Here is a 122,828-nt window from a genome sequence, read left to right as displayed (position 1 = left end):
CACGTAATTCCTTCTTTCATTTCCATTCTTTCTAAGTTGTTTGTTTTTGCGTTCTCTATACGTTCCTGTGGTCCTTGGGCACCATTTTATAACACCCTGTGTGTGTGTGTGTTTGTGTGTATAAAAAGAGAGAGAGAGAGAGATGGAGAGACAGGGGCAGAGTGTAAAAGCAACGATACATACAAAGCAAAACGATGGAAAAACAAATAAAGTATGTAAAAGAAAGTGGTGAAAATTAAGGTAGAAGGGGAAAAACGAAACATTGCCTCAAGCGTATCCAAGGGCGGAAACAGAAATTGCTGTCGAGGGGGGGATGAAGGGAGAGGGAACGTCTCCGAGGACCAAGAGGTTTTTCTTGGAGGTAGCGATTTTTCTTGCAAACCTAAAAGTTAAGTTATGTTGGATTTAATCTGTTAGCCTACATGTCTTTTATTTGCAAATTAATATTTTACTTTTATTCGTTTTTTCGCAGAATATATGTGCTACTTACAACACTGGCACATGCCGTATCACAACAGGAAGGGACGTCACAGATGCGATTAAATGTTATGTTGGGTTACCAGTATAGAGGCTGCAAACCGGCCTTTATATGAACTTTTGTAGCGTCTCAACTTTTTTCAGTAACAATTTTGTCATTGGTGTGCTTTTATTTTACTGCACGCGTTCCCAGCTAGGTTTTACAACACGTACTGCACGGAGTCTGGTTGAGAAACAGACGCACAAAGACGATTAGGTATACATATATTTAATTACTATAGTACAAGTACACGAAAGACTACACGATAAACACGAAGGACTGTCGGCTGTAGAATCTGCATCTACAGCGACTTGTAACCGCGCGTGTGTGTCACGGCTCCTCTGACGAAGACTTCCTTACGATGACTCTTGATGACGACTGATCGCCAACGCCCAAGCAGTACCTTTCTCAACTTCAGTGTGCTGTGAAAGCGTGAAGGTAAATGTGTGGGAGTAAAAAACTGCGGAACCTCCCACAATCTTTGAACGTAAAATATTAATTTGCAAAAAAAATGACATGTAGGCTAAGAGATGAAATCCGACATAACTAATTTTTATGTTGGCAAGAAATATCTCCACCCCTCCAAGAAAACCCTTCTTGGTCCTCGGAGGGGTTCCTCCTTCCGACAGCAATTTCTGTTTCCGCCCTTGGACACACTTGATACACGGCTTCGTAGTTTCCAGCACTTCGTTTTACGTTGCTGTTGGGGGAAATATGGGTCATGGGGAGAAGTGAAATAAGGTGGTAGAAATGCTCGTGTTGATATATTGATTTGGTTTATTTTACGTCGCTGTTCTGCCACTTTTGGCAGATGATACAATGAAATTGTTGAAGGGACACTCGCAAACATCCATGCCCAGGCCGGGATTCGAACTCGAAGCCCTGGCGTCGTAGCTATCTGTGCTAACAACGCATGTGTTCAGTTGAAAGTGTAGCTCAATGGGCAGAGGGTGGGTACAGAAACCCAAACGCCAAGTTCGAGTCTTGGTTATGGCACACTTTGTAACAGAAAAATTAAACAGAGGTAAGTAACAATGGGAATTTCTCCTTTCCTAGAACGCCTGTGGATTGCGCAAGTTCGTAGTGTATAGAGAGCCTCTCCGTAACAGAAGAGTGACGACCATTGACTGATCGGGAGAAATGTCTTGTGTTGTATTCAAAGAAGAGACGTATCGAACGCAGAAACGTCTAAATGATCCATAATTTTCCACAACACCCGAGAGTTTACTCTAGATAAAACGTATTAATTTCAGAATATAAATAAAAACCTGTGTCACTGAACACATACTGAGGTTGGTAATATGTCATTTTTCGTGGAATATGTGTGCTCCTTGTAACGCTGGACAACAAGAATGGACGTCACAGATACGATTAAATGTTATGTTGGGTTGCCAGTATAGAGGCTGCAGAACGGACTTTATTGAACGTTCGAATCCCGGCCTGGGCATGGGAAGTCTTTGTGACTCAATTTAACCCTTAACCGTTTCGGGCACTAACACAGTCGTGCAGTCCACAGGACCTCTAAGAAAAAAGGAATGTAACTATTTAGGACATATTTTAAATGATGTGAATTTAATCATGTATGTTTTGTTATTCACTGAACACAATTACATAGTTTTGAGAGCGAAACATTATTTTTTTAACTTTACAAAAATAGTATTTTGTTTATATTATGAGTTTAAGGAAAACAAATTCACTAAGCCAAAATATATCTTAACTGAGTATTTACACACAGTTCATCAACGTGAATTTAGTCCTTAGTTATTGTTTAACATTCATTCTTCAAAACCACGGGTCCGTGTATTCAGTATATGCCACAAATAAAAAATGTGCCATTCTCTTGTCTATTGATCATAATAAATCTTCGGTTATTTAAACTCTCAAACACAGTCGTGACGTCCGCGGTATCGCAGTATATAAATAGAACACCACATAAGCAGATAATGCAACATTTACCTTCACGCTTTCACAGCACACTGAAGTTGAGAAAGGTACTGAAAGATAGGTAGCCTCAAGTTCAAAATTAATGGCTGGGTAACAAGCAAAAGGAACGCTCCGGTCCGTGGGACGTCACAACTGTAGTTGAGGGTTAATCATATCATGATTCTTTCTCATCTTCGCGTTTAGCCAAAAGTGGCAGAAAAATGAAGTAAAACAAATTGAATCAATTAATACTTTGCTCTTTACTGCATTACCTCAGACTCTTCTTAATCTCTCTCTCTGTTTCTCCAACTTATTCCTTCCGTATTTCGTAGTGTGTGTATGTGTGTGTGTTGTCATTCTTTTCTTCAAACATGTATGACTACCTTGATTTCTTGCAACATTTAGAATAGTTAGCTGAAATACTTTGCGTAGACGACGATTCTGCACCTGCCTCGATGGCGTGACATGTAACAACATCCATCAGAAGATGCGGTAAGCAGTCCCATCTACTTGCCTTCGAGTATCCTCTATAACCACTTGGGACTACATAGTAACTTCTCGAGAAGATATCGTATGTTCCTCCGAAACGTAGCTAATTAATAACCAAAACCTATACATTACTTCCTAACGAAAGTTCAACTTTAACCAAGGACCATATTTTTAAAAACCTGCCTGAATTTTGAACTTACCCTTACACAAAGTATTTTCCTCAAGACCATATTCTTCTGCATCTTCTTCAGCATAGCTGTCCTCATCTGATCGTTCATTATGCATCGAGAGAAGAAGATGAAGACGCCCTGAAAGAATCCCAAAGATTGTAGAGGAAACTCATTCCCATCTGAGATAAATGACAAAAAAATTGCGAACATAATTTGCATTTTTCACTGTTCTCGTTCCAAGTATTGCAACGCCTTTACAATTGCATGCAACTTATTTATAAAAAATATACATTTAGTGATTAAAGAAATCACTAGATTTACGAAACACATTTAAGTAATTTACATTTACATTCAAATAATTCATAACTAACAACTTATGCCAACATTATTCTAATACATATAGAATATATGATTTGTTTAAATTTTGCTAAACATTATTGTTTGTTGGCAATTCAATGACTATGTTGAACTAAGTATCAGATGAATGAAACAAATTGAATATTTTATTCATATTATGATTACAAACAGTCAACATACGTATAGTTCAATAGATTATATAATCTTCATTCACCTGTTTCTTCATCGCTATTAGGTTCAAATATTTTTCAAATATTTAAACCAATTTACTTTCAGGAGCGCTATATTCCTGCTTTAGCGTGAGGGGCCATGTCTCAGACATAACTATTGCTTTATGTAAAACTTTTATATTCTTGATAGTAGACACCAATTTACGACTGTAAATAAATAAAGTGTCCTAATTCTTTTTCTTTTTTAATATCATTTTTATTTCTAGTTGTATTTTTTTCCATTTCTTGTCACTTTTCTGCTACTGTGGGCTAATCGAGACGATGGAGGTTGAATGGAATTAAATGAAATTGATAAAAGGACACTCTCAAATAAAGGGTTTTCCAATAAGAATGATATGATTTTGAAATGAACTGGCAACTATGTTTCAAATGTTATAACTGTCACTAGTTATCATTTGTGTTTAGTATACTGTGACAATTCATCATGGCTAAATACACGCTTCAAGAACGTTTGGTTATTATCCAAAAAAATAATGAAAATAGACGTTCAATTGAACTTGAAACGGATCATCATTGCTGGTTAAGATAATATGTTAACAAATAAAATTGTCGTTTTTGGTGTGAAAACAATCCACAAGAGATTCACGAGAAGCCCTTGTATTCGCAAAAGGTCACTGTATGGTGTGGTTTATGGCATGGTGGCATCATCGGACCATTTTCTTTCCAAAACGAGGTAGGAGATGCAGTTACAGTGACTGGTGAACGGTACCGATTGACAGATTTTTTGTGGCCAAATTTAGATGAAATTGATTTGGAGGACATGTGGTTCCAAGAAGACGGTGCCACATGTCACACTGCTAATGCCACTATCGACGTATTGTGGTGAAAGGATAATTTCAAGAAATTCAACTGTTAGTTGGCCTCCAAGAAGTTGTGATTTAACTCCCTTAGATTGATTTTTGTGTTTTTTTTTTAATATATAGCCTATGCAAACAGACCACAAACCCTTGATGCATTAAGATTGAACGTCGAACGCTGCATTCGTGACATTAGGCCCGAGTTATTGCACAAAGTCATCAAAAATTGGGTTCATCGAATTCACTCGTGTGCACTTAAATGATGTGTTATTCAAAACATAATGTAATAAACTATGCTTCAAAATAATATAAAAAGTTTGGTTGTATCTGAAATAGTTTTTTTTTTTATTATTTCATTGTAAAATCATATCCTTCTTATTGGAAAACCCTATACATACTCAAGCCAAACCCGAACGTTGTGCAAATTAACACCCACTTCCTTTCGGCCAAGTGGAAATCAAGAAGCACTTGGGTTTGGTCAAGTAAAAACAACAAGCATTGGTTTCGGATAGGTCGAAGTGTAGCACTTAGTTTCAGTCAGGTAAAGATCAAGAAGCATTGGTTTCGGTCAGGTGGAAATCAACAATTACTTGGTTTCTGTCAGGTAAAAATCAATGTTTTCGGTCAGTTTGAAATCAACAAGCACTCGGTTTTGGCCGAATAAAAATCAAGAAGCATACGTTTCAACCAGGTGAAAATCAGCAAGATGTTGGTTTCTGGCCATGTGGAAATGAACAAGCACTTGGTTTCGGCCAGGCGGAAATCAACTAACACTTGAATTTATATCTGGTGAAAATCAACAAGCATTTGATTTAGACCTGGTGGAAAAAAACAAAATGAGGTATGTTGCATGTAACGTGATGGAGAATCAGAAATTTGAAACTACAGAACAAAGACGTGAGAAAAGATAAAGAGGATGGCTTACTTGTGATCCGTTCAGCAAGGTAAATAGATAGGCGAACGTGTCGGTTAACTCAGTGTAGGCCAAGCCGAACACCCAAGTAATCCCCAACATGCAGGACAGGGAGAAACAGCCTTTTATCCACGTCCTGAAAAGAGAAATAAGTCTATCTTTTTAAAGGGGTTATACTCACTCGGACGTTCAAGCGAAAACAGCACTTAAGTTGTCGCCAATATTTTTTGACTGAGAAGTATAGATGGGAAAACGTTGTTATTAACTTCGAGAATATGGCAGTATTATTACAGTAGTTTACCTTTTCTTCAAGGCGAAATTTCTGTATAGAACACTGTGCTAGAGAAAGGAATATGGCTGATAGTTGTGCTGTTTCTGTGATATTGCTGTTTGTTGCTTACATTGTTGATTTATCTTAAAACGATCTATAAAATGATCATTAAATTATAAAAAATGACAAAACTACTTAAAAAATATTATTAGGCGTACAAATTAAGTCTCGGCCGTTTTTAATTAAATTAAATGTTTATTCATGAAACATAGTCTTACATTTTAAGCAGCGATATAATGTAAATTGGAATTTATACATTTTTCCATCTTTTGGGCACCTGAAAAATTCCCTGACGATAGAATTATGGTAGTTTAAAGTCTATAAACTCAATTATGCTATTTTCCACCTCTGGAAAGTTTCTGAAGTGGGGATCCACTAGTGTGACACTACAGGTGGTAGTATCAAAGGGCCAGGTCAGGGATATAAGCCACATGAGGCAGAACTTCCCAATCCAATGAATAGAGCGTCTCTTTAGTTCCTTTAGCGTTCGTGACTTTGAGTTTTCATGTGCAGCAATATCACCTCCCTAGTCCCACTGCCGGTAAATGGCCTCTTCTTCTCAATTTCGTTACTCAAACTAACCAGTTAACTTTGATTTTTACCTTCATTCAACATGTTGCTCCAATTCTTCATCCTCCACTTTCTTGGACTGTTCAGGACGCTGTTCATATACGAGATTTAACTTCCTCTCCCAGAATCGCCGAAACCACTTCTTGCAGGTGCTCTATGATACGCCATCTTCACCAAAGGCCGGTTGAATAATTTCCTTTGCCACACCATGAAGGCGTATAGTGGGTGTATAGTTAGAGCCCCACACATTCTTGATGACTGCCGAAAGTGGGGATGATGTGATCAGCACCACGCCCCTGGCTGCCTTTACCCCCGAGAGTTTACTCCAGGTACCCTCTTTATACGGCGCGGGATGGGCGCCGGAGCCGCTTGACCGGGTGTAAAAAATCCCAGTTCTCTCCCGACGGGAATCGAACTCGAATCTCTCGCATGGTAGTCAGACACGCCCTAACGACGCCGAGGATTGATTTGTACACCTAATACAATAAATAATATTATATTAAATATCAAATTTTACACCAATATAAAAATATACTAGTTCTTGCTAGTTTCTTAAAATATTAATTTTCCTCAGGGGCCAATTCAGTTGAGTGAAGTTCGGATTAGCGTCAATTTTGCTGAGTAAATGCAGCTCCAACTCATTTTATTTCCATCCAATCCGCCAGATGTTGTAATATAAACTTTGTGACAGAACGGCCAATGGAGAAAATAATAATCTATAGCAGGTACGTCGAAGCATTAGAATAGGAGAAGGGAACATTTTTTTAGTCTTTTATGTCCCGTTGATGAGAAGCAACAGGAAGAAATTGCATTTAAAATTCAAAATTTTCCTTCTGCAGAATTGAAGAGAAAGAGGAGAGGGCTAGAGGGGAAAAAATTGAAAACATTTCCAGCAATGAACATAACGCTGGTCCAGGGCCTTCATGACCCTCCGGAGTGCCACTCGACGCCAGAGCAGGTACCGCGGACACGATCCGGTCATGCACCGGAAGTGGCGATTGGCTTTTACAATCCAGGGCAGCAAAAATCCTGGGAGACGCATTGAAACGGCGCAGATTTCATCTGACCTCTCTTGCTAGCCGATTCATTTGCCTCGCTCTAAACACAATGAGAGTCAAAGGTCGCCATTCAAGGTATTGATAATATTACCGCGTTGAGGGAGGATTGCGATTTTGCTGCTGAATGTAGTATGTAGGAAATACGGTCGAGAATGAGATGCAATATGCGAGGAGAACGGCTCAATATGGTGGATTAGTTCTAGGAACGGAGGAAGCTCTTGAAGTCAGGGTGGAGTGGAGAAAAATCTTTGAGTGAGAAGAAAGTTGAATGCTATTTTTAGATAGGCTTGCTAAGTGCAGTCGAGAGAGCATATGTTGAGTGAAAAACTGAAAATTAGGATCCTTAAGTGGTGATTTAGCTTTCGAGTTGGTATTACTGACAAAGCAGCAAAGCCGAGCCTTAATGAGGGTACAACTTGAGGAAATATAGTTTACGCGATGGCTAGAACCAATTGAGATCTCCAATTTGTTTTTCATTTCCGACAGTGGCATTGCTAGAGGATTTCGTCCGGGTGAACTCAACAGTCGATGAAGTATTTTCAGTTGGTGATATTCTGAGAGATTCCTTTTTATTTTTTTTATTTTTTTAAGCCAGGGGTTCTGGGTTCGATTCCCGGCCTGGCATGGATTTTTGTGAGTGTCTATTCATCAATTTCATCATATCATCACTCATCCCCATCTTCGCAAATTAACCAAAAGTGGTACAAAAGCGAAGTAAAATAAAGCAAATCAATTCCTTCTTTCTCTCTCCCTTTCTCAACGTCCCTCTTTTTCTTCTTTCCTTCTTTCTGTGCTCCTTAATAATGTTTCCCTCTCCTTTTCTAGTTCACTATCTACAACTCCCTTTCATTATGTCACCATTTCTTTCTCCGTTTCTCATCTCACTTTTCTCTCTCTCTCTCTTTATTTCTGACTCTATTCATTCTCGTTTTCTATGCCTTTGTCTTATTCTTTTATGCGTGAGAGACGCCATAATAGTGCACCTGGTAACTCTGAAGCCTTGTAATGAAGACGGTCCCGGGTTTGATCCCCGGTGGAGACACATTGATCAGTGATTCGAATCCTTCGTAAAACGTCTATTTCCGATTAGCCAATTTGAACATAACATAGAATTAAAACAAAAAATAACCACCATTTGCATGTGTGTGTGTGTGTGTGTGTGTGTGTGTGATTCTTTCTCTGCCATAAATAATCGAGAAAATTCTCATTCAAGCTATTTGGCAGGCTCAATTGAATATATTGTTATTTCACGTCGCCTTTCTGCCATCTTCGGCTAATCGCGTTGATGGGGAAGAATGATATGATGAGACGACTAAGAGACACACATATATGCACCCATATATGTACCCATATATGTACTACATAACACAATTTGTACCTTGGATTGTTCCGGCTGCATGACCAGTCACCAGAGCCTCGTTAGTCTGCAAAATGGAGTCCGCGGAAAAGAGGTTTGCATTTGGGATAATAAACCATTTGTAACTAAGTTATTAGCAGCCATCTGCTTGCTTATTTTTGTATATAATATTATTACGCCTTCATTTATGCGTTCAGAAAAAAGACACCTCTTACACCCCATGAAAGGCTCAAGAATAGACAAAATATTATCAGATGGGGTCTGCTTCGATGGTTATGGTTCAAGAATCACTCTTACTCTCTTTCAACTTTACCTCATTCCTCTCTCTTTCTCTCTTCCCATCTCTGTCTATATTTTTCTCTACTACTTGTAGGGTTCCTTTTCGGTTTTATATATTTCTATTTTCCTTTTGTTACTTCATTCTCTCTCTTTTTCTTGCTATGTCCTTCTCATTCTCTCTTTCTGTCTGTAACTTTCTCCATCTTTCCCTGACTTATATATTCCTCCCATTCTTTCTCTATTGGTTTCTATATCTCTTAATTTATATATCTCTCTCTTTCTGTAACTTTTGTTTTCCATTCTATATTTTCCTTTTTTCTTTCTTTCTATAAAATTTCTCATTTTCTGTCTTCCCCTTATCTCTGTAATCTATGCCTTTGTGTATCCTAGACTCTACCTCTACTCTCAAACTTCTAGATGTTTTCTTCTCTCACGTGTTTGTATAGCTTTCTCCTTCTTCATTTGTCCTCATTCCTTACTTACACCTTTTCCTTATTTTCTCTTTTCCTTTCTAAATCATTCTCCATCTCTCTTTCTCTCTTTGTTTCTATATCCACCTTCTCTCTCCTTCTCTACTTCTCTGCTTCTCTACTTCTCTCCTTCTCTTTCTCCCTTTCGTTCTATAAAATCTTTCCTTTCCTCTTTCTCCCTCTAACCTATGCCTCCCTCTGTGTATCCTAGGCTCTACTCTCATACTTCCGAAAACTTTTCACACAGACTATTTAGGGAGCTAAAATAATTTCATATTGGTTTAGAGCCCTCGTGCTGTAACAACGCCCCTGGTGTGTGTGTGGGGGAAGGGGGTGAGTGTCTGCGCGTGTAGTTTGAAGCTAGCGGTTGAATGCAATTCAAGTCTGTGACTCCAAAAAACCGAAAGGACTCGAGTAGCTCTGAAAACAAGTGACCGCATTTCGCCGTCCCACTGCGTAATGTTTTAGGGGGATTCTCCCCGTTTCCTGCGGCCAGGCTAGCCATTTGCGGTCGCACTTCGTCCCGCTGTATTTTCGACGAAAATTAATCTCACTTTATTTGTTAATTATTCACGACAGGCACTAGAAGAGTCCCGTTCCTCCCCGCGGAACAGATTTTTATCTACATCCCCCAACTCCCACCACACAAAAAATTGCCTCGTTCGTCCATTTCTGGAAAATCGTTAAATTGGCGCCAAATTAGCAAAATGGGAAAGTGGACGAAGCAGATACGTCATTTATTTAAGTCGTACATTTCATTGCACGTTAAATAGAGTACGAGGTTCTTTAATTGATGTAAGTTAATTTCCTGCCACATATGCAATTGACATGTTGCAAAAAGATTTGCACATTTTTGGGTACTAATCTTTTACCTTTCTCTCTCTCTCTCTCTCTCCCTCACACACACACACACGCACGCGCGTGCGTACATTATTTCTACATTCTCTCCCTTTCTTTCTATATATATTTCGCTTTCTCTTTCTATCTGTATCTTCCTCCTTCTCTATCTATCTCTCTCTTTCTATGCACATCACCTTCCCCCTCTATTTTTTCTATAATTTTCTTCTACTCTTTCTTTTTCTTTCCATATCTGTCATATTTGCTCTCTCTCTCTCTCTCTCTCTCTCTCTCTCTCTTTCTCTTTCTACATCTTACCCATTCTTTCTCCTCTCTCTTTCTCTTTTCCCTTTCTGCATATTTGTAATTCTCTCTCGCTTTCTATATACAAAGGTCACTTTTTCTCTCCATCTATCTACATCTTTCTCCTTCTCTCTTTCTATATTATTCTCCTCTGTCCCTTAAAGGGTGCCTGTCTAGATTAACTATCGATAACTCAGAAACCCAGAGATCTATTAAGATGAAATTCGATGTAGTTATAAGCGTCAAACATTCACTCATCTCTGTTTCGTTGTAGAGATAACAATCGATCGAAAGTGACCCGTCGATATCTCGAAATCTAACTCTAATTTAAAAAACCATAAATTTTTCCGATTGGTCTGACCGTGGAAGCACAGCAATCGAAATCAACAGTTGATTAATTTTTGTGACGTTTTCGAAACTGTTAAGCTTCGTACATGGAACTTAGTGACTTGTAAAACGCGGAATTAGTAGCCTTATGTCACAAACATATACCAAATTGACCGTTCATTTGTCATTTATCAAGCAAAATCGATACTTATCTTAGTCTCGATTCCCTTGAGTAGTGGTAACGCCGTAGCCTTGTAATCAAGGGTTCGATACCGTCGATGGCACACTTTAAAGTTCAGTCTCCATTAGCTGGTTTGCCGACCCCCGTGGCTGAGTGGTTAGTACATCGCGCTATGACGCCTCGGATCCCGGGTTTGAATCCCGGCCTTGGAATGGATGTTTGTGAGTGTCTATTCATCATTTTTGCGTCATATCATCACTCGTACGCATCTTCGCAAATTAGCCAAAAGTGGCACAAGAAGCGAAGTAAACTAAAGCAAATCAATCAATCTATTAGTTGGTGGATTTGGTATTTTAAGTCCGCTTTGTGGACTTGCTATGTTTAAAGTTAAAGTGGGATCCGAACCACTATGTGCCTCCACAGGGCATCAAACCCGCGACCCCTTGATTACACGGCAACGACGCTACACTGTGCCATCGGGGAGGCTCCAGTCTCTATTAGCATTTCTGTGCATAAAGTGGACTTGAAAACAAGGAGGCAATTGTATTTTGCTGGCCGCCAGAGGCAGAAATGGGATTTTTGGATCATTTCACTGTATTTGTCTCCTCTAAATTTCTGCTTCGGACTTTTTTCTGCAAGGTAAAAGCCTAATATTCCAGTTAGGGAATTCTTCATCGAGCAGGAGTTGGGCCCACTCCGGCCCAATCATGGCGCCACTGCTGGTCTGTAAAGGATTAAGGTTGGGAGATTTCTTTCTTTCTCGTGTCTTTCCTCTTTCTGCCCCCTTTCGTTCCCTGCCTCCTCTTAAGACCGAGATTGAAAAAGCGGCCCGGAATGTCCCTTATGCAGTTTTCATTGGGATCTCTTCCCAAGAACAGAGGCGCTGTCCGACGGCGAATGATAAATGGCCAACTCCTTTTCATCCTGGCCCTCCGAGTACACTGATGCAGCTTTACAAGATATTTTTCTCCTTCGAATCCGAAAGCGAAACACGTCACTCACACCCCCCCCCCACCACACCGGCCCCCTCTGCGTCTAGCACTTTTTCTGTCGGTGCCTGTGGAGATTTGTTCACAGTGTACTTCACTCTATGGGGACTAGGACTGGCCGGATTCGGATATCGAATTTTAACGAATAAGGGTAATGAAGATTGAGATAACGAAATCTAGATACTGGAATCTAGTAAAAATCTAGGATTTGGAAACAGTGTAACAAATCATGGATTCGGGAATAGTGTCAAAAATCTAGGATTCGGTAATCAAATAACGATTCCCAATTTCAGGGATCTAGACCATTGGAATAGGCTATTAAATCTAGGTTTCGGGAATCGGGTTATAAATCCAGGATATGAAAATAGTGAAACGACTCCTGTATTCGAGAATGCGGTAACAAATCTAGGATTTTGAAACAAGATGTTGAATTCAGGGTTCGGAAATAGGACAACAAATCCAGGATTTTGGAACAGGATATTAAATCCAGGTGTCTGGAAGAGGGTAACAAATCAAGGATTTTGGAACAGAATATTGAATTCAAGATTCGGGAATAGTGTAACAAATTTAGCATTTTGGAACAGGATATCAAATTCAGGATTCGGAACTAGGGAAACAAACGTAGGATTTTGGAACAGAACATTAAATCCAAGTTTCGGGAATAGTGTAACAAATGAAGCATTTTGGAACAGGATATTAAATCCAGGTTTTGGGAATAGTGTAAAAAACCTACCATTTTCTAAACGGATATTAAATTCAGGTTTCGGGTATAGGGTACAAATCTAGGATTTGTGAATCGGGTAACAAGCGTGGCAATCGAATAAAGAAAACTAATTTTCAGAATCGAGACAGTTCCTCAATTCGTGAATTCGAGAATCAGATAACGAATCCAGGATACCGGAGGGTCGGGATAAGCGACTTGAAATAATTAAAAATATAAATACGAATGTGTGTATACAAAGTGAAATGAAATGCCATTACAAGCTTCTCGGAAAGCAGCGTCACATTTTCTGGGCTGACGTAGAGTTTAAAGTGCAAATATTTGGCAAGCAAACCAAACCCGGCACTCACTGGACTTCCCTCCCCATTCATCGAGTGCACTCGCGGCGATTCCGCTAATGAATTTAGATTCACACGAGCTCAGTTTAACACCGTCGGGATCCCGTCATAGCCGGTCGACGATTCCTGGTGGGGATATAGCCGACGCAGGACATCAATCCGCAATGAGATCGGAGACAAATTGGATCCAGTGTTTGCCTTGTCCTGACGAATGGACAGGAGATCCTCCTTACCTTCAGCCATTGCAAACCCATCTCTAGGACTGCAGTGAACTGGCCGGTTGAAAATTAAATTCATTATTCGATTACGCACGCAAGAAATCCCACCAAGCAACGTGAAAATTAAACTGATTACTAAGTATAAGTAGATTGATTGATTGATTGATTTGTTGTTTTAAGTCCACTTTATGCACGGAAAGGCTAATCGGGACTGGACCTATAGTTTAAAGTGGGACCCGAACCACTATGTGTGGTAACAGTCTGATATAGTGAAAACATATTTCTTCAAATTTACAGGAGAAAAGACGGGAAACTACTTACGGAATTGAGTTCCTGTGGGCTTTTGGAAGGTGGATAGTGTTTTTTCCATTCGTGCAACTTATTCGGCCGGTACATAATGTAATTTTCGACATTAATGTAACTCCGTTGCACGATAGCTCGTGCCACTATTACCGTCGTCTACGTGAATCAAATGTTCAATGCGTTCAATTATGTAACCCCCTGTCAGTGTAGCAACCACGCGGTAGTTTTACAAGATGACGTTTAAGCGGGTTATTTTTTTTTTCAATTTAATTTTCTGTTTGCCTAACCTAACTGAACCTAACCAAACCTTCCGTGAATGGTTTGTAGATCAATTTTAGCCTAAAAACCATCTGTGAATAGTCTGTGCGGCATTTTTCGGTTAATAAGTGTTAGTGTAGCAACATTTGACATATGGTATTGAATAAGTATTTCATGTTTTACAAGATGACGTGTGAGCGGTTTTTTTTTCAATTTAATTTTCTGTTTGCCTAACCTAACTGAACCTAACCTAACCTAACCTAACCCTTCCGTGAATGGTTTGTGGATCAATTTTCGCTTAAAAACCTTTTGTGAATAGTTTGTGCGGCATTTTTCGGTTCATAAGTTTGGAAACACTGCATATCAGCTGACGACACTGCATATCAGTTGACGATAGACAACGTGATTCAAAATTTGCCCGCCATATTGTGTGTAACGAAAGCGAATTAGAAACGACCAATAAATACTTGTAATGTGAAAAATTAAGCTTTTATTCAGTGATAAAATCATAATCCCAAGTTGAAAAATGTTCCGCTATGCATATAAGGTAAGTACAAATGTAAATAATTCGGAAATAAACGAGTGAAATGTGTTTTCACTATATCAGACTGTTACCCTATGTGCCTCCACCGGGTATCGAACTCGGGACCCCTTGATTACAAGGCGATAACGCTACCACTGCGCTAGGAGGAGACCCTAAGGGGGTATAATTAGAAGAAGAACAGTCACTAAATAGATACTTTACTTAATTCATACCAAGTAAACACGCACCGAAACTTTGTAGAATAAGTAGACGCAAAATTCTACATCACAACACCGTAAACTACGGTATGCGCCAAAATATACAGTACTGAAACTCGCGCATCTCGAACACTTGATTACGTTTGTCGACGAGGCATAGCTCCAGCTGCACGTGTTCGCAGTAGTGAAAAGGAAGTTGTGTTGTGCAGTTGTTGTTGGAAATGGGTCTCTCGACGGAGGAAAAAGTATTCATAGTTGAGCATTATTTCCGCTCATACGGAAGCGGTCGTCAAGGTGGACCGAGTTTGAAAAAGGTGACTGGTCTATATGCAACCCAAATGACAATCGTCCACTCCACATGCCCTAACCTAACCTTAGATTTCCTAACAGTTATGCAACCCAGAAGGCACGATTGTTATTTGGGTTGCATATAGACCAGTCACTATATTGTAACATTCTTCATCTTTTCATTTCAGTACTGTACTTCTAAAATTGGAATGTAAGGGGTGACCGTTTCTGGATACACCTAAAGGTAAACGTTTCTTCAACATAGTACACCCTGGACTGCACTTTTCAGAGTAGCGAGGCTCTGGCGTCTGGACTTACGCCCAGTATAATCCTCCGTGGGGTTTATGTTGTATCGTCGATATATGTTTGTGATTCTCCTTTAATCCATTTCATCTTATCACCTTTCATCCTCATCTTTGCGATTAGCCATAAGTGGCAGCAAAAGCGAAGAAAATTAAAGTAAATCAATCAATCAATCTTTTTCCACATTTTTTTGTGAAATATGTGTGTCTTTGTGTCCAAATTTATTATCGATTATAAAATGTAAGGGGGCGCCTTTTCTGAGGACACCCAAATGTCAACATCTCTTCCACTTATAACTGGACTGTATTTTGCAAAGTAATGAAGCTCGGTGCCGTGTCAATTTGTGATTGTCTTTTCGACAATTTAATTTTATCACCTTTCATCTTCATGGGTGTACAGATAAAAGAAAAACTAATAATAATGAAAATTTAGTGAAAGTTACTATTTCCAATATACAAGATGTGTAAAAAATATTAATGTATGTATGTTGGGGATGCTCCTACGAATACATTAGATTGATTCTGTAAAACATGTTTCAAATTCATAAGACCCTCTCACTCCACATGCTGGTCAGTTCTAACAATAAGTCTGCATTTAAGGAGAAAGTTGAATTTATTCGTTCATTCATTCATTCATTCATACGTTTTATTTTATTTTATTCTCTTTTTTTTACTCTGCTTTTCTGGAAATTTTGGCGACGACGAGGCCGAGCGGTGAGATGATGATGAAAAATAATCAGGGATATTCAGCACACACGTTAATACTGGTTGTGTCGAGACGCCAGAGACTCGTTAGTCGGCAAAATGCATGTTCAAGGTGTACAGTCAGCGAAGTTAGTTATAAAGTATAACACCATTAAGCCTTGTTTCCATGATATGAAAAACTGACCATGGCAGAAATTTATTTTATTATAAAACATAAACTAAACGTAACGTTTCAACCTTCTAGCAAGGTCTTCTTCAGACTCTGTACATTTGTACTTGGTACAGATTCTGAAGAAGACCTTGCTAGAAAGTTGAAACGTTACGTTTAGTTTATGTTTTATAATAAAATAAATTTCTGCCTTGGTCAGCATATTGAGTTTTTTATAAAGTATGTTTCATACAGCGTATATTGATACACTTGTAGGTTGAATTGTATCATCTGTAAATATGCTATATAAAGAAACAAACTGCCGGAGTACTAAGTGAGGTGAGTGTACTACGTAAAAGAAAGGTTAACATTTGAGCTACTTCCGGAACTTCAGAATGAACACAAATGAGTTAAATAGTCATATTTATTGGCAACGATATTGTGGAAGACAATGATAATGTAAACATTCTTCAAAATAAATTCACGAATGAAGCATCATATTAATTTTATGTATTAATGATTTGACGAGGACATGCCTTGGCGTATATGTTTGTGTTTTTGCAACTCATGTGCAGTGGTACCAAATTATATGGGCCTGTGGGGGCTGGAGCGTGCTAAATAATTTGCGTTGTTATTATATTATATTTTATAATTAATTTTACACTGTTAAGGAAAAAATGTTTTATTTTTATGCACTTGAAGAATTCTCATTATTTAATTACTGACTGAGTTTTATCAAAATATTTCAATAAATTTGTCACATCTTCAGCATGATATTTTTAGTGTCCTATATTATTTACACTGTCCGTGCTCAAATCATTATTAGGAACGTAAGGGAGGATAAGAGCTTATATCCAGGATGAGGATCGATAGGCACTAAAAACTTTCAAAATAGGCACTCAAATAAATACTGAAAAATACAAAATAGGTACTAAAAACTATCAAAAGAGGCAGGCAAAAATACTTAAAAATACAAAATAGACAGTAAAATATTTAATAATAGGCAGGCAAAAATACTGAAAAATACAAAATAGGCACTAAAATCTTTCAAAATAGGCAGGCAAAAATACTGATAAATACAAAATAGGCACTAACGACTTTCAAAATAGGCACGTCAAGAATTACTGAAAACAAAAATTTAGACACTAACAACTTTCAAAGTAGGCAGGCAAAAAATTACTGAAAAATGCAAAATAGATACAAAAAATTTCAAAATAGGCTGGGAAAAAAATTGAAAATACAAAATAGGCACTAGAAGCGATGCCCATCGACAGATTATTCATCATTACCTCGAAATAGACACTAAAATAGGCAAAGAAAACAGATATTATAAAACTCATGTTTTCCTCTTAGAAATAGTTAGAAACTGTGTCTAAAAGCAAAAGCCTACATTTTTCTGGGCAGGGAACCAAAAATAGATTTTAGAGAAACTCCTAGCCTACTTATGATATGTATCATTGCATAAAATTTAAAATCAAATCCCCGAGTTCAGCCCACCCAATATTTTCCAAAAGTTGGCTCCACTGCTCGCGTGCTTATTCGCAAACCCTTTTGACGTGTCCAACCCCACACATTCTGCAATCGGAAGAAAAGTGCCCGGATGGGTCTATTCGTATCATTTGTTACACTGATATTTCCCGGATGGCTGTGTAATTCCCACATCGCCGAATCGCACATACCCTGTGTCAACTGCATTCGATTCCACGGTTGTTCGTTTGTTCCTCTCCCTTTCAGAGGAGCCCTTCATCCATGTATGCGCCAAAGGGCCTAATCCGCACATGTTGGAAACAATAGTTTCCGATTGTCAGCTGTCAAAACGGGAAGCACGCTTCGGGCGTCACTTTTTTGTATTATTATTCCGGTGTATCATTAGCGGAAGGGATTGGGATTGTTTTTTTGGTTCTCCCTTTGTGTCAAATGGCGCAAATGAACCCAAATGAATCGACAGAAGTTACGGGGATTCCCTTGTGGGATTTGCTGGGATGCGAATCGCTCTTCAACTGGCCCAGTGTCCAGTGTTGTTCTGACACATTGTTGTAATATTAACCAATGAGTGGAAAGCTCTACTTCACGGTATTGTCAAAGTTTGACACAGAGATTAGTTGGCATGCCAAGTTACTCATGTGAATTTCAGAGATACCGTAGCTCTTCACTTGTTAATTTAATAGGTAATTATTATAATGTATTATTTCTGAAAGGTGTCGGTACTTATTTTCAAAATTAAAAAAGAGGGAGAGGATAGTAGTTTAATTACACTACTTGTACATGACATGGAATTACTTGTGCAGAAGTTTTAAAATCTTCTTTTTGTATCATTCGAATAAACTAAATATTGTACAATTAAATGTGCATGCATCATGTATATTTATGTATAATGTTTCCCCCAAGTTGTTGTTTGATTTTACATGTTTACATCTTGAATTATTCCATTAATACCATTTCTTCAATGTTACTCTTAATATTTATGATTTTGTGACTGAAGCTACTTTTTACCTATCTCTATTGTATATCGGTGAACTTATAGTTAAATAACAGAATGAAGTAATGTTTATGTGTTTTCAATGTTGAAAACTGTAATAAATGAGGAATGGTCATAATATTAATTGACTGACATATGCGCATTGCTACGGGACTCCATAAACGACACACTGTATACTTCTGCAGAAACAATTCCTAACATATACATAGACATACATGAAAATTGCGAATTCTAAAAACTATTTCTCCATGAGGTAATTGTATTTGAATTTCTCGAAAGAAAATTTCATATTTCCAAGACATTTACGAATTTTGCGACTGTTCAGATCCCGAAAAAGGTAAATAGGTAAATAGTTCCCCAAATTAGGGATTAGACACCTCTTTAAAGAACTTTAAATGTGTAATGACTAGGGCTAGGATTTTGATGAAATTGCATCTTTTTTTCTGGTGAATAAGAAACCCAAATCTTTTAATATTTATATGTTTCATGTCGTGCTGAAACTTTTAAGCACTATTTGTTGGAGCATTTTTTGCATTTTTTGCCATTATGGGTTGTATAAGTCATTTTTTGCATTTTAAGTCATTTTTTGGTCATTTTTTTATTTTCATAGTTTTCCAGAGCACTTGTACGCTGCGAGTGCATGGGCAGCATTAACGTGAAAGGATTAAGATGAATAAATATCCTATTTTTTCATATCTTCCCTAGACAATTTAAAATATATGAAACCGCAGCTACCTTCCATCCGTCTCAGAAGAAAATAAACAACAAGAATATAACGATTTCCTTACAATGAAATTCAATTGTTAGAAGTTCAAAACAGCTCGCAATTTTGCCCCAGGAGAAGAAAGTCGTTGCCCTGCCTAATCTTATCTTCTAATCTGCTCAGACCAATTGTTGTGTTCCTTGAAAGTGAATGGATGGAACGTGTGATCTGGCCATTGTCGAAGTTCCTGTTTATTGCGAGAATTTACTTTGGTGCAGTGTTCAGTAGAGCAGGTTTTCGAAGCATTGGACAAGATGCCAAAAACCAAGCAAAGTACACAGTACAAATTAAAACAGTTTGTATCCCAGTATGGTGAAAATACGTTCAGTACGGACGGATCAGTATTATTCTGTCAGCTTTGTGGTGTAAGAGTTGCTGCGGAAAAGAAATTCACGGTGGAGCAACATGTCAACTGCGAGAAACACAAGGCAGCTCTGAAGCAAATTCAAGATCAGAAGAGGACGGTGCAATTGTTAATGGGTGAGTGTTCCTCCAAATCCTCTGTTATTTCTGAAGAACTGTGCAACGCTTTTATTTCTGCTGACATTCCTCTAAGTAAACTAAATAATCCTAAACTTCGAGCATTTTTGGAAAAACATACTGGGAAATCGATACCAGATTCTTCCACGCTAAGGAAAAATTATGTCAAGAAATGCTACAACCAAACAATGGATCAAATTCGGCAGAAAATTCATGGTAAAAAATATGGGTGTCAATTGACTCACTCGGACGGTACATTACAAATGTAGTGATTGGTACGATGCAGGAATCCGAGTCTACTCAAGTGTTTCTAATAAATTGTGAATGTCTAGAAAAAGTGAATTATTCAACGATCAGCAAAGTTTTCAATAACGCGATGCAGTTATTGTGGCCCGACGGCATTCAATATGACAAGGTGTTGCTTTTCGTAACAGATGCGGCACCGTACATGGTTAAATCAGGGAATTCTCTGAAAGGTCTGTACTCGAAAATGGTACATGTAACATGTCTTACACATGCGTGTCACCGTATTGCTGAAGAACTGCGAAGTCACTTTCCTGATATAGACCAACTGATTACAAACATTAAGAAGATTTTCCTCAAGTCCCCATCACGATTGTTAGCTTTTAGGTCTCATGCACCTGATGTGCCTTTGCCACCAGCTCCTATTCTTACTAGATGGGGTACATGGTTAGAGGCTTGTGGTTACTATTGTGAAAATTATAAAGTTGTGAAAGAAGTTGTAACCTCGTTCGACAGCAGTGAAGCATTGTGTATAAGACAAGCACAGGAACTCTTGGCTGATCCCGAAATGGAGGGAAAATTATGCTATATAAAGTCAAACTACGGCTTCCTACCTTCTGCCATAACTTCACTCGAGACATCTGGAGCTACATTGGTTGATCAAGTTAATGTCCTTAACAAAGTTCAGGATAATTTGGAAGCAGTTCCAGGTACTGTTGGAATACAAGTGAGAGAAAAGATGCAGAAAGTGCTAGGGAAAAATGCAGGATACACAATAATATGTTCTATTCGTGACGTATTGTGTGGGAAAACGTTTTCATTGCCAGACTCTGAAACCGAATTAGAACCAAGTGACATTGTATGTTTTAAATATGCCCCTATTACCTCTGTTGATGTTGAAAGGAGCTTTTCTATGTATAAAAGTGTGCTAGCTGACAATCGTCATTCATTTCTTTTTGAAAATTTACAGAAAATATTCGTTACACACTGCAACTCAAAACTGAACAGTAACCTCTCATAATTTGTCAAAAGTTGCATACTAGAGTTGCTGTAATTTGAAGTGCAAATAAAATTTTACTTTAGGATTTTTAACGGTTTTTAGGTCATTATTAAAGTCATTTTTTGGCAATTTTTAGGTCATAAATGCATCTTTTTAAGGACATTTTTTACGAATTTTTAGGTCATCAAAATCCTAGCCCTAGTAATGACACTTCTCCCTCACTTGCAGAGCAAACTCAAATCAGTTAAGTATTCTGCATGAAAGCTGATGGACTCACTACTTGAGTAGATTAAAGTTGAGAACACTTCGACTTAACCTTTAGGATCCCAAGCGTCTCGATCGAGATATCCAAATGTAACCCTCACGGTCCCAAGCGTCTCGATCGAGACGCTGTGTCAAAGTTGTAGTTTTTACGTTATAACTTTTCTATTTTTGGCTAGAATTTCGATTTTTTTATATATATTGTTCCTAACACATGTATTTAACAGAAATGTTTCTTGTACCTTTTTTTCTTCATGAAAATGGAGGTGAAAAGGCGGAAAAAGGGACTTCTCTTTTGCGTCTCTTTTCAAGGTCAAATTTTTGCCGACAAAAGAAGACGGGCTTTGTTGTTCTAAAGCAATGCTTTTTCACTCCCGCCTCTTAACTGCATTCGAAGGAAATTTGTTTATCAGTATCCGATGTCAAAATGAAAGTTTTTCGTTAGGGCGCAAGCAGAGGGTGGGGGTGGGGAGGGGGAAGACTGGTTGTTGAATCTGCGTTGTGAGAATGGAATTTCGAAGCGCGCTGAAGGAAACCTTTGTGTTTTTCGCACAAGTGTCCACAAGTTGCAACAGGGGTTACCCTGCATTGTCTAAAAATAGAATTTCAAGCAGCTGCAAGAATCGGCGCTCATTTTTCACTGCGTTCTAGCTTTTCGTCCGTGAATGTTGTGCGTAGGTGTCGTTTTGTGCCCAAGTGCGAGGACATTTTTTGGGTGAAGTGACAATTTTTTAAAATAATGTTTGGGGGTTTTCTCCCTTCCCCCTCCATATATACGCCAAATTTGCATAAATTTTGCATTTTGTGCGTTTTGACATATTTTTCGGGGGCGGGGAAAGAAACCCCATTTTTTAAAAAAAGTATTTTCAGGGGATTTCTCCCCTTTCCCCCTCCATATATACGCCAAATGTGCATAAATTATATATCGTCTGAATCTGTGATTCATTCTGCGTACAACGGTATATCGTTCATATCTTCAGGGCAAATAGTCTCTGAGCTAAAGTCATTTCAAGGTACCGCTGCATTTTGAAGCTTGAATCAGTGGCGTGCCGACCATTCCTTTTTGGGGGTACAACTCAAGTTACATTGGTCATATGATAATAATGTAAATATTTTTGTGTTCCTTACATGTCAGCCATCATTTCCATGTGCATGTCGATACTGTCATGTACTTTTTTCTTGAGGGGAGGGTGGGGGAACCAAATTTTTTTCCGAAATTTTGGAATTTTGAGAGTTAGACCCCCCCGCCACATATACGCCGAATTTGCATAAATTTTAAATAGTCTGAATCAGTAGATAAAAATTGTGACTCCCACGACAACTTTGATTTCTTGACCAAACGACTACAAAAAGTTGAAAAACTCACTTTCTCTTCCTGTTCCACGCCTTATTTAGTGCGCTGACGATGTTTCACGGGGGCAAAAAGGCAGTGATGAGTGAAAGATGAGCTCTCATCCTCTCATCCTTCTCATCCCTCTCATTCTCCTCTCATCCTCCTCTTATTCTCTAATTCTTTTCTCATCCTCTCATCCTCCTCTCATCCTCTTATTCTCTTATTCTCTCATTCTCTCATCTTTTGAAAGATGAGTGCATCTTATCGTAATTTTCTAAGTCTGGGACCAAATGTTTATATATCGTGACCCCTCTCTTCTCATCCTCTCATCCTCTCATCCTCTCATCTTTTGAAGAATGAGTGCACCTTATCGTAATTTTCCAAGTTTGGGACCAAATGTTTATATATCGTAACCTTCGTAAACCTCTCCTCTTATCTTCTCATCCTCTTATTTTCTCATTCTCTCATTCTCTTATCCTCTTATTCTCTCATCCTCTCATCCTCTCTATTTTTAGAATATTGTCGTCAACATTAGAGATGAAGTTGGAGTGCTGGAATCAACGGGCCAAATGTTTATATATCGTGATCTTCGTAAACCTCTCTCTTGGGGGGACGATGTGGCATATACACACGCGCGCGCTCTCAGCTTAATTAATCTGCATGCATGCTTAATGTTTGATTTTTTTGTTTCTAGTTCGACATGAGATACACACAATTTTATTTTTTGAAGTACAGTTAATATTACCTAGGTTAATCTGTGACATACAACTAGCGATCGACACGACCACCTGACACACAGACACAGAGAGAGTGAACAAATTTAAAATGTGATCTATCGTGAATTAAACTAAGCTCCCTCACCCACCCACATATAGCCTTACAGGTGACTCAAAAGCAGAAATTGGTCATAGCGTGACAGGTCGATCTATCGTGAACTAAACTAACCTCCCCCACTCATACATACACACTATGTCTTACAATAAGTAAGGCTGCTATATCACATGTAAGGGCTGACGGTTGCCAACACACACAAGATCTATTGCAAATTTTATTAACCTACGACATAAGCCATGGACACACACACACCAAGCCTTCCAGATAGGCTATAAGCAACTCACCTCTTGCAATTGTATAACGGGGAAAATTAACCTACACCTAGCAACACTGTTTGAGCTGCTTTCGACGAGTAGTGTTACCAAACTTACTTTTTTGCAAATAGGCTCTACAGCTAGAGGCTTGAAACATATACCCTACCAGAGTATGCCAACTTACCTCATGTAAAAATATTACCTAGTACGGGTTAAGCTGTGACATACAACTAGCGAACGACACGACCACCTGACACACAGACAGAGAGAGTGTGATACAGCTTATACGCAGTTTTTCCTACACACGTACTGGGTTTAAAAGATAACTTGCAACAACCATTTCACTCACCTCCTATCATATAATAAAATTACCACAGGTTTTTGATACTTGCTGCCAGAACATGGTGGTTTTAGACTGGAAATTCAGCCCGATTATTCTATTTGTGCAAGAGAAAAATGATGATGCCTGCATTTGGAATATATAATTCTTCTTACGGTATTTTGCGTGCCCCCAGTAACCTTGCTTTCGATTCACGGAAGCTATGACGTGTATTTCCTGTTTCGCGAACATACGAGAACCTTTCACAATGTCGCATCAGATAATATATTGCAAGAGCGAGTTGGTTGTGTATATAAATCTAGTCTTGGGGAATGGACATGAATATAATGTCAAAATTATTGCATAACTTAAAAATAATATTTATTGCACTGTGCTTTCTAGCAAAGGTAAATGTGGAATGCCCCGGCCCCTCAGAGATTCGAATACTGTTAGTTAAACAGCAAGCATTGTCATATGGACTGACGATTATTATTTTTTAAAAAAAACAGACCTCGTAGTAAGTTATAACCTGAGCTGTCTTGCAAGTCTCTCGAGTTTGATATCTGGTGAAGGAATATGATGCCACTATAAACTGTACACAAGATATACCTAGTCCCTGGCATGAGATGGACGAGGACCTATACAGTTGTATAATGGTTGTTTTTTTTATTAAAGCATAGCGCTTATTTACATGTCAGCGCAACATGCATGCAAAAAGGGGGGGGGAGACCATAACGGATAATTCTTATTTCGATTTCAATATTTTTGCTAGTCACGCTATCTAGACGAACACTGGAAGATGGGCAAAAGCGAGGGAAAGAGAGAAATGTTACCTTTTGCCCCTCTGCCTGTGTGTGATATACTAGTTTTACATGCATACGGCTGTATCGTGAAGCGAGGCCGAAAATAATTTTTGAAAGCAGTCTCGAGCATCTTCGCGTTCAGCCAACAAGAGAAATAAAACATTACACATGGGTGTGGGGCGCAACAGCCACAGTACGGTAATGTGCATGGATGTTAAAACTTTTGGGTTTTTCTGAATAGACATACATATCAGTTTTGCAGTCTCCAGATGGGACCGGAGCTTATTTTTTATTTGGACAAGGGGGTTCAGATCAACTATAATTTTTGTTCACATCAAAATGAAACAAAGAATTTTACTCCACTGCTTACTTATTCAATATTTTTATTATTGTAAAGAATGAGGTGCTGCGTCTTATTGTATATAGTCTTCCAACAACCACCTCGGGGGCGTAAATTTATGTTTCTGCATGTATGCAAAATATAGTTAACTTCAGTTGTGAAGTTTGTTTTGCTGTTGTGATTAAATACTAAACCAAAATCTCACTACATAATTTTGAATTATATTTGTTAAAATCGATCTATATTATATCATCGCTATAGGTGGTCCATGTTATGCGCAGGAGAATTTTTAAAAAATGTCTTGTTTCTCGAACCTGTGGCCTGTAGATTTGCTTTGTTGGCAAACAGAAACAGAAAAATGGCACTATGTTATTCTATACTGATATACTGATAGTCAACAACTATGTCGAAAAGCAATAATGGGGGGGGGACTTGTCTGTGTTGGGTCTTATTAACAACTTCACAGCTGTACCTGCACAACTCATCGACAACAAATCAACAATGTTAGGAAATGTGTGCATGGCCCCGAGAATACAATTTAAAATCACTGATGTGATATGAACCCCCTTCACTTGTGTGTATTTGAATATGCGAACATGAGGTATTTTGAATAATCGAGGCGGACAATCACAAAAACAGCTTGCAACAGTATGGAGAGTTCAAACTTCAGACGATTTTTGTTAATCTACGAAAAGCCAAGGGGGGCGAACGGAGATCACTACGAAAATTGTAACGCGAGGCTATTTTGGCTAATGGCAACGATGAGGATGAATAATGGTTGTTTTGATGAAATTGAAAAAGTGGGGTACGTCTGCTTCGAAGTGCATTACACCAACAACTACAATTGTCCCTCTTCCCCACACGAGGCGATTAACAGAGGTGTATTTTTGCCGGTCTACGACTCTGAGGGCTCAAGTTACAATGTTTACCTATAGCTGTACATATTTAAAAATGACCTGAGCAATTAAATGTTACAATACCGATCCTGATTTTTGTCGGATGACGTAGGTTGCAATCCCACCCCCGATGGCGTATAGACTTAAATGTTTCCATAACATGAAATACTGTTAATGGAAATCTGTTGTTTCTAATGTAAAAATCATATAACAAGAAAAAGAAGAAAATAAATGTTGCGAGCAAATACGGAGCCTCAACCCAAACACATAAATAATCAGACAAGATGTCAACGGTGCGTTCATAACTAACAAGTGATTATTCAAAAATTGAAATGGTGCAGGGGGGGAAACAACCAACTAACTAACTAGGCTTCTTAAACCCGAGGACAGCAAATACAAGCCTATCCTGATCTGAGAAAAATCTCTATCCATTTTTTTTCCATCCCAACCGATTTTTTTAGGTCCATTCAACCCCTCATGGTACACGAGCTCCCACTGCCCTGATGGTGGAGGAAGCGAATCTATTTGGACATGAAAGAGCATTATGTGTGGGAGACTATAATTTATACATGTGGTTGCTTGGATGCTTACAGAGGATGCCATAGCTCGTGCGATTGAGGCATTTTATTAAGCACATATTTTGATGAGTGTAAAGAATTAAATAAGTCACAAGGGGCTGAGGCATGGTTCGAATTTCTCGATCTAGGTATGGATGCAGACAGACACGAAGTTTTGTGTGTGGACACAAATGATAATGGAAAAATGCCGTTCACCCCGATAGCATAGTGGTAATGTTGTTCTTGCCTCGTTTCCATTGACAACATAGTGGTTACACTGTCCAATATTAAGAAGTTCTCAAAATTATTCAATCACTCTCTCTCTTCTTCTTCTATCATCTCGGTAACCAAAAAAAGGTTTTCTCAAATGTTTAGACGACTACGAAAACGTTGAAATGTAAAATATTGTTGCATTGTAATCAAAAAAAATTTGTTGAATATGCCTAACCTAAAATAAAATTCAAGAATTAATAGAGTTAAACATTTGCCACTCTGAAATGGCGACGGCTATCATAATATTATTTTCAGCAGGATAATAATGACAATATTATATATATTAAGGATTAGGCCCGAGGGATTCTTATTCACTACACTTGTTTCTAACCTGTCCACACTGGAAACCGAAAACACAAGTACGAGACACTAACTTGGGAGAGGACATGCAAAAAACTCTGCGGGGGCTCATCTTAAAAACTTCAGTAGATGTTTGTCATGGAACTCCCTCCTTAAATTCGATTCGAAAGGCACAAATATTCCGGTTCTTGAATAAGAAGCGCGTATGCCTTCGGAAAGAGAGAAGAAGAAATAAATAAATCAACTCATGCATATTCTTCATGTACGTACGCTTGGTGACAAGAAACAGTATTTTTTTTTTCTCTTCAAGAAATTGTTTTCAATTTTTTGCTAGGTGACCCAACAGGAGTGGACGAAATAGCTTATTTATTCAAACTGGAAGCTTGCTTTTTTTTTCAACAATAGAAAACACATTATTTCCAGTGAAATATCGACTCAACTACCTAGAATGGCTACCACGGGCTTGGTGACTGAATACTAAAAAACTATCGAGCGACTTACTTCACAGCAGTGTCACTTAGTTTCAACAAGAACGGTTCAAGGCTTCGTTGAAACGTTTCAACGTTTATGCAGAAAGGTTGAAACGTATTGTCACGATTAGTCGAACATGTCGCGAAAGGCAAAATAAAAAAAAATAACTCCCAAATTCAAAATCGACCAAACAAGAGATAGTGAAAAAAAAAAACATGGAACCTTACAACATCCATTGAATAATCGACATTTTGCTGAAATGTCTCAGGCGTTCGCTGGATGATCATGAAAAATTACATTTCTAAAATTGCAGGGAGAAGAAATGATAATCTAGAAGTCTCGATTGTGATAACAGAAGAGATGGACGCGACGAGAAAACGAAAAAGAAGAACATAAGAAGATTAATCGATGCGGACAAGATAAACGATGATCTAATCAATAACATTACAGCATTAAGTGCCATGCATTCTTTCCTCGTTCGTAATAAAATTTAACAAATTATAAAAAGGATAGCAATCCAACTTGTCATTTGACCTCCTTAGTGAAGCATGTTATAAAAAATATATATATATTGAAAGTTTCCAGTTCGTTTCATTTCGCGATTCATCCTCATAGCCGCGATAAACTTAGGAGGCACAGGCTTGTATACATTCCATCTTTCGTTCGGAGGGACAAGGTAAACCGAGCACCTAACCAACCATTCAATGATAATAATATTCATGAATTTTTGTTTTGAATTGAGAAAATAAAAAAATGATCACCTCCTTTAAATATCACATCTACTCTAAAGCATTCATTCGCTGTTCATATTTTCCGTCCTTGAATTCGAATGTGTGTTTTGTCTAACAATTGATTAAATTAAGTACCGAACATTATCGAAAAGCAATTCTGAAAACATTATACTGAAATATTAACATTATAATAAGTGTCCTTCCATAGCCGTTTCAGTCTTCAAACTGCTTCCAACACTGCTTCTGCATACTTTTCAATAAAATCAATTTACCGTACGCCCTGGCCCTTTGCAGATTAACAAAAAATCGTCTAAAGTTTGAAGTTGTGACCCTTCTCTATACCGTTGCAAGCTTTTTTGTGGTTATTCAAAATACCTCATTTTCACATATTCAAATACACACCAGTGAAGGGAGTTCATGTCTCATTAGTGATTTTAAATTTGTATTTTTGGGACCATGCGCACACTTCCTAACATTGTTGCTTTGTAGTCGATGAGTTGTGCGGGTACAGATGTGAAGTAGTTAATAAGACCCCACAATTTCTTTCCGACATAGTTGTTGTTTTGTTACTAGAAAATTGTTATGATTACAGTACACCTGTATCAGTATAGAATAACATAGTGCCATTTTCTGTTTCTGTTGCCAGCAAAAGCAAATCTGCAGGTCACAGGTTCGAGAAACAAGACATTTTTTAAAAATTCTCCTGCGCATAATATGGACCACCTATAGCGATGATATAATATAGATCGTATTAACAAATATACTTCAAAGTTATGTAATAAGATTTTGGTTTAGTATTTAATCACAGCAGCAAAACAAACTCTCCATTCGCTTCACAACAGAAGTTAAGTGCATTTTGCATACATGAAGAAGCAGAAATTTACGCCCCCGAGGTGTGCTGTTGGAAGACTATACAATAAGACGCGGCACCTCATTCTTTACAATAATAAGTAAGCAGTGGAGTAAAAAATCCTCTGTTTTATTTTGATGTAAAAAAAAGTTTTAGTCCATACATTGATCTGATCCCCCTTGTCCAAAATAATAATAATAATAATAATAATAATAATAAGCTCCGGTCTCATCTGGAGATTGCAACACTGATATGTCCGTCTATTCAGAAAAAAAACAAAAATTTTAACATCCATGGACAATACCGTACAGCAGCTGTTGAGTCCCCCATATGTAAAGTTTCTTTTTTTTCCTCGTTAGCTGAACGCGAAGATGAGGATTGGAAGATACTCGAGACTCCCCGTTCATTCGGGTATAACATCTTTCCTTTCTAACACTCCATTTTTTTTTCTGTAAGAGGGGGCATTTCTTTAGATACCAGGAGCACCTGTCTGATGTGACCGCTCTCTGTTTCCAACTTCGCCACTGGACCGTTAACAAAAGCCAATTTCTACGCAATTCATAACCGTTGGTTGATATGTAAATATATTCAGCAATACTGAAAACTCACAGACGTAATGATGATTCAAGCAGATCACGATACAGCCGTATGCATGTAAAACTATTTTCGTCACACACAGGCAAAAAAGTAAAAAATAACATTTCTCTCCTTCCCTCGCTTCTAGCCATCTTCAAATAAAATAGCGTCCAGTATCCTTCTAGATAGGAGGTGAAACATGACTAGCGAAAGTAATGAAATCGAAGTGTGAATTATTTTGTTATGATCTCCCTCCCTTCTTCGCATGCATGTTTCATATCACGCTCGCTGACATTGAAATAAGCAAAAACAATTGCAAGACAGCACAGGTTATAACCCATCGTAACTAGGTCTGTTTTTTTTTAAAAAAAAAATAATAATCGTCAGTCCATATGACAATGCTTTTGTAACGTGCACACCCTTTTTTTTTTTTGGTTGTTGTCCGTGATGAAATTTTTTATCATTGATAGGCCGGGGACTGAGCTTCTAACTTTCCACATTTACAAACAATATCGTTTACAATAATACCTTCGCTAGAAAGCACAGTACAATAAATATCCTTTTTTATATATAAATATTTTAAGTTATGCAATAACTTTGGACAGCAGCTAATTATCATGGCATTATATTCGCGTCCATGTCTAAAACTAGTCTTTATACACACAGCCAACTCACTCATGCAATATAATATCTGATGTAATATAATACAAACAGCTGTGGAAGGTTGTCGACTCTTCGCGAAACAGGACGTACACGTCAGAGTTGTGCAGAAGATAGGGTCGACCCCCTTGTTGATTTTGGGGATGTAGCGTATGTATGCCAAAGTTTGGTGGTCCTGAGTTCAAGGGTAAGGGGTGTTTGCACACACCCTCCCAAAACTTTTAATCACTCGTAACTTCCAAACATGTAGCCATAGAGAGGTCTGGGGTTTAGTGTGTTGGTCGAGTCTCGGTATCCTCTGTCCTCCCATACCAAAAATTTAGTATAGGTCATCATCATAGAACCAAATTTTCATCAATCGAAAAAATTTTCCAAGTCCTGCACAGCCCGTTTACGTTTGTCGCGACTATCTTGAATTAACTAAGCGAGTCCAGATAGCGTTGGCATTATTCTGCCTTCAGTTTTTTCACAGTAACATCAATTCATATTAACAACTTACGAGAGAACATCATGCATCTCATTTACAACAGAGCAATTTAATATCCTCGTCTAGTACGCTGCACTTCTTTGACATTAGATGCAGTGCAGGTGTATCCCGGTGTCAGGCTGGTGAAAAAAAATAACATTCAACCAAGTAGACAAATAGCGGTGTTCAAGTTCAGAAGATTCAACAAATACCTGTCTGCTGCTTTAAACGTTCATTTGATTAGTTAACCACTCACCACGTGGTCATACACCACACCACATATTACACCTCTCCAAGACGTGGTGCAGACACCAAATACACTACATGACACCCAAAATCAACAAGATAGGTTGCACCGTGTAACCAACTAGACGCGTGAGTGCAGTCAAAAAATGCAGCAAACTAGACGGAGCTATTGAATCAAAATAATCACGTGGCATTCTCTTTGAATCTAACTTCACCCACCCCTCTTTTTTTTTTTTAATCCTTAATCGCGACAATAATTGACCGATTTTTTAAGTTTACTCTATGCACAGATAGATTAATCGGAGGACTGGGCATACAGTTTAAAATAGAATCGGAATCCAGTAGGTATCGAACCCGGGGCCCTTTGATTACAACGTGACAACTTATCGACAAGAGGAGATATTTTTTTTGGTGACGTGGAGTACTTTATCTTTCGAGGAGTCAACATTATTTTTTTACTCAGTCGTCATATAACATGAACACACGCAAACATTCACATGTGCTTTTATTATTTTGTGTTCGTTAAGTACAAGTATATTCTTACATAAATTATTATAAATAAATTGTAAACTCGGAGCCTGCTATACTAACACTCCTTCTGCCTATTGAAAGCGAATGTTGCGTGCATGCGGAAATAACACAGAAAAAAAGCGGATGGAAGCAATTTAAAATCAGTGGGAGCAAGGTTAGTATTACGAGAGCGTAAAAACATGTGCTTTCATTCAACTTCGAAAAATAAGAATAAATGTGTGCATACAGAACACATATGCTTTCTTTTCACAGTTGTAAAATCATATAAATTGTGCATGAAGTAAGTTACGGGAAGGCTCTCTCTTTTATGTCTGTGTATATGTTGTACAATTAGGTACAAGTTGTTGTACAATTAGGTACAAATTGTTGTACAATTATTTTCCCCAGTTGTCCAGTTGGAGTTGGGGGGCATAACACTGGTACTATTTGTAATCACAGTGCTTACTCATGTATTTTGTTTAATATTTTATTTCAAATTCACTGTCAGAAACTAGTGTTGCGAGTTCCTGGATGTAGGTTTACCTACTCTGTTGGTTGTCACTGTCAAGCTTCCAGTATTCGTACAGCATAAAAAGCTATAACCCCCCCTCAAAATATATACATTGTATACGCCAAGATGCCCAATAGCCTAGCAACACATCATGAAAAAAACATGCCAAGAGGACCCAGTGGGTTTATAAGTCAGTGCTGCCAATTCCTATTTGTAGGTTAGCTTAGCCAGTGAAAAATCATATAGTAGAATTTTTGTGGAGTGGGTACGCAACACCGACGAGCCTCAAATTATGATTTCAAGCCTCAAATAATAATTTCGAGCCTCAAACAAAACATCCAATAGAGTTGCCAGATGTAAACAGAGGGCAATAGACCCCCCTCATAAAAGGCTACAGTAAACCCACAGTGTTGCCAACACTAGGCCCCCCAACAGTATTGCCAGACATAAAAAATACATGAACCTCTCAGGTCCTTTAATAAAAATTTACAGTGAAAAAACCCAGTAGGTTAACAACACTGTCAAAAAATCTACGGTAGTGTTGCCAGATGTAAACAGAGGGCAATAAACCCCCCTCATAAAAAACTACAGTAAACCCACAGTGTTGTCAACTCTGCCCTCAAAATGTACATCATAAAAGGCTACAACAAGCGCCACAACCTTGGTGATTTTTTCGGGTAAGAAGTTGGCAACACTGCGCCTTACGAGAGAAATCCATTAAGGCGATCGAGCTCCAAATGATGGTTCGAGCTCCAAATGATGATTCAGTACCGGGCCACTAGGTCTACTCACTTGTTAGTTATGAACGCACCGTTGACATCTTGTCTGATTATTTATGTGTTTGGGTTGAGGCTCCGTATTTGCTCGCAACATTTATTTTCTTCTTTTTCTTGTTATATGATTTTTACATTAGAAACAACAGATTTCCATTAACAGTATTTCATGTTATGGAAACATTTAAGTCTATACGCCATCGGGGGTGGGATTGCAACCTACGTCATCCGACAAAAATCAGGATCGGTATTGTAACATTTAATTGCTCAGGTCATTTTTAAATATGTACAGCTATAGGTAAACATTGTAACTTGAGCCCTCAGAGTCGTAGACCGGCAAAAATACACCTCTGTTAATCGCCTCGTGTGGGGAAGAGGGACAATTGTAGTTGTTGGTGTAATGCACTTCGAAGCAGACGTACCCCACTTTTTCAATTTCATCAAAACAACCATTATTCATCCTCATCGTTGCCATTAGCCAAAATAGCCTCGCGTTACAATTTTCGTAGTGATCTCCGTTCGCCCCCCTTGGCTTTTCGTAGATTAACAAAAATCGTCTGAAGTTTGAACTCTCCATACTGTTGCAAGCTGTTTTTGTGATTGTCCGCCTCGATTATTCAAAATACCTCATGTTCGCATATTCAAATACACACAAGTGAAGGGGGTTCATATCACATCAGTGATTTTAAATTGTATTCTCGGGGCCATGCACACATTTCCTAACATTGTTGATTTGTTGTCGATGAGTTGTGCAGGTACAGCTGTGAAGTTGTTAATAAGACCCAACACAGACAAGTCCCCCCCCCCCATTATTGCTTTTCGACATAGTTGTTGACTATCAGTATATCAGTATAGAATAACATAGTGCCATTTTTCTGTTTCTGTTTGCCAACAAAGCAAATCTACAGGCCACAGGTTCGAGAAACAAGACATTTTTTAAAAATTCTCCTGCGCATAACATGGACCACCTATAGCGATGATATAATATAGATCGATTTTAACAAATATAATTCAAAATTATGTAGTGAGATTTTGGTTTAGTATTTAATCACAACAGCAAAACAAACTTCACAACTGAAGTTAACTATATTTTGCATACATGCAGAAACATAAATTTACGCCCCCGAGGTGGTTGTTGGAAGACTATATACAATAAGACGCAGCACCTCATTCTTTACAATAATAAAAATATTGAATAAGTAAGCAGTGGAGTAAAATTCTTTGTTTCATTTTGATGTGAACAAAAATTATAGTTGATCTGAACCCCCTTGTCCAAATAAAAAATAAGCTCCGGTCCCATCTGGAGACTGCAAAACTGATATGTATGTCTATTCAGAAAAACCCAAAAGTTTTAACATCCATGCACATTACCGTACTGTGGCTGTTGCGCCCCACACCCATGTGTAATGTTTTATTTCTCTTGTTGGCTGAACGCGAAGATGCTCGAGACTGCTTTCAAAAATTATTTTCGGCCTCGCTTCACGATACAGCCGTATGCATGTAAAACTAGTATATCACACACAGGCAGAGGGGCAAAAGGTAACATTTCTCTCTTTCCCTCGCTTTTGCCCATCTTCCAGTGTTCGTCTAGATAGCGTGACTAGCAAAAATATTGAAATCGAAATAAGAATTATCCGTTATGGTCTCCCCCCCCCTTTTTGCATGCATGTTGCGCTGACATGTAAATAAGCGCTATGCTTTAATAAAAAAAACAACCATTATACAACTGTATAGGTCCTCGTCCATCTCATGCCAGGGACTAGGTATATCTTGTGTACAGTTTATAGTGGCATCATATTCCTTCACCAGATATCAAACTCGAGAGACTTGCAAGACAGCTCAGGTTATAACTTACTACGAGGTCTGTTTTTTTAAAAAAATAATAATCGTCAGTCCATATGACAATGCTTGCTGTTTAACTAACAGTATTCGAATCTCTGAGGGGCCGGGGCATTCCACATTTACCTTTGCTAGAAAGCACAGTGCAATAAATATTATTTTTAAGTTATGCAATAATTTTGACATTATATTCATGTCCATTCCCCAAGACTAGATTTATATACACAACCAACTCGCTCTTGCAATATATTATCTGATGCGACATTGTGAAAGGTTCTCGTATGTTCGCGAAACAGGAAATACACGTCATAGCTTCCGTGAATCGAAAGCAAGGTTACTGGGGGCACGCAAAATACCGTAAGAAGAATTATATATTCCAAATGCAGGCATCATCATTTTTCTCTTGCACAAATAGAATAATCGGGCTGAATTTCCAGTCTAAAACCACCATGTTCTGGCAGCAAGTATCAAAAACCTGTGGTAATTTTATTATATGATAGGAGGTGAGTGAAATGGTTGTTGCAAGTTATCTTTTAAACCCAGTACGTGTGTAGGAAAAACTGCGTATAAGCTGTATCACACTCTCTCTGTCTGTGTGTCAGGTGGTCGTGTCGTTCGCTAGTTGTATGTCACAGCTTAACCCGTACTAGGTAATATTTTTACATGAGGTAAGTTGGCATACTCTGGTAGGGTATATGTTTCAAGCCTCTAGCTGTAGAGCCTATTTGCAAAAAAGTAAGTTTGGTAACACTACTCGTCGAAAGCAGCTCAAACAGTGTTGCTAGGTGTAGGTTAATTTTCCCCGTTATACAATTGCAAGAGGTGAGTTGCTTATAGCCTATCTGGAAGGCTTGGTGTGTGTGTGTCCATGGCTTATGTCGTAGGTTAATAAAATTTGCAATAGATCTTGTGTGTGTTGGCAACCGTCAGCCCTTACATGTGATATAGCAGCCTTACTTATTGTAAGACATAGTGTGTATGTATGAGTGGGGGAGGTTAGTTTAGTTCACGATAGATCGACCTGTCACGCTATGACCAATTTCTGCTTTTGAGTCACCTGTAAGGCTATATGTGGGTGGGTGAGGGAGCTTAGTTTAATTCACGATAGATCACATTTTAAATTTGTTCACTCTCTCTGTGTCTGTGTGTCAGGTGGTCGTGTCGATCGCTAGTTGTATGTCACAGATTAACCTAGGTAATATTAACTGTACTTCAAAAAATAAAATTGTGTGTATCTCATGTCGAACTAGAAACAAAAAAATCAAACATTAAGCATGCATGCAGATTAATTAAGCTGAGAGCGCGCGCGTGTGTATATGCCACATCGTCCCCCCAAGAGAGAGGTTTACGAAGATCACGATATATAAACATTTGGCCCGTTGATTCCAGCACTCCAACTTCATCTCTAATGTTGACGACAATATTCTAAAAATAGAGAGGATGAGAGGATGAGAGAATAAGAGGATAAGAGAATGAGAGAATGAGAAAATAAGAGGATGAGAAGATAAGAGGAGAGGTTTACGAAGGTTACGATATATAAACATTTGGTCCCAAACTTGGAAAATTACGATAAGGTGCACTCATTCTTCAAAAGATGAGAGGATGAGAGGATGAGAGGATGAGAAGAGAGGGGTCACGATATATAAACATTTGGTCCCAGACTTAGAAAATTACGATAAGATGCACTCATCTTTCAAAAGATGAGAGAATGAGAGAATAAGAGAATAAGAGGATGAGAGGAGGATGAGAGGATGAGAAAAGAATTAGAGAATAAGAGGAGGATGAGAGGAGAATGAGAGGGATGAGAAGGATGAGAGGATGAGAGCTCATCTTTCACTCATCACTGCCTTTTTGCCCCCGTGAAACATCGTCAGCGCACTAAATGAGGCGTGGAACAGGAAGAGAAAGTGAGTTTTTCAACTTTTTGTAGTCGTTTGGTCAAGAAATCAAAGTTGTCGTGGGAGTCACAATTTTTATCTACTTGAATCTCTGGTTCATTCCGCGTACAACGGTATATCACTCATCTCTCTAGGGCAATTAGTCTCCGATCTACACTCATTTAATTGAAACTCTGCATTTTGCTCAAAATCGGCTCGGGACCGAGAGGCTTACCAGTGAAAATGGCCTTGGGAAATTTGATAACGTAAGCTAATTTTTCATGCATTATCATTTAGATAAGTGTTATAATTTTGAAGACATTTGCGGGTTTAACTCAAAAACCCTCTTCCCTGCACGCCCTTGGTCTCAGCCCACCATTCTGTTCACTAAATAAGCAAGAATCCCACATATAAAGAGAATGAATGAGAGATTAGGAGGTAGAAAGGTTGAGACGGAACTAGAAAGTGATAAGGAAAGGATACAGAGGAAACGAGAGACAGGAAAAGACAAGGAAGCAGCGGAAGAAAGAAAGAGAAAGAGAAAGAAAAATAGATGTGAAAGAAGAAAAGATATAGAAGCAAGCAAGAAAGAAAATAGAGACCTCCGAAGGAAAGACTATATGAAAATATTCTGTCCCCGAGCCAACGGAATGAAGTTCTCCAACTAGCTCAATCTAACTGAACGCAGTACTTACCTAATCTGTGATGTTCCGGTGTGCTTCTTGTGCTGATGTTCAGATCTGATCGCAGCCTGGAGTGCAACTGTTAAACTGACCGTGTTCAGCTGAAAGATAGAAGCATATCTTTTGAGGTTGTTTCACAATATAAACATTTATAATTCTTATGTGAATTAACCGGGGAATGTGGGTTTCACCACCACCCAACCAGACGAAGTATACGTGCAAGGTATATGCCGTGTTCTTGCTTGTAACTACTGATGTGCCGTAGAATTTAATGTTTAAATAGGAAACATCAGATAATCCCATACTCTCCGAACCATGAAGAACTTCCCACAATTCAAAATGCATGCTGAGATAACAAGAAGGATGACCCAATAAAAACAAAGTCACGTTAGATCGAAGCGACAACTGACAAGGGGTTTCACACTGGAGCTACAAGCAACACTGGTTCCTTTAGTATACAAGCAAGCATTGGTAGCGGGGCTTCACGATGAGAAAACGGCCCATTGTCTTGTAGCTTCTGTTCGAAATGTTGCATTGATTGCTGATGGTTCGCTTCCAACCAATATGCGCCACTTGTCACGGGTCGCTTGTCGCCGATCTTAAAGCTCTCTCGATCTTAAAGCTCTCTTAAACTTCAATTTGCAAGATCTATAACTTTAGAAAATTGTAGATCTTCGAATTTACTTGTTTCTGAGATACACAACTTTAGTTGATTGTTTTACTGAAATGTAGGAAAGAAATCCACTCTCATTTTGAGGGGACATAAATATATATTCGCACAGTTTCGACGTGTCTTGTGCGCTCACATGTTTGTGATTCCTCAATGCTCGTAATATATTTCAAAATGTCGGTATGTAGTATTGGAAGAAGGGTAAGAAATGAGTAGGTTCGCTTGCTTTAAAAGTTTGGAACGCAACGTTATGTTTTTACCTACATTGTACAAGAACTATTTTTTTTCTATTTTTGTAATACGTAAACCGGGTTAGTACTGTCTGTTTCAAAATAGTTAGATGTTTTATGTAAACGAAGTCAATAGCGACACCAAATTGAAAACTAAATATTTACTTCTTTTGTCAATTTTATATTTTTTGACATAATTCAAAAATAATTGTCTTGGGTCATTTTCCGCAAATTCCTATCTTGCCTCTTTAATAAATTCTGAGGCTCATATTTTGAAATACGAAAAGTCAGTGTCACTCACCTACCATAGTTTTCGGGGTAAAAGTAAGTTCACTAGCAACGTCCGATTCCAGGTTCAACAACAAACGAAAAACACGACAGTGTTACATAAAGATTTTAAAACAGGCATGGTGGAGCCATTTTTGTATGTTGTACATAAGTGTTTATGTAATGTCTGGACTGAATCTTCTTATCTAGATGTCACTCTTGTTTGATGTACGTGTTCTAACTTGAACATCTGCGTTGTTGTTGATCTCGAGGTTAAAGTATGAGAGGAAAATGTCGGATCTTCAGCGAGTCATTTTTTTTTTAATTTTCTCGGTCTTTTGGAACAATTTCGTGGTGGTGTAATGCAGCAATTTTTTTTCTCAGGGCCTTCCTTCGTGGTGAACATTTATTTATGTCAGTTAATCAGTGAGTAGAATTGGAGCTATATATATCGTGGATTATTATTATTACTAGCAATAATTACAATTAAATATTATAGTAATAAAAACGTCGTAATTGTAGTAATGTCATAACTTTTCCTGACATAAATACCTTTTCAAATTCAAAACTTTGACTTCTGCGCTGTTGGTCTACACTGATAGTTTTATTTATCGTAAATTGTCGATCACCGTGGCGGAGTGGTTAGCACAGCTCGGTATGACGCTAGAATCCCAGCCTCGACACGGGTGGTCTTTGTGAGTTTCCCTTCATCAATTTAATCATATCATCAATCATCCTCATCTTTACGATTAGCCAAAAGTGGAAGACAAACAAAGTAAAATAAACCAAACCAATGAACCCATTTTTCGCAACTTAATGCATATTGCAACACTTGTATTATTCGCTTTCTTGTTCAACAACAAATTTAACTATTTTTATTGAATCAGTTTCAAACTACATAAATTAGCATATCTTAGTTTACATACAGGGTGATTGGTAATTCGACCAATTCCTGGAAAGGGGTAATACTAGAGCACATTTGCAACAAATTTGATCCTATACACCGGGGGTCGGAAATCAACGGGTTCCGAGTTATTGCAGTTTGTAAATTTTCGTGACATGTTCCGACTTGCGACCAAAAAACTACTAATTGTGAAAAAAGAACTACACCCTGGGCACTTAATCGACCCGTTGCAATCAATTGACGAATGAGTCACTACTGGGAAAAAAATGCATGCCCAAAATTCCCATACCCACAGAAATAAACAGTTATTGGAGCACACGTAATGAAGAAATTTGGAAATTTTCGCTTAAATCGAAGAGGATTACTCAACAAAATGGTAGCACACTTAGCGTAAAAATTACGGAAAAAACTTCCTCGTTACATGTGCTCTCCGAAAAGATACAAATGTTGTCAACTGGTACACGGGTTGGGGGGGAAATCTGAATTAAAACCTGAGAAGGCGCGTTAAAGACCTCTTTGTAAAGTGAAAAGAAGTTGTCGGTTGTGAGAAATATAAGAACAACAATGAGTGAAATAATAATGTTATTTACCATTTTCATGATTCCAGGTTGTCAGAATTAACTATCACAAAAAGCTACAAATCCTGTTCAAATTGCCTCCCCGGTTACGTATGCAAGCACGCAGCCTGCGGCGTATTAATGAAATTAGTCGTATGCAAGCAGCCAAAATGAGTGAAAATAGTCGTAGACAATTTGCACGGTAATATCCATGAATCCCACTGTACTATCCACCTTTACAATTCCAGTCCCTCCCAAAAAAAAAATCCTGCGTACGCCAGTGTCTCTGTGAGAGTGCAAAATCGTTAGCTATGCCACTTTTGGTAACGTATACATTTGGTGCCGTTAATTTATTGTTTATGTTCAAGTTGACACGAGCAAAATGTGCAGGAACGAAAGTCGTACGACTCGGTACTACACCCTTTCCACTTTTCATCCTGAAAAATACCCTTCCGGCTTCCCAGCTCCCTCAAGTGTTATAATTCGAAATTAGTCTGCAGGAAGTTGGAGGTAGAGAGAGGGAGAGAGACACACACAACCCTAACCTCCAATAAAGTTTACATAACTGTTTCTTCCACCCCCACCCTCCACCCTAGCAGTCAGAACCATGTGGTGGGAAGTGAGGGGGCGGGGAGGTGTTTGAATTTTAGTTTGCTTCTGACAGTCTCATCCCCTCGAGAGGGCAAAAGTACCTTCTGGCATTTCCATTTTCAAGCCTCGCCGATCGCATTAGAGAAGGATTAGCACCCTCCCCTTCATCATTGTAATTCTCTATTTGCTCCCGCTATCCCCTCCACTCTTGTCGAGGAACTATTACATTGGCACCGACCTAGGCACCATTAGCTTTTGCCCACAGTGAGCAATAAAAAACAGGGGTAGTTTTCGATGACCCCACGAATATGTCTTTGGTATATTTGCTAATCTGTCTTGAGTTTGTTTTTAGTCAACTCGACTGACCCTACAATTTAACATGTGAACACTATGTGCCTCCATCAGATATCGAACCCAGAACCACTTAATTACAAGGCGACCACGTTGCAAGTATGACATCAGAGACATCTTGTAATCGCATTCAAATTGCATTAGACTTGTTCCAGTTTTGTCTAAGGCTGAGCCGAGGTAAGGATTAGATAGTGAATATACAGCTTTGCGGTAACAAATCCTATGAAGATTTATGCGTACCATTACAAATAACAATACACATAAAAATAATGATCAAGAACTTTACTTTTTATTAGTTGGGTCTAAAAATATTTAGATGATATTAATGTATTTGGCAGGACAGCTGTTTTTATGCACATCCTACTGATTGTGACTACACATAAGCCAGATGGTGAATATATGCTTCTTTTTATCTGTTCTTCCAATAATAATAATAATAATAATATAATTCATTTACGTACTTTACTATTATTAATCTATTGATTATAAACCATGGCGCTATTATTATCAATATTATTATTATTATTATTATTATTATTATTATTATTATTATTATTATTACTACATGTGTGACACTTTAATCAGACCCCTTCCCAAAATATGGTTCTAGATACGTGCCTATCCACTTGTAACTTGTTTTTCACGGAGAGGATATGGAGCATCTTACCCCCCGAAATTTGGCATCTATGGTCGTTAGTACTATAGGGATGTAGATCATTTTGTTGATTTACAGCCACTTTTGATGCTCGCTGTACAATAAGGTAGGAAAGGGATCGTTACATGTATGAAATATGAGCCCATCGTTAATATGCAGTGCAGTCAGCTGCTTTACGATACAAGAGAGCTTTCTCCCTCAGGAATAAACCTACGATGATAACCGAACACGGCAGCACACGTGTCTGGAATGGGAACACTTGCATAAATCTCGGCGGGAGACGGACGTTATCGCGTTGAGCTAAAAATTTGAGTAAAAATGTAAGCACATGTTTTTTACATGCGCCATGTTGGTTACGAAAACAGGGTTGCAAACTCGCCTAAAGAGGTGAGAGTATTTACTTACTAGCGTGCAAACGTATTTGGCATTGTTTCATGTCCTTCTTGCTTTATTCTAACACTAAACTATCTTCTGTTGTCCATCAGGGCTGTGACAAAGTCTGTCCTGTTCTCTGTCTCGTCTCGAGTTGGAAATGCCTGTCTCATTCTTGATGTTTTCTCGATTTATAAACACAAGTCTCGGTCTTGTCTCGGTATCATCTTGCATCTCGAAATGCATAGCATAACACAACAAATATTTCTGTACAAAACAATGACTGGCATCATAGATAACCCTACTTTTCTCCAAAAGATATGTTTCAAAGCAAGGAAATGTGCCTTAAGGCTGCAACAATTGATGTCTTATGATACTTCAAAAACAGAAAGATTCAAGAATTCACCAATATTTAGAATGTCCTTTGCGTACAACAAAATATCTATATTGCAATCTAATCTTGATTTTAGTCAATTATTGAGTACAAAAGAATATTAAGACAAGTGTTTACAACATATATTATCTGATTTAGTGTTATACTTAGCAATATATCACTGCATATGAATAAAAATGATATCCTGTTTGTTTTTTTGGTCTTGTTTTGTATTTTTTTGGGTGAAGCGCTTCTAAATTGCTAATTTGGTGTTATATTATTCTATAGTATGGTTTAGTAATTTATATTGCATTATATTTGTGTATGTGTTCTACTTGTGTTATGTCTCACTGTACTATATTATGTGTTTCATTTGTTGTTGTTTTTTGTGTGTTTTTTTGGAGATAATTTCTCTGTTGAAGGAAATAAGTAAATAAATAATCAACACGTGCAGTCAATGTATCACTGCCCTGTACAAACATATAAAGTTTAAGCCAATACGCTGGTTTATATAACACTTCACATAAACCTACTGTCGGATTAAAAATTACAGATACTCGAATTTGGACTACAATTAAAGGTTTTAAACATAATTCTTAATTTTCAAGTTTTCAAAATTTCTCGAAAAATCGTTACTTTCGATTTTGTAAAAAAACTTTTTCTTGGTATTGGGTAGTCCTACAAATACAATATTGGGTTGTTTTGAAGCTCTTTGCATCTGTTTTTAAAATGCATTATCATTGTCAATTCACATTGCGAAACCGACTGTATACAGGTTTTTATTCAGCGGAGTAAAGCTGTACGTGGAACATGGCAACACCGTAATCATTTAATCGCATCGCCCGCCGGCAGTTTCGGCTATTCAACGAACATCGCTGTGTGCCGTGTTCCAACGTTCAAAACAAGACCAATATTGTATTTGTAAGACTACCCAATACCAAGAAAAAGTTGTTTGGCAAAATGGAAAATAACGTTTGTTTGAGAAATTTTTAAAAACCTGAAAATTAATAATTGTTTTAATACCTTTCTGCCTGCACCCTACTAAAATTTCATAACCATCGGACAAAACGTTTTTGATTTACAGAATTTCAAAGGTAGCGATCGATTGCAAGACTAAATAAAACGTCACTTGTTTTGTTCTCACGACGATAAAAAATAGAAGACCTACTCAAAAAAACATTGGTTAACATAGTTTAACGCAGAATTGAAAAATCTAAATTTTGATGTAACTCGGTTTAATATAAGTCTACTGATTAATTTTTAATTGGAGTTCAAACTCGAGTATCTATAATTTTTAATCCGATAGTAAGTATTTGCTAGATTGAGAAAGAAAAACACATTTGTAATCAAAATAGCTGTTAACATTTTAGTGCAAAATAATCTCTAAGGAAATAAAACACCAACAGGCTCCAAAAAATCTTACGAGAAATGTGGTTACGATGTTAAGTATTTGCTGTCATCAGCGTTTGAAGTACAAAATGTTAGCTGGGGGGATGTTCGATCGAACCTTCAGGTTAGATGAAGGGATGCTTCTGTGATTTAGCAGGGTAACAGTGAGGTAGCTGAGGGAATGCTTTGTGAAACTTCTTGCTAGCTGGGGGATACCATCCCCCCTTGCTTCGACCACTGGCTCTCATAGTTGTTTAGTTTGATACCCGGTGGAGGCACATAGTGGTTCGGATCCCACTTTAAACTGTAGGTCCAGTCCCGAATAGCCTTACTGTGCATAAAGTGGACTTAAAACAACAATTCAATCATTCAAAAAATCATAGTTGTGTATTATTAGGTGATATATAATGGAGAAATGGAAAATATTTTATAATGATATACAATTTCATGATCAGAAAAAAACATTAAGAGATAAGATTATAGAAACAATAACCCCAGGCCTATTGTTTGTAGGTATCTGGTAATTTTTATTACAATTATCAATTTTTAAAAAATCTTTTTTTTTCTTCTATTAAAATTAGTATAAAATTCGCCTACGTGCTGAGGGATATTTCCCTAGAATTATCATCACTAAGATGAACGCTGCTCATACAACTGTTACAAGGCATCTCCAGGAATTCAGGAGAAAAGGGAATATTGAAAGTGCTTCAGAATAGTTGCGGAAGAGATGGTAAAAGGGGGAGGAGAGGAGGTAAGCGAAGCGTGAAAGCAACCATGCCGAAGAGACGAGGAGAAAACTCGTGAGAATTTCTCGAATTTTCTCAACAGCACACACACATGAACACAGCACTCACCATCCGCAGAAGTTGAAAATCGATTTCCTTTTTTCCCACCCCGAGACCATTTCGAGTTATCGATTGCAGCTAACAGATGGTTCTGGAGTCGAGGATGACCTCCCATAACGGCTGCATAATGGTGAGACGTGTTGGGCTGCCGGATAATTCCCCTCGGATGGTACTTCATGGGGACCATTTTCGAAGAAGGCTCCTCCGAGATGACGCGGGAGAAATATTGCGAAATGGCCATTTTATCCCGCGGCTAAGAAGCTTTCCGAATGGCCTTTGAGAACTTTCAAATATCTTACGGGAGACCCGCACATGTTTCTGAAGAGGTGAAGAGTTCCTTCGAAACGCTATTGAATGCTCCGGGATCTTCCTGAGCTGAAAAATCAATTGCTGTCGGTTTTTGCCTGGCGTCACGAAAAGTGGCAATGCTAAAGGGCTTTTCACAAAAGGCATTCTGAAAGATGCTGATTACTTGATGGACCAGATGTGGTATCTATCAATAGATTGAACTCAATAGAACTGAAGTTCAAACTACTCCAACATTCTTTCTGCCGATTATAGAGAGCAAAGCAACTGAAGCTAATCTTCCTTCCAATTATAGTAAATAAAGCAGCTTCCTGTCTATTATGGAGAGTAAAACAAGTGGGGATAATCTTCCTTCCTGTTATGGAGAGTAAAGTAAGTGGAGCTAATCTTAGTGGCGATTACGGAAAGTAAAGCAGGAGCTAATCTTCCTGGCGATTACGAAACGTAAAGCAGGAGCAAATCTTCCGGCCGATTGGGGGAAGTGAAACAACTGGAGGTAATCTTCCCACTAATTATGGAAAGTAAAACAAATGGAGCTAATATTTCTGCCAGTTGTAGAAAATAAAGTAAAAAGAGCTAAACCACATCCTTTCTGTTACGGAGATCGAAACTAGTGGAGCTAGGGGGATACATGCTCTTTTCTTTTTAGCTTAAATATGAAACGTATACAACAGTTCTGAATCTTTTGAAGTTTATAGTTTAGGCCCTGGGAGATATTACTGTACATACTGTATTACTGAAAGAAACCTTAATGCCAATTATGGAACGTAAAGCAATTGAAGCTACTCTTCTGGCGGATTTCAGGGAACACAGCAACTGGACCTAATCTTTCGGTGGATTATAAAAAGTAAAAAATGCTAGAGCTAATCTTCGTGCCTATTACAAAGAGTCAAAAAAGTGGAGCAAATCTTTCGGTTGCACGCATTGTGGCTTGCATCGCACTTTCAACTTCAGGTGTAGTCCCGATTAGCCTATCACGCTTAAAGTGAACTTAAAACAAAAATCCTTCCTGTCACTTACTGGAAGTAAAGTACCTGAAGGAAACCATCCTGCCGTCTGAAGAACGTAAAGCAACTGAAGTTAATGTACTGACGGATTCAGGAAAGCACAACAACTGCATATATTTTTTCTGCCGGAAACGTAAAGTAACTAGACCTACTGTAATCTTCATGTCAATTACAGGAAATAAAGCACCAGAGCAAATACCCCTTCCTATTACGGAGAGTATAACAAGTGGTACAGTCTCCTCCCCGATGGCGCAGTGGTGTCGTCGTCGTCTTGTAATCACATAGTGGTTCGGATCCCACTTTAAACTGTATGCCCAGTCCCGATTAGCCTTACTGTGCATAAAGTGAACTTAAAACACCAAATCAACCAACCAAATAGAACACTTCTGGATTCTATTCTCCTATTACGGAGAATAAAATGAGTGGAAGAAATCTTCCTGGCGATTACGGGAACGTAAAGTAACTGGAGTTAATCATCCGGTCGAGTGCAGAAAACAAAACAACAACAACTGGAACTAAGCTTCCTGTCAATCACAGAGAGTAAAGCAAACGGAGGTGATCTCTGCCTATTACGGAGAGTGAAACAAGAGCGGATATTCCTCCTGACCATTATGGAAAATAAAGCTACGGAAGGAAATTTTCCTACCGATTGCTGAACGTAAAGCAGGTTAGGCTAATATTCCCCCTTTTTTGCAGGAATCAAAACAAGGAGCAAATCCTCCTGTAGGGGCAAAACGGAAAGCAAAGTAACTGGAGCTATCTTTCGGCGAATTTTGTAAAATGAAAATGCTGGAGCTAATATTCCTGCCCATTACGAAGAGTCAAAAAAGTGGAGCTAATATTTCTGTCCAGCATATTGTGGTTTGCATCCCACTTCAAAATGTACGTCCAGTTCCTAGTTTCTGTGCATAGATTTAAACAAATCTCTTCCTGGCAATTACGGAAATTGAATTACCTGAAGGAAATCATCCTGCCGATTACAGAATGTAAAGCAACTGAAGTTAATCTAACTGCTGATTGAAGATATCAAAAAACTGCAGGTAATTCTCCTGCCTGGAAAGCAAAGTAACGAGACCTAATCTTTCTGACAATTATAGAAAATAAACAAACAACCAGAGTTAATTTTCCTTGCTACTACGGAGAGGAAAGCATGTGGTACCAATCATCCTGGCGATTATGGAATTTAAATCAGGAACTAATGTTCCGGCCAATTGCAGGAAGCAAAGCAATTGGAGCTAATCTTCTTGACGATTATGAAAATTAAAGCAACTGGAACTAATCTTCCTGTCAATCACAGAAAATAAAGTAACCAGACCTAAACCTCTTTCCTCTTAGGGAGAGTGAAACAAGTGTAGCTAATTCCTTCCAATTACGGAAAGTATAACAACTCAAGGAAACCTTCCTGCCGATTCCAGTAGGTAAAACAACTCAAGATAATTTTCCGGGTGATTGCAGGAATCCAAACGACTGGAACTAATCTTTCCGCCAATTATGAAAGTCAAACAATTTGAGTTTATCTTCCTGTTGATTGTGTGAAGTAAATACTACTTCAGCTCATTTTCCGGCTGATCTCTGAAGGTAAGAAATGTATACAGCACAGATCTCCATAATATTTACACTAGCCAGTTCACATTCATTAACATTGCTTGACATATATTTGAACTTCCAAAAAGGTAGTGGCTATAGCTGTCACCTTGCAACTACCAAGTTCCTGGTGTCCGTAGTACAGTGGCTCGGAACTCACTTTATATTGTAAATCCAGGTTAGAAAATAATATGCAATTCAAGCAACAGGGTCTACTCTAGAAACCTGTAAGAGATCGGAATGAAAACACTGACCGCGCGACGCCTAACAGAAAAGTCGTTTGGCACACCTTGGCCATAATGAGCTGTTGCTTTACTGGGTTTAGTTTAGTTTAAATCAACCATTTTAAATATAGCTCTACAGTCAACTCTGTGTAATTAATTCAATACTTATGGTTTAAGGTTTTACCCTCACAATTTCGACTGACATGCCTGTTATGGAAAAGCAAAAGATAGGATTACTCTACTTTTGAACTCCACTGTAGAAACGTGCTTCTTTCATTTCAACTTTGGTGATTAGTATCCTGGAATGATAGGCCGTCTGACTGACGTGTCGCTTCGATAAATCGAATCGAAACATCACGAAATCTCTCGTCAATATATCGCCTTTAGAAATGATTTTGAAGTCCGGGGTGATTTTCACTCCCTTGTTACCTTTGATTCCCGACGACACTCCTGGCGTTCAATGCCGCTTTCATCAAATGAAGCGCAGTCACGGTGGCGGGGAGGGGGGCGGCAGAAATTATTGCCGAGGCAGGAGAATCGTGAAAAATCCCCTCCCCCCTTATCAACGTTCCTCTTCTGACGTTATTTCTGAAACGTTCATGAAAGGAAAGTTCTTCTTTTATCAAGCAGCGGCAAAAAGAGGGAAAGAGAGGGGTATAGCCCCCTTCTCTTTGTGGAGATAAAACAAGTGATGTTTCAGAAGCTAATATACTTTGAACAGCTCATCACCTGCTACGCTGCACTGACCCTATAATTCTCTGCAACGAAGGAACATTAAATGAAAAATGACGAGAATATTATCTGCGGGGAAAAGAGTGAATGACCTCTTGCTTGGGGAAAGAGGATCATTAAGTTCGAGATTTTAGTGCGTAACGTTACATCTCCCTTCCCCCTGCCCTTTGTGGATTTCTACAGACCATACTTATTCTCGCCCTAATCACATCTTCTGTATTATGGATGAAAAAATGGACGAAAAAAGCGATATAATACGGCGAAAATATTACCGTTGGCCAAAAGGTGTAGTGCATATGTCGTCTACAGAGCTTAACGACTGGTTAGACAATGAGAAAGAAGCAAGCAGTTAAAAAATTAACGACTTGTTTGCGAAAACTAATTGTCCCCAGCGTGGGGATTATAACCTTCCAAATGAGTGATGTGGAAGTTTATATCAGTTGTTTTATTGACTGGGTTAGGTTCCTCCTAAGAGTTTTTTCCCCTGTGAAAGAGTCTCGTTTTTCAGGACAATTTTTTATAGGTTTTGACGGATGCGCTCAACCTGAAATGGTTCCTGTCGTCCCTTCTCTTTTTTTTTAATGCTGGAAATATTTCCAGAAGAATTTCCAGGCACGAAATCGTTAACTTCTGTAACAATATTATCTGTAACAACCGGACGAAACGTCGAGGAAAGATGGGATTAAAGAAATTCTATTTTATTGCCGGGAGGTCCAACGTGTTGGTCGCTCTGAAAAAACTGAAAAAAATACAGGTTGTGAGTTTATATCGAGGCATAAACTTGGAGCCTCCTTCTGCACACTCAGTACGTAATGAAGGCGGGCAGAGATGAGTGTATGAATACTGAACTGTCTAGACGGGTCTTCATCATCAAATTCATCCCGTGCCTACTCTCTGTCCTCTGTAAGAACGAAGTCAATGTAAACACGCCTTCCGAGAAATCTTATTGGTTTTCCAATCGCAGCTGTGGAGAGGAATGTTGCTCCTACACTGTTTGAAGTAACCCTAGAATTTACAATATTCTACCGTTAAAATTTAACCCTCAGCCTGTTAATTTACGAAATTCAAACGCAACCGTTCTTGTGTGTGTGTGAGCACAGGCATTATCATGACGTCATTTCTCTGTGCTGTGGCTAGAATAACAACTTAGTCGGTAACCGCTTGTAATATTAAACACAGGTGCACACTCCTACATGTTGAGTTGAGTTGTTGTTTTAAGTCCACTTTATGCATCAAAAGTCCGGTCTCATGGTGAAAGTCGGAATAATTGAAGTAATGATTATTTCTTGCAGATAAACGAATGTTTCAAGTCTCTCCCTACGGCAAACATTTGATGAATTTCATCATCGTCATCCAAACAAACGAAAACCTGGACAACGATATGTGGGTCGAATCTTGAAACTATTCCAAGAGACTAGTTCTGTGGCAGAGAGACAACACACGTCCACGTTCAATTGAAGGTCTTACAGAAAACATTCGTGCTGCATGATACGGTATCACATCAACAATGTTACGAAAATGAACAAAAAACTTTCCATTCTCGTATCCATACCTGCAGAGCTCAAGAGGGGCATCAATTCGAACATTTATTGTCGTAATGCTTTTCCTACCTGAAACAAAGGCTATGTTATCAATATTCAACATTCATCACTTCAAGACTTTCCCTATGAGACCGGACTTTTGGGACAACCTGTATATATATGTGTGTGTGCGGGGGGGTTGTGTGTGTTGACTGCGTACTGCCTATATTCCCGTGCCGCAAGGACACTCTGTGTACGTGCTGACGAGATTCTCAATACTGTTGTTGATACTGATCTGCTTTTCCCGTCTCTCCCCACTTGGGAGTTACCTGCATCTTCCATTAACCTGTCTCTAACTGCTCTCTCAAAGGCAGGGACACCTACGGATTTTAGAGCTTCGATCACAATACCCCAAGTTTATTGGTTTTTATACGGATGGATCCATATCGGTTGAATTAATGGCTTGTGCCTTGTTGTCAACTCGCACACTCACAGCTTTGCTTTACATTCTGCTTCTTCCATCTCCATGGTAGAACTCTATGCAATACTAAAGGCGCTGTACTTTGATGAAGTTCACACCTTGCCGAGATATCTTATTTATTTCGATTCTTTCAGTGTGTTCTGGAACCACACTCTTTCGGACACCCTACAATGAAGTGATTTTTCCGACGGCTAGCGTTCCTTTTTGTCAGTGTGGGCATTAAAGGCAACGCCGTTGCCAAAGTCTGTTGATGCTAAAAGCAAAGTGCTTTCAACATTGTATCGGCCAGGGGCATTCAGAATGTTCTCCGATCTTTCCTCCTTGAGATTTGGCAGGATGGTGTAACGGTGAACAAGCTCAGCACTGTCAAGCCCATCATGAGTGCATGTGGTTCCTCACGCCGTCCCTCCCGCAGAGAAGGAGGCTTCTCATTGGACACGCTCGTTTCACCCATATTCTTTTGTTGCAATAGGTGGACCCTCCACTCTGCCGTGTATTTAATGTTATTTTAAATGTTCTGCACAATCTTATAGAATGCGCATGTTTAAATGTCCTCAAACTTTACATCTTTTCGCTACCTTATCGTCCATGTTCGTAGTAGATGACAATTTTTAATCAATTATTTTAAATGTTTGAGGAGCACGGATCTTTTACACTATCTCTAGATAATATTTTAGTGCCCCCTTAGCTTTTATATCAAGATATTCTCATACTTTTCCTTTGGAACTTTCATAGACATAGACGTAACTTGAGATCTAACTTTGGTGGGGAGGGGCAGAATTGAACATGGAGCTTAACTTGGTGGGGGCACAATAAAAAAGTTTTGAAGCCCATAAAAATTTAATTCAGGACTCTTTTGATAAATAACTGTTATATTTGCAAAATCACAAAAATGTCCTCGTTACTTTGCTCCTCAGGTTGGCGATGGTTCAAATTAGCATCCTTAGATACAATTGTCTCTTCCATTGCATCGACGAACAGTGGTAATTGCCGGTGATGCACGGATATTTGGGTGCCGCTTCTTCAGGATTAAGAGCTTATCCTTCGGTACAAGGGTGAATAAAAAATAATCTACACTTTTCACAATAACTTTCTTTAGGTTGGCCACACTGTCCACAGCTCTCGCATGCTGATAAGTGGTACTCTTATGGTTACGTGGCCGATTATTCGCTCCACCTTTCTTTCTTTTGTAACAGATTAAACATGGCCGTGCTGCTGGTAATGTGCACCAAGGGAAAACAGAGATCAGTGATCTGAAGCTTGTCGTGGACGATTTCGCGCACAGAACCATGACTAACAGTGGCGTGCCCAGAATTTTCGAGAGAGGGGGTTATGTAAACTTTTTATAGTAGTCGGTCCTCATTTTGTCATCTTATCCTGCCTTTGACGTTCTTTTTGTTTATGCATACTGGCCCAAAGGGGAGGGGCTATAACCCCAACCTACCCTCCCTCCCTCTCAGGCATGCCACTGAATGACAAATTTGCAGAGAGCATGCCACCTCATCGGCTGCCACCCTGTGACCCATCTGTTCGTCAGAATCATCTCTTGAGCTTGTTGAATCTTCCCATCATTGGTGGAAGTTGATGGGCGTCTACCTTGTAGCTCCCGCTTCGTGCTTCCCGCTTGTCCTGTCATTTTTAAACCTCTCTATCCACTCGTATACACTTCTACGGAGTAGGGCGCTGTCCCCGTATTGTACTGAAAGCCTAAGGTGAAAATCAGCCCCTGACACACCTTCGGAGCAGAGAAACGGATCATTGTTCTCTGTTCTGCGTTGGTGCACACTGCCAGCAGAGCGGCCATGTTTACTTTGTTACAAAAGAATGAAAAATGGAGCGATTAATATGAAACCTCTGCCACGTAACCACAACAGTACAACGTTTCAGTATGCGAGCTCTGAAAGCAATGTGGTCAATCTAAAGAAAGTTATGGTGAGAGTGTGGATAATTTTTGACTTTCCCTCGTACAACCAAATATCAATGAAATAATCACCACAGTCCGCCTCCAGCTAGCTAGTCGATAGGGGTGGTATACCACTGAGGGTTTTCATTGCAAGTTTATGAATACAAATGATTCAGTTCTTTTCTATTAAAAAATTAGTAAGGGATAATTATTACGTCACTTGGGCTGGCGAACCGTTGTTCACTGTTATTTGTCTTACCCACTCCATGGGTTCCTGGGCGACACTGCCCTGGTGCAGCTCCTATCGTTGAGTCCTCATGGTATTTGGTTGGAACACTGTTCTGCATCACTCTTGGCCATGTTCCTATCAGACACACGTATATGGCAAAGGACCGTGTACAACAATACTTACTACATTCGGTCGTAGTCATATGCATATATATATATATATATATATATATATATACAGGGTGTTTCTAAAGGTCGTTTACAACGCTTGGGAGGTGATTCCTCACACGAAAACAAGCAAAAAGTCTAAGTTCCATTTTTACGACTGAGGCTTCGTTTCCGAGATAGGAGCCTCGCAAAAGGTGACAAAGTGAACGTCACACCTAACTGGGACGAATACTATCACAGATAGAGAGGCGGTTCCAAGGGAATCATAAAGGAATCGTATGTGCTCAGTCCGGAAGTCACTATGAAAAGTTCACTGCACGCATGCGCAATGGAGTCCTCAAAGGAATTGGGGATTTCCAGCAACATCAATGCATGGAAAAGGTATGTAACGCAGCAAGAAGGACCGTGACAATGATAAATGCGTTCAAGACAACACATCCCGACCTCAAACATCAAAACATGACCACCGAACACAAAATCCGAAAAGTTGAGCACGGTTGCATACCCCAGTTACACGCGAGGAATGAACGAATCATGTCATGTGGCATACGAGAGACAGGAGGAGGGAAAGAAAAACACAATATCAGATGATTGCGACAACGTGTATTTTTACACGCGACAACTACGTAATATCCCCCCCACACACACACACAACAAACAACAAATGCTACAATATCTTACGCACAGACAGTCCGTGTCACTGTACACCAACTGAAGATGTCACTTTCACCACACAAAGGGGGTGGGGAGCAATACCAAAAGTGTTCGCACGCGATCATTATGACGTAAAAGAGACCAGTTTTGGAAGCGCTGCACAGGCAAGTCTGGCTCTCGTAGTCTACGTTTGACCTTCATGACTGCTGTTCCCGCGAGAGGAGCTCGAAGGGTTGGTTCTCTCCGGCAGTCGTCCCAATCGTGTTGCAGGTGCTGGGATATGATCAGCAGTTCGCTCTAGGTTGTCATACGCATTGAAGAGTACTAGTATGTTGCATTGAAAGAAGTTGACGTGGTGGAGTGGGCAAGTCAAGTATCGCAACAATTGGTCTGTGGTGTTCGTACGGTGATACGGCCAATTTGTGCAGTGTGCCAGTGTTAAACAAAAACAATACTTTGCAGTTCCAGCTCCCTATTACACAGATGGCTGCGTATACGACCCAGCAGCTAGCAGACATGCATCTCATGTATGGGGAGGCACGTGGTAATAGCCGTGAGGCAAGGCGTCTTTATGGAGAACGCTTTCCACATAGACGTTTACCGTCTCACACCTTCTTTCAGGTAGTGGACAGTCGACTGCGTGAAACAGGGTCAGTGTTACCAACGCGACAAGAAGTTGGAAGACCCCGAAGTGTACGCACACATCAGTTTGCAGAAGATGTGTTAACAGCGGTCGCAGAACATCCTGGCACCAGTACGCGAGTGCTCGCTCGGGCACGAAACACGTCTCATGTGAATGTTTGGCGAGTGTTGTCAGATGAAGGAATGCACCCTTTTAAACTGCAGAAAGTACAAGAACTGTTACCTCGTGACTTTCGCCCTCGTATGGAGTTTTGCCAATGGTTGTTGCATCAGCTGGACACAAACCCTCACTTCGGGGCAAACGTATTGTGGACAGATGAAGCCATTTTCACCAGGATGGATGTCTTCAATAGTAGAAACAGTCATGTATGGGACTTTGACAACCCACATGCACTTTTTGTGGCCCATCACCAGCACAGGTTTTCAGTGAATGTGTGGTGCGGGATAGTACATGATCATTTAATTGGACCATACATTCTCCCTGTTCGCCTGAATGGTCGCACGTATCATGCATTTCTTAGTGAGGTTCTGCCTGAACTGTTGGAGACCGTACCTTTGGCACTGCGGCAAGAAATGTGGTACCAACACGATGGTGCACCAGCTCATTTCGATCGTAATGTACGACATTTCCTGCATGACGTGTTTCGCAATAGGTTCATTGGTAGGGATGAGCCTGTGCCTTGGCCACCGAGGTCGCCAGATCTCAACCCTCTCGATTTTTTCTTCTGGGGAGAAATGAAAACCCTCGTATACGACACACCTGTCACATCAGCTGAGGACCTCGTTGCTCGCATCAACGTCGCCGCCGCGACGGTAGCAGATACACCTGGCTTGTTTGCTCGTACTCGACAATCCTTGATTCGTCGCTGTCATCTCTGCGTAGAAGTAAACGGCAGACATTTTGAAAACCGTCTGTGATTATTGCCCTCGGCAAATACCAGTGAGAACACTTTTGGTATTGCTCCCCACCCCCTTTGTGTGGTGAAAGTGACATCTTCAGTTGGTGTACAGTGACACGGACTGTCTGTGCGTAAGATATTGTAGCATTTGTTGTTTGTTGTGTGTGTGTGTGGGGGGGATATTACGCAGTTGTCGCGTGTAAAAATACACGTTGTCGCAATCATCTGATATTGTGTTTTTCTTTCCCTCCTCCTGTCTCTCGTATGCCACATGACATGATTCGTTCATTCCTCGCGTGTAACTGGGGTATGCAACCGTGCTCAACTTTTCGGATTTTGTGTTCGGTGGTCATGTTTTGATGTTTGAGGTCGGGATGTGTTGTCTTGAACGCATTTCTCATTGTCACGGTCCTTCTTGCTGCGTTACATACCTTTTCCATGCATTGTTGTTGCTGGAAATCCCCAATTCCTTTGAGGACTCCATTGCGCATGCGTGCAGTGAACTTTTCATAGTGACTTCCGGACTGAGCACATACGATTCCTTTATGATTCCCTTGGAACCGCCTCTCTATCTGTGATAGTATTCGTCCCAGTTAGGTGTGACGTTCACTTTGTCACCTTTTGCGAGGCTCCTATCTCGGAAACGAAGCCTCAGTCGTAAAAATGGAACTTAGACTTTTTGCTTGTTTTCGTGTGAGGAATCACCTCCCAAGCGTTGTAAACGACCTTTAGAAACACCCTGTATATATATCACAGGACTGTGCACAACAATGCGACAAAAATCGGAACTGTTCTTCGGCGAGTGCGAACTACGAGTAGAACTGATTATACCGACCGATCTCGTTGGTGTTCGACACGTCCGTCTCACATCAGCACTCGAAATAAACTGTTTCCACAAAATTTAGAAGGTTAAGATTATGCCGAAATTGAATTGACTTTTTGAATTCTATTGGTGGAAATTTGGAGGGAAACGTTACAAGGAGCTAAGACAGTTTACTGTGATGTCAAACCTCCTATGACTTCAGGCAATATATTCCCGTTACACCAAAGCAAAGTATCTAACCCTATTATCATATTACTATATTTCTAGTGCCAAATCTTTGGAGTTTGCAACCAGTACAGATGGATGCAGACCAGATGATCGGAACTTATAAAAGGGGTCATTGTGGAGAAGTGAGTTTTATGACTTGTGTCGCCAGAATGGCTGGAGAAAGACACATAGTTGACAATTGCAGTGGCTGCCTCTGGGCCATTAGTGGAAATATGAATAGAAGATAGAGCTAGGGTTAGCAGATAGTTGCCAGATTTAAGATATTTGCAAGAAATTTTAATATAAAACCATAGGGATTTCAGAAGTAAAGATGGCTGTAATGCGAGGCTAGACTCGGGGCGAATCCATTATGAGCCATGTGTGGCGAATTAGGGTTTGCGAGGGGGAATCTTACAGCAATACTGGCAAGAAATTCCAGCGAAATCAGAGAAAAGCTGGAAAATCTAGAAATAAGAAGAAATGATAGAATTCTTAAATGATATTAGAAAATAATTAGAAATGAAATTTAGATATGAACAGTGATAGAAAAGAACTGTTCCAGGTTCCAGGAGATTAACAACAGTACAGCTCACAGCTCAGGAGATCCTCAACGAAAGTGCAGTGACGTAGCGCCAGGCGACTCCACTATTAGGGTTGGGGGTGTGCACACTGAGTGAGAAACACACGAGGGGTCGCTGTAACCTGTGCAGCGACGCAAGTCGTTTAGGGATAGAGGACGTCTTCCTCTTTTACCCGGACAAAACCTCTCTTTCGGATCCTAAAAAATGGTCCGGGCAGGTTTTTAGGAAAATTTGGAGAAGTCCTCCTTTCTGGGATAAAGACAACTGCTTTACTTCAAGATTAGTAACAAAATTTTATTTGTAAATAATTGTTAATATTGTTTCTGTTTTCAATTTCAAAGTAAAGAAATACAACACACTCAGTTGCAACAAAGAAAAATTGTTGAACTTTTGGATCTCTTCTGCTGTCGCCGCTCGCAGTGTGACGTCAGAGAGAAGGATGAGGTGTTGATTTCAAAGCATTTGCGACATCTACCGTGGCTCCTGATGAGCAGAAAGTTTTTAACAATAGGTAAGAATACGCGATACTTTGATTTGAGTTTCATGACAGAATTCAGAAATAGACAGTAATTTTTAACTGCTGTAGTTGTGGAGACGAGAAGTTGTGTCGATCAGAGATCTGAACCATTCCGAAACGCAAATGTGTTTTTAGTGACGACTTACAAAAACGGTTTCCTGACTTTAGGCTTGGAAGAAACAACTCCGAGTCAAAATGTCAATTTATGTTATTCTTTTAAAGTAAAAGACCATGTTTCTCAACCGTATAATACAATATTACGAACATAGTGAATAAATATTAGAATATACAGACATTTGCCTATAATGAGGCTTATTATTAGTTATACGGAAACGGTGTAAAACTGTTTTACAGGGCTGTGTGTCTATAAGCTCGTCAAAACACCAGTATGCACAAAACGTGTGTTGGAAGTGCTGCATCTTCGTCGAAAGTTTATTCTTTGCAATCTAAAAATGTCCTCTTTTTTAAAATTTGTCGTCTGGTAACCCTAAAGCCGTTGCCTTATATTAATTTTTAAATTCTTTGAAATACAGTCTATATACTGCACAGGATAAGCAATACAAAAGTATTCTGCACACTGAAAAAAAAGAAGGCAGCAACCTGTTCCCCTGATTCACGCAAATCAACTCCTATGCATTTCCAAAACAACACTAGACCGCAGCGGAAGACTTTCTGCTACCTCCAAAATCTGCAAATGGACCTGTTCGTTCCTTTAGCATCGCTCCCCGTCACCACTCTTTTGGGGATCTTCTCGTGAGCGTACTACTGTACCATTAACTCTAAAATTTTCAAAAGCCTGAAAATTGGTGTAGGGGATAATTTTCCCCCTTGGTTACACCTATGCCCAAAGACATTTATATTTTCACATGAACTTAAAACATTTCAAAGCATTCATGTTGCAACGTGCCAGCACATAAGAAGTTTGACTATATGTTTTCAGTCTAATATAGGGTGGTGCAAATTTCAGTTCACCCAAACAGTCACAATCAAATCACGCTACATCTGTCGGTTGTGTGGAGTACGAATACACCGTGTCCTTAACCATTCCTCACAAAGCAAAATCGCATGGCACTCCCAACCTATCAGTCATCACTAAATATCACTATCAGTGAACTCTTTCGAGCATTATTTCCTCATTCCATCATCCTAAGTCAACTAACTTAGGCGCTACCTTGTAGTTCTACAATTAGGACTTTACACTCTATTATATCTTCATTTATATATAACACATTTCAGCTACTGCTACACTATATGACAACGTAATAACCTTTTTATAATTTTTGTGGTAAAAAGCATTCCACATAATATAACAAATCCTGTTTCGTCCCTCTTATTGTTTCTTAGATATCAATTTCCCCCAGTGCGTACGGTTTTGACATTCTGAATATATGTTACCGTGAAGTAGATGAACAACACCCCAAAAGATCATTTCTTTAGTAATTACTTACGGATCGAATCCTAATTCCACCCTATTAAAAGGGGCCTACACAGGACAAACACAACACATTAAAAGCTACGAATCCTCTAGAAACTGTGAAATCTAAGTGTAAATCGATACAAAATCTTCAGGCATTCATAAGCAAAAATATTATCAAATTTAAATAGCAATAACAGTAAAACTTACAGATTAAAATTACATTTAATAATTTCACTCACCTTGACTTCTGAATAGTCTGGCGCTGAGCCAATGTTCTCTATGGATAATAATGATAGAGCTGGAAATCTTTCTTATAACATGGCCGTTCCGAGTTAGGTTTTTATTAACTTCTAACTGGAAAAGCTTCTTTCATTCCTCTACATTCAATGGGTAAATTTCTCGTAAGGGACAGACAGCTGAAATTTGCTAGTTCATTTAATTTGAATATTCGTACGTATTCTGCATTGAGAAACATTGCTAAAGGTGGCATTTCGCTTATTTCACGGAAATAAGCTCTATTTGCGACATATCGAGTAAGTTTTCTTCGTTTCTTTTTGCCTTCGGTAACACACAAAATGGCGGTCACAGTTTCACTACCGTACTCGGCATGCAGTGTTTCAACCCCACTGCATCCAAAAATACCTACGTAGCCCCACAAACCATTGACACAGCCCCACGAACCATTTCCGGTAAGGTTAGGTTAGGTAGGGTCACGTATAGGTTACAATAGTTAAAACTTGGTTTCGAAAAAAATATGCGTAGCCCCACACACCATTCTTGCATAACCCCACGAACCATTGACACATAGCCCCACAAACCATTTGCGGAAACGTATCTTCTTCAGTTACAAAAACACATGTTTGGAAACACTGACTGGGATTACGTCATCAAACACAGGCTGCATCCACCTGGAAGTATATGGATACAAGAGCTTTCGTGCATCGGTCACACATTTATATCGAAAAATAGATGATTTACCGGCAAAATTCAATGAACGATGCGAGAAAACACTCCCCCCAACTTCCAGAAGTATAAAGAAACTGCATTCGGTAAGTAATTTCACCTGTCAATTTGATGAAATCCGTCTGTCCCTTACGAAAAATTTACACATTCAATGTTTTTTTTACCTAGTGCAAGCGTAAACACTCACCTTCGAGTTTCATTAAAACCCATAACACAAACATGTCACGTTCTCGGTTTAAACTCAGTTGATATACTTACAATTATTCATTTCGGAGAACACAAGACGAATCAGCCTACTATGAGGCCTCTTCAGACGTGGGAATCACTTAGGGGTACGTTTATGTAAAATTTCTTCAATCTCGCACAGTCAGAATACCTTGAAATTTCAGCTGATCTTAATATCACACACTTCCACTCGAAAATAAATTTCTTGTTAGGAATAAAACTATTATTCTTGACATTATTGTTCGAGTACACAAATTAAAACATTCATTTTAAAACTAACTTACTTCCGCCGTCAAAATCAATAAACCACATCACCTAGCAACCAACACTCAAATATCTTAAGGATTGTCAATAACCATTGCAACAGACTACAAATTTCCGTCAAACAAATTATGTCGTCATAGAATAACACAAGTATTTCAATGTTTACATTGAATTTTATAAATGATGTGGGCGCGTAACAAAGAACAATCACGATACAACAAGGATTTTTGTTTTTCATAGCTTATTTATAGCGGGGTAGCTTCTAACTCTAGATATCGACCGTCCGGTTTGTTTAAAATACTAAATACGTATTTGTAACGTTTAACTATAATTTAAAGCCGGCTAAAACGGAATATTGTAGTTTTTTTACGCACAAAAATTAGACATTTCCATTAATTTTTCTATCTTCTATTTATTACAATTTTTTATAAGCCCCATGGGACGCGATGCCCCGGGCGGTCGCCCACTTCGCCCACCCCTTGCTACGCCTCTGGTGATATGCACTTTTTTGCTGTATGTTAATTCTTGTGCTATAAACGTTCGAACGTCTAGAAGGAATTATGAATCACCTTACATAATTCTTAAAAAAAACTAATATTTAAAATTGTATTACTTACGTTGCCCATGTAGTAGACGTTAATACCATTTTCATTGTAGTTGAGTGACAGCGGAAATTGACTGAATTTTCTCCAGTCAATTTAAAGAATGAAGAAAACAAACCATTTTGACCTTTCTTTAGAAATAATTTTCTCAAAAACACCAATCTCAAAATTTCTGAAGATCGTATTATATAGTCGTTGGTTACTGTACTTGCAGGAGGTGCAATCAGACCTTACAATATTTTTCTGTGTAAACGACGACAAATTTTTAAAAACGTTCTCCATGTTCCATTTTTTTGGAAGTTTTACGGCAAAATATGTGACACTGGCAACACTATTTCTAACTCCTGCTTATCAGGAAACCTGTGGAGCATCAAATATATGATAACATTTTGTGCATGCATGCACGCTTTTGTGTTGGCAGTGGTGACAAACTACTTTGTCTGGTTCGTCTGCGGCGAATTTCCCGCTTCCCACTTCCTTGGTCAGCTTCTAGAGCCCGCGGTAAGAACTGAAAAAACCTACAAGAGACCGTAACCTAACATCCCTAACCTAACAACGAGAACATTTATCGTGACGTCAGTAGACGAAGGTGCTCATTACGGTGTGCGATAAGGTGTTATTTATGCTAAGAGAACTAATGTCTAATTAGGCCTAACCTGACAACGAAGGGATACCGTGCTTACGTCAGAACACGATGTTGGTTGTCGCTTGTGTTGTGAGTGAAACCCGCAGATGGTAGGCCAAGGACAGTCAAATTGGAGACGTTGAGTTATGTGCTAGTATATGTGAAAACTTGCGTAAAATCGAAAGGCACCCAACTTCATTTGCTTAATTATTTAATTTACTCTGTCTGAATTTCCCCTTCCACTACGTCAGAGTGGATTAAACAACGCAAAGGAATGTAAATAAGCCAAGGTTTGTAAACAGACCACATGCAGAGATCTAACAAAAACTGCAGCTTGTGGGACAGGGAGGATCTTTCTCCCTCCGTTCTCTGCTATATTTACTCTAACATTTGGTTTTTGTCCAGTTCCGGAGCATAGTGTGTGTATTTTCTTCTTCTTCCATCATTTCACAATGTTTTCTGTGCTGTTAGCATTGTTCTTTCGGAACTTTTAACGTTTTCAAGAGCAAAGAGCTAAAAAACAATGCCGTACCATAGCACACAGAACTCAAAATGCACCAAATTAAAAGTTATGTACTTTTGATGCATTAGTTGACGCAGATAGACGAGTAACTTTGGTGTCTTTGAAATGGTCGTGAGTGGTGTTCTAATTTGATACATTTTACTGTATTACACGGAAGAGCAGCTGGCCATAGTGCCCTCTGGTGAATTTCTCTGTGTATTTTGATGCACCAAAATGCATAATTTGCATGATATTTACTTTAATGTGTTACTGGAGTGGACATGTATTTGTGTCAATTAGCACATACTTGCATCTGGACTGGAAAAAGTTACCACTTGAATCGCTTCCTTCAATGGTAAGAATTATATAATCTGTGGTAAGAATAATCATAGATTATTCAACTTTTCTTCCGTGATGATTTTCAAATATTTCCATCTATTATACATAATATTCTTGTTCATTTTCATTATATTGCATTCTAAAAGCAGTTTACTGCAGTATTCGGTTAACCGTTTGTGTTCAATCTTTCTAAACACTCGATTGATTGATTGATTGATTGAGTTGGATTTCTAAGTCCACTTTATGCACAGTAAGGCTAATCGGGACTGGATCTACATACATCCACACTCAAATAGCCGGATCTTTATGTTTGGTTGATGTGTGACAGTCCTTATTATTGCCTACAGAACGGATCATAAGTTTCAAATCCATTTTGATGGATCGGCCCCACAAGCTCAGAAGGTTAATTTTTTTTGTAATCGTAGTTTTTTGTTATTTTACGTCGCTTTTCTGTCACTTTTGGCTAATTGAGACAATGAGGATGAGTGGTGATTAGATGAATTGTTGAAGGAACCCACGCCGAGGTTGACTTTCGAACCCGGGAACTGCTCAAGGGTAGCACAAGAAGGTGACATCATGATTTAATCTGGTCAAAGTTCTGGTGGAATATGAATTCCGGAACGCTGGTGAGTTCTGGAAAGCGGCCCTTCATTGTGAGCGATAGCCACTACACTAACTTCATTGGTCACATCCGCTAAAAGTTCTCAAAGCGAAACTAACGACCAGCCCCGTTATTCAGATACTCGCTGTCGGCTTTTCTGTAACTTTATCTCCAGATATGGCCACTGCGCAGGCCAGAGTGGTGTAAAAACCAGCATTTCCTCGCTCGCTATCGAGTCAAAAAGTATCGATTGTCGATACTGTACTCCTTACACTCTGCCGTGGTGTATTAACGATGGAAGCAACGTGTATTCAATAGGATAGAGAGGCGGAAACTTTGGAAATAGTCTTTCGTTGAGGCACGTTCAATTGGGAGTTATGGCCAACAATTTTTGCTGCACCGGGAATCACTGGAGCAACAAACAAAAACAAGTCCTCTGAGTAAGTAGGGCTCGACCAATGAACTCGTGAGAGGAGAAGTGAGTACATGGGGAAAACGCGGCTGCAGCTATCAGCTGTTCGTGCAGCTTTGTTCCGCCCACTCGCTTTCTCCCCTTATCTACCGTTATGCGCAGCCTTGCTCCACAGATTCCCATACAGAGTGTAGTAGGTGAAGGAGGGCATGAGCCATCTGCCGAGACAGTTACAAATTGCTCCTCACCCTCGCAAATAATAAATACCAGCCGACTACCAGAGGACGACCTCAATAAGGGAACAGCTAAGACTAAAGGAATGGTAGATAGCAAAATATGTACAATCAGTGTGGTGGGAAAGAGGTTAGTACAGGTTGGGAAAGTGGAAATAGGTAAGGATAACGGGGGTGTGGAAACGGCAGTCCAAGCAATTGCTGAATGTCTTTCTACGCGTGATCTGAAAGACATGTGGGTAAAAAATGTAACTGATGGAAGTGAGGGAAGTGATATACGATGGGAGAAAGAACAGCATGGAAACTGAGAAAAGATAGGGAGGTACTTGTGAGAAGTGAAGGAACGGTGAGGAATAGCGGTAAGAGATTCCAGAAAAGATAGACGATCCATGTCTACCGTAGTGGACCTGTATTACTTGTGTTACCTTTGCCATAAACATTATAATTATCACAAGGTTTCCACAAATCTGGAAAACCGAACAATACTTTAAATGTCAGGGAATTTAATTCTTCTGTAAAAATCATCAAAATGTCAGGAAAATGTTTTTTTTTCTAGAAAAATCAATATTTCTGTGGGAGTGCACTAAGAGTAGGTTTTTGAACAAAGAAGGAAAGGGCGAGCAAGACATTTGAAATTTGTTGTGGACATATAGTATATCCTGGGTACGTTTGATTCTTTATCTAGAAAACCTGTAAAAGTCATGGAATTTTGTTTTTACGAAATTGAAGACACTCTGTTATCAACTATTTAGCTGCGTGAGTAGTGTGCAAGCATATCAACACTTCCAAGTTTTAACATACTTGAAAAACTTACTTTCAAACACGAAACAAAATCGAACTATCCAAAGAACATAGACACACACAATTATAATACCAGATAAAAAAATGACATTCCAAAAGTTCGGCTAGCTGCATACCAAACAGGACCTTTTTACACAAGCATTCAATTATACAAAACGTTACCAAATAGTTACAAAAAGTTGTAAGGAACCACGGTGTTTAAAAGTAAGGTGAAAAAAATTGCTATTGGAATATATATTCTATTCAGTTAAATGATTTCAGGAATTAAATAACTTTATAAGATAAATTTAGATTGTATCGTACTTTTACAACACTAATCCACTTAAAGATATAATTTGTCAATGTATGATTTTACATTATATTATTCAATTGTTATACTATTACAAAAAAGTAGTTGTATTTGTGGTGGGATAAACCCGAGAAAGTATGAACCCCCCCTCAAGCAGATTTGCTATACTTAAAACAAGCTTAACATGAGCATATAAGCTTTTTGCTCAAGTGTGGAATCTTGTCTAATCTAAGATTTTTGTGAAAATGCCCTCGGGAATTTCCTCAGAAAGTATGACCCCCTCAGATTGATGAGGCTACACTTATAAAAGCTACTTCTGTGAGATTGTTGTTCATAAATTTGTTAAAAATATGCCCCTCTTGTGGCCACACTTAAAACTAGGCCATACACACACACACACACACACACATACACACACCCATACATACGCACACACACGCACACACACACGCACACACACATATTTATTTTACCTGGAATATTTCAATTGGGCACCAGGCTCAACTTGTATATCTAGTATTAAGATAATCTAGAATTGCTCCGTGACTCTCTCATTATTATAATCTATTCATATTTAGAGTCTGTCCAAGTTGTTATATAAAATTAATACACTTGGCATTAGGTCAGGCCTTCTGGGACATGCATGTCTGTGCAGGTCAGATTCCCGCGCCACGGAGTTGTGGGATCAATATTCGGGGCAATTTCTTGGCGCGGCAGGCAACAGGTGGGATCGGATCAATATTTCGAGCAGAACAATTCTTATTCGCTCTAGTAGTTCTATTGCCTGTAATTTCTCCTGCAGGAGTCTTATTCGATTTAGTTCCAGACAAATCCGCTCGCCTCAGTATGGAGGCGCTGCGGTCTGGATTGCATGTACGGTCAGCAGAAAAACGGGATGTACACTCAGGAGACAAAAATATAAGAAAAGGTCTCATGTTTCTGAATGCACCCCCAACCCACCCCCACACACCCCCAACCCACCCCCGCACACACACACACACACACACACACACACATACACACACACACACACACACACACACATACATATTTACTTCTGGTTTAAGTTCAATTGGATACCAGCTTCAATTTGCATATCTAGTATTAAAACAATGTAATTCTTCTAGAATTGCTCCGTGACAACAGAGCCATCTATGTGCAAATGCCTGAACTCGGTGAATACTTGGGAACAAGTCCATTTTTTTCATTATGTCAATATTTTTAACTTCTTTTGCCAGTAATAGGGAAATGGTAGCAAGCAATAAACAAAGTACTTTGGAGCTGAATATTCCTTTCTTAAGACGTCGTATATTACTAAAATATCTTTAATTCACATATTTCTCATACCGCCGTATCTTGTTCTATTAGGTTTGTTCAATAAAATTGCCTCTTCAAGAAAATTGCACACCAGCAAAAGAGGTACCAATGGGGCAAGATACGGCAGTATGGGGATATGTGAATTGTTGGTTTCTTCAATCCAGATAAATGGATTGAATAGAAACTGGGATATTTTACATTTTCCATATAGAGGAATTGGCCATGGCGCAGCTCCTTTACACGGATCAATATTCGGGGGAGTTTCTCAGATTCCCGCGGAGCGGCACTTGAAGCAACAGCACTGCGAGCAGTTCATTTCGAGCCCAGCACCGGCGTGTCGATCAATATTTGGAGCAGCGATCTTTTACAAATTAGTTCCAGACAATTCCGCTCCCCTAAGCATGGCGGCGCTGCAGTCTGGATTGCATGTACGCTCAGCAGAAAAACGGGATACATTCAGAAGAAAGTACTTCGGCAAAAATGTTAGAGAATAGCTCATGCTTCTGAATGCACCCCCACAGTGTTTCTATTGGCTCTGTAAAACTATAAAAGCCAGGGCACAGTGCAGATTCTTCACCATTGCTGGATTGGCAGTGGAACCCACTGCTCCACCAAAGTATAGGAGACTTGAAGCATATAATTTGGCGAAATAACCCAAGTAAAATCATATATACACACACACACAAAGCACAGTGCTGAACTCAACTGATCCAGCATAGAGTTTTGAATTTGAACCCCAAGAAATTGTATATAAATACCAAAGCCAAAAAATATTAATACACATACACACATACACACACACACAAAGCACAGTGCTGAACCCAACTGATCCAGCATAAAGTTTTGATTTGAATCCCAAGAAATTGTATATAAATACCAAAGCCAAAAATATTAAGTGTATACACACATATATACATACACACACACAAAGTACAGTGCTGAACCCCAACTGATATTTTTTATTCAGTATAAAGTTTTGAATTGAATCCCAAGAAATTGTATATAATAAACAACAGCAAAAATGCCGAATCAAAAATATTGCAATCAATGCAATAAAAATATATCCAGCCCCAATTGGGCCAAGCATCAAAAAATTTGTAATCCAGACAAATACAAAACTCCCACAAAAATTTGCCCCAAATGCAATAGAAAATATAACATGGAATATTTCACATATAAACATAAAGATACTTGCTCTGCATTGCCCTCTCAACCATCTACATCTGGTCTGAAAAGAAGGCACGAAGTACCTCTTAATGCCAGAGCAGCAAAACAGCCACGCTATGAACCTATTCGTAGCAGTTTTAACGGCCAATTAAGGGATCACCGGTTTGTATCAGAGCCAAGATGTGGCATTGAGAATTTCTTGAACAGTATAAATTCTGATCTGCAGGCAATTCTAAATGCACAAAATGGCTCTTATAAGCTCTCCCTCAAATTGTTTGTACAATATAAGAAACCAAATGGCACAAAATTTACACAGCCCCACATAACAGAAACTGTACCGGTATATTCAAATGCAAATTCAGACACAATAATAGGCAATTTGATAGATCAATTAAATATCAAACACTCTGAATTTGCAGCAAAAGAGTCAGGATGGAGCCTATGCGGTTCATCACACAAGTTATATGTTAATATTTCTGAATTCACTCCATTACAAGGATCTACATATCTGCCATTACCTGCCAATATTAAAAACAGAAGAGCCGTGGTTAATATAGAAAATACCGACCAGAAATGTTTTCTGTGGTGTATATTAGCTGCTTTGTTTCTAGTTTCAAGGCATCCTGAGAGAATAAGTTATTACAAACAGCATGAACATATTTTTGACGATGCAATGAAGGGTTTGGAATATCCAATGTCTGTTCAGAATATTGATAAATTTGAAAAAAAGGCCAGGCACATCAATGGCAAACAATTATCTATTAATGTATTTATTTGTTCCACTGGCAATTGCCCGATAGCACCTCTCAGAATCAGTACACTTGATGATGAATCTGCAATTCCGATTGATCTGCTCTTAATTGAAGGGGATGGCACATATCATTACACTCTGATACATAATCTTGAAGCTTTAGTGAGAACACAACTAGACAAATATAAAAAAATATTTAAGTTGTGCAGAAGATGCTTAACTGTATTTGATGGTAGAAAAATGGTGAATGGTGTTTGTGAAGAGAATGCAGAAATTGCTAAAAACAAGTTAATTGAGCATCTGAAATACTGTGGGAACCATAAACCTGTTCATATGGTGATGCCCAATCCAAGTGAAAATTGCAAATTCAAAAAGTATGAAGCCTTGTTGGAACACCCAGTATATATTGTCTGTGATTTTGAATCGAACCTCAATCCTTTTGCATTCTGCAATCCAGATCCAGAAGAATCTTCAAGTACACCATACCAGTTACATGAACCTTCCAGCTTTTGTTTTATGGTTATACGGGATGGTGTTGTTATTAAAGAATATTCATACAAGGGACCAAATGCCATCAAAATATTTGCACATAGAATAGAAAATGTGTGCCGTGACATAGCATCTAACATCTTATTAATATCAAAGCCCATGTTGCCTTTAACAGAGGAACAGATTGAGGATTTCAACAATGCAGAAAAATGCCCGGTATGTGATTGTGAATTTTCAGATACAAATATCAAGGTTCATCACCATTCTCATACAGATGGTCGATATAAACAGGCCCTGTGTAATAGCTGTAATATTAAGATCCAGAGACCAAGATTTGTCCCCATATTTTGCCATGGAGCATCCAATTATGATTTCCATCATCTGATCAGGTACGAGGGGTTTGACAAGCAGAATTTAAATATTTTAGCTGAAAATGATGAAAAATATATATCTATTAGCAAGATAATTAAAGTTGATGGTGTTCCTATTCACATAAGATTTCTTGATTCTTACAGATTTTTATCTGCTAGCCTGGCTACACTGGCCTCTCAATTATCTGATGATGACTTGAAAATCACACGTGCCTCGTTTCCAAATCAGGACCTGAAATTAATTAGGCGGAAGGGTGTATATCCATATGACTATGTTACAGATTTTTCTAAATTTGATGAGTGTTCTCTGCCACCACAACAAGCATTTTATAGCAAAATCAGAGGATCTGGAATCACTGATGAAGATTATCACCATGCTCAGTTGATGTGGAACAATTTAAAATGCAAGACATTTGGTGATTATCACATGGCATATTTGAAACTTGATGTGACCCTCTTAGCTGATGTAATACAGGCATTCAGAAAATCTTCTATGCAAAATTATGGACTGGACCCAGTATATTTTTACAGTGCCCCGGGCCTAGCATGGGCCGCAACGTTTTTGAACACCAAAAAGCAATTGGATCTGATCCACGATCAAGATATGTATCTGTTTATGGAGAAATGTATAAGAGGAGGGATGGTGCAATGTTCCCAGAGATATGCCAGAGCAAATAACAAATATATTCCTGATTATGATCCAGCACGGCCATCAAATCATATAGTGTATGTAGATGCAAACAGCCTGTATGGTTATGCTATGATGGATAAACTGCCATATGCAGGGCTTGAATGGGTTGAAAATTTCAATATTGAAGATCTTAAGAATTTTGATGACAGTGAGTATGGCCTCATCTTAGAGGTTGATCTGACAATTCCTGATCATTTGCACAACAAATTTTCTGATCTGTCCCCAATTCCCGAGGTTCAGTGCTCACCTGGCTCTAAACAGAAGAAGCTCATGATGACCCTGGAGCCGAAACAAGGCTATGTCACATATTACAAAAACCTCCAGTTCCTGATGAAACATGGTGTTCAAGTAACCAAAGTTAGAAAAGTCTTAAGGTTCAGGCACTCAGAATGGTTGAAACCATATATTGATACAAACACAGAGCTTCGAACATCTGCAAAGAGCCAATTTGATAAGGCATTGTTTAAATTGATGGTGAATTCAGTGTATGGCAAAACAATTGAAAATGTCAGGAAACATACCGATGTTAAAATAATTACTGACCCCAGCCGGAGCAAAAAATTGGTTGCAAAGCCCAACTTCAATTACAGAAGAATTTATGATGAGCACATGGCACTTTTCAACATGATGAAAACAAAGATCAAATTTGATAAACCTATTTATGTAGGGGCTGTGATATTGGAATTGTCCAAATTACATATGTTAATATTGTATTATGATGTGTTGAAACCTTTTTATGGTGATCGTGTAAAATTATTGTATATGGATACGGATAGTTTTATTCTTGATATTCAAACAGAAGATGTTTATCAAGATATGTCACAGCCTGAATTGTTTCAATACTTTGATACCAGTGAACATACAAGAATTCAACCCCACAACAAAAAGGTGCCTGGCAAGTTAAAAGATGAGACACTTGGTGATGTTATTGTGGAATTTGCTGGGTTAAGTGCCAAGGTGTACAGTTTTAAAACATGTAGTGCGGTTGTCAAAAAAGCCAAGGGAATTGGCAGAGTTACTGTGGAAAAAGATCTTGAATTTGAAGATTATAAAAATTGCATCAAATCCCAGAATTCAATCAGAACATCAGAAAATAGAATTCAGAGTGAGAATCACTTGCTGACTTCAAATATTGTAAGAAAAGTGGCCCTGGACCCACATGATGACAAGAGATGCATTTTATCATGTGACATACATACTTTACCTTGGGGGCATTGTGATTTGAAAAGTGGAAATCAATGCCCAATTCCAGAGCATGATTTGAAATAAATAAACATGCCTATGAACTTATTTGGGTTCAAAAAACAGGCTTTTATGGAGCTGCCAACACCACAACCCTCTTCTGATATGCTGTCTAAACTGAGTGGCTTGTTAATTATTCATCTGAACAGCATACTTACAGATAATGATGAAGAAACAGGCAAAATATTGTACATATTTAACAATAATTTAAATCATTACCAATTACCTGTAGGTGGGCAATTGCAATTTATTACAACCCCTGAGGGTGATGTCAAGATTTCAGTAGGGAGAAATATTTATAGAATTAAGCACTCAAACATGATTTCTGGCACTGTATATACTGTTTCTGCTGGTGACTGCTTATATATTGAGGTTTCGGGATCCTATGACAAGCTTATACCCTTTTTCATAGAATTAAGAATCAGATACTCTATAATAAATAACCAGTAAAAGAAAATGCCTAATGATATATTTGGCCATACAAGACATGAAGATCACAGTGACGAGATTCTGATGCTTGATGTCAGAGTCAAGAAATTAAGAAGTGATTTACAAGCTTTACAAACCACACTCAATGCCAGTCTTCAATTAGAAATTACAAATTTACAATCACAATGCATGGACCCTCTTCTTAAAATTGATTCCGAACTCAAAGTGCTGCTTCAGAAATATACTGATCTGGCAACATTAGATAATTTTCAAAGTTTGGAAGAAGCTGTAGCAGCTCTTCAAGCCAAATTTAAGACCCAGGCTACCAACTCTGAGCAATTGAAACAACAATTGGAAGAGCAGATAAATAATGTCCAGGCACAGCTCCAAACAATTGTCAAAAGCATAAAATCACAAGAAGATTTTGATCTAGTGATTTCCACTCTAAAAGAACAGATTCAATCACTCCAGATACCTAATCTGGATCCTCTGCACAATGCCATAGCCGAGGTTAAAGAAAAAATTGAGACACTTGAAAATTTTATGAACAACTTGCCATCTTCTGATGCTTTGAATGCAATAACTCGGAGTGTTGCCAACATTAAGCTGCAACTTGAAACATATGAAGATTTTGGAAAAATTCAAAGTACCATAACCCATCTTGAGGGTACAATAGCAGCAGTGCAAAGTGATTTGGCAAATGTACTAGAATCTCGCCTGCCTGGGATTGTAGATACTCTTGTCAGTGTCCAGCAACAAATCACAAAGCTTGAAAACCTCAACACTGAATCTGAGCTATCTCATTTTCATCACTTGATCGATGATATTCAAACAAAGCTTGAAATTTTACAACAATCAACACCCTCTCAGGCAGATATAGCCCTGCTCCAAAATGCTATGCAAAATGTGGCTGATGCTTCTGAATTACACAATGTAAAATTGGCACTTGAATCTTTGCAAAATACAGTATCAAATCTTCCTACATCACAGGAACTTAAAAATATTAAGAGGGCAGTGAATAGGATATTGAAATCAGAAGATATCAAGAATATCCAAGCAGAGATCAAACAACTCACTCAGACAGTGGCCACTCTACCAACCAATCAACATATTAATGAACTGCATGCCCTGTTTGAGGATATCAGAAGACAGGTCCATGATCTTACTCCTCAAAATTCAAAATTGGCAGTTGTTGAAAATTTACAGCAAATTGTAGCCAATATCAAGCAACAGCTAGGAACCATGGAATCCAATCAAGCAAATGCTCTGTCTGTTTTTGCCACCCAGCTTCAAGAGATTGTGCAACAATACAAGAAACTCATTGTGGACATAAAAATTAAGCCAGGCCATGATGATGTTGTTAGGACCATCAATGAGCACCTTGAATCTGTAACAAGCAGATTGCTCACAGCAGAAAAGGAAATAACAGGCATAATCGAGAATCCAAAACATACAGTAATTCTTGAATTGTACAGCATCCCCAACAAAGAATATGATTCACCATTTACACCAGGTGGCAAAATATATATGCTGTCCCCTGCACAATTTTATTACCAGTTTTTTGTTGGGGGCACATTGAGACCAATCAAGATCAAATATTGGCTTCAACCACAGGCACACCACTACCCCACCTTATCAATAACAAATGCTGATAACAAAGTGAAAATCACCAGTGTAGAATTAGAGGATTTTACAGATCCCAATACATTAGAAACAGCATATGTTGAAGATGATGGATATCTGGAATTTAAAATACAAATAGGGGACAAATTATATTTAGAAAATCCTGCAGTCTCAGCTGCTGAACACCCTATAGTTGCAATATTCTTGTTTTCATATTATGTCTAGACAAATTATTGTTGATGAATTACACAGACAAGCCAGACATAATTATAAGAGACTGCCAGTAGTCACAAAGGGCATAGATGATTTATGGCAGAGCGACTTGATTGAAATGGCAACTGGACAGTTGAAAAACTTAGACAAAATCAACAAGGGCTACAAGTATCTACTCACTGTCATAGATACATTTTCAAAATTTGCCTGGGCTGTGCCACTCAAATCCAAGACTGGAACATGTGTTACAGAAGCCATCAGAACAATCATCAATCAGAGTGGAAGATCACCGCGCTATTTGCAAACAGATAATGGCAAAGAATTTTATAATTCTGTGTTTCAACAATTTATTAAAAGCCAGGCAATACAACATTACTCGAGTTACAGTGATCTCAAAGCCTCAATTGTAGAGAGATTCAACAGAACCTTAAAAAATCTTATGTATAAACAATTTACACTCCAAGGTAATTATAAATGGATTAATATTCTTCCAGAACTTCTACATAAATATAACAACTCGGTTCATTCCACAATCAACATGAAACCCTCTGAAGTAACTTCATCTGATGAGCAAAAATTGATCAGGACTGTTTATTATCCTAGATACCAGCCAACAACAAGAAAGGCCAAATACAAGGTGGGTGATCAAGTAAGAATCAGCAAATATAAGCACTTATTCAAGAGAGGCTTTACCAGAAACTGGAGCACCGAATTATTTACAGTGGTTCAAGTTAAACCTGGGACCCTTAACACATATATAATAAAGGATCACCGAGGAGAAATTCTCAAAGGCAGGTTCTATGAACAAGAGCTCAGCAAAACTAAACAGCCTGACACATATCTCATAGAAAAAATTATCCGCAGAAAAGGCAACAAGTTACTTGTCAAATGGCTGGGTCATCCGGAAAACAGCTGGATCGATGCAGACAAAATAATAATATGAGCACCTGGGATGTTATAAAAAGGCTGCCAGAACCTGAACAGCAGAATAAGAGAAATGGCAACTTGCTGCCTGATAATATTAGGTGTCTTATTGTTGGGCCATCGGCTTGTGGTAAAACTACACTAATGGTTGATAATTTTTTATTGGCACCCAACTGGTTAGACTGGAAAAACAGGCACTTGTATGTTTTCTCTAAGAGCTTGGAACAATTAAAATATCAGCAGCTGATGAAGCTATATGATGGATTGGATATAGCCACTTTTGAACCAGATGTTAAGCCACTTGATGAATGTCTCGATAATTCTGTTGTTGTGTTTGATGACGTTATACTGGATAATCAAAACAAGGTTAGAAATTTCTTTACACAGGGGCGGCACAAAAACATTGATTGCTTCTACCTGGCACAGACTTTTTCAAAAATACCGAAGCAGCTGATCCGAGACAACAGCAATTTTATATGTGTGTTTCATCAAGACCATACCAATCTCAAACACATACATGATGAATATGTAGGTGGGGACTTGAGCTACAATGATTTTTCCAAGTTTTGCAGCAAGTGCTGGAACCAGGACAGTTATGGGTTTGTCACAATTGATATGACAAGAACACCTAATACTGGAAAATACAGAAATAAAATCAACGATTTTCTAGACGTTGAAACATATATAAATAACCATGAAACGACCAGTCATTGATGATCTTAAGTTAAGAGATTATCTTGTAAAAAGATTTAAGGGATGGAAATCAGAGAACCGGGGAATTTATGAGAAACACAAACAAACAGAACAGCCTGTAATTGATGCTATTAATAATTTAGGTAAGAATATCAAAACTGTTACAGAGCAAAATCAAGATTTGATCACAGAGCTTGTACCTGTAGCTGCAAGGAACATATTAGATTATCCATTCACCCCACTTTCCAGTATTCATACACCTAGTCCTATTGCTCCTCGAAGAATTGAAGCTACTCAGGATCCTATTGAATTGGGTCTTCTTGCTCAAAAATATTTAAGCACACCTAAAGACAACAAAGATGAGGTGTTTGGCTTATATGCCGACACAGAGCTTGATGGGAGCATCATACATAGAATTGGCAATTTCAGAGTAACATTTATGGGAGATGATATAATTGTTTATTCAGAATCTCGTCTCGGAGAAAAAGGTGGTTTTGTTAAATATCCCGGCACACCTGGGTTGTGGGAACTGATGACTAGGAAGAGACCTGGCAGCTATACAGATCAAGATTATGAGCATTACAAAGAAATATTAATAAAATCAGATGCTCTATACCAGAACAATGATCCCACACAAAAAAGGGTCAAGTCTAGCAGTGGAGCAAAATACAATAATTTAATCAAGCCCATATGGTCACAGATCAAGACTGGCAGTGGAATCAAACAATACAACACCCTGCCTAAAGAATTTGTGTGGGTTGATGATGTCAGGAAACTTGTAGATAGGTTATTGGTGATAGCTGGGGAGGAAAATGCTGGCAACCACAATTTTTACAATGAAAAGGTTGGAATTATGGACATGATAAGCACCAAATTGTCTAATTTTATAGTGAATGACACTAAGGGGATTGGATATCTCATAAAAATTATTAATACTCTACCCCCCAAATTTTGGAATGTCTCTGAGGGTCGGGGCCTGGTTAATGACATCATAAACAAGCTGCCATTTGAACTACACATTCCAGGCTATCAGTATTGTGGTCCAGGTACAAAATTGGATCATAGATTAAACAGAGGGGATCCTGGTGTAAATCCCCTAGATGCTGCTTGTAGAGACCATGACATAGCATACAACACACATACTGATCTAGACAAGAGACATGTTGCAGACAAGAAGTTAGAAGAGGCTGCATTTGGTAGATTTGTAAGCAAAGATGCTTCTTTGAGTGAAAAAATAGCAGCATTGGGAACCACCATAGCTATGAGCACCAAACAAAAACTGGGGTGGGGTTTGTGAATATATATATATAATAAACCTACAATGAAGGCCAAGGGTGTTATGTATCAAATACCTTATGCAGGTCTTAAATCTCTTAAAACTATTGATAGTCTTTTAACCAAAAAGCAGCGCAAGAAAAAAAGCTCTTGTATTGCAAAAGGCCATGGTATGAAATTGTTGCTTAGCACCCCCCAATTAAAAAAATTACAGCAATCAAGAAAAAAATCACATACGGGGGGTTTCATATTTACTATCCCGGCCATCTTAGCTGCTCTCGGGGCTGTTGGGAGCTTGGCTGGGGGATCAGCTGCCATAGCAAAAACAGTAATAGATGCCAAGAAAAATAGGGCAGAATTAGATGAGCAGAGGCGCCATAACCTGGCTATGGAGAAACAAGGCAAAGGTGTTAAGAGAGTTATGAATAAGTTTAAAAAAAACAAGAGCCGCTTACAAACCAAGATATTGAAGCTTTAATCAAGCCACTGGGCATCAAAAATTTTAGAGGTGTGTACATGTCTGATTCTTTGCCAGAGCAACCACTCAACAAAGAGTGTGGCATTGTTAATTTGGATGAGTACAAAAATCAGGGCACTCACTGGATTTGTTATCTTAAATATTTAAACAATAAGGCATTTGTGTTTGATTCATTTGGAGGTGTTCCACCTGAAAATTTAGTAAAATATCTAAAATCAGCTAATCTTTATTACAATAATGCCCGTATTCAAAACTTCAAAGATGTTAATTGCGGACATTTGTGTTTATCTGTTCTTAGATATATGTCTCAAATAAATAAACCATCAATTGAAGATTTTCAAAAGGTCTTGTGGTATCTGAAACATCATGGGGGTATTCCATCTCACCAGCCAAAATTCAATATTGAAACTCAAATTGCATGATGACATAGTGTATCCCAAAACAATAGCTCTCAGAGCATTTTACGGCATGTACCTGATCCCTAATATTACACACCACAACAACACAATTGCAGTAGGGGATCAAAAAATTGTCATCACTCCAGGGCAATATAATCTGTCCACTCTAAATGCTCAATTACCTAGAGGTGTAGTGTTAAGTCAAAATTCTGTCACTCACAGAGTAGAGATTGTATCTGCTACAGAAACAGTGGGTCTGGGTACTATAGGAGAGCTGTTGGGATTTGAGAACAACACAAAACTTGAAGCGGCCATCAAACACACTGCTATGAATATACCTAAATTCTTAGCCATAGAGACTCTGAATATTCACTGCAATGTGGCGGAGGGTATGATCACCAAATCAAATGGCATAGGCACTCACAAACAAACTGGCATCATTGCAACATTCAAACCTAATTCCGAATTCATGGAGCCAATCATCTACAATCCATCCCCAACATTATATTTTCCTGTGTGCCATAATAGAATAGATTACATTGAATTGATGGTCACTAATGAAAAAGAAGAATTAGTTGATTTTGCTGGAGCCACAACAACTGCTATCATAGAGATTAACATTTAAATAAAAATACATACAATGGAAAATATTGAGAGTTATGAGCTACAATCATTCCCCCCAAACAGGAGGACATTTGCAAATTTAAATCAACCCAACACAGAAATAGAGGTTGATCTTGATGTAGGGGACGGCTTTATACACCCCCACAGAGCAGATCTATACATCAAATTTGATGTTGTAAAGCTCGATGGAACAGATTATTCGGCAAATTCAAATATAAGACTTGTAGACAATTTTGTGCCGCATCTGTTCTCTGAAATTGAGATCAGAAAGCATGGTGTTGTTATAAACAGAATAGATTATCCCGGCATTACCTCCACAGCTTTGGCTACACTAAAATTATCCAAAACCGAGGCTTCTTACTACAAAATAGGTGGATTTGAGGCTGGTGATAAAATATTATCTAAAAATCACACAGTGCTGTTCCCGATGCGCCTGTTGCCAGGATTCTTCTCAGATTACAAAGATATTATGTGGAAGGGTGGTTTAAGAATTACATTTAGAAGAGCTGCCAATGATAATAATGCTTTGATGAGGTACAGCACATTAAACTCTACAGGAGAAGCTCTGCCTAATACCTTACCAGATGCAGGCAAATGCATTATTCAGACTATGGAGCTAAGAATCCCGGTTGTTGAATATGAGGCCAGTTATGCTCTTAAATACAAAGCTGATATAATAAAAAATCCACAGATTCCTCTGCAATTTTATACATATCAATGTGTACAGAAGCCCGCATCTGGTACTTATTATGAATTTGATGCTACAAATTCATTCTCCAGTATTCAATATGACATGCCTGATTTTGTAGTGGTACTGTTTCAGACTGGAAGACACAACAATCAGGAAAAAAATTCAAGTAAATTTGATAGCTGCAACATCAAGAACATATATCTTAAAAATGGCAGAAATGAGGTATTTCCTAGAGAAAATTATAATTTAGACATGTCCAAGGATGATTTCCTCAAATTATATGAGGCTTTTTCTTCCTTCAAAAGGGTCACTACTGGCAGTACTGACATGTATTACTCACCAGATGAATTCAAAACACAGAGACCCATGTTTGTCATCAACACTTCAAAAAGGAAACAGGTTGTGGTTAATGACAGGACAAACATTAAAATTATCTGTGAATTCCATGAGGCTTTACCTGAAGACACCATATGTAGTGTTATTCTCATAGGAGAAAAATCATATGTTTATGACGTAAGAAATGAGAGAGTCACAGAGCAATTCTAGAAGAATTACATTGTTTTAATATTAGATATGTAAATTAAGCCTGGTATCCAATTGAACTTAAACCAGAAGTAAATATGTATGGGTGTGTGTATGTGTGTGTGTGTGTGTGTGTGTATGGCCTAGTTTTAAGTGTGGCCACAAGAGGGGCATATTTTTAACAAATTTATGAACAACAATCTCACAGAAGTAGCTTTTATAAGTGTAGCCTCATCAATCTGAGGGGGTCATACTTTCTGAGGAAATTCCCGAGGGCATTTTCACAAAAATCTTAGATTAGACAAGATTCCACACTTGAGCAAAAAGCTTATATGCTCATGTTAAGCTTGTTTTAAGTATAGCAAATCTGCTTGAGGGGGGGTTCATACTTTCTCGGGTTTATCCCACCACAAATACAACTACTCAAAAACATACTGCCAAATTGATGTGTATATATATATATATGTTATGTGTAATGTCAACATGTTGTACTGCCGGCCCCGTTGCGGAGTGGTTAGCACATCGCGCTACGACGCCAGGAGTTCCGGGGTCGAATCCTGGCCTGGGCATGGATGTTTTAGAGCGTCCATACATCAATTTCATCACTTCATCACTCATCCCCATCTTCATGAATTTGCCAAAAGTGGCACAAAAGGCAAATTAAAAAAAAGTAAATCAATCACTCAATCAACATGTATTTTATAATATGCATCAATGCCCCTCAGGGGTACTTTCGGTGTAAAGAGAACTCAAAAAACTCAAACTCAAACATAAAATTTATTTCCGGATCACCCAGACATGCAATGGAAATGTATCTTTTTTCCTATTCCTTATTATTGTTCTTCCTCTCCAAAGTAATTGAAGACTAAAATTGGTAAACACTGTAAGTGCCACAATAATTCAAACACTGTTTTCCACGTTAAACTGTGAAATGTGCCATGCTTTATAATGTGGTAAACGTGAAATGTGGCTAGTAGCCCTCTAAGTAGTTCAAAGGGAGTGTAAAGAGGTCACTAGTGTGCACGTTCTTACGGGCTGATGTGCGGAACGATGCGATTTCCCAACAATTTCGCTTTTGGCACTTACAACATTTACTACTTTTAGTCCTACTGTAAGGATGTAACAAGTCATCCTTTCCGAAGACACCCAAATGTCATCCTCCCTTCCATGTAGTAGACCCTGGATGGCATATTGCAGACTACCGAGGCTCTGGCGTCTGGACTCATAGCCTGACGCCTCGTGTTGTGTCCTTCCTATATGTTTTTGACTGTCCCTATTAATTTCATCTTGTCAGCTTCATCTTCGCGATTAGCAAAAGTGGCAGAAAAGAGAAGTAAATTAAATCAATCAATCACAATTGAATAATATTATGAAGTGCAGCCAGCAGACTCGTACATGAAAAAAAATAATTACATCATTTTTCTGGTACTGTCTGTAACCCTAAATTTGGCAACAGTGAGAGAAGTCACTGATGGCCGCTGATTGGTGGATGAGTTGAGGTGAACGTTCAGAAAAAAACGGCCCTTGTAAATCGGCAGCCGAGAGAGAGAGAGAGATAGATAGAGTCACCTTGTGTTCAATCCTCAGTTTTCAGTTAAGTACTCGTATATAAATGATTGGCTTGATTTTTAGTTTGTGAGCACAACTGTTGATAGGTTGTGCATTAATTAGTTGATCATTCCAAAGAAAGTTAATTTAGTTGAATTTTCATATTACCACTTTCAAGAAAGGAACTTCTCTCTCTCTCTCTCTCTCTCTCTCTCTCTCTCTCTCTCTCTCTCTCTCTCGCTCTCTCTCTCTCTCTCTCTCTCTCTCTCTTATGCGAGCTCTCCCACTAAATGTGAATTCAGATCAACTAGGAGCCCGTTCCGAAAGTCGCACAAGTTTAACACGTTAAACGAGTTATGGTAACTGGTCGTCCCATAAGTGCTCTCGTGAGGTTCGTTATGCTGTCCCAAAAGTCGCTTTCCGTGCTTTTCGTGCAAGAACGAGATTCACCAAACGCACGGAGCATGAGGCTGGTTTGTTCGGTGAGATGTTCGTGCATGATGGCTTCAAACTGCACTAGTTCGGAAAATGTATTCTAGATTTAACAGAGAGCGATATGAAGCAACATGCACAAGATGAGTGTACCTTAACTGTTCTTACAATGTGATTAAAAGGAGTAACAGTGTCCGCAGTAGAGTTTATTTCTGCCAGAAGTACATGCCTTCCGCTGGACGCCAAGAGGAAACTTTCTCTAAAAAAAAACTGCGCCTGCGCTTTCGTCTAGAGCGTCTCATAAGCATACTCATAAGTCTGTAAAATAACTGGTTTCACCAGGTTCACGAGTCCAGTTATCTTCGTTGAATTCGTTCGTTTCGTTAAGACTTTCGGAACGCACCCTAGGATCTTAAGTAAATGTTGAACCCAAACAATGTATAAATGTATCGTTGAAGTGAATTATGTTGTCCTATTTTGAATACTGAAAATCAGATTACTGTTCGTTCGAGTAATAAGAACCTCTTATGGGCCCAGATTCTGCACAGAAAAAACTGGTTTGTTTGGAATTACCAAAAAAGTTTGGTTGAGCTGTTTGGTTATGCTTTTTGTTTCCGATAACCAAATGTTGCTGGTAATTACTAAAGCATTTTGTTTAAGAATACCAAAAAAATTGGTCAGACGAAATATGGTACTCGTAAACAAAATCATACATATGTAAGTAAAGATAAACAAAACGTTTGGTTAAATTTGCTATATGTGCGTGAGCGTGCTTTCGAATTTGAAATAACGATTGTCCAGTTTCGTCGAGTTTAGTATGAAAATCTTTTGTCGAAAATTGAAACTCATGTATATAGATATTTACTCGAAGCGAGTCTTTATGTTGCTGTGTAATCTAATATTCTGAAAAAATATACACCGGCCGCAAGATGGTTCTGTCAAAATGTGTACAAGGAAGATAAGTTTTTGTACAACAAATAATAGTACGTTTGATTGTAATCATAGTGTACAACTAAGCCTTGGTCACTCACCGCTCGCGCCTGCGATGTCATCGATTGATCGGAACAGCGATAGATCCAGATCACAGCACTCCAGCCGCGGAAGCAAATCCAACCAGTCGTCAGACGCCGAAAGTACCTCAGGACGGGCTACTAACAGCCGCCCTACGAGAACGCACCCACCAGGATTCGTCCGAACATCAGATTGGGCCGCCATGGTTCCAGAAAATCCAGATGCACAGCTCCAAGAACCTGAATCGAGATCTGCATACCAGCTCATCATTGATGAACAACCCAAGGGACCATATTGCCTGTCTGCACTTTCACCGCAGGCAGCAGCGATCAACTGTTACATCTAAGAGCAACTCCACCAAGCGGGACAAGCTCCAAGAGAATCCACTTGCTTCTTCCCTCCAACGGAAGGATCTCACGGACGAATCAACTCGGCCTAACGAGCGAACCCGGCCGGAATACGACGCCCAAGGCTACCAGTTAGTGCAGCATAAACATGCTGGGAAAGACGCTTCAGTCTTACCTCCGGCATTCACCGTCCCGACTTCGAACATGTATGAAGGACTATCTAATTCCACCATCCAAGCCTCCAAGAAGGACAACCTTTATGATGACAACATGCAGGTCGAAGCAGACGACCTGGACCCACCGCCAGCGACCCCAGGGTTTCGGGTTCCTCCCATCTTTTTCTACAACCAGGCAGAAGCTAACAGATTCGTAGGAGATGCTCTTGCTCGCACCGGCATACACCTGCAACGTGTTCGCATTACCATGAACAATATTCGCATTCAGTGTCGCGGTAAAACAGACTTTGACAAACTTACTGCTTATATGCGGGAAAAACAAATCGAATTTGCAAATGCCCCTCAACGGCAAAATCGGCCGCTGAAAGTGGTACTTCACAACCTACCCATTGATTACAGCTGTGAGGAGATTGTGAAGTCCCTTCGTGAACAGAACTATGACGTTGAATCTGTAAAGCAGATGTTCAAGTACGACGCCAAGACAAACTCCCGGAAGCGAATGCCGCTATTTCTAGCCTCCCTCCACAGGGGACCGAACTCATCTAGAGTGTACAAAGTCCAGTTCATCTCGTACTATCATGTGCAAATCGAACCTTACCAACAACCATCAATCATACAATGCTACCGTTGCCAACGACTCGGGTATACCGCAACCTCCTGTAACGCCACCCCCCGATGTGTGAAGTGCGCGATGAATCACCCAACTGCCGAGTGCCTTAAAAAAGATCGTCGATGATCCGCAAAGTGCTTCAACTGTGAAGAAGACCATCCTGCCAACTTCCGTGGCTGCAAAGTGTTCACAGATATGGAGCAATATCGACAGAGAAACCGACAACCCACACCTTCTCAACCTACTCCAAGTACCTCGACCTCCGCTACAGCTCGTCCTGCTCAGATTCCTGGTGCACCTATCTCCAGATCGCAGCCGCAATCATACGCAGGGAGGGCCCAAGCTGCGTTACGAGGCCAAACCAACAGACGACGAGAAGAAGAAGCTGCCTCCAACCAAGATTTCACTTCCTTCCTCGGCACAATGTCAAAATAGAACCTCTCCAAAATCTGGACACATATTAAGAGGCGTTTGCAAAAACTTAGTCAGGCTTCGACTGGTATGAATATGATCACGGCAGTCATCCAAACATTGATCGAAATGCAAGAAGATGGCTGCTTTCAATAGACAATCGTACCTTACTCAAATAAACATGCTCATCTTCAACGCTGACGGGATAAAAAACCAAACTCAGGAATTCAGCCAACTACTTAACTCCAAGAATATCACTGCAGCACTGATTAATGAAACACACCTCAAGCCTCATCTGGATTGGAGACTCCCTCATTATAGAATTTTTTTTCCTAGATCGCCAAGGACAACAGAAAGGTGGACTGATGATACTTCTGCCCAAGGGCATTCCAGCCGTGCAAATTGCAACTCCAGTGATGACAGCTCTTGAAGTCCTGGCAATCCAACTCAAAACCAACACCTCCGACCTCATCCTTGTCGCAGCCTACCGTTCACCGCGGATGCACTAACGAAGATGACATCTTGCACCTAGAGACCCTTGGACAATACGTCGTGATAGGGGGAGACATAGACATCAACGCCAAACATACCTCCTGGAACAGCAGAGTGGACAACCCAGCTGGAAATAGACTTTATGATCTTCTTCCGCAAACGGAGTTTTCCATCAGCGCACCGCTTGACCCCACCTTCTACCCAAAAGGGCGAGGTCAGCCAGACGTATTAGATGTCGTCCTTACTAAAGGAGTCGGTTACAGCACCACACCCTACGTGGAATCAGATCTTCTTTCCGACCATCTGCCAGTCTTTGCTTCCATCGCACAGGGAGTCTATTGCCAGAGATTCTGTCCCTGCAGGAACATATCACTGACTGGAACAACTTCCGTCGTGAAACACATCACCAACTCGATCTCAGTATTCCACTGCGATCCCCTCGGCAGATCGACATGGCTATCTTACATTTTTCCAACGTACTGGTAGACGCCTGGAAGACAAACACCCGCACGAAGCCTGACCCTGTGGCCGCGACAGCTTCCCCGGTGCTCTTCATCCTGTTGAAATTAACACGATGGGCGCGCCGAAGATGGCAGAGAACTCAATATTTGCCACACTATGCGGAATGGACCCTCATAGGAAGGCATCTTGACCAATTCCTTCTTCGGGATCGTGTTGCTAGATGGGACAACAAACTTCGAAACCTTTCATCAATGGATCCTTCCTTTTGGAAGCTGACGCGATCGCTGATCAACAAGGATAAAGCGCCTCTTTCCGCAATAACCACACAACATGGTCCTGTCCTTGATCCTCAGGAACAGGCCGAATTGATGGCTGACCACTTCGCCCAGAGTTTCACCCCCAACAGTGACTTGCGGGATGCCTCAACAACACGTTTGGTAATTGAAGGACTACACTCCCTAAAAGGCATGCCACTCGGTCTCGACGTGCCTCATGTCACCCCACGAGAAGTGTATGCAACGACTCGACTGCTGAAATCCCGCTCGGCCCCAGGCATCGATCGTGTTCCTGCAGAAGCGCTCAAACACCTGACAAGAAAAGGCTACCTGTTCTTAGCCAAACTTTTCACACACATGCTTCGCCTTGGTTACTTATACCAATCAACCTCCTGAACCATGTGGGGAAGACGTTCGAACGAGTACTTCGAACCAGACTGGCACACTTTTGTGACCTTCATCACTTGATATCTGACCACCAATTTGGCTTCCGGTTACATCACGGTAAAACGGAACAACTGTTACGTGTGGTAGATACAGTGGCGGTCAAACTCGACCGCAGACAAAAAGTATTAGGACTCTTCATGGACGTGCAAAAGGCCTTTGACAGTGTGTGGCTCCACGGGCTTTTGTACAAACTCCACCGAATGCACATTCCGACCACATATTGTCAGATCTTGTCCATTTTCCTCTTCGGGAGAAGTTTTGTAACCACTATTAACGGCCACCAGTCGTCTTCACGCCCCATCCTGGCCGGCGTTCCGCAAGGTGCAGTGCTTTCCCCTCTTCTGTTTGCACTCTATGCAGCAGACATTCCAACACCTGAAACAGGCATGCTAGCCACGTATGCCGATGATACGGCAGTATTTGTCTGGGACAAACGTCTCGAAAACTGCGAAGACAAACTGAAGAAGTACACCACCCGTTTTGAGAAATGGGCCACAAAATGGAAGATCAGGATAAACCCGGAGAAGAGTTTTGTTACGGTCTTCGGCTTAGGCCCCGTACCTGAACGAGCTCGAGTCACCCTCTTCAGACGCCGAGTGTCTCATCGTGACCAAGTGAAATATCTGGGTGTCCTCCTGGACAGACGACTGAAATTTGGACGTCACACAGATGCGGCCTGCAAGCGCGCACGCATGCGTCTTGGCTACCTATCTCCATTGCTACGTGCGCACACTCTTCCTTTTCCCACACGCCTCCATGTGTTCACTTCGATGGTTCGTCCTATTCTACTCTATGCCAGTCCGGTATGGACCCAGATGGCACAGACCCATCACAAAAAGATCCAGATTGTGCAGAACAGAGCGCTACGCATGATTGGGTCCTACCCCATGGACACCCGTATCACCCAGATTCATGATGATCTAACTAACTAACTAACTAACTCTCTAGCCTTCTTAAACCCGAAGGTTCATGGCTGCAGCAACACAGGCCTTCCATCTGTCCCTATCTTGAGCAAGATCTATATACTCTTTTCCATCCCTACCGATTTCCCTTAGGTCCATCTCGACGTTGTCCCTCCATCTTCGTCTTGGCCTTCCTACTGGTCTCTTACCATCAGGTTTCCCAACAAGAATCCTGAAAACTCCTCTTTCCTCTCCCATTCGTGCCACATGGCCTGCCCACCTAAGTCTTCTTGATTTAATTATTCTAATAATGTCTGGACATGAATACAAATTATGTAGTTCTAAATTATGTAACCTTCTCCACTCACCTGTCTCCTCATCCCTTTTAGGTCCAAATATTTTCCTAAGGATCCTATTTTCAAATACTCTCAAGTTATGTTCCTCTTTCAATGTAAGGGACCAAGTTTCACACCCATATAATACTACAGGCAAAATTACGGTTTTGTATATTTTAACTTTTAGATTCTTAGATATTAAACGAGAAGACAAAAGTTTATGAAGAGAGAAGTAACATGCATTTCCTGAATTAAGCCTACTTTTTATTTCCTCTTTAATATAATTTTCATTTGTTAATATTACTCCTAAGTATTTGAATTTGGAAACTGGTTCAAACGAGTTGTTATCAATAATTAGATTTTGATTATTACCTAACACTTGGTTTCGGCCTGTAAGCATATATTTAGTTTTCTCTTTGTTAACTTCCAAACCTATCTCTTTAGCAGTTTTGAAAAATATTTTAGCATTATTCTTAATTGTATTCACATCATCCCCCAGTAAGTCTACATCATCTGCATATGCTAACAACTGAGTCACGCCATTTAATTTTAGTTTTTCTTTAGTTTCGTTTACCTTCCTAACAGCATATTCTAAGGCAAAATTAAAGAGCAATGGAGATAATGCATCTCCTTGCTTTAACCCATCATGAATTGTAAATTTGTCAGACATATTAATACCCACACGAATTTTACTTTCTGTTTCACTGGTGCATATTTTTATCATACTAACAAGCTTCTTAGGTATTCCAAACTCTACTAATATATTATATAATTTATCTCTTTTGACCGAATCATATGCTTTTTTGAAATCAATGAATAGCTGATGGACATTTTGATTATATTCCCACTTTTTTTCAAGTGTCTGTCTGATGTGAAAAATTTGATCTGTAGTTGATCTGTTGCGTTTAAATCCACATTGATAATCACCTATAATTTCATTAGCATATGGGGTTAGTCTTGTTAGTCTTGTTAAAAGAATGTTAGATAATATTTTATATGTTGTTGAGAGTAGAGAAATTCCACGATAATTATTGCAGTTCATTTTATCACCTTTTTTAAACACAGGAACAATTATGGATTCTTTCCACTGTTGAGGGATTTCTTCTTTATTCCATATTAAACAAATTAATTTATGAATTTGACAAATTAATGAATTTCCACCATATTTAATTAACTCAGCTGGTATTAAATCAATGCCAGGTGCTTTGTTATTCTTTAGCCTTTTAATAGCATCTTTAACTTCAGTCAAGTTAGGTTATGGGACTAAAGGTTCTGCTGTGTGTACTTCATTCACTTCTGATTTATTTCCTACATGGACATTTAAAAGGTCATTAAAGTAGTTCTTCCATCTATTTAGAATATCGCTTGGGTCAGCTAGAAAATCACCGTCTTTATCTTTTATCAAGTTTACTTTAGGTTGCCACCCCTTTCTAAACTCATTTACACCTTTATATAAATCTCTGATATTTTTATTTTTGCTGTTTGTTTCAATTTCGTTAATTTTGCTTTTCAAGTAATCTCTTTTTTTACTTCTAAACGTGCGGTTAACTTCTCGCTTTATTCTATTATAATTGTTTAGATTTGTATCATCAGAGTTATTTAACCACCTAAGTCTAGCCTGATTTCTTATTTCTATTAGATTATAACATTCATTATCAAACCATGGCTTACTTTTTCTCGGTTTATGGTATCCTATACTTTCTTTAGCTGCTGATTCTATTGCATTACGTATGTGCTCCCAATTCTTATTTACGTCTGTTTCATTTATATTTTCATCATCATTTAAATCCTGCAAAACATCAAATCTATTTGACAGTTTAATTTGGTAATCTTTCTTAATTCTTTCATCAGTAAACTTTCCTGTATCAAATTTTAGAACTTTTAGATTTTGTTGCTTATGATTTATCAGAGTCTTTCTCTTAATTTAGCAATTACTAAATAATGGTCACTGGCACAGTCAGCACCTCTATGTGTACGAACGTCAATTATACTAGTATGCCTTCTCTTATCAATGAGAATGTGATCTATCTGATTATGAGTTTTACCATCTGGAGAAGACCAGGTATATTTATGGATATCTTTATGTTTAAAAGTGGTACTTTTCACAATTAAATTCTTTGAGGTTGCAAAAGTAATCAATCTTATACCATTATCATTACTTAATTCATGAAGACTTTCTTTACCAATCGTGGGTTTAAATGTATCTTCTTTCCCAATCTGTGCATTACAGTCACCTAACGAATTTTCATATCATACTGAGAAAATTTATCAAAGACCTGTTCTAACTCTGTATAAAAATCATCTTTAGTATTATCATCTTTATCTTCCGTTGGTGCATGTATGTTTATTAAAATAATTTTACACCACCTACCCTGTAAAACTGCATATGATATCCTATCATTAATAAATTCTATTGTTTTAAGAGCCGAGATGTATCCAAGGTCCTACCCCATGGACACCCGTATCACCCAGATTCATGATGATCTGCAATATCCAATGATAGAGGAGACGCTCCAAATCGCCAAACAACGCATATGGGCCAAGTTTCGAGCCCACACCAATCCACTGATAAACTCCATCGGGACACTCCGTCCCCGACGGCGTAAGGTACCTCTACCACGACCATGACAAAGTGAATCACACTCAGATTCTAGGGAACCTAAGTAATCTTTTCATATGGTTTTAACAAATGTATAATATGTGCACCTGTGCTTGTATTCAAATTTCGTGTAAATTATCATGATAAATCCTTGTATATCTTGTATGTATTGATTGTAGTTAGTTGTATATGTTGGGCACATACCCACGACCTGTCTCCTGCGACAGTAGCAGGAAACACTAATGTAATTGTAATTATCAATGTTCCTGTACACATTTACTATCTAAACAACCTACGTCCCAGTTCAATAAACAATATGCTGGACATGAAAAGTCCTGACTTCGAAAAAAAAATGCCGCAGAAAAAAAACATATATTCTCCAAAATCGGTTAGTTCGCGTGAACTTTCTATTCTGAATGTGTATTTTCAGATCAGTTACTTTCTACAAACTAACCACCCTAGCTAAAATTAGCCACATTACAACATAAGTAATTATGAATAACTTATTTAACAAATCGTTTGGTAATTTTGACTAAATTATTTGGTTTTCCTAAACAAATGGGCTACATTTTGTTAGATTTACCAAAATAATATTTGGTTTTGGTAACCAAAAAATTGTTTACGACAAACAAATAGAACTTGACCAAATCTTTTGGTAATGGTGAACAATTGTTTGGTTGATGCCTATTTAAACAAACTATTTGTTCACCACTACCATTTTTTTGGTTAATCCAAACAAACATTTTTCTCTGTGTGGTAGTTCAGCCCCGAAAGACGGTTGTATATTGCAGTGTAGGCGAAGGTAATATTTGAAATTATATTTATTCTAAAATATCAAAAATGAAACATTGGCACAACTGTTCAGCACAATTACGCTAGTTTGTTTGTTTTCGCCGAGAATTTCCAGGGCAATTTCTATGTAGCTTTGGGCCTTCGCCTACTTATTTCCACTGGCCGGCAGTTCGACATGCTTCATACGAGAAGCGCAGGCTGTAGTGATATCTGTAAGTCATGCAATCTATGGACTGATTTTGAGTTAAATATATCGAAAATTGGATTTTGCTTGAATTTTGATTCTTAGGGTCGCTTTTCTGCCACTTTTGGCTAATCGTAACGATGAGGATAAGTGATAACATCAGTCCCGTACAAAGGGCGCCGTTCAAATACTAGTACTTGTCTTTTTTAAAGATGACAAAGTCAGAATATGCTCAACTTATTTTCTAGAGCTTTTCCTTGTTTCCTCATTTCAAAATTTAGTGAATGTAAATACTCGTATCACAAACCATTGCATAAGGAGAAAATATCGATGGACATAAAATATTGCAGTTATGTCTTAGTGATCATATTTAAAGACATAAGGTCCATAGCTTGAATTTCTCCGTCCCATGTACCTGGCTAGGGCACCACATTATCTAGATACGGGGCTGTAAACATGATAAAATTGATGAACCGCCACTCACAAGTAACACCCATGTCCAGGCCTTGATTCGAACCCGAGACTCCTGGCTTTTCAATTGAATTGTATTGTTAAGTCCACTTTATGCACAGAGAGGCTAATCGGAACATGGCCTACAGTTTAAAGTGGGATCCGAACCACTATATGGCTCCACCGGGTATCGAACCTGGGACCCCTTGATTACAAGGCGACGACGTTACCACTACGTCATCGGGGAGGCACGCTGGGAACACTGGCCTCGTAGCGCGCACTTCGTCTCGAAAGTTAGGCTGCAAAATGGGAAAATAGTCTTCTATATGTACAGGACCAGGCCTGCTGCAAGTTGGCAGAACTACATGTGACACACACACATATCACATTTCTACTCCTCAGTGACGGCGATTAGGGGTGCATGGGGAGGGCAGTTGCCCCCCACTTTTTGCCACTTTTGTCCTTGCACTATGCTAAACCCTATCTACCAAGGTAAACTAAACGTTGCCTCCAATTTTGGCACCTTGCCCCCACCCCCAATTTTGGAGCCTCATTGCCACCACTGCTACTCCTGATACTAAATGTCCATAGCAACCACAAAATTACAAGATCACTGTAGAAGAAATTCTGGATAGATCACTTATACGTGCCGAAAACAAATACAGCGCAGGTTAAAAATACCAAATCATCGAATTTCGTTGAAGACTCGACTTTCCAATGGAATTCAGCCACGAAACGAGGAAAAAGAGGTAATTTGTTCGCATAGTATAGGATAGGATGAACATGGCGTAAAACCACGTAATGGCCAAACAATTAGTCTCCGGTGTAGCTGAGAATTCAAATCACGAAACCAATTAGGCCTGAAATTAGTAATTAGCATCCTGCTCGTTGTAAGTCCGAACTCCGTATACGATATTTGACTATCGTATCAAATTAACAAGCTATCGGCGAAAGATTTCAAGTGCGGTGTCGATAAAAGCTGTTGATATCGTTTTCTCTCTGTCTCCCTAGCAAATTGTAAATAATAAAGTAAAAAGTAAAGTGCTCCCCTGCGCTTTGCACCACGCCATGAAGGCGTATAGGGAGTGTGGAGTTCCATACTTTCTTGATCACGGCCGAAGTTAGAGGAGATGTGATCAGCACCACGCCAGTGGCCGCCTTTACCCCTCAGAGTAAATTTTATATAATACAGTAGTTATTTTTTATGGGGAGGAATGATTAAAAATGAAGAGATGCTAATTGACGGAAATTCAGTGACACTTTTCCTTTAGACGACAAATTCAGCTTCAAACTTAATACCGGGACATCTCAAGATATCGTCGTCGCAAGACAATATGGTTCGTGTGGATTCCAGGGTGGAGAATATAGGTATGAGAGTGAGATCTGCTTCGTTGCTTTTGACATCAAAGATTCTCTGTATTGATTTATCTCTCTTTCATCCTCTATTTCTCATTCCTTCCCTTCTTTTCTTCTCTTTTGTTTGGTTGTTTCTCCCTCTATCTCTAACTATCCTTCTTTCTTTCCTTTCTCCATTTCCGTCTTTCTACTTTTCTTTCTAATCCTTTCTTCTCAGGCTGAACAGGATGGAAGCACAGTTTAAATTGGGATTCGAACAACTATGCAACGTATCTAAGTACCAAATCATTGTGTTATATTTTGCTGAAAAAAAGCTACGTGGACTGTTCAATAAAGAATGATCATTACTTTATTATTCACATAATTTCTCACGCTAAAATTTAATTTTATGTTATATTGATAGCTTAATGTGTAAGGTACGCGTGGTAATAGTTTTATTGTTTTGACTTTAATTGTGCGCCTGTGACAGCCGTGGAGGTAGAGTCATGTTTAAATCTGCCTGTCCGCACCGCGGCTGTGTGGTCAAAGGTGTCATGTTTTAGCTCCAGCTACGGGATGTGCGCAGGTTCGAGTCTCATGTGGGGATGTGTAACAACGTTTCCCTTGAGATTTCGGCCTGTGTATGGTACGGTGGTCACACACCATCGTGAGGAAATTGGTGAGCTACGAATGAGTAGCGTCACGGAAACCTACAGCAATGACTGGAGGTTCGTCCTGCTGACCACAAGTCACCCCGTAAGGTTGGATGATCTCGCACCTCGGAATGTGAGAGTGAGGCCAGCAGTCGGTAGGTAGGCCCCAACCCTCACGGGCTGTTGTGTCACAGGTTAGTTATTATTATGTAAATCCGACTACGGGGAAAATAGAGGTAAGAAGCGACGAACAATACGCTGCGTTGAAATTTGTAGATTTCCGCTGAATAAATGGCCAGCTGAGGTCTATGCAACGCTATAGGAGGCCAATGGTGAGTCTGTCGTTCCCTATAGAACAGATCGAGATGATCAAAGGGGAGACACTCCATTTTAAAGGAAGAGCTTCAGTCGATGCTCTTACGGAAGAAAACATGAACAACGCTGCTGTCATTTTGAGAGAAGATCGTCCAATAACGTTAGGAGTGCTATCAGAAATACTCAAAATTTAATTGGATGCCACCCACACGTGGGTAACAGAAAAATACGTATTTGTGCGCTGTGGGCTCCAAGACCACAATAATGCACTCCCGCACATGACAAATATTGTTTCTGAGTATCTCGCCAATAACGACGTCAATTGTGTTTGTTCCTCATCCTCCCTATAATTAGGGTGACCATAAATCCCTTTTTTGACCGGAACAGTCCCTTTCCATAGACGTATCCCGTTCGTCCCGTCGAAATTATTTAAAAAACACTACTTGCCCTGCTTTACAAAAGTCTTGGAGTTAGCTTGAAAAACAAATTTAAACGTCAGAGACATTTCATGCTAAAAAAAAATATTGATGAAATTTTTAAACAAGCGTCGTGGTAAAATATCTGGGCTGAGTTTCAAGCATTTCATAACAATCGAAATATTCCATTTTGTCGAGAATTTTCGAGCAGACAGCTATACTAGTATCTTGTTGTGTAAGTTAGCTCGCGTACCAAGTTGTACTGCTTTGTCTGTGTTCCGGTATTTGTAGAGCTATGAATAAGCATGGCCAAGAAGCGTATATGTAGTTTGAATGAGGACCTGCACTAGAATAAAAATTCCTACATCTTGACACCAACTCAAAAGTCAAATCTCGCGTTGTGTGTCACATGTGTGATTTACGACGGTTGGTGAAGAATAAAGTTGTTCTCAGAAGAGTGGTTGATTGAGTAGGTGTGTTAAGTCCATTTTATTCACAGTAAGGCTGTAAATCAGTATCGAGACTGGATCTACAGTTTAAGGTGGGATCCGAACAACTATGTGCCCCCACATGGTATAGAACCCAGGCCACCTTGATTACAAGGCGACGAAGCCATCGGGGAGGCCTGAAGAAGAGTGGTTCTTCTGATAAATATATACTTCTGGCACTCCTCAACTTCAGTGTAGGACTAACGCTGTGTCACACCGATATTACAATAATTAATAACCTTTTACAACGGGATATCATATCTCATTTATTGTTTATGATGTATCATTTATGTAACCCATACTTTAATAAATAATAATAATAATAATAATGAAAATAAGTTAACTATAACAATATTTTTTAATTAGACCTAACCGATTTTTCAGGGAGGAGGAGGGATAAACTGACTTCCTTAGGATGTCCAGTTTTTGGGTAAAAATATTATGGTCACCCTACCTATAATCCAGACCTAGCCACATGCGACCTTTTTTTTCCTTTTTCCTAATTTGAAGAACGTCACTGGCCATAATCAGAAGCAGTGGTGAATGCTGCGTAGATGATTCTGAAGGACCTATCATAAAACTGCTTTCAGCGTGGCTTTAAAAGACTGACAAAAATACTGGGTCATGTGCATCGCGTCCAATGGGGACTACTTTGTGAAAGATCATCAAAATTATGAGGATGACTAAAGGTATGTTGTCGAAATTATTCATGATTATTCTTTATTGAACCTCCCTCGTAGATAAAGATATTTGTAAAAGGTGCATGAAGGAACAAATATGTAGTGCCTTGATCTCGACTATACTGGAGGCGAGGTGATTATCACTACGCTCCGCCTTTATCCTCTCCACGTACCCATTAATTAGAGGCTGATTGAGCCCAAGAGCTGCTTTTTGCTGGGCTGGAACATTGGCTGAAAATTTCCACCTGTCCAGGAAATTGAATCGAGGTCGAATATGTTATCTATTGAACCAATGCGATAAGTCCATAGTTGTAATAACATATTTGTAAATACACAGACACAAACTGTGACAATTCATCATGGCTAAATACATGCTTCAAGAACATTTGGTTATTATCGGGAAAAAAAAATGAAAATAGGCGTTCTATTGAACTTGAAACGGATCATAATTTTGGGCAAAAAATTATATTCTCAGATGAAGATTTCTGGTTAAGTGGATTTGTTAAGAAACAAAATTGTCGTTTTTGGTGAGAAAACAATCCACAAGAGATTCACGAGAAGCCCTTGCATCCGCAAAAGGTCACTGTATGGTGTGATTTATGGCATGGTGGCATCATCGGACCATTTTTTTTTTCAAAACGAGGTAGGATTGCAGTTACAGTAACTGGTGAGAGGTACCGATTAATGTTAACAGTTTTGGTGTGTGTGGACAAATATAGATGAAATTGATTTGGAGGACATGTGGTTCCAACAAGTCGGTGCCACATGTCACACTGCTAATGCCACTATAGACGTATTGCAAGAACAGTTTGGTGAAAGGATAATTTCAAGAAATGCAACTGTTAGTTGGCCTCCAAGAAGTTGTGATTTAACTCCTGTAGATTGCTTTTTGTGGAGTTATTTGAAATCTGTAGTCTATGCAAACAGACCACGAACCCTTGATGCATTAAGATTGAACATCGAATGCTGCATTCGTGACATTAGGTCCGAGTTATTGCACGAATTCATCGAAATTTGGGTTCATCGAATTCACTCGTGTGCACGAATTCGAGCTGAACACTTAAATAATGTGTTATTCAAAACATAATGTAATAAACTATGCTTCAAAATAATATTAAAAGTTTTGTTTTATCTGAAATAGTTTTTTATTTTATTACATTTCAAAATCATATCGTTCTTATTGGAAAACCCTAGACTTTCCTTACTTTTGCATTACTTTTCCACCTTTTTGGGCTACTAGCGACGATGAGATGAATGATGATTAGACACCCGGACGCAAACCTGGGAGCAGGGTTTCATGCATTCAAAGTTGGCACCACTGCCTCTTGGTTGTAGTAGAAATAGAAACAGGGAAAGTAGCACGCGAAAAAGTGTGGCCAACCGCAAGACAAATTGCCTCATAAGCGCCCATCTTTGTTTCTGCGGAATGGCTTCTGAGCTAGTTTGAAACGTTTAAATTGTCTTTATAGAGGATCCGGGCGTCATTTTGCGGTTGCTCCAGCAGTTGGTCCTCTCCGCTCTTCGTTGTAATTGGAGCTCGTTTTTTGTCGTCGCAGTCAGCGCCGCTGCGGCGAAAATTAGAAGCGCGTTCGTGAAACAGGGTGCTGGTGCATTAGCTTCTGTCATTCCATCTTCTTTTATGGTGATACGCAAGTGTGTACGCGTCTAATGTAGCCCTAACCAAGTTTAGTTTTTTTTTTTAAATTCCATGTGCGTCTGGCAGTTCGGAAAGGACTGAGCAAAATGCATTGTCAAACTCTACCCTACTGGTTCTAATTTGTGTTCAAATTCCCCATGCAGGACGCAAATATACAAGGGACATTTAATGTGTGTCATTTGAATATTCGTGCTGACGTTTCGGATGTCCTATAGATATCGAGGAACATCTGGTAGACACCCATTAGATATCCATATGTGCGTCCAGGAAACATCCATTAGATATCGAAAAGAATGTTTAATGGATACTCTGTGAATCGTTTTTGGATATCCAAATGATGTCCTCTGAAAATCCAAAATTTTATATCCAAGATAGTTAATAATAATAATAACCCTTGTCGTACGTCCTGTGAGGCCCAGTGCCTAACTACCGACTGCAGGCCTCACTCCCACCAGTTATGGGGTGACGTGTGGTCAGCACGGCGAACCTCCAGTTGTTGTTGTAGGTTTCCATGACCGAGTTACGCTACTTATTCGTAGCTCCACAATTTCCTCACAATGGTATGTGCACACCGGTCCCATACACAGGCCGAAATCTCAGGAGAAAAGTTGTTACACATCCCCACTGGAGACTCGAACCTGAGAGCGTTCCGTAGCAGGAGCCCAAGCCTCTCACGGCCCCTGTGCGGAACCCAAGAACTGGTTAACTAATGGATATCCAAAAGTAGGCATCTAATGGAGAGATAATTTTATATTTACTTGTCTGAATGGGTATTCAATGGACGTCCAATGAATATCGAAAAGTGGATATTCATTAGATGCCCACTTTTGGATATCCATCATATCATGGATATGATCTGCACATTGTGGATGTCCAATGGACGTCCTTGGTAAATTCCTGCAGTATTCTCAGTGGCGGATGAAGACCTTCTCTCGTAGTGGTCATAGGAGGGGTCCTATCGTTACCAGGCATTCCCTTTTTTACAGGACACATCCAAAATTTAGATGTTAGGATCTTACATTCTGAGCATCACCTAATTTGCATTCAGCAGAAGGAACAGAAAATCACAAATGGAAATGTTTTATCTGCTGAGAGAATTTATTACTCTACAGCCTTGAAAAGAGGAAAGTGCATCATCCTTGATCAGAAAATACATTGTAATTAGTGAGGAAAAAGTGCTGTGATCAAAAAATATAATTATTGTTAATAACTAAAAACTAAATATTTTTTAATTGAAAATGTACCATTTCAGCATTATTTGCTAACATTGCTGTGCATGTGATGTTGTTCTACATTTTGCGACAGTGTGTTATATTTTTTGCGTTTACAGTGATCTCGTATCATTAGTTGTCAGCATCTCACAGCTATTTCCGGTTATTATATATTTTTGATTAATATCAAGGTAAAAACCATGAGGCTATACAAACTGTTGCACAAATTAATTAATTGTTAGTAAAATTCGATACGGCGGTGTGTCAGCGTATGGGCTATTTGAACCCATCACTTACAACAAGTCCTTTACTGACTTCTTTGTCTCTAGTAGGAGGGCCGAAATATACAGACGTGTAGGAGTAAAAATGCGTTGTGTTCAAAATATATTGCCTTGCACTGAATGTGTGTTTCCTTCAAAACGGTACACGAAACGACCATAGGCGTGCGCAGACTAATGTATGTATGAGTGCCTCAAAGGGAACTTAAAGGTGCTATCTGGACAATGTTAGCCTAACTGTCCTTACTTTCTTCTCCGTTTTCACAGAAACTATTAGCTACATAAGTTTTCCTATCATTGTGAGAAAATTTATGTTACTTAAATAATGAAATAAACAACTGAAAATCAACCAACTCTGACACATGTAATGGGCGTAGTTTGCTAGGGGCTAGGAGGACTAAGGCCCCAAAACCAGACATAGTTGCCCCAAACGCATGCGACATACGCGCAAAATAATTATGGAAAAAGAAACTACGCACGAAATTAGAAAATTCATCATGAAACTTTCATGTGTCATTCTCTGTAGTGTGACAGACACACTTAAGCAAAAAAAAGTTTAAATTATGTTTGATGAAGAATGCAACAGAAGGTAAGTGCATGGCGCGATTTGTAGGACGCATGGGGGTATTTCCCTCCTTTGTCGTGAATGGCACATCCCAGTTAGGGGTAATTAGCCTGCTTCCAATCTACTGGGTATGCATAATTTGTTTTTCTAATACATGGTACTATAGCCAACATTGAATTATGATGATGTATTATGATTACACATGTCAACACAGTTTTTTGTAGAGACAAACGGAATGAGGCCTATTAGCAAGATTGTTATGCTGATTACGAATATGTAATCTGATTTTGTCCATCACGTTCTAATATTTTATTAATAGTTATTCATACAGATTGGCTAGAGTCAACGCTTCTTAGGTTTACATGCATTGCACCTACTGGCTCCTCACTTGCTTTATCTAATTTGTTTATTAATGGAAGTTGTTGAATCAAGCTACAAGTGTTTCAGTGTTCAAAAACAGAAATAATGAATTATTGTCATATTTCACAATCACAGATTCTGGTGTTTGTGCATGCAGTGACGTAAATGGGCGAATGCCATAGTTAGGTATGTACGTACATAATACTGAAGAGTGGCACTCATTTATTGTTGCTTCTAAAATATGTTTAAAGGGTGTTATGTTATACAATGGCAATAAATTTCCCTCTATACCTGTAGCACATTCTGTAACAATGATGGAAACTTATGAAGATATGTGCCATATTCTAGAAGCCATTAAATATGAAAACTTTAGTTGGCATATTTGCGAACACCTTGAAGTCATTGGTCTTCTACTGTACTTGGTATGAAAAGTGTATTCAATAACATCCATGTTTTCTGAGCCTATGGGACAGCCGTGAAACTCAACAACACCTGACAAAATGGCCGGGAAGAAAATAATTGACTCCAGGGCAATATAATGTAAAATTTAAGTCGTTAGTTGATCCTCAAAATGTATTTCTTTTTCCTTTGCACATTAAATTGGGACTTATGAAGAACTTTATGAAAGGTATGGACAAATCGCGTGAGGGTTTCAAATTTGTAATGATAGTAATAGCAAGTAGTAACTTGTTTACATATCAATTATTATACAGGGTGGCCGGGCTAGAGGTATACAAAAATATATGCTTATAAAGAAAGAACTATACATTTTATGTTGTTGAGTAAATGCTCAATCGATAGAAAATCTCCCCGAGATTTGATTGTCACCATTTTAAGGTCAGTACAGAGTCGTATAGATCGCGCATGCGCACAAATGTTAAATGTGACGTGCTCTGGCAAGTCGCTAGAAAACAACTTCCGTGGAGTCTCTTGAATCCGAAAACTTTGAGCAGTCGCTCCCCTCCACATCTGCATTAGAATCTAATGAGCGGGAGAATTAGTCGGAAAGCAATCGGTTCCAGCCCGACTGAAGCTGCATTTAAAGTTAAATTTTCAAGCGTTAGAGCGCGATTGCTGAATTGTTTTAAGCTCTATTTATGCCCGCTGAATATTCAAGTTCTGACGGGGACGGTCCTTGCCTAATGAAAAATTAACCTCTGTCGAAGCGACTTCTCACACTTGCTAAATATTAATTAACACTTTACAACAAGAGCTTCGGTAGTAAATATTCATTTCCAGGGGCAGCTGAAACTGCGGATAAGAAGGATCTTGTTTGCATAATTGGACGCAGAGATGAGAGAGGGCGACAGCGAAGTGGAGTTGCAATAGACGGGCCGAGAGAAAGAGTGTGTGTGTGATAGAGAGAGAGTACAAAGGATGTGGATATAGGGACGGAGATATAGAAAAAGAAAAGTAGAGAAAACAATGGAGAACAATGCATACACACACTGATAGAGAGATTGTGTGTATATGTGTAATAAAGATAAATGTAGAAATGGTGAGAGAGAGAGAGAGTGAGAGAGAGAAAATAGACGAATAAAGACATTAATGAAGAAATGAACACAAACCCACACACACACACAAATAGAAAAAGAGCGTGAGACAAGGGAGAACGAAGCAGAAATCAACCGAGAGAGTGTGTGTGACCGAAAAGAGACAGAGAGAAAGAGAGTGTGTGTGACCCAAAAGAGACAGAGAGAAAGAGAGTGTGTGTGACCCAAAAGAGACAGAGAGAAAGAGAGTGTGTGTGATAGAGGAATGAGTGGTGATATAATGACGGAAAGAGAAAAAAGAAATGTAGAGAATATAATGCCATACACATACTGAGAAAGTGTGTGTTATTGTGAGGGGGACGGGTGTAAAAAAGATAAACATAGAAATGATGGTGAAGCGAGAGAGAGAGAGAGAGAGACACTAAAAGAAGGCCAGAAATCAATGAAGAAAAGAACACAGAGAGAAAGAACGAAGAACGAAGCAGAAATAAACCGAGAGTGTGTGTGTGTGTGTGTTTGTGATAAAGAGAAATATGGAAAGCAGTGGCGTCTCGTGGCCTCAAATTTGGTCGGGGCTTATTTTTTAAAGAATTTAAAATATAATGACAATTCACATGATTACAAAAGAAACCGGTATTGTTGTGAAACATACCTTTCTATGAACGTTGACTCCTGTTCTTCTGCTCGGCAAATTTTGTTATTACTTTTTCGTTGAAGCCCTCTTTGTTTGAAATGTATTCTATCTCTATTGTAAGCAAGTGCCAAGGCATTTGGTCTGTCTTGTCCCATTGCATTTCTTAAGCAGGTTTTAATACGCTTCAATGTGCTGAAACATCGTTCAGATTCAGCTGTTGCCACTGGAGTTATTAAAACTATGTTTGTCATTTTTACTGTTTCTGAAAAAGTACCCTCTAAATAATTTTAAATAAAAAATGAATGCAATCTACTGATAGAGTTTATGTTTTTCAACTCTTCACTACAATAAAGAACACGAAGTTCCCTCTTTAGTTTTCCCTCTTCCATGAAGGGATAATAAATCTGGGAAGATGCCTCTGTTTAAAGATTGTTCTCTTTCATTATGTCCTCGTAGAGCAAGTTCATGTCGACCACAGAATTTTAAACAATCGATAATTCTATTTAATATATGCCTATTTTTCCGGACAAATTCATTGTGTCTTGTAATTGACAGCCTATGTCCTTCATCAATTTGTGTTCGAACATCAACCCTGCCAAACTCACTCAAACATAGCGAATGAAAGCCACCAAAACACTACAGAACAACACGCGAGATCGCACACGACGCAACGGAGCTAGCCCCGAATCAGCACTCAAATCCATTGCACTCTACCCTCCTCTCTCTGCTAGCACGTGACCTTCACTGTAGCGTAGGTGGGTGTAGGCCACGCCTTCCTTTGCGACGTGCCCCGGGAAACGATAATTTACATCAATGCCGCTAGGAGCGCTGTCGTATCCATTGCAACAGTAAAAATCGCCTTTTAAAAGACTGTGCGATAGTTATGCGTTATGGTGATTGATAACACTGTTCGGCAAAATTAAACTTTTTGTCGCTCCCATGAACCAAATTAGGTGATTCTTATAGATTTCGAGCTCCCGAGTTCGAATCCGCAACCCGTTTTTCTCCAAGACGTACCAGTTTTGAGGGAGGGGGTGGGGGCGGGTTTCAATTACCACGCAAAGGTGCTATTCTCCCCCCATATAAAATTGCATGCTATCATCAGAATTTCAATATAAAACAAGCAGATACAACTGCATAAAGAGTAAAAGTTCAACATTTGCATGTCAATTGGTGTTCCTGCTCCTCTTGTAATTTGTACAGGGTGTCTCGCGTGTCGCATTCCAACAGAAGTCGGCCAACATATTCACACTCCATTTCCCACTGTAGCGCCTCTCCATGGTAGCTATTTGTTGATGAAACCTTTCACCGTGTTCATCGGAGACCTCACCCAAGCTGTACTGTTGAGGGAAGAAGTCCAAGTGACAATGCAGGAAATGTAACTTGAGGGACATATTAAATCCCATGGTACGAAATGAAGTAATTAACCTGCCCACAATGTCTTTGTAATTAGTTGACTTATGATTAATGAGAAAATTACTGCACACGTCTCGAAAGGCCTCCCTAGCCTCACGTTCCACATCACTCAGCTTAGAAAGAAATGTAGGATCCTTCAAAACGTCTCTGATTTGAGACCCTGTATAAACACCTTTTTTTCACCTTGGCCTCGCTAAGTCTTGGGAACAGTTTTCTGATATGAGTAAATGCTTCACCATCCCGCTTCAGGGCCTTGACAAATACCTTCATTAGACCTAATTTTATATGGAGAGGTGGTAAGAATACTTTCTCCGGATCCACAAGAGGTTCATTAGCCACATTCATCTCTCCTGGGACCAGTTGGTTCCTTGGTGGCCATTTTGCGTTGGTGTACTGCTCTTTGGCTCGACTGTCCCAACGACACAAGAAACAGCAGTGTTTGGTGTAACCTCCTTGTAAACCGGTGAGGATGGCAATAACCTTAAGGTCAGCACATACACACCACTTAAACTGTTCGTAATTTAATTTCTGTAGTAGGTTCCGCATGTTCTCGTATGTTTCTTTCATATGCACAGCATGAGAAACAGGGTAGGCAGGATATTGATTGCAATTGTGTAGTAACTCTGCCTTCAGGCTAGTCCGCAACGAATCTACGAACAGTCTATATTCTTCAGTGATGTAGTCAAATTTCAGTTGTTCCATAAGCGACGGAATGTCACTGCAATACACCAAATCACCATCCTTTGTAAAATTAGGAACTAGGCTCAGCTCTCTTTTTCTGTACATCGATATATTCACATCTTGGTCAAGTAGATTCCATTGTTGAAGTCGTGATGCAAGCAACAGGGCCTTGGTCTTCGGAAGGTTTAAGTCTCTGATCAGGTTATTCAGTTCTTCCTGACTTATCACATGTGGTTCCTTAGTGTCATACACTGGGGCGTAATTGGGATATGAATGCGTACTCGAAGATTGTGCAACATCCTGACAAGTCGCAGGTTCTTCGTCGGATGAAACACTGCTAGTGTGTATGAGTCTGGTGGTACGGGTACAGCCAGAACAACATCATGTGGGACAGGTCTCCTGGAGGAATCCAAGTCAGGATACTGTATTTTATGCTTCGTGCTTTTCAGAAACCTGTAATATTGGTCAGGCAGAAGTAACAGTCTGCAACATGATCCCGGGGCTCGCGCCAAACCATAGGTACGGCGAATGGTATCGATTTATGTGTACCTTTTAACCATCCTTTTAGAGTACGCGCACACGAGTTACAAATTTGTTTGGGAGCCCAATCGCGATCCTGGTCGCCGACTTTACACCCAAAGTACAGGTGGTATGCTGTCTTTAGGAACGGTGACAATGCCCTACTTTGCCCCTTGAAGACCACTTCCCCACATATGTAGCAGAATGAATCTACCGAGTTTTTGCAAGTTCGTGGCATGTTGGTTTAACACAAATGTCAATATTTCACGCAAAAATATTTTTCCTTAACGATGTAAACAGACACAGAGTAACGCGACTCTCTTACACCACGATCACCTCGGAAGTAAAATATCTGCTTCATGGGACAACGAGGTGGATGTCTTGGCACCTTTTTCCAGCCACATCCTGTTTGTCGTCTAGACAAGGAGGTGCCAACGAATGACCACAAGTTGATTACGAATCCTTTTACCTTGAAGGAAGCCGAGGTGACAGTGTAGGAAGAGTGTAACGAAAATAAAACGTTGAACTCCAATGTACACAAATAAGCTTGTCACACATAGTTAAAAACTGTAAGGTACCATTCATTTTAGAGCCAGTCACTTATGGCTCATGGGACATCGTGAAAATATTTCTTCCAGCAGTAATGTTAAAATGCAATATTATTCACATTTTTCTTTTGACATTTATCTGGAATTCTCAAAAAAATGTGTGCTGTGGCAGAATTCACTGTTTTTTTTGGAGTGGGTTGGGTGTATTTGGAATTTTTTCTATTTCGGGGGGGGTTGTGGGGGCAGGGGAAAGAATGTTCCTAGGATATAGTAACAATTCTTGGATTGAGGTAAAAATACACAATTATGCATTCCAAGCATAAAAAATACAATTTCATTAAAAAAATACAATTTTTCGATAAATTTTTATGGAAAATGCCCCCCCAAAAAAAAACCTTACGTGCTGGAACTTTTTCAATGCAAGATTCGTAATCAGCGACTCGAAATCTATAAGGTACACTCTTTCATCCTCGTGGGAGGATTTTCATGCCGATCAGTGTAATTACGTGAATACGTCCGTTTGTCTTTAGGGGCTAAGCCCCGGAAGCCCCAAGGGACGAGACATCACTGATGGAAAGTGTGATGCAAGGAGAAAGAGAAACATAAAACGAATAAATAAACCAATGAAGAAATTTACGCAACATACATACACGCACACAGAGAAAGAGAGAGAGAAACAAGAAAGAGTAACACAGAGAGGGGAGAGGGCAGGGCGCAAAGAAACAGTCTGTGTGAGAGAGAAATCGAGAAAGGATGAAGGAGTATATGGGGAGACCCTTTCCAAAGACACCCAAATGGCAATTTCCCTTCCACGCGTTAAACGCTCAACTCCGTTTTGCAGACTATCGAGGCTCTGGTGTCTGGACTCGCATTCATCCATCACATCTTATCACCATTCATCTTCATCTTCGCTATTAGTCTAAAGTGTCACAAAAGCGAAGTAAAATAAACCAAATCGATCAATCAAACAAGAAAGGTTGATAGAGACAGAAAAAGACGGGGAAGATCAATGAAGAAAAGCACATAGAACGAGAGAGAAGGGGAAAAGGAGATAAAGAGAACACAAACTAGAGAGGGGAAGGGAACAAACCCCCAACGAATAATTCAGGTTCGTTCGTTGCCTTGGGTATGGGTGTTCCTTTACGAGTATCTCTTCATAAATTTCAAGTATACACCATTTTTATACTCGCCGTCGCGATTAGACAAAATCTGAAGAAAAGTGACTGAAAATTTAAAAAATACAAATAAAGAGTAATGGGGGAAATCGCACACAGAGAAAAATATTGGGAAATGAAGAGAGAGTGTTCCATTGCTGGTTTAGTTATGTAGATCGCTTTTGGATTCAATCAACGATAGGTTGATGTAAGAGACAAGAGCCCTTGCCCTACTGAATATTCGAACCTATCGTCATAGCTTGATATGTTAACCACTCCGCTACAGAGAGAGAAAGAGAAATAGATTGAATGAGAACATAATAAAGAGAAAGGAACATATAGAAGAAGATAAATTGGATTGAATTGTGTTTTAAGTCCACTTTATGCACAGGTAGGCTAATCGGGACTGGACCAACGGATTAAAGTGCCTCTACCGGATTTCGAACCCGGGACACCTTGATTAAATGGAAAGGCCGATAATATGAAAGAGAGAGATTGATTGATTTCCTTTATTTTACTTCGTTTTTCGGACATTTCTTGGCGAATCGCGACGATGAGGATAAGCGATGATATGATGAATTTGATGACATCGTTCATAAAGAACTTCTAGGCCGGGATTCGAACCGGGATCCCTGCTAACCACTCCGCCACAGAGGGCGGCGAATGAGAGAGAGGGACAGAGAAAAAAAATAGAGGGAGGGAGTGAGTTCTGTTTCAATTCTTCAGTTCCTTTCGCACTTCTAGCATTTCAATAGTGTTATTTAATGCTAATCTAAGTGATACTTTGCTTGACGCTATCCCATCTTTAATAATTCACTCTTATCCATCATCCAGCGTACACATCAAAGCTAGAGTTCAAAGTTTCTTTAAAAAATCCCTTCCCTTCAGGAAAATAAAATCCCTCTATGAACGCATCAATGTGGGCAACATCACCTCCATGAAATTGATAATTTTCCACCTCTTCTTTTCCTCATAAGGAAAGGAGCGGATAAGAGTGGAAAAGTGGAAACTGAAAGATACGGACGTGAATTAGTAACAACCGCTTCCGTGGAATCGGTCCTGAATTAATAATGCAGCCCGAAGGATTGGAGGGAATTGTCGTAGCGCCTAAGGTTCCCAAAAGCAACATTTTCCGAGACGTCCTTTGTTTCGTCGTGGCAGCCACTTGCACTGCATAATTCATGACGTCTCCTTTTTTCCACCCTGCGTGATGCTCGGATGCGCCCGTCGCTGCTTTTCTTTCAAGCCGGCTTTTACGATCCAGAGCAAACTGCCGTCTCTGAATGCGACAATTGGTCGCATCAGCGAGTGTCAATAAGAGATTCCTCGTTCCTGATTTGAGAGCAGCTGGTGGACGCTCAAATGTTTTCCAAACTGGCGGTTCGAGAAATGGACGGTAATCTGTGTTTTAGCTTATCTCTCTATATCCTCTCTCTCTCTTTCTCTCCCCCTATAAATCACTCTCTCGCTACCTCTACCTGCAACTCTTATTGTATATATCTTTCTCTCTCTCCCTCTCTCTCTCTCTACATTTCCTGCTTCTCTATGACTTCTTCCCCTCTTCTTTATTACGAATCCACCACTATCGCCTTATCCTTTCCTTGCTTGCACTACACTTTTATTGTTAGCGATAATTTATGAAATGTATGTTTTATTACCTTTTGTTAAACTCCTTAATTAATTTTCACTCTCCTCTCTCTCTCTCATTGTCTTTGCGGTATGTATGTGGGTGTGCCTGTGGGTGTTTTTGTTTCTATCTCATTCTTTCTCTGTTTCTCTCTATCTTATTCCATCTGTTTTTCTCTCTCTTTCTCTCTCTCTCTCTCTCTCTGTGTGTGTATGTGTGTTTCTCCGTCATCCTCTTTCTTCTTCCGTGTATTTTTCTGTCTCTCTCTCTCTCTCTTCTTCTTCTTCTTCTTCATCTGTGTGTATATTATTCACTCTGTTTATATTTTCTCTTCTTCTTGTGTATGCCTGTCTGTCCCTTTTCACTCTTTCTTCATCTTCTGTGTGTCTGTTTCTCAATCTCTCGCACTCTCTTTCCCCATTTTTCTCTTTCTTCTTATCTGTGTTAATCTATCTGTCTGCCTCTGCCTCTCTCTCTCTCTCTCTCTCTCTCTCTCTCTCGTTCTCTCTCTCTCTCTATTTCTATGTGTTTCTCACTTTCTTCTACTGTGTGTCTGCCTATCTCGCTTTCTCTCTCTCTCTTTCTCTCTATTTTCCGTGCTTCTGTGTGTCTGTCTGTCTTCCTTTCTCTCTTTCTTCTTCTGTCTTTCTCTCTCTTTCCCTTTCTATCTCTCTCTCTCATTCTCGCTCTCACACACACGTTCGTTCTCTCTCTTTCCAAAGCGCGACTTCTGAACACGAATCAATCGCCTTAACCAGCCGCCCATCTTGTTCGGTGACGCAAAGTCGGGGGAGCATTTAAATATTCACATGGCATTCGGACACAGAGGAGAAGTCAAAAGAGAGAAAGAGAATTATCATCGTTTCCTTCATCGTCTTTCTGTCGCTCTGGGATATAACCCGGGAGAAACGTCATCATTTCCGTCTCGCTCCGTTGCAACCCTTATCCCCAAATCTCCTCCGGCGGGGACGCAAAATAATGCGGAGTCGTTAACGGAACGGAGAGCGCGAAAATCAGAGATAAAACGAAACAAAACTCCTGCCACGGCTTTCGAATTAGACCCGTCCTTCGCCCGAGACGGATGAGGGGGAAGTTCGAAAGTGACCTTGCAGGAAATGAGTTCGGGTGATAAGGGTGGCGCTTGTCACTTGTCTACTTCTCACTCTCCTGCCTCCGTCTCCTTTCTCAAACGGACGGGTTTTCTTCTGACGGGATGTCTCTTCATTGCCAACATTCAGATTGGCGAACGAGGTAATATTCTTGTACTGTACAAAGTGTGATGGAATAACCATGAAGGATGATAAGTGTACCTCAGAATCTAGAGTTTTCTATTTTCTTTCCTTCATGAAATAGTGAAAAATTGATTCAGTTGTTCATGATTCATATAAAGTTTGACCTTTTGGGAAGATCTTATAGTATCTTGCTCTCAAATGGTGGTAGATAACTGTTTTTTAACTGCCCTTTAAAGCCTAAAAATGAATTCAATTAAGGGTTTAACATTGTTAATGGTCTCTAATTCTGAATGTTAAAACAAAAAAAACTACCTATCCTTTGCACGATAAATTTCAACTCTTGTCTTTCATCTGCGCATTGATTGAATAGGTGTCCCGACAAAGCGTACCAGCGACAAAACGTACCACGTGGGTCTTCGCTACGAAACGTACCACTCAGATAAACAGTTACCTGTGAAGGATCCACTAATAACTTCAAAATATTTACTGCGCGACGAAACGTACCACTTCAAGGAAAACGCTTGAACTTGCCCTTGACATGTCAGACATTACAATACGGTGCGCTATCCAGCACCCAGCTAGGTTATTCGTTAGGTTAGGTTAGGTCGATGAGGAAACAGTGAAGATTCTTGGCGGTACTTCTTTCCTGTTAGCTGACGATGGAGAAGAGAACAGAATTATCATTTTCTGCGGTGCATTTTTGAGATCAGAGTTAAACATTGAAGGTTCGAAGAGGAAGAAGAGGTTTATATCGTATGACGAACACCTTGAAAGAATACTGAAGCGCCATTATGAAGAAAACGGAACCCTAAGATCTTGTTTCAAGGCAATAGCTTACACGCAGAAATAGGGATGAAACAGAACGATCCTCCAACATGACAAGATACAATATTCTTGCTGCCGACATAACTAAAATGAAAATGGAAAAAAAGGACGAAAAGATAAAACAAAAGAAAAAATGTGGACTACAGCTTAAGCACAGCTGATTTTAAACACGCCAAAATAGCTATATATACATTATATAGTAATTTTGCCAGTCCAAAGCCTGGATAAAGTGTGATGGAAATCAGCAAAACTAGAGAAAATCGTAATTTCGGTAAATGATTGTTGATGCCGTCCCATCAAGTGGTACTTTTTGTCGCATCGCAAATATTTTAAGACTCATTAGAAGACCCTTCGCAGGTAGCCGCCCAGGTGGTAGGTACGTTTTGTCGCTGACGTTTTGTCGCTGGTACGTTTTGTCGTGTATTCGATTGAATAACATATATGTCGGGAACACCTGGCACTGCCCTCTGACACGACCAATGTTGCCAGTACACATTGTAATTTTGAAACAAATAACATACTTGTTAATGAATATGCCATAATTAAACCCATAGGAACAGTACCTCAAAATAAGATAGATACACACACAAATTTTACAACCATACACATCTAATAAGACATTTCTCCTGTCCTACTTTTCTTAATACCTTGCGGGTCTCCCCCTTTTCCCGTCTCTTTCTGGATGTCTCTAAATCAAAAACTCGCAGAAGGCAAGGAATTAGAACTGCTATGGCCGATATCCTCTGTCAGCCTCAAGCTTTCTCCGAGGAAGGAAATTTATTGCCTCCCCGCCAGCCACGTCTCCGTTATTTCATCTTCCGCCTCCCCAATGGACCATTTCTCACCTCCCGGAGTTCCCAGGAACAAACATGGGAGTGGGGGGGAGGTGTACAGGAGGAATTCCAATTGAGCCGTGTCCATCAATCCCCCCTCCCTTTCATGCCCCCTCGTCCCAACAGAAACGAAACACTTGGATTCCCCCCCCCGCCGCCGTCCCTCACGGTAAAAGAACACGGAGCCTATCCGTGGAGAAATTCTTAGCAAACATTTTGGAGATTTTTTCTCAATCCCTCTTGTCGAACTTGGGAGAAATCTGTGTGAGGAAAGAGGTGAGTTATGTGACGATCTTTTCCTGTTTTTTTTTTTTTGTTTTTTTTTTTAACTTTCTGGTTTCTTGAAATAACATTGGACGTGACAATGTGCTATTTTCAGTTCTTGCACTTTCATACATGTCACGAATTTCTTGTAAGAAATGTATTGTTATATCTGGTGGACCACGGCCTACGCAGAGACACTTGGATTACATTCAACGTATCAGAGGTAGTATGAATTACAACAGTTGTAGAAATATGTTTCTAAACTTCCTCTACGCATTCTAAAAATACTACGTTCAAACTAAATCAACAAACGAAATAATTTGTCTTAAGTTTTGGCTAGACCTTTGGCCGACGGCAGCAAGGCCGTTTTATAAATTCCATTTACTTTCGAGAAACAGCGTCGTCGCCTTGTGATTAACGGCTCCCGGTGGTTCAGATCCAACTTAAAACTGTAGGGTCAGTCCCTATTAGCCTATCTATTAACGAGGTATTCAGTGGTTGTATTATATTTAATAATAATAACTGAATAATGCTCAGCTGTGAACGCTCAGCTCACTGAAGTACACAGACTTTTCTCAGGTACAGGGGTAGTGTTAGGCAACGACAATATTTCACAGCACAGAGAAATAAAAACATTATTGCCGTAGATAAAAATGAAAGGATAGTTTTATTTATTACAATTATAATGCAAATATACTTCGAACGAATGTGGGGATTTCGTCTTATCGGTGTCTTGGCTCAACTATAACATAACCTCATTGCGTGGCTAACTGCATGTCGCATAGAACTAGCTTACACACCAAGAGGTATGTAATAATAACCGAGCCGATATTTGCTCTTAGCCCTTTATTCCAAATTAGAGTTTGGACTGACTTTATTAGCTAACAGAGAATGGTTGCAGTATTGTAAAGAGCATCAATGCGTGGCTATCGGCGTACCTATGGTCGCATAGGCCTAGCTTTCGCCCCGAAACAACACCGAGCACTACTTTTTTAGTTTAAATTCTGTCGACGATCTGCGGCGAATGTTCACTTCTCATGCGAAATCCTCGCTTTTATATTTTCTTTCAAGATCACAGATTAAATACAGATGAATCGCTTACTAATTACAAAAACATACTACAAAGAAAAGCGACATCTACATAAGTTTCCATGCACAATCTGCACAAAGTATTTCTCAATATATAAATCACATTGAATTACTCAAAATAGAACATAAAATACAATAAATATTAAACAAGAGATATACATTAGAAACAAGGTGCAATTTATATATAATAACGGAACAAATACGGTTTATTTCACAAAAGAATATACCAGTGACATATTTTTAAGTGGTGACGTCACAAAAATTTGTATCATGTCAAAGTGGACTTAAAACAAAAACTTGTGCAACCTTACATGAAGAAATCTAGTAGAAGAAAACCAAAAGATAAAATGTTTGCATGTGTTTCAGATACCCTGAAATAAAGCTCAGATAGACCTTTAGTATTATTTGATTGGAAAGTATTCGCGACTCTTATACAAAGTAAATAAGCTATGTAGGTGTATTTCACCTACGTCACAAACTGTTGAATTGTGGATTCGAGCATACACGATTGAGGCCAGTTCTTGTAAGCATACGGAATTCGAAAGGGCGGGCGGGGGATATTATAGCTCTTTTCTACTCTTACGGTGGGCGCCCTATAAGCTGGCAAGGGAAGTGGGAGCGGGGAAGCGACCAATCCAGCGCGATAAAAAACGCGGAAGCCAGTAGAACGAGGTTCACGTAGTACTTTTTCCACCGCGTCGTGTCTCTCGGCGCTACTGCTGTTGTCTGGTTGGTCTGCGGCGTAATCCCAGCTCCCCACTTCCCTAGCCAGAACTAGGACCGTCCGCCATAAGAGTGGAAAGACATTTAACACAGACATTCGTGATTTAAAACAAACGTGCAGTTGGTGCCGATGTAACGAACGCTGGGTGGTGAACATTTCCTTGCAATTAAGAAATAAAATTGGCCGCAAACATGAAACCCACCTAACCTAACAGATGATAAAAATAGTGCTAACGTATTTAAAAAAAGACAGATCAAATTAAAAGTATGATAAAACTTACAGGCGAAGTCTCCGACAAAAGACATAATATAGAGGTCTAGAAAGTGTTTGAAACTACTTTAATTAGTAAGGTACTTACAACAATCACAGCAATCACGGGTGCAATGAAGCTCCATATAAAGTCTGGTGACGTCAGCCAGCACCTGGAAGCAAATAAAAACAGGAGTACTCACAAAGTTCATTTTGAGGTAGCACCTAATCATCAAATTACTATGTTTGTACTTCGCAGTTTGTTTATGTAAGGATCATGAGTGTCGGGGGGGGGGGGTCGAACCGACCGCATGATTCCAAGGAAATATGTATAGTTTCGTATTAAGTTACTAAAAGGCAGAAAGCTTTTTTTTTTGTAATAGTAACAAAGAAAGTTAATTTAGTTAGTATTCGGACATATAACCAAACTAAAAAATGAGTTAGATGCAGATTATGTCTTTTATCATATGATATCATTTAATCCAAAGAAGAAATGGTTCCACAGCTTTCAAAATTCAGAAATTGAAAACATATACCTTATGACTAAAGTTATCCCCTAACCTATAGAACTCTTTCTTGAACAAGGGGTTTGAGTTTGTTTTGAAGTTCACTTTGTGCACAGAAAGGCTAATCGGAACTGAGCTTACGGTTTAAAGCGGGATCCTAACCACTGTGCATTGTGCCTCAATTGGTATCGAGCACAGGACCACTTCATTACAAGGCGGCGACGTTACCACCAAATCATCGGAGAGGACCTTGAACGAAATATGTACGAATTTATACGTATAGATATGCAATCATTTGAGTACACTAATTGTATGAAATGGTAAAAATAATGAGAAACATTTCCTTCCTTCCTTTCATGGATTATTAGTTGTAGTAGTATAGTAATTCATTCTTTCATTGTATTCTGCCCAGGGGGAGGTCTTTCCTTGCAACCTCCATGATATTCGATCTTCAGCTCTTCGCTTTGTAGTGGCGTAGGATTGATTCGTTTATTTTGATGTCAATCATTTGGAATCTTCTTCTTCCCCTGATTTTCTTTACTTTGACCATTCCTTCAATAGCATCCCTTAGGATACAGTTTCCTCTCATCCAGTGGTCCAAACAATATTGTTTTATCTTCATGATTATCTCCAGTATTGATCTCTTTTCCCCAACTCTTTCTACCGCTGTTTCATTTCTAACTTTTTCTGTCCATTTCACCCGTTCCATTCGACTCCATAGCCACATTTCTAGAACTTCCAATAGCTTTTTCTCACTTGTTCTCAGTGTCTATGTTTACGCACCATATAGAGCTACACTCCATACAAGCATTTCATTAGTCTTTTCCTTAGTTCTTTGATCATAAATCCACAGAAAATATTTTTCATTCTATTGAAGGCTTCCTTCGCCATTACTAGTCTCACTAGTGAGTGGCCGCGGTGGCTCAGTCGGCAGTCGACCTCCGTGGCGAAGTGGTTAGCAGAGCGCGCTACAACGCCAGGGGTTCTGGGTTCGAGTCCCGGGTAAGGCATGGGTATTTGTGTTTGTCCTGATGAAAAGAAACTGAGAAACTGTAAGAATTGAAAAGTGTAAGAAGTGAAATAAGTGTGAATGGTGGGGGATACCTCCGTGTAGGGGGTATTTCCTTTTAAAATTAAAAAAAAAAAAAAAAGTCGGTAACGCGTCTGACTACCATGCTCAAGGTCCCGGGTTCGATCCCCGGCCGGTTCAAATCCGGGAACTTTTCTTACGGTGAAAGCGGCCCCGGCGCCCACCCAGCGTCGAATAACATGGGTACCTGGGGGAAACCCTGGGGGGTAAAGGCGGTCAGGGGCGTGATGCTGATCACATCACCCCCACTCACGACCGGATCAAGAAAGTGTGGGGCGTTACCCCCACACCCCCTATACGCCTTCATGGCGTGGTGCTATGCACAGGAGAACACTTTACCTTTTACCTTTTGCTATTATTTCTTGACTGCATTTCATATTAATGTCCTCCTCCGTAGTCGAGCGGGTTAAGGCGTTTACTCGTCTTGAGATCGTTCGCTGCGGGACGGCGTAGGTTCGAATCCGGCTCTGGTCGGAATTTATTTAGCCTACGTATAGGACCGGTGGCAACCCACCATCGTGAGGAAATTGGGAAGCTTCGAGTGAGTGAGCGTAACCTGGTCAAGAAGACCTACAATAACGGCTGGGGGTTCGTCGGGCTGATCACCCGTCACCCCAACACTGGTCTGAGACCTCCACGCTATAACAGGTGACGGCGGAACAGTGTGGGAGGGAGACCAGCAGTCGGTAGGTAAGCCAAGGCCCGCCATGGGCTGTAGAGCTGTGGGGTTATGGTTATTTCATAGTAATAAAAATAATAAATTCTGAATAAAATATGTTGATTTTATTTGTACAATGATAATAATCCTGTTTATAATAATTATTATTAATGGTATTTCTATTCAGGTTTTATCGACTGCCTAACCGCTCCCCTCACAAAAATTTCTGGTGACGTGCATGGCAAGGGTGATCTGTTCCTGAAATACGGGAGGCTTCTGCAGGGTGAAAGTGCTGAGTTTAACTCCTCCTCCTTACATCATGGACAATCATCATATACCGTATTACATGTATGGCTTTTCCTATTCTTGCATTAGGAATAGACCTTGCAAATATTGTATACAGGAATTTAGACTATAACTGTATGATGCCAATTGGCTCACAGTTTGGCCGTAGCGTATTGTTTGCTTTAAATTCTTCATGTAATTTTAATATTATTATATTATATATAATAGAAGTTCGTGATTGTATTAATCAGAATGGGGTATTGATTATTAATAACCCTAGGAAAGTTCTTATTCAGTTTAATGGTATGTTTATAACTGATGATGTTGGATCAAAGGACGAGAATAGTCTTATCATCATTTTCGGGATTTCGTTTTTGATTTAAGCTTTATTGTAATGTTGTTAATATAACTAACTAACTAACTAACTCTCTAGCCTTCTTAAACCCGAAGGTTCATGGCTGCAGCAACACAGGCCTTCCATCTTTCCCTATCTTGAGCAAGATCTATATTCAATAAAACATTGAATGTTGTTAATATTCAATGTTTTATTGTAATTGTAATAATTGATAGTTATAAATAGTAAATAGGTTATTATAAATATTATAAATAGAATAATTCAGTTTAAGAGGTATATTTGGTGAATTAAAAAGTATCTTTATGTAGATAATTTAGGTTTGACATTCCTATGTTATTATTAACTAACATTTTCATCAGAAGTAGTTGTTAATTATTATTTTTTTTGTTTAAGAGACCATTACTTACCTTTCAGCCATCTGATGATTCTTGTATATTTTTTATTAACCAATTAATAAAAGATTTATGAGTTGTAGTTTCAATAACAATTGGTATAATTTATCTTTTTCTATCTTTATTCTACTTTTACAGGCGTGGATTCTGAAAATCGTCATCTTGGCTATTTGCTTGTGCAATATTATTTCATGGTGGGTTAGACCCACCCTGTCCACACGGTGGCAACACCATTCATCGATAAATATAAAAATTACTGACAGTAGCAGAGCACTTTCTGTTATGGTTGAGCCAGTAAGAATTTGGATGGTCACATCTTCAAAGGAAAATTCATATTGGCGTATTTATTGCGTGATGCAAAGAAGGCTTTATTATCACATAATAAGAAGTTAATACAGTTTTGTAAATAATTTAAATTTCAGGAATAACTGCAGCCGACTCAGCCTCTGTGATAAATTCATGACAGTTTACATCATGGTCATGTCACTCTGATTGGAATATAGTTAACATAAGAATACTGACACTGAAATTAATGGCGTTGGAATATGATATCAACCTTATTTGGACACCTGGATATTCTTTAATAGAAGATAATGATATATCAGATACTTTGGCAAAATATGCAACGAATAAAACAATCCAACGGCCGTTTTCAATAAAGTTTCCGTCTGTAGTTTTGGAATCACACATTACTTAGTGGCTGCCAACGTTTGTGTCCGAATACTGGTACTCAATGCGGTAAGGTGTAGTATTCCATACAAGAAAGAATTCCAAAGGAATGCTGGTTCAAACATATTCGACTCTCCCGGAGTTCCCTCACAACTGTAATGCGCTGCAGGTCAAATCACACTATCGCCGAAGCTGACCTTTACAAGAATTTTGTACCTTCACCAGTTTGTTTGTGTAGTGAATATATTTCAACTTAAAAAGGGGGAACCCATGATCCTGGGATTAGTAGAGCGAGCTCCGAGACTATAGATCCTGGATTCGAATCGTCTAAGGTTTCACATCATATGCATCATTATTTCTACACATTTGTTTTATTATTACACGAAATTTGCATATTACTATTTGGCAGTTTGGCCAATCTGACTTGGGGGAGACCACGGCTCCTTATTTCAGATAAAGAAAAGTTCACCTTGCTGTCGATGTTCTGTGGTGACATCCTGTACTAACATGTATGAGAGAGTGAGATTTTGTGCGTGAGCGAGTGAGATTGTGTGTGTAGGTGGGTGGATGATATAAGATAAATGGTTTTGGGTGTGGATACTGATCTTTTAAAGAGAACTTTTTAAAATCATTTAAATAGGACATAACTTCCCTTGTCTGTGACTACAGTTCTTTATTACAGTACGGGTTATCACCACAAAAATTAATAAATTACAATTACAGATTAGTAATATTTGAATTATGGAAATGTATGGTCTTCCACCAAGTTAGAACGCGAAGCCATTTCGCTGCGTGTCAGTGTGAGTGTGTTTGTGTTTGCCGAACTTTCCAGACCAGTGGAATATTTACACCGACCTACTACCACAGGCAAGTTTTCATATTTTGCCAACCTGATATCCAACGGAAAACTGTTCGGTGTGTGGGGGAGAGAGGGAGGGTGTGTTATCGCGTTTGTTTCAGGCCTTGCAGTGTTGCAGACTGTAGTGGCATGTTACTGCACGCAGAGACTTCTGTATATGTGTCTTGTCAGTGTGGTAAAAATGGATTCCACCCACCAACTATCTTATCCTACAAATGATCCTGTTAAAGTTTATTGTAACATGCTCAAGGCATTTTTAACAGGGTTTTTAATTTCTATAACCTATTCCCTTACACTAGCGATTTTCTCTTAAGGTACTTGTACGAAGTACACCGATGGAGTGCAAGCGGTATATTTTCATATTTCACAATTTTTTTACTATTATTTTAAAATATTCTTCCACCTGTACGTCAAATAAACGCGATTTCAGCCATGTTACTATTCACCAGAGGAATGCCTCATTATCATTCTGTAGTATGATTATTAGTATTCTTCCCCTCCTACGTCAGAGGTCCTAGCTTCGAATCCCGATCTGGACATGAATGTTCTTTCTGAGTATCCCTTCATCAATTTCATCATATCATCACTCATTCCCACCTTCGCGATTGGCCAAGCGAAGTAAAAAAACACATCAATCCCTGGCCCCTCCAAATGATGTCACGCTTTCGTACAGCGATCGTCACTCCACAATTGGTTCTACATAATTTTTAACCCCTTCCAGCCAAAATTTTAAGAATTAGAAATAAAATTAGTTTTATTGAAATAATCACATGTAACTATTACAGAACAATATGAGGTAATTTATAACATAAATTTATATCCCGTTGTGTTCAATGGGGTTACACACTGTGGAATTTGGTGCTGTAAACAATCGACAAACGGCGAAACAACACAACTTTTACTTGAGACTACTGGCGTATGCAGGATTGTTTTCCGGGAGATGATTCAGAACCGGAATAATGTAACTTTTAAGCAAACATCAATGTTTCATAAAAAAATGTTTTTACGAATTCTGCTTCCACTAAATCATTTTGCTACAGTATATGAACATACTTAAGTACTAGTTAAAACTTAAAAGTAACATAATTTCAGTTCGTAAGTTTTACCTATATTTTAACGTTATTAAAGCCTCGCTTTTGTTTACGACTCAGGTCTCAGTTAATCTATTTTGTTTTCAGAATAACGTTCATAACGAACAAATCGTTGAAAGTTACAGAATTGCAATGCTAATATAGGAATGGAGTCTTTCCAAAAAATAGGTTCGCAACACTGACACGATGTGCACAGTCACATGCGAAACAACAATGATAACTCAAGTGCTACAATGAGTTACGAGAGAACGCTGTGACCAGCTTTTGTCTCCGGTTGTTGTGTTTTTTCGATTGTTACTTCTGTCCCCTTTCCCCTCCCTCTGATTCATATTTTTCCGTCGCGTATATTTTTCTGGGGGAAGGAGGGGCAAAAGCTGTTGCGTTACATAAAAACAGGAGATGTGCGGCCAAAGTTTTATCCCGTCGGAGAGGCGGTGGGAACGTGTAACTACACGCACTGGAAAAAAAATAGTGAGCATCGAAGTGCGTGCTGCGTTAAGTGCGTCGCGTGGACTGCAAAGTGGCTAAATGTTGGGGCGGCAATTGAATTAGTGTCCAAGCGTTTTTTGTTGTTGTTTGTTTGTCCCAGCGGAGAGCGATAACCGGCAGACGTCGGTAACCGAGCCTGAGGGTGTAGGAACTTCGCTTGCTCGTTTGACGTTCCCCACACCCACCCTTATGCAGCAGATGCTATCAGCGCCGGACTGGGATCAAAATTAGACATATTTCACATGCTTATTGGGACATTCAAAAAAGTTATTCAAGGAATGGAAGAATAAATGTCAACAATGTAAACATAAGCGCAATATTTGTAAATATATATTTCTTTCGTAGTTTATACTCAATTACATGTATGTACGTAGATGGGGGACAAAATAATACGAACACCTGTGAAAAAGTATGCCACATTTCACACCGGCAGTACAGCAGCACCACCTGGCACTGAAGTCTGCCACCTAGTGGCTGTGAAGGGGAAGGTATTAGTTTGCCAACAGCAGTCATTGGTGGTGCATTCGTCTATCATACGCTCTCAAGAGACACTGCAATGTCAGACCTGACAGAGTTCCAAAGAGGCACGATTGTTGGAGCACGTTCAGCTGGATCCACGGTGACCGAAACCTCAAAGCTTGTTGGGTGTGCAAGGAGCACAGTATCAGCCGTTATGACAGCGTACACAACACAAGGTAAGATGGCGTCTTCAAAGCACAACAGTGGACGAAAGACAAAGCTTGCTGCTCGGGATAGGAGGGTGTTGAAGCGCATAGTGGCCCGAAAGCACAAGCAATCGTTATCCGAGATAACATCTGAAATGAACAGGCATCTCCAGGACCCCATTTCAATCAAAATTGTCGAAAGGGAACTCCATGCTGCAAACATTCATGGCCGAGTGGCAATTCGTAAGCCATTAGTGACATCACGTAATGCTGTCAAGCGACGCTAATCGTGCAGAGCTCACAAAAGTTGGTCCCCGCAGCAGTGGCAACAAGTCATCTGGTCTGATGAATCAACATTCACGTTATTTCAGACCACGGGGCGCGTTTATGTGTGAAGAACGCCTCGAGATGCATTTCATCCTGACTGCCTCTTGCCGACCGTGAAGCATGGAGGTGGGTCCATTATGGTATGGGGCGCGATATCTTGGCACGGTGTGGGACCACTGGTTTTTCTGCATGGGAAGATCAATGCCAGTCACTATCGCAGCATTCTGGGGGATCATCTCCATCCTTTTGTCCAGACTTTATTTCCTGGGGACCGACCGCTTTTTCGAGACGACGTCGCTCCTATCCACACTGCTGGGTCTGTCCGAACTTGGTTTGAAGAACGTGACGATGAAGTAGGACATCTTGAATGGGCCCCACAGTCTCCTGACCTGAACATTATAGAACATTTGTGGGGATATTTGGAGTCCAAACTTCGTGCTCGAAGTCCGCCTCCAGCCACACTTTCGGAATTGGAGACTGCTCTGGAGGAAGAATGGCTCCATATTCCCTTAAACATTGTGCATGACCTCTATGCGTCCATCCCACGTCGCATACAAAGTGTACTTCAGTCACAGGGTGGTCCAACCCCCTATTAATAAAGATTTTCTCTACATTCACAGGTGTTCGTATTATTTTGTCCCCCATCTGTACTTTCTAGTGTGTCAATTATTTACAGGTCATTTATTACACACATAATTAATATATTTCTTTAATGTAAATAACTTCTATCCTTGATTTATACTGTGTTTATTTTATTTCCATATTTTATGTAATTTATAATATATTTATATCAGTATCTTATATATATTGTACATGGTGGTAAAGATCTGAAATACTGAGTGTAAAGATAAATACGTTGTGCATTGTACTTGACAATTGAAATCTTGTATTCCTGTAGGCTATTTTTGTAGATAATAGTTAGATATTTCATTCCACTCTCTTCAATTAACATGTATATAGTTTAGCGTTGACATGTTTTATGTTTATTTACATTTCTGCACAATAATATTTCTTATCAAACTGTAAATTTACAAACTCAAAGCAAGAAATGTATAACATTGTAATTGGGCATTCGCCTGTTGTGTTTAATAATAAAAAAATAAATAAATAAATAGTATACGAGATCGTAGATCGGTGGAATTTCATTAGTAGCTTGCCGTGGGTAAAATACCCCGCCCTTAGAAAATAAATTGCCCCAATCGACAAGTATGTTATTGTATGCTGCATTAGAGTATACTGATGAATTGGAGAGTTCAATTTTTTAGTATCAGCCATTAACTCTGGACAAGCCCAAGTACCTAACAATCCCTTTCAAAGAGAATGAAGCAATGGAATTCCTTAATATCATTAGCAGACTGTATTAAATGCCAAATCAATAGGCGACTGACATTGGGTGCTCATTCTGTCTGCCAATATTTTCGAGCGTGTGTGTGTGTGTGTGTGTGTGTTGGAGCAGGTGGCAATGTCAGTTGTGATGCGAACGTTATAGGAACAACACTGGCTGCCTTGAAACAACGTTGGCAAGCGTTGCTTGTTTTTGTTTTCGCCCGTTGAAAGGAAGTAGAATGAGTCAAGGCTTTGTACATTCTCGCACCCTGCACATGTGTCAAAATATAATATTCGTTTGTTTCTTTTACCTTTTTTCTTTTGCTTTTTACTTACATTTAGTACATATGGCGAAATGTTTTGAACAGGCAAGGAACCAAACCCCGAATGGAGTGTGTGTATACAGGGTGTTTCTAAAGGTCGTTTACAACGCTTGGGAGGTGATTCCTCACACGAAAACAAGCAAAAAGTGTGAGTTCCATTTTTACGACTGAGGAGTACTAGTATGTTGTATTGAAAGAAGTTGATGTGGTAGAGTGGGCAAGTCAAGTATCGCAACAATTGGTCTGTGGTGTTCGTACGGTGATACGGCCAATTTGTGCAGTGTGCCAGTGTTAAACAAAAACCATACTTTGCAGTTCCAGCTCCCTATTACACAGATGGCTGCGTATACGACCCAGCAGCTAGCAGACATGCATCTCATGTGTAGGGAGGCACGTGGTAATAGCCGTGAGGCAAGGCGTCTCTATGGAGAACGCTTTCCACATAGACGTTTGCCGTCTCACGCCTTCTTTCAGGCAGTGTACAGTCGACTGCGTGAAACAGGGTCAGTGTTACCACCGCGGCAAGAAGTTGGAAGACCCTGAAGTGTACGCACACATCAGTTTGCAGAAGATGTGTTAATAGCGGTCGCACAACATCCTGGCACCAGTACGCGCGTGCTCGCTAGGGCACGAAACACGTCTCATGTGAATGTGTGGCGAGTGTTGTCAGAGGAAGGAATACACCCTTTTAAACTGCAGAAAGTACAAGAACTGTTACCTCGTGACTTTCGCCCTCGTATGGAGTTTTGCCAATGGTTGTTGCATCAGCTGGACACAAACCCTCACTTCGGGGCAAAGGTATTGTGGACAGATGAAGCCATTTTCACAAGGATAGATGTCTTCAATAGTAGAAACAGTCATGTCTGGGACTTTGACAACCCACATGCACTTTTTGTGGCCCATCACCAGCACAGATTTTCAGTAAATGTGAGGTGCGGGATAGTACATGATCATTTAATTAGACCATACATTCTCCCTGTTCGCCTGAATGGTCGCACGTATCATGCATTTCTTAGTGAGGTTCTGCCTGAACTGTTGGAGACCGTACCTTTGGCACTGCGGCAAGAAATGTGGTACCAACACGATGGGGCACCAGCTCATTTTGATCGTAATGTACGACATTTCCTGCATGACGTGTTTCGCAATAGGTTCATTGGTAGTGATGAGCCTGTGCCTTGGCCACCGAGGTCGCCAGATCTCAACCCTCTCGATTTCTTCTTCTGGGGAGAAATGAAAACCCTCGTATACGACACACCTGTCACATCAGCTGAGGACCTCGTTGCTCGCATCAACGTCGCCGCCGCGACGGTAGCAGATACACTTGGCTTGTTTGCTCGTACTCGACAATCCTTGATTCGTCGCTGTCATCTCTGCGTAGGAGTGAACGACAGACATTTTGAAAACCGTCTCTGATTATCGCCCTCGGCAAATCCCAGTGAGAACACTCTTGGTATTGCTCCCCACCCCATTTGTGTGGTGAAAGTGACATCTTCAGTTGGTGTATAGTGAGACGCACTGTCTGTGCGTAAGACATTGTAGCATTTGTTGTTTGTTGTGTGTGTGTGGGGGGGGGATATTACGTAGTTGTCGCGTGTAAAAATACACGTTGTCGCAATCATCTGATATTGTGTTTTTCTTTCCCTCCTCCTGGTGGGAGTAATGTGTCTCTCGTATGCCACATGACATGATTCGTTCATTCCTCGCGTGTAACTGGGGTATGCAACCGTACTCAACTTTTCGGATTTTGTGTTCCGTGCTCATGTTTTGATGTTTGAGGTCGGGGATGTGTTGTCTTAACGAATTTCTCATTGTCACGGTCCTTCTTGCTGCGTTACATACCATTTCCATGCATTGTTCTTGCTAGAAATCCCCAATTCCTTTGAGGACTCCATTTCGCATGTGTGCAGTGAACTTTTCATAGTGACTTCCGGACTGAGCACATACGATTCCTTGATGATTCCCTTGGAACCGCCTCTCTATCTGTGATAGTATTCGTCCCAGTAGGTGTGACGTTCACTTTGTCACCTTTTGCGAGGCTCCTATCTCGGAAACGAAGCCTCAGTCGTAAAAATGGAACTCACACTTCTTGCTTGTTTTCGTGTGAGGAATCACCTCCAAAGCGTTGTAAACGACCTTTAGAAACACCCTGTATAGAGTGTTTCCTTGGGTAGAGGGTCTATTGTAGAAATAGATGAAAAAAATCAATATATCTTGCACGTTACCTTGTAAAAATACTTAGAAATCAATACTGAACACTTCCTCGTTGGTAGAAAAGAAGATGAAACATTGTCGTTAGCTTGAATCGAACATACCATTAGCTGGTTTACGTTTGGTATGCTAACACCACTCAAGTAATACCAGAACACACATCTTCTAGTAAGGCTATTATCTTCCGCAGCAATAAAACCTAAATCCCTGAAGAACAAATGCATTTCCATTTGTCTCATAAATATTGCATTATCTGAGTAATGAACTGAAATTATGCATGAAGTTATAATAACCAATATTTTGCATGTGAGTGAGAGAGGAGGGTGGAGGGAAGGTTTCCCGGCTGTGTTGAATGTGTTCTCGGAATTACTCTCTCCTCTAATATGCTAATATTATGGTTACATGTAAAGGTTGCCGTAATCCATGCAGCAAAAGAGAATGAAAAACTCATCAGGTTCGATTGAAGGCGGCATAAAACGAAAATATCAGCGAATTTGATCAGTGGCGGCTGCAGATCTTGCTCTATGGGTGTGCACTTCAACTCGCAACCAGACGAAGTGTTATCAC

At 39.4% G+C, this 122,828-nt stretch overlaps 1 protein-coding gene across 1 annotated transcript; it reads right to left on the bottom strand.

The window, feature by feature from the left end:
- Positions 1 to 1,993: 1,993 nt before the first annotated feature.
- Positions 1,994 to 114,330, bottom strand: LOC145984878 (latrophilin-like protein LAT-2). Its single transcript, XM_083118253.1, has 6 exons — positions 114,320 to 114,330; positions 111,128 to 111,191; positions 37,461 to 37,549; positions 5,409 to 5,532; positions 3,130 to 3,237; positions 1,994 to 2,038 (listed from the first exon to the last, which is right to left on the bottom strand). The coding sequence occupies exons 1-6, from the start codon at positions 114,328 to 114,330 to the stop codon at positions 1,994 to 1,996; spliced, it is 441 nt and encodes a 146-aa protein (XP_082974379.1).
- Positions 114,331 to 122,828: the final 8,498 nt, after the last annotated feature.

The sequence above is a fragment of the Lepisma saccharinum genome, chromosome 3 (genome assembly GCF_977018435.1).
Source record: "Lepisma saccharinum chromosome 3, izLepSacc3.1, whole genome shotgun sequence".
NCBI lineage: Eukaryota > Metazoa > Arthropoda > Insecta > Zygentoma > Lepismatidae > Lepisma > Lepisma saccharinum.
The sequence above is the reverse complement of the archived record's forward strand: the minus strand, read 5'-3'. Positions and strand labels throughout refer to the sequence as shown.

Coding starts and splice junctions, on each gene's coding strand:
- LOC145984878 (XM_083118253.1), bottom strand. Junction 5,533..37,460: donor ACCGGAACATCACAGATTAG/GTAAGTACTGCG, acceptor TTCTCTTTTCAG/GACGTGGATAAAAGGCTGTT. Junction 3,238..5,408: donor CCTTGCTGAACGGATCACAA/GTAAGCCATCCT, acceptor GGATTCTTTCAG/GGCGTCTTCATCTTCTTCTC.